At 49.1% G+C, this 144,179-nt stretch overlaps 1 protein-coding gene and 1 long non-coding RNA gene across 4 annotated transcripts in view; both read right to left on the bottom strand.

Annotated features, from left to right (window-relative positions):
- Positions 1-48,646: 48,646 nt before the first annotated feature.
- LOC118769713 (F-box/WD repeat-containing protein 7-like) lies at positions 48,647-137,955 on the bottom strand. 3 transcript variants are annotated; one of them, XM_036516989.1, is made up of 12 exons: positions 137,904-137,955; positions 103,784-103,789; positions 70,598-70,680; positions 67,502-67,637; positions 63,564-63,698; positions 61,209-61,332; positions 60,304-60,440; positions 59,298-59,411; positions 52,161-52,342; positions 51,373-51,598; positions 50,563-50,773; positions 48,647-49,028 (listed from the first exon to the last, which is right to left on the bottom strand). In XM_036516989.1, exons 1-12 carry the CDS (start codon positions 137,940-137,942, stop codon positions 48,760-48,762), a joined length of 1,662 nt encoding a protein of 553 aa, XP_036372882.1. In that variant the 5' UTR covers positions 137,943-137,955; the 3' UTR covers positions 48,647-48,759. The 3 variants fall into 3 exon arrangements, with proteins under 3 accessions (XP_036372882.1, XP_036372884.1, XP_036372883.1); XM_036516991.1 differs by lacking the exon at positions 137,904-137,955 and adding an exon at positions 123,203-123,311; XM_036516990.1 differs by lacking the exons at positions 103,784-103,789; positions 137,904-137,955 and adding an exon at positions 75,595-75,717.
- A 2,482-nt stretch (positions 137,956-140,437) lies between these two features.
- Positions 140,438-144,179, bottom strand: part of LOC118769714 — a 52,040-nt gene continuing 48,298 nt past the window's right edge. Inside the window, exon 3 of the long non-coding RNA XR_005004514.1 lies at positions 140,438-140,498. This is a non-coding gene — a long non-coding RNA (uncharacterized LOC118769714). The remainder of the gene's footprint in view (positions 140,499-144,179) is intronic.

Here is a 144,179-nt window from a genome sequence, read left to right as displayed (position 1 = left end):
GAAAAAAAGCAATCCACTCACCAGGCTCAATTTAATTAAATATATGCAATAGGTATTATAATAATACCATTATAGTTATGATGATACTGTTATTGCTGTCATTGGCAAACAGCACCTTCATTTACGAGGAGTGAGTTCAGCAGAGACGTGTTTGGACTCAATCAGATGAAACGAATATCAATTCCAGTGTGTCTTGTGCTGAGCGTCAGGTTTGTTAATTCTAAAATAAGAAAAAAAACTTGATATTGATCCAGTGATCTCTTGTCGTCTCAACAAGATTACATCGTGTTTCGATGCAATTTCAATTACTGTAGCAAAACAGAGGAAAGGGAAGAACAAAACAGAATCCAAATAAGCAGACTTCTCCAGCACATGAGCTCATTTTGAGTAATTTGTCATTTTCTGTCTTGGCTTTGACACGTTTTTACTTGACGAACTGTTCTTCTGTGTTTGCTCTGTCTGTATTACAACCCTATCACTGCCCACGTAGCAGCTAGCTAACCTAAACAAACATTTACTGCCTAATGAGCACAGGTGACTCTTGATATTTCCACAATTAGATTTGCAAACATCGGGTGGTGAAAAATGCCTTTGCGTTCATAGAAAGACATGAACTGTGCATTTATGTAATGTGTCCTTAAAAGGACATACCGTGTAAAGCTGTAAACATCAAACTGGGCTTTGATTTGATTTTTCTACATGAGCAAGCAACTGAATAAGCTGTCCACTGCACCATCACTAAATCGTTAGCATCAGAAGATTTCACTGGTTTTGTCTAAACAGATCCATTTTTATTTGCCTGTCATATTAAGAGTAAAGTTTACTTTTAAGAAATAAATGCCAAAATCACCCAAGCCTAACTATAAAACAGAGTCCCCTTCCCCTGTTTGTCTCTTTATGATCTACAGACAAGCCCAACGGCCCCTGGGGCAGTTGTGTTCACACTGCCATCCGATCATATGGTGATTGTTTGGTTGAGCACGGTATTGAGTTTTGATTGATGGCCCTCGGAAGGAGGCAGAGACAGTGATAATTGAAACTCCACAGCGGAGCCTGGTTCTGTCACACTCGAGTTCGCACGCTTAGAATCTCAGAAACACACGCTGCTTGTTTACTCTTGGTACTGTCGCAGGCGGTTGGTCCACGGGCCACAAGTTCATAAATGACATGCAGCAGGGATGCGTTTCCATTTGTAATGTATTACGTTGAGTTTTCATGTACTAATGCCAGACTGCCAGATGTGAATGAGTGTGAGTGATACAGGATCAAACAAGAGCACGTACTCTGACGTGAGCATCAGAAAGAGCTGTGAGCTGAACTTCTGACATTTGAATTAAGCGTCATTATTGTTCCTGTTTTGTATTCACTATTTTCAAGTTCTTGCCTGTTTTTAGGTTGCTTGTTCAATCCTACATGCCCTTCTCATGATAAACTGTACCTTAAAAATGTATACTGTGAAATCAAAATCTAAAGTGTGTCAGTACATTTCTCATGGCAAGTATGTGTACAGTTAAATGGCACTTATTAATGCAAGCAGTGTTATTACACAGGTATAAAGGCCACATTGTATCAGTCCTGTAAATAACATGCAATCATATTTCTGATAAGTGCCCATGCCTCAAAGCCTTGTAACAGCAAATTTGGCATTTCTATTTTGCGAGGACTGTCATGTCCAACCAATTCTAAATGCTCCCCTCAAATCCCATTTACCTTCCCTGCTTGTATCTTGGAGCCAAATTGATTTCCACATAACCTTCAGTCTGTCAAAGCCCTGCTGATGTAGGGCCTTCAGATACAAATGGCTAAATTATTGATACTGTTCAGAAAACGAATGGATCATCTACAGGAGCAGCGCTCGAGTTTTCTCGGGGTTGCATCACTCACAGGGGGTGCCTGGTCTTCGTGTGGGTGCTGCCTGCCGCTGTGTGTTTGATTCACAGCACAGCCTTCCTTTGCGCGGGGCACTGCAGGGCCCGCTTGGACAGCATTAGATTTTGAGTGGGGAAAGTAACCCAAAGGAACTGAATCTGAACAAACTGAGAACGCCTTGAAGCGGTGGCCTCTGTCTGCTTAACAAGGGAGCTGGAGACAGTTTGTTTGTGAAATGATCCGTGTGAAGGAAACAGGCTCAGTTCTGCGGGAAACGAGCCAAGCAGTCTGGCTAGACACTTCAAATAGTTCAGCTGTGGTTGGCTACCTAGCTGTGTTTTTATTTTTCAGGTAAGATGCAGTGCACTCTATAGCCATATCACATTGTCTGTACTGATAGGATTAAGATCTCCCGTCACAAAATCTGAAACAAGCCTCCAAAACAAACCAAAGAAATATTTCTAAAAGCTCAAGGTATATTTACAAGTGATATCGGAAAAAAATTTCAATATTTTACTTGCACAAAAGCACAGAATGAACCAAACCCTGTGGAAGACACCTTTTGAGTTAAGGCCCTAATTCTCTCTCACCCACACTAGGTCCCCCTGCTCACTCAATGAAAGTAACCCCCTAGCTAAATATGTATCGTCATTACCAAGGCTTGTACAAATAGTTCTTCTGAGGATTCTGTTTTATGATACTTTGGTCATGCTGGCATAAACAGTGTAGCGATGAGGAATTTGGCAATATTTATTACCACCCCATTTGAATCTTTGTTTTGCTTATAGCCAGGGGCTTGCTGAAGGGGGGTGATATAATTTAGCATGCTTTTTCATTGTGAAATGATAACTTTATGAATTCATATCAAGGTGTACCAACAAACTGATCATATGCTGTTCTCTGTGCATTACAGTGTTGATTCTATAAGATGCTGCAAACCCCCCAGTTGACCAATAAATAACTAATTCATGCTTTCAGACAGTGGCTTCCAATATGTTACTCCTTGGAGAACTTGTCAAATGTTCTTGACAGATACAGTACGCACAGAGCCTAGGCAGAGACCGGGCACTTTGAGTGAGGTATGTGTGGGAATGCATGGCATTGTCTGCCAATCTTGAGACAGATTTAGCGATCCCTAAGTCCAAGCGCTGATTTCCCCTTCCTCCTGATTTACTGCAGAAAGAACTTGGTGAACTTCTAAGCTGTGTTGAATAAATTTGCCAGAGAAAAACACTTCAAGATAACATTAGCATGATGGAATACCTACTTTAAAAAAGTAAAAAAGTACAAAATTTTTGTTGATATTTTACATCAGGTTTTCTCTCTCTCTCTCAAATTTATATGTGCGTGTGTGTCTGAAAATCTGTAGTAAAACCATATATATATACACATATATATACACATGTATTTTCGCTGCATCTAAATGTTGTATCATATCATCTGCTCATTCTCATGCCTGTGATTACATTAACCACAGCATTCAGACCCATTCATCCAATGTGTCTACTCTGCATTTGCCTAAGCCTCTTCAGTTAGTGGAGTGTTAGGCCCCTTTTGAAACAGTTAATTAGAATATGACGCATTCAGCTGTGACCGACCACAAGTGACAGATTCCTTTAAAACTTTCAGGAGCAAGGGGCCAGCCTCAGCGTATGTGAACACATTCAACTTTCTTGGGATGCATTAGTACATTGCACCAAACATATCCCCCACGGCATTAAGATTCATTATTAATGGTCAATGGCATTTCACATGACAAGGGCTGGTAATGCACCTAAGCTTGTCACTGTGTTATTTATACTGACATTAACCGCTTGAGAGACCTTGATGCGAACAAAAATGTCATTAATTAAACATAACACTCATTCTGTGTCGCTTACCTCTGCGTATACTGAGCTGCTGTAGCGGCAGTACCTCTAATTTGTTGTCCAAACCCATCAGGGGTTGTTAAGAGACTCTGCTGCAGTGTATAACTGTTAAAGGCCTCACTTTTAGGGTGGTTTTACGTTGTTGTGAAATACAAAATAAGGTAGTGTAATGTAGTATTTTACATTTTAACTGCCACAAAAATACATTTTTTTTCCATTTCACAGATTTTCAGAGCACTACACTCTGATTTGGAGAATTGTAATAAGACAAAATGTGACACCAAAGCAAGACAAAACTGGAGAAATATAAAACCTCTTAGTGGGAACTTATCTTTGATGTCTCAAAAGTTTTTGACCTACCTGAGAATACAGTACAAACAGCAGGGGAGCACAAGAACCCCCAATGACAAGCAAATTCGTATTCACAGCAGTGTCACACCAAAACATCAGCTTGAACAGTCGTACAAAGCCTGCAATGTACAGTGTAACGTTGGCCTTTGACACCACCCTTCATGGTGCCCTCCAGGGAGACCTGACTAAGGACAGGGAGAAGAGTAGCTCCATCTCCCTGCCAGGCACAGCCAAAAACAGGAGGCTGAAGTAGAGGGCGAAATTACTCCCTACTATGGTGTATGTTTAAATAGACCACAATATTCTCCCACGGGAAGATATCAACACTTGGCTTTAGACGGTTGAAAGGAGAGGCAATCAGCTGAAAGCGAGAGTGCTTACGGGTGCCTAGCAACCCAGTAAGGTCCCCTCCTCAACTAGCTTTCTCCCATTTGTTCTCTGTGGGTGATTTTGGAAGCAGGTGGGTGATGTCAGGCTCGCGTGTCAGTGACTTTTATTTTGGCAGGGACATAAATATCCCACAGCTGGGGCTGTGTCATAAAGGCCTATCTGTCTGATTTTTCCAGTGTGGGAACAGATCATGGTGCTGTCTCCTGTGCAGAGGGCAATCAAGCAGCTGTCCAGCCAGAGAGGACAGCAGCCGATTTAACAGTTCAAAGGATACAATGGTGGTTGGCTACAATTTCGGCAGGTCTCTGTATTTGCCACTCTGTGTAACAAAGGCATTTCAGTATTTAGTTTAGAGCCAATTATAGATGGTTTTCCTTGCACTTCAGTCAGTACAATGGAGTCTGCAATGTCATGGCCTGCAAATGTTCATACTGTGTTTCAGAAATGACAACAGGTTCTAAGTGCTTACCTAAAATAAGAGATGCTTTGCTATCTTTGCTAAATCCACAAGCAAGTTACAGTGAAATATCCAGGTACCTATTTCTCACCAGGACAGTTCAGTTCTGAATCTAGAAGCCTGTTTTACCCACTTCGGTTTGGCCTTTATGGAAACTTTCTGAATATAAATGAGAGTGAACCCGTGCTCTCCTGTGCCAGCGTCTGGATCTCAGAGCTCCATGTCGCTCACTGATGGGTGTCTAGTCTAGGGGCACTTGGGGGCCCGGCAGATTTGAGGGTTCTTGTTATGGGAGAATGGAGCAGTTTAATTCCCACATGTGCATCAGCGGTTTAATTGGTCTCCTATTAAGAACTGTGCAATTCAGACAGGCAGAACAGCCACTCAGACATTCATTAAAAAGTTCAGGGCAGACAGACAAACACATGCGAAAGTATGACTTAAGTTTAAAGGAGAAGATTCCATTTTGAGAGAAATGTTGACTTTTTTTTAATTGAACCCCCCAACACTGAATGCAGTGTGTCCTCCCGAACACAATCCAAAGGGGAACACTCTGAACGTGGAGAGGTCCTTTCCCAGTATACACTAAATTTAAATGCCATGCATTTAAAGTGCATGCATGCACTTAAAGACAGTATGTAGAAAGTATGTGTGAATAAGTTTTCCTGTCAGTTTAGTCTTAATTGGGTCTATTTAAGGAGTTACTTGCATCAGAGAATGGATGTCTGAGGCGATTCTTCAATGATAAAGATTAAGGTTACATTATGGTGTATTTTCCTTTGCTGCTATTGTATAGTTTTTTTTTTCCATCAGCATTTGGCAAATAGCTATAATACACCCCAATTTAGCTCCGTTTCAGACCTCAGTAGTTTGAAATTCAGACTGTCTCCTTCAACTCTTTTTGATTTTCAGACTACTGAGTACCTTCTCAGAATTGTGAAATTGTAAGCAGGTAGATTATTACATTAAATCATTTATAATGTCTTCAGAATAATTTATAAACCATTTATGTTTTATAAAGTTTGAAAAAACATAATTGTATATAATCATAATGGCTTTTATGTTATAACCTTCATACAATATATATACTGTACCACTGTTTATGATGACAATCTGAATAATGGATTAGGACAAGAATTCGGACAAGGACAAGCATTGTATATGATAAGCATTACCTATTCCACAGTAAAGCATTATGGCATAAATTTGAATGTAAATGCTATGTTGCAGGTGACATGACATTATGAAGCATTACAGTATATCATACATCTCAAAGCTGCCTGTTAAGCAATGAGTGGCAAAAGTCAAGATGAATGACAGCATATCACTTCATGTGAATGCTTTTCACATTGAATTTCACATTGTAAACGTGCACAGGTCTTGCGTTTCCATAACAATGTGATTTCACTGCTTTCTGTGCTATACTTGACAGAATATAATTGACATGCAATATAATCAATATGGAAAATGTATTGCATTTGAATCCAGGGACAGTTGCTGAATATAACATCAGTTTAAAAACTTGTGTTTATCCCAAATCCAGTAATAGCTGAAATGTATCCATCGTTGTTTAACAATATAAGGAGGACTCTTAAGTGCAGTTTTGGTATTAAGTCAGTGGATTGGATATGTGGTCATCATCCATACTGTTCACAGTTATGGTAATTGCCAGTTATGCTAATCTCAGGGCTCCTGAGACTGCTTTCTTGAACCAGCATGTGCTGTCTGCAGACATGCTATGAACTGGTTATAAAATCTCATTAGCACTTGTTGTACACTCTGAGTAAAGGGCCATCACTTTGAATATTCATAGAACTCCATTATTTTTGCACAATGCCTTAGTATTATGGACTGACATACCACATTATTGCATATGTGTGGAGTGCAAAATGCATTATAAATTCTTGTCTTAATGCATAATGCATGTATTATTCAGATTGTCATTATGTGACAATGCTTCAAAGAAATTATTACCATACATATACAGGCAAATATTTAAATTTGCGAGGGCAAAACCATTTTTATGATTTAAAAAGTACTATGAAGGGCAGTTTTGTTGATTTAAACATATTCATTCATTTTGGTTCTGTTTGTGTATATATTTTTTTTTTTCCTGTGAAGTCAATGGTGCTTTTGGGATGGGGAAAAATGGGGTATGAATGGAAATCTACTGATGTGCTGCTGGCCCATCAATCTTCTATCATTAGTTTGCAGATGCATCAATTTGTCTTTGTCTTGACGTTTTCCATTTTCTCCGTGTAACCTCATTGAGCCGGCGCATGGAGCACCTTCTTGGCTCCGAGTCCCGCTGTAATTTTCCCTTCACAGCAGATGGGGAAATGATGCAGCAGTACATAGTGAAATTTTGTTTTTCTGTATAAACACTGCTCAACTCCTTCCTACCACAGTCTCTGCAGTGCCGCACTGCCAGGAGACAGAGCGCTGCCATCGGTGACAACAGCCCTGGTGGCTTCGGAGGGCTCAGCGGGGGAGGTGGGGGGATGCTGAACTGGGAACCCAAAACATAAGCGTTACACACTACTTTCCTTTCTCCATATGGAGCGGACCTGCTAATGACACAGGTAAGGACCACTAATGACACAGGCAAACTCCACAGATGCCACAGGTTAGCACAGTTACGGACAGATGCAACCTCTGCCAATGATGCAAGTAAACACTTAACACTAAACACAGGTAAACACAGGTGATGATACAGGTATGTGCTGCTAAGGAGTAAGGTGATCTCTGCTAATGATACAGGTAAGCCCGGCTAATGATATAGGTATGCACTGCTAAGGAGTAAGGTGATCTCTGCTAATGCCACAGATGAGCACAGCTAATGACATGGTTAACCACTGCCAATTACACATGCACAGGTGTTCAGTTTAACACAACCCGTTTGCTAGGTCCACGCCCAGCTAAAGAGGGCATAATCTGAGTGATCGTCGGTAAATTTACAGTAGGGGTGCAGGGGGCGGAGCCTCAGACAGCCGCCGCTTGCGAAACATCATCCGCCTCTCTCTACGTCCTCTGTCAGCAGGTCCAGGGGCTGCAGTCCTCAGGGCAGAGACGTGCAGAACCGGGCAGAACCACACCCGGCCTTCTGCACGGGTGGACTGCTGCATAATGCATCTGGCAGGCCCTGCCGACGGGGCGGTCTCCTTGAACACACGAATGCTATTTATAAACGAGGCACAGGATCCATGGAGCAATGCATTATTCCAGCTGGATACTTCTGAGACGCTTCACCTCCCTCATGCGTTTTTTTTTTTTTTTCCATTTCTTTTATCAAGGTTTCAATAGAGAGGTCTGGGTCCTGGAAATGCTGCACTCATACATATTTAATGTGTCTTCCTAGAACACTCTCTGCTTTTGCATGCTAGAGTACGTGCCGTACACAAATGATCATATGCGTCCAGGCTTAAGGGTGGGCTCCTCTGGGCAAACCCCTTAGGATCCCACACTGCTATCATTCATAGATGTTTCCCTGCTTCCCACAGCACGTTTATGTCATACGTGTAACACACTGTACAACAGACACATGAAAATCAATATACTAAACTGGGCTAGTATTTCTTTTCAACATTCACTTGCAATATGTGCCCTACCTCCTACAAACACTTGGCTTCTCATGGTGTTCCCCTAACATCTGAGACAAGGAGTGGACGTGCTTTTGCTGCATTGGAGAAAATCTAAAATATCTGATGGCGACCCATTACTGAATGAGTGATGAACAATAAAAGAAAAAATGACACATGAATAAAATAAAGCAACTGATACATCTTAAGTTGCTTTTATCTAACACCGACATGTGTAAACGCATGTGGTAAGTACCAATAGCAAACACACAAAGTCACGTCATATCACTGATCGCCTGGCAGTGCCGTGCGGTCCACCGGATCCTCGTTCAGTGTGGTTATGCTGATCTGGAGTGTCACGCCAGGAATTCAAAATCAGCTGCGTGTCTCTGGATCCTCCGCTTTACACAGGGGACAGGATTCAATTACCTTTTCAGCTGGAGAATAAGCGATTAGGGAAATAAACAAGGAGGATGCAAAGCGGGTCTATTATACACATATATATGGCTTATTGTTACACATTAGTGAGGATTTGCTACATTGCACACGGGTTGCATCCAAGAGCACACAACACATGAACTGAATGCATTAACCTGTGCTACAGAGGTGCTGCATTATGAAAAACTAACAATGTGTAGGTGATCAATATTTGCTAAAAACTCAGGGCTTTGGTCAGTACACAACACACTTTGAAGGGAAAGGAAGATATTGGATTGGAACAGTTCTATAGTTGATACCATCTATCCGTACAAACCTTGCATGCCAAAATCTGAAATTGTCTGGGATAACAAAAATACTGGTATGAAAATGTAGGCACAAAATCTGAATCAGAATCTCGCACTTGTGTGCATGTTAGAATGTTTGTTTCTGTGTGTGTGTGTGTGGTAGTTCTCATCTCTGAACATCGTGAGAACCTCATGCTTAGAAATATCACTCTAGCTCTCGGTCCAGGAGAGAAATCTAATTCTCTTAATGAGACAGATATTGCATTCCGTGAGCTCCAGGGCCCTATTGACTGTTTATAGACCCTCCCACAGCAAACAATGTCTCTATTGTTCTCTTAAAACAATACCAACCAATAATCGCAGGCCACCATCCCCTGAAACATTCTGTGAACTGGCGTCACTGGGAACAAAGCAATGAGCCTCACAGTTTAATATGGGGGGGGGGGGGGGGGGGGCGCACTGATGCTTTTTGTAATGAAAAAATACACACAGCACTGATACTATCTTTTGTGTTTTAAAAAGCCTTCTGGGGACAGAGCTAGGGAAGAGGGCTGGGATAGGAGCCAAAGTAGTGGGAGTCACTTTCACACGCCTTCTTCCTAGGTAGCCATGAGCAGTCATGCTTAAAAAGTGAAGCGCTGCATACATATTATATATATATATTATATATATATATATATATATATATATATATATATATATATATATATATATATATATATAAAAACTGACCACCACAAGAAAATAATAAGGTGGTTCTGTTTATTTTTTTTCCCCCTTTACCCCTGCACCAATGTGAGCGATAAGCATAATTTGTCTCCACAGAATTGTGATTCCTGAGACTGCTATCAGAGACAAACTGCCTAAATCAGCTCTCTGGAACCTGAAGCTAACAGGATGGAACGTCAGAGATGACAGGAGCAGAGCAGATGATAAACTGGTGATACAAATGGTTTGTTAAACTTCTTCACTAATTCCTCCGGGCCATCTGCAAAGTTCTGCCCGCAGTACACGCAACTTTGAATCTTTTACAGCTGGCAAACAAACTTCAGCGAAGGAATTATCTCAGAATCAATCCCCCGCTCCTTCCCCTCTCTCCACGTTATTGGAAGAACATGTGCCCTTTTCTCCCATCATTCTCCTGGGATTCTCCTCTCCTCTATTTTTGCCCACTGTCGCTCTTCACCCCCCTGAGAAAGTGCCCGTAACTTCCCTCCTGCCTGAGTGGATTTCCACACGTATCTCCTCTATTTTCTCTCTCACTCTGTCAAATAAATATCTCTCATCTTCAGCAGGGCCGTTACTGCCCCGTCCCAAAGCAATTACAGGCTCTGCTGTTTCACATCCTTCACAGCAACACCCTGTCTGGAACCAGAGATGACTGCCGCAAAGTGAATCCCAGAGACCGCCTCCTCAGAACACAGCTGCTCTTTCCCCAATTTCTCGCTAACAGCAGAAAGAACATCAGTACCGCCTCTGAATGGCAATGCGCTGAGAACACTTTCAACACATTGATCTTTGACTCGTTGTGGTTCTTATCAGGAATGGGTTATCAACAGACCACAAACAAGGTGGTTACAATGGGCGGAAACAGTGTTGGATAAATTCTCTGGAACAGAGCAATGACTAGGATTCAGTATTCATTCAATGACTAGGATTTAGTAGCGGGCAAGATCACATATGTTCATACTGCATAAAAATGAGACATTTTCAATAAAATGCTATGTAAATGTTACTAATGTACTCATTCATTTTGGATTTGGACTACTTTGGCTGTACTAATGTTGCCACACCCACTTACTTCATATTGGGTTGGAAACATGCACACAATGTTCTTTCTTCATTTTAACATCTGCAGTCCTCAATTTGTGTGCTGAGGATTCATTTCATGTCTTCTGCTGTCATGACAAAAATTAATGTGGGCCCCGCTATCCAACACAAGATTTATTTCCCAATTACTGCAAAAAATAAATAATTGCATAACCAAGGGGAGAATTGTGTTTTTGATTAAATCAGCGTAGTTTATTTATTTGTCTCATTATGAGGTAAAAAGCAATAAAATCATTAAAACAAAATTTAATTCAGGAGTAACACACACACAATGAGAAATGTTTTCCTTACTTGCACAAAAATCAAGCACACTCCTACCTACAGCTCCATTGCTGTGCTCAAAGGCACTGGAGCCCTCTGCAATCACAGAATTTTTTTGATTGCAGAGTGCTACTCATGGCATCATTGTCATGAGTAGCACTCGTTTTTTTGGAATGAGTGATAACAAAAAGGGGGTTGCGTTACCCCTCTTCATTGCAAAGCCCTTTAAGATCCACAGAAGAAGATGAAAGGAGTTGTGTACTGTAAAAACAACTCATTAGCACTGCTATTAACTTATCCACGAGCCTCGCATTGACACAGATATAATTTCAGGTTGGTATTAGCAGCAAAAGCGGCCAAGGCGATGAGCTAGATTCACAGCGCATGAGAGCTATCCCCTGGCTTGTGTTAATTAACTCACTGGGGTTTGTCTGGATGTGGAATGCACAGTGCATCAAACCGCCAGTCACACACCGGTTGAGAGACGAGAATGATCCACCCAACTCAGCGGCACACAGATGTCTTAACACCTCGGGGCCAGTCCCGGAGTATGAAAATGAAGGTGATGGGCGCTGATGGTCACCGATTCAATTACTCCTCCAGTCAGCCCCTGTGTGAATCTGTGCTGCCTACAGTAATGAACCTGCCTGGCCTTCTCTCCTCACCTGTCTCCGAGTTATATTTCAGGAGCTATGAGTGCCTGTCTAATCAGTGCTTTCCTGGAGGGTGAAACAGAACGAGAGAGAGAGAGAGAGAGAGAGAGAGAGAGAGAAGGGGGGGGGAGGTAGTGAGATGGAGAAAGGGAGTGGTGGAGATAGAAGGATAGTGAGTGAAAGCAGTAGGGAGAGGAGGGAGGGAGTGGGAGAGGGATAGATGTAGAGAGGAATGGAGAAGCGAGCAAAGGAAAGAGAGCCAGAGCATGGTGTAAATTCTGCAGGTGTGGGGTTAAGGGGGGGGGGGGTAGTGCCTCATCAGTAAATCTCTTCAATGTTTCACTCGGATGTTCTCAATTCAGTCGGCTGTTTCCCACCCATCCCTCACACCTAGTCAGGCTGAACTTTCTCAGTGCACGCTAGCTGACTCTGGACTCTCTCTCGCTCTCTAGTTGCTCAGAGTCCGTGCTTATCTTCAAAACACTGTTGTTTTGTCACTGAAGCCTCACAATGCTGATGGTCTAAAAGGAGCCTTTCTTCTGGGACTATTTTTTGGCATGCTTTTTCACTGTGTGTATTTTTACAGTCCATACACACTTTCTTCCGCTTATTAACAAATCAATGGTTCGCACTGCAGATCAATACGCGAGAACTGCAAATGTCAACATATTGTGCCTTTTGTAGATGATGTACAATGATGTGTGTTAACCTTTTTGGCATGGCACAGCATTTTCACAAGAAACTATAGCATTTTTGCTTTGATATGGTGATTAATAACAGCAATAAATTCAGAACAACTCTCAGCTTAATGGAAATATTTGCTTTGCTATAAAACATTTCAAAATCACAAAGTGAAATGGAGTATAAATTATGAACACATTACCAAGCATAAATATGGCTTTGAAGTGATTTAATCCAGTAACAGTTCAAGCCCCTCTACAATTCAATTTCCCTTTTTAAATGTGATTTATAGCAGTAGTTAAAAACACAGTGAAATCTTTTAAAGCATGGGTTTGTGACATCAGTAATAGCAAAAGACATGCATTTATGAATGTTCACCAATGAGGATTTATTTTACTCATGAAAGCTTTGTTACTGATATTAGATTCCTGTTGCACTGAGGCAATGTCATGAGACTTGTATTATTATAAGAGCTAATTACGTTCAGTCACAAGACAAAAGGCTCTTAACTCAGTGTGCTTACCACAGAGCATTGCCCCTGCCTATAACAGAGCATTGTAGTAATGTTTAGCTTCTCATTGGGTATCTACCAAAATGAAAATATAGCAGAACGAAGAATATGCTGCACTCAGCATTGCAAAGGTACAGCAATATTTATTACTCCATTTTATTCATCACTAATGCTTACAGAAATATCACTTTGCACTTTGCTCAAAAGCACAGCACGGTGCTGAAAGAAATGGGAGTATATATTGCGATCAAGAATTTCATTAATATTTACAAGCAGGTGAGTGAAGTGTGTTCCACAGGGGGACATTCTTGGGGATGGTTATGTCATAATATGATCAGCAGATCATTTGAATTCCATGGTCTGGTTAGGCTCCTCATTATTGCATCAGACATTGATAGTGTCAGATGGGCCATTGCTGTCATGTCAGGTCCAGCTGTCTCTCCAACACTAAGCTGGAGATGACAGATGTCCTCATCTGAATTTACAGGGGAACTCTACCTAAAAGATTCATATATGTATTAGATATTATATTTCTAATTCATGGCCACAGGTTCTATCTCTGTTCCTCTCCTCATCTAGATGTTGCCATAGCTTTTCAACTGGGAAGTCCCAGCTACACCCACAAATGGCCATCCCTCCAGCAAGCCAACAGTGTCAATGTGTGAATTTTTAGGTCACAGACACAGTGTCTAAACATCCACTAAATTCACCACATCTGATTGCTGGCAATATCCTGAACATTCTACTTTGCACGACATACTTTTGAATACCTTCCTGATAATTTACAGTGTGATTGAAATGAGGAGCACTTGAGACAAAGTGTTTGATACCATTCTTTACTTTAACACACACCTAAAATCCCACTGTGTTAGCTTTTAGTTTAAAACAGTAGAATATGAACTTTTGACTGTTGTTTACCAGTGGAACAGCTCATACTTGGCTGTAATGAGCATGGTGAACATGAATAAATGCAAATACCACCTTAATATCCCCCTCTCTGGCTGAACATTCGGTGCACAGACATGATCCCCCATAATTCTGTGCTAAAGAGCACCCTCTGACTCACAGACTCAGCCTAATATCTGTCATCATCACTGAGACAGGAGATTATATGGACCCGGGTGCGCCCACAGAGGTGCTCGCCGTGGAGTTAAACCCAAAAAAGAGAATGAAATGAGAGGAGGTCTGAGAGGAGCCAGACAGATGAGTTCAATGGTCCCTGACCTGACAAACCTGCCATTTCAGTCACTCCCGCACCGCTCTCTCTTTCTCTCCCTCTGTAAATTTCTTCACTTCAGAGGTATGGAGGAACACAAATGGTCTTTGACAGTGGTGGCAGCAGCAGTGTCTGAATTACTCTGATGTGCCCTTTACAATAACAATGACAGTCCCAATTACAGCGCCCCCACGGACCCCATTACCTGAACATTAACCCTTCAGAACGGCTCCTTCTGTGATGCCCACCCTCTGCTAAACACTTCTCTCAGTTCACTGAGTCCACCCATGGGCTTAAATCAGCCAATTGGGTGAGGTGTAGCAAACCACGGGGGAGGAGAGGCTTCACTTCACAGAGCCCTACCTTATAAAGGCTTCATATGCACAGAGATTTGCCAGATACTGTGTATCACCCGCGAGGCCACACAGAGACTGTGGGCAATGTTTACTGGAATCTGTAGCAAGCAGTGGTGAACTTCCCTGCAAATAATGAGTTTTCCTGCCTGACACCACTCATCAATGTGTACCCAACCCTACTTCAAATAGTTTTTATAATCTCAGACCAAGATTTCAAAGGCATTCTTAGAAATCCAATTATTTGTCCTCTTCATCGATTCAAGTTTTAGAAAGGAAAAAAATATGATGTGCTTTGGAGCAGAAAGCTCTTAAAAGCAGGCAGTTTGTTCTGTTTTTTTTTTCTTGTCTGACTCTCTCCCCTTCCACAGGCAAGCAAAACATTACATTCAATGACATAGGTCAATGACTCTTCTGTTCTGCTTTATACCAACATAGACTGACCATGCTGAGCAAAGAAAAAGCCTCCAAAAGAAACGTAGCAAAATAAATTGCTTTTCAACAAACGAACAAAGTTGAAGTTATTCGTTTTGAAAGTTCATGACTATTATTATTGTTATTGTTATTAGACTTGGAGGAAGTGTCCCATTTTACACGTGGTCTAACATATCTAATTGAGCGGTCGAAGTCATTCGGCATGTCATCTCTCTGTACAAAAAGAAAAATCAACATGCCCAGAATCTATATCTTCATAATTCAGTCTAACAGACACATATTCTGCAATGCACTGTCATCTCATATAAACAGATGCAAAATACATACTACATAATTCAAATGGCATCTCATACATTATTTTGGGTTTATTGTGTGTCTACAATGATCTATAATGATTAATGAATTACAATGAATCACAAATGCATTAAATATCATTTTGCAAATATGCGATTCACGTGGCACAAGGTCTGCTTTGTCATCCTGAAGATTTTTCTGGAAGTTTTTCCTCCATGAATAATATTATGATTTTTGTTTCATTTTCTCTTATTTATTAAAACAAGACCGTTCCATTTATGTATCTCGGATTTCATTCCTTTCATAACACCCCCCGAATTTCCTCCTTGTTTCTTTAAGCAATCGCTCCTGAAGCATCCTCTTTAAAATTCAGCCTCTTTTCGGGAAATTCTCCCAGGGATCCAAATTCAATTGGCGGCCGGCCGTTTTTGGTGCCGCTGTCTGAGGAGGCTAAGTCGCAGGGCTTTGTGAGGAGCGGCGGAGCTGCGGGAGACGGCCGAACCTCACCTTGACTTTTAAGGAGACGGTTAGCGGAGAGAATCCCCCCACCTCCCCCGGCTTCAGTGGCAGGAGAGAGGGATGAACGGGGAGATTAACATGGAGAGGCCCCATGGCGGGTGGGGGAGGACAGGGGACACGTTTGTCGGAGGCCAGCACCGGAATGAGGAGGTGAGGAGAGACAGATGAGATCAAAGGGGGGCAACAGCTGGCGATGTGGCCCTACAGGGGGACAGGCAGATGGCAGGACATCAGTTAAGCAACATTTACGTCAGACTGAAATTACCCAGGGGCCTCTGCGTTTTTCACCGAGATCAAGGATACTGAAAATCTCAGGATTTTCCTACGCTCATATTAAAATCCAATCACATGGGCTGCAAAAGGACTTTTACTGATTTCTGTAATTCTGTGATTTAATGATACCCGACATGGATGAAGTAATTTTATTCATTACACAGCCTGGGCCATATGTAGAATTGCAATGTAACACTAATTTTAGAGCTGCCAACTACAACGCTAAATTATCTCAAGAGAAGTTATTAACATTTTGTACCCTACCAAGCATTAAGTATTTTGAAGATTAACTCAAATGGGTTTTAAAGTGAATCCTCTTTCATTAATGAAATTGAAAGATAACTATCAAAAATGGTAGACATAGCACATTTACACAGAACTAAAATATAATAGATCAGTTAAAAAAAAAAAAAAAAAAGATTAAGCTAAGCAACAACCACAATATAAAATCTCAGTGCACACCATGTAATCTAGCCCCATGTTAATAGTACTTTTGCCACATAACTACATAACAGAAACCCATTTTATTTCAGAGAAACAGATTCTATAGGATCTACACTATAGCAACACTATAATGAGTCACATAATCAGAACTGCTGTGTACATTTACCCAACCTGGTACAAGAAAATGATAATGATATTTAAAGTAAGATACATTAAGTAAAATATTTGAATTCGGTTGGTAGGAGTTTTATGAGTAAAGCAGCTTGGAGAGCTCATCTGCTGCAAGTAGTTATGAGACACTAAAACCTTTTTGGAATTTTATGACCACATCTCCAAGGTGGCTGTTCGCCTCCAACTTCAAACTTCCATATGCCCATAATGCCATGTGACTATTACTGAGTGTACAGAAACTGTCACCACATGAGGTGGGCAACGTTAAAATTATGACATGTCACTTCCTCTCAACCTCCCAGTCAGCTCTGAACACAGAGCAGAATCATTGTACACTAACTGCTGGTTTAATGTTAATCACCATCCTACACATTACTGCCACCACTGTGTCCTCTTATGTCAGAGGGAATTTGTGGCTCGTGGTGGTCAGCACCCTGCCAGGGCTGAGTGTTGTGCTGGTCCAGCTCACCTTCAGCACTGTACAGTTTCTCAGGGGCGATGCTGGCCACTTCACCACATAGAAAACAAACAGTAGGAGGGAATGGTACCAAAAAGAAAAACAAAACAATAACTTATTTTTTTAAATAGCAACAAAGCAAGGAACCAGCCTTGGGCACATATAACACACAGTGAAACTGCTACAAACCAAGCTCTTTTTCTGAAGCCTTACACCTGTTTGTAATGTGTCTGTGATTGGGCAGGTGTGGCCCGTTAACCAATAGCTGGCTTCACATGCACATCAGACAATTACAATCACAAACAGGAAAACAATTAACAGGTTTTGATGCACTTGATGACAAGTGATCTGGTATTGGTAGGTTTGAACAGGACTGAAGACCAAGTGCCCTTAAACATAACAGTTTAACAACTGAACACAAACAATTAACAACATTCAGTGTCTGGGGGACAGGTGAAGGGTCTGCTTCACACGGCTACACCCACTGGTACTATCTGATGACATCACCATGAGAGTCAGTAAATGATTAGGTAAAATCCGAGCGCTGTTGCTGACCGGATTATCGAAATGGATTCTTCCATTACCCATGGTAGTAATTAAACATGTAACCACTGAATCTCCTCCATACCACAGAGGAAAGTAAGCTATCCATGTGGAAGAGTGTGTAGTAATTGAAAAACAAGTGGGTTATTGAATATTTGTAAAAATAGAGGTCAAATCACTACTTAGAGTGAGTATCTACTATACATGATCCAGAGCTGCTGTTGCTGTTGATGAAATGAAGAATCAGTTTTATGTTTAGCAGCACTCAGCTGCAATGTACCTGAACCAATCACATTACCCTACACATTCTGAATAAATCTGTGTCCATGATTCTAGATCTTCTGATGTCAATTCTACATTCTCTAGGCTATAAAAATGGAGCAGAGCCTGGAGGATCTCAATCATTCTCTCTCCCCAGTCAATTCATACCAAAACTACTCCTGAAAAAACATGGGGTAACAACAACTGTGGAAAACCCTGCCCCAGAACATCACTTTTAATATCCAGGGGGAAATATGCCGCTCAATTCCCAAATCATTCCTACATATCGCTACACTGCACAGTCATCCGGCTTCCAGGGCCTTTGCCATGTATTCGGTTCCTGATAGAGACAGAGAGACAGACTGAGACAGACAGAGAGAGTGAGAGAAAGATGTTATTAAAGAGAGAGAGAGAGAGAGAGAGAGAGAGAGAGAGAGAGAGCACTCCACAGAGGGATGTCCCAAACATTTGTAAATGTCTGACTCACTCCCACGTGGCAGGATTCATTTCTCCAGGCTGTTCTTCTCAGAGCCAAGGATGGCTCTACGCAAATGCCCTCCAGCTAGCTCTTAACCAAAAGGCTGGAGCAGCCAATAGGGAGCCCCCTCATAATCCTTTGTACAAAGAAGACTGCGCTGGAATTTAGTGAATCAATACCAAGGCTAATTTATGCTGGACAAGGAGCAAAAGAACTGTGCCAGGTTTGGTAATTAAGTAGGAAAATGCTGGAATAAAAGAAAGCTTAGTGTGTAATGCATGCTATTCACAAACACACACACTCATAAACACACAAACACACACACACACACACTGCTAACAACAGCAAGAAAAGCATTCGTGACCAGATTCTTATCGCTGATGACATCAAACAGAACACAACTTTATACTATTTTTGATGCAAACAATATAGATTTCCTTGACAGAACTCACATCAAGACATGAGCGCATCACTGAGCGTGATGTACAACCGATGCTGTAAAGTCTCTTCAGCATGATAGAAGGAAGCAACAAGTGATTGTAAGTTAGATCGTTTTTAGGCTGAGAAGGAGGCCCTGAGGATGAGATGTTTGCATCTTCTTTTGGACTTTCCTGGAAATGATGGAAGAACTGCTGTTTTATTGACACTGCTTTGTCTTTCACCACACATCAAAAACGTCTAAACCATGGAGCACAACCTTGACACCATAAAGGAGACGCCTCAAAGCAGACAGTACAGACGACGGCCAAAGCTACTGCTGTTCTGAGAGCTGGAAAAGCTTGACAACCTCATGTTATAAAGTAAAGACATCACTTCTTTTGTTATATTAAGGGAAAACTTAACTTCAGAACAAGTCTGTTTTCATGCTGCTGTTTACCTTACAATTATTTGGATATGGAAATAAAAAAGTTTAAATATCATTGGTTTCTCAACTTTTACTCAAACTGTACTGTGTGTGATATTTATAGGGTTATGAGCTGGCTGATGAAACTGTGACAAGCAGTGGAATATTCTCATCAGCACAGTCTAAAGCTGAAGCTACGTGGTAAAACCCTTCCCTGTTAAGGGAACTCATTAGTAAGTATAATCTGATGTGATGTATTAAAATGATTGTTATTTGCAGAGTAACAGAGACCTCTCTATAGAAAAAGAATGAGCTGTTCAGATTTCAGGCAGAAGAACAGACTGCCTTCTGTCATAGACTGCTAATGATCCAGACACATTATTGGAGCCACAACCCAGCCAGATTATAGTAGCCAGTGTTTTTTCTGGTTCACATGGCACTTCACACATATCTACCTAAATCAAAAATCACATCAAATTGAAGATTTTGAGCAGAGTTCTCCTTGAAGATTGTGAGCAGTTACAGTTTTCAGACTGTCTTTGTTCCCCCATTTTACATGACCTCTAAAACAATATTTTTTCACCTTTCCATCACAGCGTGTATTATGTAATGCATAGGAGCACTGCATCATTCTTCATCATTAATATGTCATAAATCATGTATTTGTTTAAGTCCTCATACATGCCAAAATTTGATTTCTTTTTCTCTAATAGATTTAAATTCTCACACTGAGACCTCTTCAAAAAAAAAAATTTTTAAATTACACCGAGGGTATAGCATTTCTTTCCAGAGCGATTTCAATTTAGCCGTCCTCTTCTCTGGATCCATCTGTATTAATTTTCGCATAATAACCATGTGTGTTCAGAAATAGCGAGCGTGTGTCTATATGTAAATCCCATCCATGAGGAATAGCAAACGCTGCCATCAGTAACAGCTCATTTTAGAGGAGGCTCATCACTGGAAACCCAATCAGGTGAGGCCGACTGAGGAACCTTTGGGGAGAATCGGGGGGGAGTCCCTTCTACACAGTAAAGGGTGATGGAGCACGTGGGCTGCACAGTATTGTGGGGTTTTTTTATTGGGGGGGGGGGTTGTTATTACAGAACTGGTCACTGGGGAAATCATTACCCTGCTGCAGAGGCAAGGAGAGGTGGGACCAACCTGTTAACAGCTCCAATGCCCATTCACCACAAGGCCCCGCCGCTGCCGACAAAATTGACCTGGCGGCTTCTCCCCATTTCAATGTGGCTATGATTAAGAGGGGCTCTGGCAATCTTCCCTGGAGATGGAGTGCAGAGGCCAGTGTGGCAAATGACACAGAGAGAGGGGTCTGGCTGCTGTTTGGAGTTGAAACCTATCACGGGGTTTTTGCCATAGACCTCGAGATATAAGCTTTTGCTAAGAGCTGGAGGCTGTGTTCCTACAGTACCTAAGAGCTGAAGGCTGTGTTTCTACACAGTAACTAAAAGCTGGAGGCTGTGTCCTTAAACAGCACCTGCAGGCTGTCACAGCACAGCACACACATCAGCAGCAGCACCGTTACACAGTTAAATGTGAGTAAACTCCAGCACAGATCTACAATGCAGAGGAGATATTTATGACCACTTACACTGGACTGCAACCCTGCTGGTGGGTTTCCCCTGACCCGCAGCGATGGGATTGCCCAGGCAAGACGGGGGAGTCCTATTAACTGGGACCCAAAGTGGTCTCTGCGGGTTACTGCGGTGGCCGGGTCATTTAGTTTGATGACATGTCTGTGCATTTAGGGAGAGCACTGAAAGTCAGTCTTATTAGAACAGCACTGTGTGACTGAGATATTCTGGGATTTAAATCACAGCCTTGGATTAAATGAAAGTATAGATCCACCCACTAATCATATATTTCAGACCTGCAGTTTATAGAGCAGTGCTTCTGTCTAACCTTTCCAAGCATCTCCCAGAGACACAGACTTCTGTTTGTGCATGTCTCCTAAAGTTATCGTTCCATCTCAGCCACCATTTCAGAAATTCCTCATCATGTTTTTCCTGGAATTAGTTAAATGATGCATTTTTTCCAAGGAACTAAATGTAAATCTTCCCTAGTCTGGTGTTTATTAAATTCCTTCACATAGTTGTGTGTCTGTTAAACCATTATTAGATTTATGCAGTAACTGCTTAACCATGAAGAGCTGCCCTGGGGGGACCACAGCATTATAAATCTAGAACTCCTTTCATCCTGACCTAAGATAAAAAACAAAGCATTGACATTCTCAACTGCGTGCACACGTATGGCATGCCTACAGGAACCATTTGAACCTCGTTTGAACCATGTATCAGTCCAGCAGGACACAGGGGGTGAGAAACACACAAAGTGGCTCTGACCACAGTCCAAAAGCACATTGCCTGACCCTGCAGTTTACTCTCTGACTGTACCCCAGCATTCACAGTAACAAACAAGATAATCATCTAAGATAAACTGACGATTGACTGAGCAATCATTATATAACTGCTTACTAAAAACAAAAGAAATGAAGGTTAAAAAATCCAAAACCTGAGGAGTACAGGTATTAATGCATTCCACATCAGTATACTACACTTTGTCTAGCCTTTGCATGTATTTATATATCTATGCATGTATTGAAAATCATATATAACATTTATTCTACAACATATGCATATATTGCATGTGTTGTGGAATATATATGTTGCATAATATTTATGTATAATTGTCATTAAGTGATGTATTTAGTAATACATGCCATATATGTTGTTGCCATATTCCTTTGATTTGAATTTCATAATTGTCTATGCATTGATTTATTACTTCATATACAGAATGATAGGAAAACTGCCTGCTTTCCCTCTCTGTCCAGCATCAGCTGTGCTGCGTAATCTGTCCTTCTCTTCACCCCTCCACCTCTGTATATCACCACCAAAGCAAACTTTATTACAGAGCTGTAAATCTACCTGAGGTCCATTGTCATATTGTTAAACCAATTTTCACAATCCTTAGTTTGATTTATCAGCGCTGAGAGATTTATAATATAATAAGGGGAGGACGTGATTAAGTAAAAACAAAACACAGAAGGGTGGAAAAAAAAACAGCCTCTCCTTTTTCGCTCTGTATTAAATTACGCCAGACGAGCAGCGGATTTGTTACCCGGCTCTCCTCCTCTGTACCGGCTTCACCCCGGCGAGACCGAGGCGGGGCACCCGAGGCGGCTCTGAGGAGAGGAGGACTGATGTTCCTGCGTTTCCCTGACGCGGAGGCGGGTGGTGGATCGCCGTGCCTGGGCCGAGACGGGGCCCCGTCAGAGCTGCACCCTCACAGAGGCCCGCCAGTCTCATATACGGGGGCCCACGGAATTAAAACCACGGGGATGATTGATTCAGCATGTATCTATTAGATTCTCTAAGCCCTCAGCAACAATATTTTCTCATAAATAAAAGCGTGCCGTCAATGAAATATTTATGCACCGCGGGGTGCCGCAGCCTCACGGAGCACGCTTTTACAAAGGGATTGAAACGCAGAGGGCGGGTGAGCCTCGCTTTCGAAGTCATGGCAGGCATTGATTTTGCGGGCCTCTGTTCACAAGTATCAGAGTGGCCTCGTTTAAAAGTCCTGTCTCAGGTCCGTGTAGGGCAGAGCTCTTCCCAAAAGGTTGCTTAGGAGCTTGTTTCAACAGTGAGGTGACAACATCTCAGTTGTTTTTCCTACTTGTGCTCAGTGTTGATTATTCCAGCTTGTGTCTTTTCCTGCGTTTTCTCCTCAGCAGAGACTGGTAGCCCTCATTTGATTGGACAGTCTCCCCGAGGGTGTTTTTCACAGACATTCATCCAAGACAAAGAGGCACTGAGATCGCCTTTTGATGTGCAGCGTATCCAAAACGCCCAGCTCTCTCTCTCTCTCTCTCTCTCTCTCTCTCACTCACTGAATTCCCACCCAGTCAACCCACCATGCATGTTGAGTTTGGAGCAGCAGCGGCAGTCACAGTAGGTGAACCATCGAGTGTTTACCACAATGTGACCTGAGGTATTTTTCATCCGTGGAACGTCTTGTTGGGCTCATCCATCTGAGTAACCAAACTAGGCCACAGACGCAGCGCATGAGAGTCACAACAGCCCGCTGAGAGCAAAGCAACGCTTTATTTTACCCCTTTAAATTCCTAATTTTTCTGCCTTTCTCTGACTGAAACAGGCAACCACTTATACTACATAAACCACACTGAAACATTGTGGAATACTCTAGCTGAATATATCTTTCATTCATAATCCATGTGGTGACCATTAATCCATTCAATTTTACCTCAAGTATTCTGTTCGTGTCGTTCCTCTTTTCCGATCATTTACTGTGGCAGCAGGTTTGTTGCTTTGCAAACATCAGAATTTGGAGGTTTATTTAAAGCTTGAAGTGATTGCGGCATGTAGTCGCTGAATGTTGCCGGCATTACCCTGTTAACACAACTTGCAGCTGGGAGCCCTGGGACCCTGTTCTGTGCAAGCCTCTCTCTTTTGTCCTAGATTTACTTTATTGCTGTTTTTCCTGTCAGAGCAATTAGTGTAGCATAGCAACACTTGTCCCAATCAGAACAACTTGGCAAGCTGTCCCAGCATCATTGTCACTTTGTTAAGCCTCATTTAGGGGTGACTGATGAATTTACACAGTTTGGGGGGTAATCGTTTAATTTGAGTTCAAAACTTGAAACAGACAAAGTGATCTTTTAAGGCAAACTTGATACAAGGAGATGAGAATAAGGGGAGACTGCAGCTTGATTATATAATACAGACATATTTCTGTACGTGTATGCTTTGTGGTTTTTTATGAAGGAATTGACATATGATAAACTATCAACAGCAATACATTTGGAACTTTTCTGAAGGTCCGGACCAGGGAATTTTTTTAATGAACTAGCTCAACTGTGGCCCTAGGGTTCACCAGTGTACATCAAAGTACATCAGTCAAATACATCGGGAGTACATTGGAATCTTGCATTTACATTTCCCACAATGCATAGCTGTGCAGCCATCTCTTCTTTGGGTCAGTGTTTTGCACAATATGTGGACACCAATGGATGTGCATGTGTGTTGGAACTACTGAGTTTAGATCTTCAATACCTAGAACATAATTAGTCTTTTTTCAGTGTACACCTGATTCGTTTTGTTCCCATGCAATGCTTTCAGTTTGAAATATGCATCGGTGATTGTAAATATGAATATGACTATGATTACGATTATTATGGTTTACCTATCAAAACAATTGTCATGCATAGCTGATGTGCATATGTGCATAGCTGCTGATGAAAACATAAAACAGGCATTAGATACAGTGCTAATTCTGTGATGACATATTACACAGTAAATGTCCCTGAAATTACCTGCCGTATTTGAAACTTACCATATTATGAAAGGTACTTTCATAATGACCACATATTGTGGTTACACCACTTTTTGGTGTATGTATTTTTGAGGAATGTAAAATGTTATCTTCCTCATTTTACTGTCGTGTCCCATTGCAGCTGCTAATGCTAGTTGACATGCTTTTGTATAGTGTGTCAACGCATACTGCACTACCAAAGATTTAGAGGGAGAGCATAGTACACATTCATTTCAAATAAATGATTTGCTTTCATGTGTATAATCTCCCTTTAAAAATGTAATTAAAACAATAAAATGTTGAGTGTACTGAAAGTTCTTTCCCATGACTAGTATTTAACCTCCAATTAATTACAGGTTCATGTAATAATACTGACAAAAAAAAAAAAAAAAAACAATTTACAAAAATTATTTTAGTCGACTGGCTTTCCTCTTCAAGACCTTTTGAATATTAACATCATAAAACTCATGTGGTCTCATCTCCATACTTTGAAATTGAATTTTGGCCAGCAGGCTTTTCCTATTCATTCCGATGGAAATGGTAGAGTTTGCTGCTATTTATTGAAGATGTATTTGTTGGATAGAATTAAATAGAATACCACACTGAGATATCCCCCTTTCATTCGTTGCAAGTTAATTTTATACTCTGGAGATTAAACCTCCACATACTCCTTCAGCAGCTCTGCCCAGCCCAAAATATCAAAGTTTTTTTTTTTGGTACCTGGACCTAATGGAGAATGAGTGCCAAGCTGTTCCCTCTCTCCCTGCTCTGCAAATGGGACTTTTATTGCCTTTTCTACGATAAATTTCTCAAGGACATCCTGAGAATGAGGACAGTTAGTCATGGAGACGCAGCCGTCCCATATCAATTCAATTATAGAGATGTATTGCAGGGGGTTTGCGCGGGGGGGGATGGGGGTTGCTGGGGGTTCCATGCACACCTGAAAGACACCCCTCAGTGCATATGTTCACATACAAGGCAGCACCAGTGCTGAGGTTCTTTCAGGATGCCTCGTAGGTAATTATACAGAGCTGGTGTGCAGTAATTTTTCTTGGTGCATTATTCACAGTGGCACTTGTGTGGGCATTCAGCACACAAAAAAATCTTTAATTTGAAAGTTTCTCATTCAAAGTTTACTTATCTTAAAATAAAAATAGACGTGATGAATTATGTATGCTGACAATGCGGATGCAAGATAGTTTGAAATCACTTGGGGTGATACAGAAAGTGTATGTAGGAATTCAGTGGGACAATCAAGAAGAGTTCTCTGCAGGCTAATACACCTATTCAGCCAACAGCTGTCTTTAAATATTCGCAGGGAATTTTTGGCAAGATATTCTGCTCTTTGAAAGGTTTGGGCATGTGTATTTAAACATCTTTTACACACCATTTTGTGTCATAATTATGATGTCACTTTATTTATACAGTCTCAACTAGTTAAACTGTAGGCCTTGGGTTCACCGGTGCACATCAGAACCTTATGACTACGTTTGACACAATGCATAACTACGTGGCAATTTCTTCTTTGTGTCAGTATTTTGCCCAGCATATGGAAACCAATGGGTGTGCATGTGCGTTGCGTGCAAGTTTAGATCTTCAATAGCTAGAACATAATAATTCTTTTTATCAATGTACACCTGAATCCTTTTGTTCCCATTCAACACTTTCAGTCTGAACTATGCATGGGTGATTATAATTATGAATATGACTATGATTACGATTATTATTATGATTATGGGTCAAAGCATTAATCTATTTTCAGCTCTAATTTGCGCCAACGTTTAAGAATTCATCTTGTACGGGAAATTAGTTCAGTTTTGATTGGGCCTTAATCAGACATGATCATCTTCAGCTGAAAACATTGATTCTGTATGCTTCTCATATTCACAAAGATCTCATTGCATGAACATTAATAATTGTTCTATGTTCAATTTAAGATCAAAGTTAACCCCTTGTGAATACCTGAATAATATATATTGTGTTTACACTTTAATCAAAACAACCGAGGCAACACATTAATATCACAGACAGTTTTAGCTAAGTTCAAGTCCATAGATCTGCATAGAAAAATCATGCATGCACATGAATACTAAACTGCAACATGTTGCGATGTTTACGGTGCGTTAACTGAGATTACATTCGCCACACTTACTCCATCGCTCCCTTCCATTTTCATCTGCATGTCGATGCTTGTTAGCATGCTGTAAGCCTGCCGCCGTCTCTGCATATTTACGCAGGCACGCTCAGGGTCCGCCCCTCATGGGACCTCAGGTGCAGCTTGCACTGTAATTCTCATTCATAAGCGAAGGCTGTTTCGAAGGCTTGTCTCCTCTTCCTGGAGGGAAAACGCACAGAGAACGCGCCCAGGAAGGAGTAGAAATGATACGAGAATCCTAGAGACTGTACAGCTCTGCCCCAATGCCTCCTGTGTAAATATTGCATTAGGGGGCGACCTTGCGCGTTCTCCTTGCCAAAATAAAGGGGCGCCAGCGCGTTCCACAGACAGCACTCAGAGGGTGAAACAGCGCTGCCAGCTGATGGTCCCATTATAATGATGAGAGTATGAGGATGCCTCTCCACAGAGGAAACCACCGTTTGCTTTTTTGTATTTTTTTTTTTTTTTGCAGCTGATTGCATGATGAATCCTGCATGCTCACAGACACACTGCGGCCTCAGAGCCAGACGCTTCTCCAAACAGAAATCAGCAGAGCAAGCTGGATAAAAACCACAGTGTTTCCCCCAGGCTTCAGCAGAATTATACCTGAATTTTTCATAGATTCTAAAACTGTCTCTGCAAGCCGAAGTATATATAAAGATGCTCTCATACTTATTTCAACATAACAGCCGACTCATCTCTGGGCATGAAATATGATTTCCTTGATGTTCTTTTTTTCCCCCAATTCATCTATTAAGAAAAAAGCTCGCAGTGATTCCTCGACACTGAGCTCAAACAGTCAGGATTGTGTGGACGTGACAGCCAGTTCACTGGGACTGGGTGGACTAGGGGCAACACACGAGCCCGGGACAGGGACAAGGATGAGTTTGGTGGGGTGGGGGGGAGTGGGTGTGGGGGGGGAGTGGGGGCATCCTGGCTGAAGGCTCAATGGATTGCAACTCCTGTTGCGAAGTCAGAAATCTATGGGTTCCAAAAGGAAACGTTTGAGATCACATACTTTTACACAATGTAACACAACTTCTTTTACTGTGTGGCTTGTCAGTGGCCTGCTGGGCCAAGCCCCCACGGAGGACCACTGTATTCCGGCAGTGAAACGCGATGCCCCACTTACCAAGAATGTGCTACTGATATAACAAGTTCCATAAAGAGAAAGGCAAGGGAAATGCATTGTGGGTACTGTTTCCGAAGCTACCGCAACTGAGCGCAGCATCTAATGATGTCTGCCATCAGCACTGAAAGGAGGCTTAATACACACTGAGTTTCGTAAATTGAGAATAAATACCTGAAAATGAATCTCTGACTGGGGCAAAAGGTATTCTGCTGTAGGGATTGTTTTTGCATGGGAGAAGCAGGCTTTAAATAAAGCTGTCTCCGCTGTTCTGATTTGAACCCCTCCAGAAATGTACCGTTATTGCAAAAAATTGAAGCACTTGGACCTTTCACTCGATATGTCTGGGTAGGGGGTGTGTTTAGGGAAAGTTTTGGACAGAGGGAGCAGTGAGGAGCAAGGGAGAGGACAGGAGATGGGAGGGGGAGAAGGTGTGTATACTGTCAGTCTCTTGACACAGATGAGTCAGATATGTTTCCTCTTGAATCAGAGGGAAAGGGTTTTCCTGCTGTGGGACTCTTGGGACAAGTCGGCGACGGCTATCTGCCCCTGAACTGACTATCCTCCTCCACATAAAGAGGACAAGTGGTGTCACATCACTGTCTGACTACAACTGCCCAAATAAAAGGGTCCAGAGAGCACAGTGAACTGGTCTGAATGGCAGGGGACCTTGTCAGGACCACAGTGAAGCTGTCATCTTCAACTGCCCGAGAGTGGACACTGAATATACGGAGAGAGCCAAGAAGTTGTAAAGGAAGAAGATAGAATAAGCAAACAGCTGCGGTCGTCAGCCAGAGAAGATGCATTCATCCATTATTTACTGAGTGTCAGTTATCACCATAATTAATTGGTGTCATTAATAAATTATGCAGCAGATAAATGAGCTTTAATTACGCTGATGTTTTATGGTTTTGTTGATTATGCTTGTCAGAGCACAGAACTAGTAAATAAGTTTTCGTAGTGGGCTTTGTCTCATGTTGTACAATGCGACTTATTCCCAAGCTGCATTGAGTTTTGAAAGGTTTAAGGTTTAAGTGTGTATGTATACATATGCGTGTGTTTGTGCACAGGTAGATGTGTTTTCATGTGCCAGGGTATACCTGTATGTATGCTTGTATGTGTATGCATATGTATGTGTGAGTGAGTGTGTGCCTGCATGCATGATACAGATGTTGAAGTTGAAACTGTAGAGGGGGTAAAGCTGCGCCCCTGAGAAACGATTCCCTTCTCACTCAGAACGACAGAAGCTGGAAGAAATACCTCCAGCAAGACACAGTATTACAGTTTCATAATGCGAGACTGAAAGCGGCACAATGGCTTTTTATCCCTGTGTCTTTCAGCAGGATAGCTCTGACCTTTTCTCAGCGAGAGTCAAATGAAATATAAGAGGACGCAGAATATGGTGGCTGCAGTTTGCAGCCTACTTGTCGACGCCTGGGACAACCAGCCACCTCTGCCTAACATGGACAGGGCTATCAATGGCCATTCATTTCAGCTGTATACATATACATATACATGCACGTGTACGTGTCAAAAATTCTGAAGTTGCCAAAAGGAACATTATGTATAAAAATGAGTCCCTGCCCAGTTGCAGCCTGGGAAAACTTCCTCGTTCACAGGATTTGGCAGCTAGGTTTCAGATCTTATGCTCTGCAGGCCTCCTGTCTCACGCAGACAGGCACGCTGTAGCCTTACAGCCCCCATCTCTGCTGCTGTTGTGCTCTGCATTGAGACCACAGATGCATATCAAGTAGGTACCGTTTTTAACGAGCCGCCGCCACCTTCTCACCTTCTGTTCCAGCTGGCGCCGATTTAAACAATTGGCAATCATATAGATATTATTATTTCATTTAGCCGCCGTGCCAATTACATCTGCGTTGCTTGCTGTTTTTTTTTTTCCACTGAGAAGGCAGCAGCAGAGGTGGCAATGCAACACAGATTCATTTGCTGAAATGAGTCGCTCTGATCGATCTGCCTGGTGCATCCCTTAATCCATCAGAATCTCTTTAAGACAGGGATTTGCAGGTTTGAATTTGGGCTGTCCCACTCACTTTGGCGGTTAGGAACACCCAGGGTTGGTACATGCTGTTCCGTGGCTGAGTCCTGTACAGCGGGCAGGGGAATTTCCTGCTCGCCCACGTCCTTCATAGAGGGAAAGAGTCACTGGGTACTGGAAGACATGGAGTCTGCCACTGGGTTGAACAGAAATATTCCATTACTTCCATTACTATTAGCTTCTATACTACTGCTATCCTACATTACTACATTACATAGCATTATTACATTACATCATTACTACTTCTATACTGCTACACTACTACACTACTACTCTACAGTATTACAGCCTCTACTTTCAACCTGAGACCTTGGTGCAATTTTTGTTGTGTTGCCTGTTTCTACTAAGGTATGACTCTGTCAGAGGTCACGTTGAGCCCCCAGACCGATCTCAAAATGGCTTGCGCTGTGCAATTCTGGCATTGAAACACACTGTGACGATAGCCCCTATTGTGAATGAATTTCCCTGAGCTGAGGGTGAGTTTTGGACATGAAGGAAAAGAGAAAATCAGAATCGGGCCTCGACATTGAGACGGCTAAATACATTCAGAGCCGCTTCCATCAGCAGCACATTCGCATTCATTGGAAAGGTGAGGTTTAGGGCTTCTGAAAATAGGAGGACGGGCTCTGGGGAAATGAGGCTCGCAGGAGAACGCTGAGGAGAGCACACGCCGCGCGCGCCGGCCAACCCGTGACTCAGATCTGCTTGGCAGCTCCGACGGAGCCGCGCATGTCAACGTCGTACGGCGGGCAATTTGCGGTTCCTGTCTGCAAACCCGGGGCCCTGGTATTTCTGTCCGCGTGCGTCATTTTGCCCTCAACCGCCGCTTAAACCGCGCCTCAAATGAGAGGGTTCAGGAGAGACACGAACGTCTTACACAGCGTCTCGGGGAAGCGTTCAAGAAGGACTTATAATGGATCAGCACACAGCGTAGAAGCCATCCTCTTACACATGTAATGCAGTCAGAGATCTGAGGGCTCTGAGCTTTGAAAAGCATTCAGATCTAGCCCATTTCCTAGTTATTTCACACAGAGCCAGATGACTCTAAAGGAACTGATGGAAAGGCAATAACAGGAACAATTTTCATGGAATTAAAGAGATGATAAAGAAATCAGGGAACCATCCCAAGGGAACCGCTAATAAAAACTGTTGGTTTCACACTCTTCAGAGACAAACAACAACCTTGGCATGTAAAACAATGACAAATAACCTGCTGAGCTCTCTTTTGCCAAGATAGCCTCTTTCTTCAGAGGCCACGACTGCGGCCAATTTTTTTCAGCTCTGATTTTCAAATGAAACAGAACAGCAAACAAAGAACAAAGTTGAATGAAAGAGCAGAACCATGTCCATGATTGACAGATGAAACACTGCACAGCTGTAACAGTCTGCTGGACATGTGTGCTGCAAAGCCAGATAATGCTGTCTGCCGAAAGGCAAAGAGTTTTAAAATTAATTAACATCTTTGTTCTCTCCCCAGGTTCAGATACGCTGAAAGGGAATAGCATTTATTTGGTTCGTTTTTTCTTTAGTTTACCTTTTTCATTATTAGGTAGCGGTGTATTCATGATTACACTTTTCTATATCATGTGGATGGAATTATTGCTCTGAAATTACTCTTGTCACAATAAGACAATATGAAATAATTGCCAATTGACTTATGACTTTGAAGTTGTATAACATCAAAGCCACAAGTTTTTATAACATATTAGAATATGAAAGGAATATGTAATATCTGCTGTTAGGCATAATTATTTTTCCCCCAAAGAGAATCCTACATTCTTGTGTTCTGGGAGTCATTAAAGTTGCGCCTGATGGAACTTTTGCAGTGTTTCAAATGTTCTGTTTTGGAACAGAGAATCTTGCTTTCATTAAACCACAATATGCACTGTATACAGGCACTAATGAAAACTGTATGCAGTCCAGACTGTGCCACTTAGGTCATCTACCGCATGGCTCATGTCTCTGGTACGAACAGACACACAGCAAGAGCTACAGTTAACATGGCTGCCTCTCAAAATGTCTTTTTGCTTCTTGAGTGACAGCTGTCTGTCCATCAGTGTGTATCACAAGCAAAAGCAATTTTCCTCTCTCAAAGGTTACCAGTGATGGGACAGAATGGCTGAGGTTCAAAGAGTGATGGTGGCAGTGATGTTTGAACCAGATGTCTAAAATACTTCTAGCAGGTGTACCACATTTCCACCAGAGGTGCAGGTTAGCCAAAGTCAGTGCCAAGAGTGTTATAACAGCAAAAACAAGGCTGCCAAGGCAAACATTAAAAATAAATAAATAAAGGCAAATGCCACTAACACAAGAAAATAAAAAAAACATGGGAAAGAACCACTCACTTGAGTTTAACATAATTTGAAAGAAAATCAGTTCCAAGTTGCGCTTAAGTGTAGCTCATGGAGCCTTCTAGAAGAGGATCATCTACAGCGATATACCCTTCCAAGCCTCAGCTGGTGCTTTTAACTGGAGCAAACTGAGGGATGTGTGTTCTACCAGGCCCCAGAGGAATCACTAAAATATACTAAGACAATGCATCTTAAACAGCCAGCGGCTTTCACAGATGTGCACTTATGGTTAACCTCCAGCCATCCAGCAAAGCTGTGACTGGGCCCAAAATGCCCCCTCCCACAAACACCGTCTTTAATTAGACCGAGCCGTTGCTTTAATTAGGTTTACGTTTAAATAAACACTTTTCAGAAAAACATGCCTTTTAAAACAAGGCAACAAAGCACACAATATTAAATGTACGCTTGTACAAACAGTGAACTCGAGATATATATAGAAACAAACAGAGCACATGACTCTGCTTATGAGGACCAGACCTATTCACACCCAATGACAGCCATCAATGAATGCCGAGCACATTCACAAAGGATGACGTCACTGTAGCTTCCAGTGAGGACACAGGTGCTTGTAATTACCCAAAACACAGCCAATTAAGCATTCAGAGAACGCAGCTGATTATTACAAATGTACACGCGTCTTGCAATATTCCTATTTCCTCGCCGAAGAGAAAAAAAGATTTGTCATAAAGACGGGGACAGCAGCGTCATTCCATATGGCAATAATTGGCCCGGGCGTCGATACGGCTCCCGGAACGAGTTGCTGTCAACCCGTCCCACAATCACCTGCGATCCGCGCACCCAGACAGACAGCAGGTGAGGGGGACCCATAATGAGAGCTCCGAAAGGAAGGAGGAAGAGGTAAAACTCCGCCAACATGCGGCAGGCCGGGGGTGGGGGGAGGGGGATGGGGGCACCAGACTGTCCCTCTCTTCTCCTGCTACCTAATGGCTTCAATTTGAGCCTGGAGCATGTGCCTTTGGAAGCAGCCCCTTTTCACATCTTGCTCGCTGTCAGGTACGGGTGTCCGTGTGGCAAATTGGCAGGGAGGCCCTGCGCTTTTAGTCTAGACGACGGGATTGCAGAAAAGTGGAGTGTGCCGAGAAAGATGATAAGGACCAAGAGGTGAGAGAAGTGAAAACAAACAGAGGGATCGAAACACGGTCTCGGAAGTCCCTTGGAACGATACAGATTCTGATATCTCTGAATAACTGCGTGTGATGGAGCTCTCTGAGTATTCCCTGTGACCACCAGCACTGTAATTCTGCTCTGTTTAATGGATAAAAAGAAGGGGAATCTGAAAATATATATATGTAAGTGAGTAATACCTAGCAGTGCTAATTTGTAATACAGGGTTATGAAAATGGAACAGACTACATTGCTGTCCATTCTTGGTGGGAGCGAGAGTGAGAGATCTTATTTAAAGTTGCCATTTATTTCCATGGCTTTTTTGAAGCTTTGCGTTTTGAACAAGTAAGTCAGGGTCAGCAGTTCACTGGCTGCTACAGCCCTCCTGCATTAATCCCTCTCCTCATTAAAGGCCAAAGAAATTCAGCTGCTCTTTTATGACTATGGTGGAATGCAGTGGACTTTTTCCCTGTGTTTGTCTTATTTTTTCATTCAGTCTTATCTTAAGTCTTGTATTGCTCACAGCAACTGTGGCCTGTGCATTCATGAAATCATGCTTAAACATCCTTTAAGACCATGGATTTGACTGTCTCGAATGACCTAGCCTTTTAAGGTCATTACCATTACGCACAGGTAAAGCTGAACAGGTCAGGCTAACTCAAACTCGCTCATTTTGTCCGTTGTGAACCCCAACTTGCGTTTCCCTTCATGTGATGGAACTCTGCCTCAAGTATCTGACAGCAAGTAGAAAAAATACTCAACTGCTCATTGTCTGCCTATCTGTTTAAATGCTGGTTGACTGTCATCACCCACAGTTCAGGGATAAGTGTATTCATAGAATAAAAGTCGAGCCCATTTGAAGGGATTCTACCCCTCTTTGTTTTGCTTATTGGCAATTAAATCATCAAACATCAGCCTCCCTATTAACCAGCGGCAGTGTAAACAGGGACCTTTGGCTGCTTGCTGCCCTGAACTTTTATCGGCCGGTTCCAGTTGTTTGCATTTGTTTGCAGACTGGCATCTGTTCTGGCTCTGTACATCTCTCACACTGGCTCAAGGCCACTGCGGTTTCCATTACAAGCATAAAATGTGCCTGCCTTTCCGTTCTACCCTCAGGCGCCAAAACCCCTTTGAACATGAGTGTGTATATTTGAACACAGTCTATACGTTCTCCGTATCATACGCGGAGACATTCTGTGTAGACAGTAATTTTACTGTTGAACGGTGGCAATGTCAGTCATAATTTTGTGAGCCTGAAAATGAAAAAAATAAAGATTATTCCTGTTCATCAGATCTACAGTTTAGAGGAGGAAGGATTTAGACGGGGAAATTTGGTATCAGTGAATCGCGGTGTGGGTCATCAGAGCAGACCCGACGTTTCCCTGTTGCTATCAGACCAATAGCCAGAAGTGGTAGGAGGTTAACTTCTGCCCCACAACCCGACAGAGACAAACAGCTCCCTGCTCCTGTCTGCATGAAGGAAGCACGGCGACTCTGTCCCTCTACAAACAAGACAAGAGTCAACACAAAGATGACCTTGTGACATTAACAAGACTACACTATGGTGACAGCATGGTTTGTTACATTCACTTGGCCAATGTGATTTCCAGACCTTATACTTTACATATTACTAATTTATACAGTTGCTTATTTTACTGAAGCACTCCGGGGTAAGTACCATGCCCAAGGGTATGACGGAAATTAAACCTACGCCCTTAAAGTTAAAGAACCTTAACAACTATTCCACCCCCGCCCCCAAACACCCCCCCCCCATTTCTGCAAAACATTCAGTTCTGAATGCTGTGTCCTTAAACACATGCTTGCAACCCTGTTTTAGAAAGTGTACTTACAAATGATCTTTTGTTTCTCAAAGAAATCTTTTTGATAGATCCGCCATATATTGAAAAATACTCTGAGTGCTGAGGAACCGTATTTAATATGGCAGCTCAAAATTCCAAAGTGTGCTTCACTATCATCTTCATAGTGTACAGCCATGAACAGTTTTAACTCTCCCATAATGCATCTGCACTCAGAATTAGTGTATCACATCCCCAGCAGCACAGTCCAATACAAGCGCTCACTGTTCCGTATGACTGTTTTCAGCGCAGTAGGTTTTAAACAACACCACGCGGGTAATGTGATGTTCATGAAAGGATTTCTGGCAGGATTATGCTGACTGGAGGTCAGAGATGGAGATGTTTTTTTTTTTTTTGCAGCGTACAAAGGCCCTTCGAATGATCTCTGTAATGAAAAATCATTTTCGCTTGGTGGCACACAGATCAGCCCCCGAGCGCGTCTCGCCGGCCGTATCACCGGGACCAGGCTCGAGTGCCATTTACCTGAAAAATGAGAACTGTCACTCCGCCTTTGTGTATAACTAATAGAATCCTCACAACTAATCTGGTCAGTTCCTGTGACACCGGCTCACTTACCAGCCGGGCGTCAGTCCCGAGCGCTCGTCCACTGACAACTGCGTTCCGGAAACTGAGGAAATGCATGCGCAGAGGCGAAGCGATGGGAGCCAGCAGGTGATTCGATAAGTGTGGCAGACAGATCTCATTTGAATTCAAGGTTCGCTTGATTGACAGTCTCATTGGCCTTGAAATGCGGCCCAGAACGCCAAGCATTTCCTTCGGCTTGCAAGAGAATTGCTTATCCCGATTATCTGCCAACCCACATGTGTGACACAAACCTGAAGATCTGAGAGTGTTTTTGAAGGTTTTGTAAGGAAGATACGCAGCCTACATATAATATTCTCAGTGAAACCCCATACAACAGCTTACTCTTACAACTCTGCTTCCAAACTGGAACGTGTGTACCTTTGTCAGTCATCTGCATTGTCTAATAAGTAAAGTTGCTATGACATCACAGTCAAATCAGTCAATACAGGAACTCAAACAGTGAAGGTTCTGCTTGACATGGTTCCTGATGTCCAAAGTGAGGGTTCCAGGTAAAACAGGGGTTGCTGTGAGTGGACCTTTCTGAAAGCAACATGTGGGTAGCACAGAAAAACTGCAGTAGTACTCTCTCATAGTGGAAAGACTGCGAATAGAACATTCCGCTTCAGCCTTATGTGACCAAAGCGTATTTTGGGATAATGGTGGCTCGGGGAGAGCATTGTGAGCCATAAAAAAGTGGAATCGCAGAAAAAAAAAAACATAAAATTTATTTTCCTCTTCAAATACATAGGCTGCAGGTGGTACCCCAGCTGTTTGGCTCTTGAAAAGTATCAGGTTAGAAGGTACATTTGAATAGACATCATTCCCTGACCTCAAACTGAATCACTAAACAGTGGCAATGACCTTGGCCGTTTTTTCCCTCTAGTGGTAAAATGTTGTTACTGCCAGTCACCGCCAAGGGAGCTGAGTGTGCGAATCATTATCGTTTCCAGGGATTCTTCTTCCAACAGATTTTTAAAATTGTAGCTCAGGTTAAATAAATATTTGCACACAATATGAGCTGTTTTACTTGGCCTGAAGCTGAGGAATTAGCGGCATGCTCCGATTTAGGGAAATGGTGAAAAATTTCCTCAGCTGAACCGTAAGTGAAGTTGCTGCTGATCCACTGCCACAGAAACATGCCCATGAGGCAGCAGTATGAAAAGACAGCTTAGTTTCACAAGATGAAATAAAACAAAATGGAAGTCTTATATCCTGCTCGAGTGCCAACTGTTTTTTTTCCATATTTTTTATTTTTAACAGTTTGCCTCGCACCACTTTCACAAAAACAAAGGCTTGTGTGGGAAGTAAAAAAAACCCTTTTGTCTAGAGTGCTCAGCAGGTTAACAGAGTAAAGACTTGCTCTTATGAAAGTGTTCTTGGGAAAAAAGGACCTTAAACCATGAACAAAATTGAAAGAATCGCCTAAAATGGAGTGTGACAGCAAAAAAGGTAGGAACAATTTTTCTGAACCCTCTAGAAGGCGCCATACATAGTTTTAAAGAGGCTTTATGGTACTGGCATATCCTTGTAGTAAGAGGTGACTGTTAAACCCAAGTCTGTGTGGCTTGACAGAGTCCTGGCCCCGCTGCCAGCTCTGGGACACTGTTGACATTCTCCCACCCCCAAGTCTACCGCTGACAGGCCTCTCATTTCATATACGCACTTCTGTCTGTATGTTCTCTTTCCCTCAGTACTCATGCTAGTGACATTATTATTACAATTACGTATTTTGCAGACACCCTTCTGCAGGTGAAAAATACAGTGAACAATGCAAATAGCAAAAAAAAAAAAAAGCATGTGCATCTACCCTGTAGCACGCAAATAAAGAAAAGGCAACATGGAGCAATTTCACCCCCGCTAAAACAGCCCAGAGCGACTCCATTATGAATTATGATGTGGACTATTTTTTCCGCTGTCCACCCAACCGAGGAAAGGGAAGACAGATGTGCACACGGCTTTACTGTTGTGCACGCAGCCTTGCAGGTTGCAATTTTACCACAAGGCTGGAATCGTGCACTCCTGAGCTTCATCTCAGAGCATACCCCTTTGTGTTTGGGTTGCAGATCCATAAGGGTGCATACTGGTGCTGGATATCCGCATGCACAGGAATCTCACAGGCTATGTAAAAGCAACACTCAAAGCATCAATGACACAACGCTTTATCAGCATCTTATGAAGACCAGTCTCTCTGGAGCACCTTCAGAACACAGCCATTCACTCAGCTGTGTCTCAGAATGGGTGAAACGTCTGAAAACTTAAACATTTGCTAATGCTACTGGCAAACCTAGAGAGCAATGACAATTCAGGGCTCTGATGGAAAATGGAGGTGAAGGGAGAGGTAATTGTGAGAGCATTAGCATCGGACAAAGTTAAATATCCGCAGACAGAGGGCTAACCTCCTGCTTTGCAATTATTTTGAGCATTAATTGTTGCATGCTTAAAATAACACTGTGACTGTTTACAGGATTCACACAAAGTTGAAAAAGTGAGTTTGAGCTTGATGTGGTTCATCCATGGCTATTGAGGAATGATGAGTTTGGGCTCTGTCAGCACCTAATGTAATATTAATACATTGTTTTTTCTTATTACTTTAGTTGTACAGAATGGATTGCCCCTAATTGCATACCCAAGAAGAGAGGAAAAAATAAACCTCTTACTGTTATTTAATTTGCATTTGATTGGACTTAATGTTACTTCATTTTTCTCTTTTTTTTCAGAAATGGATTAGATAATGAATTTGCCGGGGAGGGTGGCACAAACAGGTTTTTATCCCGCTTCTGACAAACCAAACAATAATTGAGTTTGCATCAGTGCTGTTTGTATCGCAATGCAGAAAGCTTTCAGGGCAGAATGATAAAAGAAAAAAAGAAATATGTGCTCTGGGTTTACAATGCCTCAATGGCTGAAGTAATTAAAAAAATTATATGGAAAGTTCAACAGCTGCAAAGTCTAAAATGCTGGGAAGACCCTGCTGATCTTATATATGTCCCATCAGTGGCAGTGTTCTGGCCATTCTAAGCATTTCCAGCAGGAGGGCTTTGGGAAAATTAGTCACAGTGCTAAAGAGGAGAGTCCAGGGCAGGGTGACGTATTATGAGGAAGAGCTCTGCCCTATGGGCTCCTTGTCAGAGGAGGAGGAGGAGGAGGAGGGAGAGGTGGGTACTGCACATTACATTATTGGCATTTAGCAGATGCTCTTATTGAGAGCGACTTACATAGATTACGGTTTGAGCATGTCATCCATTTATACAGCTGGATATTTACTGAAGCAACTCTGGGTTGAGTACCTTGCCTTACAGCTGCAGTGCCCCAGCGGGGAATCAAACCCACAACCTTTCAGTTAGAAGCGCTGCGCCTTACCACTATGCTCCACTACTGTCCTACGCATCTGCTGGGGCTCGTGTGGAGGATGGGCCCTTAAGGTTGATGTGGTATAGTCTTGTATTTCTCACAGTCTGCTGGCTGTGAGGTCTCCTTACTGAATGCAGCACTGTGCTGTACCTGCACCTTTCCTCTCTCAGGCTTAAGGTGCTGTGGCTTGGGTGAGAGTGGGCCGCAGGTGCAGGCAGACTCGCCTCCCTGATCCTCCCAAAGACAGACAGAGAGCCAGCATTCGCCACATGGTTCTGTCACTGAAGCCCTACCCCAGCAGCCTCTTCTCTCTCCCCATGGTCTCTGTGTCAGATCATGAATTCACACAGACAGGTCCCGAATCCGTGGAATCCTCACTTCCTGTTATCTCACTTTCGGTTGTCATATCTCCCTCTGGAACTGACCAACCACAAGGTGAGTCTCTCACATTCCTCACCACCCCAAAGAGCAGATGTGTGGCCCTTAGAGAACAGCTATTTGGTGCCAAAACCAGGCTTTCAAAAGCTAAACTCATAACATCTGCAAAAAGAACAAAAAAGGAAATATAAAACCTTTGATCATCTCTCAAGCACACTATCATTATCATCCATTACCAGACAAGTCATTTTCCCCGCTCAAGGTCATGGAAATACCATGAATAATCTATAACTGAGATGCCTTTGGATGTTTTAAGTGAGTTTAGCAGTCTATTTTTCTCACACCTTTCTTTTTTAAAGACCTGTTCTAACCCCCCCCCCCATCCCTCTGACCCAACATGCTTTCACATCTTCCCTTTGATCAAACATTATCATGCAAGTCAGTACTCATACCGAAGGCCTTAGTATCACCATGAGTAATATTTTCTCATACTGTATACCACCACCGTTTTCCCACAGGAAATATCTGGTTCCACTACAGATTAATAAAACCAGCAATATGGTAACAAGACGGAAATGGATTCACGGCTTGGGCTGGATGTCTGATCTGGTCAGCATCGATTTCAGGTGACTGACTCTCCTCTGATCAGACTTGAAGGAGGACTGGCCGAGAGCATTCTATGACAAGTGAATCTAAACAGTGGGCACCAGCAGGTCTCCGCAAAGGTGAAAGATAGGGATCTGACCGGCGCAAAAGGCTCGTCTGTCACATTTCTCCTTCTGCGCACCTTTGAAGTCTGTGCCTCTTGTCTGCTTTTTATGTACCTCATTAAGGAAGAAGCCCCAAAACACAAGGGGATCTCTGTCTGACTTAATGACTGGTGGATGAAGTCCCTCAGGTACAGTCGCATATTAATACACAAGCTTTCAGCAGCACAGTAATGAACAAACGCACCCTGATCTTTTCTACTGTTACATAACCGTGCGTCCTGCTTGAAGAACGCTTGCAAGGCCCCCGGAATCAGCTAATTGAGACCTGCGATGAGGCCAATGAAATAACTGCCGAAAACCCTGACCGTCTGGATCGCGAAGAAATTAGACGGAATTGGAAAATGTCGAAAACGCGACATAAATGTCAAACGCGTAATAAAACCGATAGGAACAAGACAAATAATCCTTTGCCGCTCGATATCAACAGACGCGTCGGCCGTGGCTCGGAGCGCGGCTCCCGCGTCTCGCGTAATAAAAATCATGAATTATTTGAGGGGATCCATTTTAAAGCTTTGGAGAATATCACTGCAAGGTGAAGCACACTCGCTTTTGAGAAGCTGCCTCTCGTGTCCGCTAACGCGGGGCTCTCTAGCTCGTAACGTCGCTCTCATCCTCTCCGCGTTTGTGCGCCGGCGAGCTCCTTTAGAGGAAGGCAAAAAAGCCCGAGATGGAATTTAATTACGCTCTTAATAAGAAGTGCTATCATTGCATATAATTCTGAAGCCCCTCTACCACGGGCAGTTCGGAGTAAGGCTGTGAGTGACAGGCACTTTAGCTGAAACACTTCCTTTTCACTGGGGACACGAACTGATTATTCTCGGTGTGGCTCTACATATCTATATGCAGAGTACACTGGAACTACAGAGACGTGTGTTAAGTTGTAAGGGATAGCGTATGAGACGGAAGCATATATAACTTATGAAATACAGCTCTATGTATAGCTCTACCGGGGCTATAATATGAATACCTAATAGTTCTGTTATAGGGACCTCGTTTTACATTGATCCATTCCTCACATCTGCTCCTGACGGGTCCCAGCTGGATACCTGGGGCAGTATTCTCCTGGAAAACTCTAGAGAATATGTTTTCAGCCTTGAATAGTCTTCTCACTTAAAGGCTGCAACTGGGAGTGTATTCATAAAGGATTAATGTAACCCACAGCAAAGACTGCAATGAAAAGCTGTGCCCAATCCACTCTGACACATGCTGTAACAGCAAAAGACCATCCCCATCTAATGTATATTTTAATTAGTAACATGATATGTGCTACACTATATATCCACAGACAGGAAAATGGAAACATTCACACAGCCACAAAAAAAAATGAGTATGCAGTGTTAACAGCACTGGTCATATGGTGTCAACAGAGTGCTCTGCAGAATCAATTTAATAAATAGCAGTTTAATAAAACTGCTAAGTTAAATCTATGTAGCTACACAGAGTTTAAAAATGAAGCCAGATTATGATAGCCATGTGTTTTCCAGCTCTTGCAGTGTTATCACCACTTACCCAGGAAAGCCATTCTTTTTTTTGCATCAGTGATCTGACTGAGTCTAATTAAATCTGTCGCAAACAGAGCCTCTTCCTACTCTTATCGGTGTCTTTTTATTAACTCAGTGTCATCATAGATTTTGAAACCCAGGTTTACTGATTCTTAGAATATTCCTGAGTGGCACTCTTCACTCTGATTTTTTTTTTTTTTTTTTACGAATATCAGCCCTAATCTGGTTGCTTATCTGTTTGGAGCTGTAGCTGTGTTCATTGTCCTGCACCAATGACTCTGTCTGGGGCTATTCTTCCCTGACTGTTTCAGCATAGCTCCGGACCTCTGAATGCATCAGCATTCATTTCCTCCTATAGCAGAGAAAGCAGGGGGAACACACACATTCCTCCCAGATATGCAATAATGCACTGCAACATCAACAAACAAGACACAAATGTGACAGACTCTCACACACACACACACACACACACACACACACACACACACACACACTACCAGTACAGCCAGCAGGTCATGTTCTTCAGGAGCCAATCAGAGAGCAGGAAGCTCCGCCCCCTTTCCTCCCAGGTGCCTCACCTTGCATGCCCTCCACGCAGTGCTGCGTTCTGGCCCGCGTCCCAGTGCGGACGCGCCCCGTCCATCTGTGAGCGGGGGCTGATTTGGGGCCCCCGGGGCTCCGGGAGCGCTGCGCACACGCGTCGCTAACGAAAGAGGACGGGACCCGTGACTCATCGCATCCGCTCGGCTCCCACGCGCTCCCGGAACGTTCCCGTCCCCGTCCGGCCTGGGCACTCCGCGGGCACGATCCGCACCACGCGAGGGCAGCTATACGCGCCCACGGATCCCCTGCGCTGCTCGAGACCTGAGCGCGTGTAGCGACGCGCTGAAGCGTGGCAGGTAATCTGCCTCCATGTCAGTCTGTTTGCAAAGCTCCACGGTCTGACACACAGACTGACATGTTGGGACGGTGGGGAGAGATCTGACAGAGACCTGCAGCAGCGATCTGTCCTGCTGCAGCATTCAGAATGGAACTGGATTCTTTCATTTCCTACACTGGAGACCTAATGCTTTCACACTTGTAAACTAAATGCCCTAATATCCCCAAAAATCAAGCACTAATACCCAAACAAACACTGATACATTGTCACATTCCATACACTTGAAAGGTGTACATGAAAACTCTCTGCTCCCAGTGGAATCAGGATTAGGATTACTTTGTACAAAAGCTGAGAGGCCTTCTGAATAAAAGAAGTGAAGGCTGACATGTCTTACAAACAGGAAGCCATACAGGACCATCCGTGAGGCGTGAGCAAAAGAGCGGTGAGCTGGAACAAAACCATTCTGAATACAGGCTACATTGAGCCATGTTGCTCATTTGAATTTCAGATACACAGCGGCACAAACATGGCTTCACAGAACCGAACACAGAAGGGCTATCGTAGTCTTCGTAAAGTGTTGACAGCAAACAAGCAGCGCGTTAGCTTGAAGCCGCACGACATGCACTGATGAAACATTTGAAGGAAGGGAGCAGTCAGAACAGCCGACGCCCGCGGTTGTGTACGGTCAATATGAAAAGCAGAGAGCGAATCAGGGCAGGACCAGCACCGGACCACAGTGTTCGCCGCCCTCCCCGGGAGGCCGATCCATGCGGAAACCGCCCGGCTGTGCTCAGCGCCCAGGCCCACACCGCGCCTGCGAGGCGACTGCTGCAGTATTCCAAACCAGGTCAGTGTGACTTGAACCGCTTATTCTGACTGGCAGCAGACAATACGCTATTCAGGGGCAGAGCGGACACGATTATGAACAAACTAAACAGAATGGCCCTTTCCGTGTGAGCCAGAGACGCTGCACATTACAGCCCCCGTACCCTGAGCAACAGAGGGGAGCTTCGTTCCAAAGCCTGGCCACTGCACATCTGTGATTCACCGCGGCTCGCGTTCACACATCTGGAATGCAGTCAGGCCTTTAGCTGCAGATGAATTTATTGGAGGCATTGCAGGAAATCTCCCCCTAAACCCTGATGGCGAGTGAGCTAATTCAGGCTTAATCTATCAGAACTGATGGGAGAAGGCTCGTATGCTGCAGATGATACCGGGATCAGCATTCAGAGGCAATAAAAAGGGCAGTTAGAGCCACTGAAGCCCTGCAAGCCTTTAGAGGGTTATTGGCCCGGGATATTAGAGTGATGGAGCTGAACAAGACAGACAGCTGTCAGTGCTGTCAGTTAGAAATAACCACATCTCCATTCTGTGTGAGTGTGTGTGTGCGTGTGTGTGTGTGTGTGTTGGGTGCATGGAGACAGCAGCAACTTGGCTCAGTTTAAGCTATTTTGAGATAATGGCTGTGGCTAGGATTAAGTTTGGGTAGACTGATCCCCGATCAGTGCTTAGGTGCAAACTCTACCAAGAGTGAGTAAGGAAAGACATGTGACATGCATGAGAATGTGCTGGAGATATTCCTGACAAGCTCTCCTTCCACAACATTCCACACCACTGACCCACACCTGACATGTCCCTGACTCACAACAGGACACATCAGGAAGCAGCTGATCAGAGAGTACGCTCTTATCACCTGACACCCAATGATTCTGCAGGCAGCGTCGTCCCAGAGACAGCCCACGGCCCGGAGACAGCACCTCCCAGGTTGCAGATTACTCTCAGGGGTTCCTAATCCATTCACTGCTCAGCAGGTGCAGGGGTGAAGGCCTTCTCTCTCTCCCTCCGCCTCTGACACGGCTACCTGGAGAACGCAGACTGCGGGTCCCCATGGCAACAGCTGCCTGCTCACCAACGGGGCTCCACCCCGGTGAGCAAACACCGCACGGGAGTTTCTGTGTCAGGCTAATCAGGCAGACACCAAACAAGCCCCTCCGGCCCTGCGCCGAGCCGTGGTGTCAGGCCGGGGCCCGGCCCCTTCTGTAAACGCAGGCAGGGCGGTGCAGCGGCGGCCAGCCAGCAGCCTGCAGAGTGACTCCTGGCCGCGCACCAGAGGAGCACAGCCTCGGGGCAGAATTACAGAACAAAGGGAGAGGAGCATTCTGGGATACTACCATCACGCTGCATATCTTCACATTAACCCCTCCATCTACCCCCCCACCACCACCACATCAACCTCATTTGACAGGATACCCCCCCCGACACCTCACCCCCCCTCCACCGCTTCCTGTGAATGAAGGGCATCCATCATAGGAACTGCCACAGAAATGTGCAAACTCAATTAATTCCGGGAATAAATCACACCGAGGCCAGAGAAAGAAAAAGAGGGAGGAAAAAAAAAAGAACTGAGAAAGGATTAAAATATCAGGCAGATGAATGGATAATCATCTCAAGCCAGCTGAATAATTCATCAGATGCACGGTGGAAAGAGAAACTCCCTTCTCTGTAATTAACGGTGTTAAAATACACACTGGACGACGTAACACCGATGCCTGGCCGATTAGCTCCCTTGTTTGAGCCCCTGGGCCCTCGGCTGCTTGTTTATGGTTAAAACCCAAGCGGAAACAAACATTTACTGGTCTCCTGTCTTGGTGTTGCTGCAAAAACACTGTTTTGTCAAAGTGAGGACTTCACAAGTGCTAGCAATGACTCAGTTCCTTTGTCTTTTCTGGTGCCTGCAGTGTGTTATACAATAAGTGTGTTATACGATTATGGATCAATTTAACAGAAAACTTTATCCATGGCAACTAGCAGGTGCATGCTAGAATCTCTATGCAACTGTTGCAAATACCAGCACATCTGGTTGCAAGCAGTTATTACTATTGATTTTTGATTTAAATTTGATTGTTGCTTGGTTTCGCTAACAGGTTGCGAAAATTGAGCTAAGCAGCCTACAAGAATCTTAATCAATACTTGATACTTTCAATGCTTTTAAATGAAGACTGCTAAAAAGTAACTACTGCAAAAAGGGATGTGTTGTTAGCATCAGTTGTGGCAAATGAAGAACCATTCTTATAGAGGTACTACTGCTACAATGCTCACCTGTTATCACAATGGCTACAGAAGAGAATACATCCAGGCACATACAGAGGATGACCTTGCAGACTCGGGGACGCTTTCTGTATACATCTCTCCCGTCCACTCTGCAGGCTGAGCCCCGGAATGTGGCTATCGCCGGGCAACAGGCAGGTGACTTGTCAGCAACCTTGTTGCTTTGTCTGCGTACACGCAAGCCGTCAGAGGCCAGCGATTGAGCCCGATCCATCAATCAGTCGGCCATTCGTGCCTCTCGCCTCTGAGTGTGCGCCCGTTGGCCCGCGAGATCGGGGTGCGAGGGGCACCTCTTTTCTCTTACAAGAAACTCTCGGCATTCAAACACCGAAGGGGATTTCCGCCGAATGGGAAAACTACAGAAGTCAGTAACAAAAAGGAAAAGCTGGGATGGATTCAGGTGAGATGGATCGTGTGAAACTGGCAATCGGGTGCTTAAGTGAACCCACAGACACTGACCATCCAGCACAAGGGCTGGGCATGTTATACAAGATCACATGACCGTGGTGGTCTCAGGAAGATCGCCTGTTCAGTGTTTGGTGTAGTGCAATGTTGAGTTTGGTTTATCTGGAAAGTACTTTTTTAATAGAAGCCGTATACTGTAGAGGCTTTATTGAGCACACAGACACTTCCACACAGTGACAAATACAGACACCTGAAATGCTTGAAATGAAAAAAGAAAAACCCACATTTTATTGCACTTAAGTTTTAAGAAAATAAAAATTCTAAGTGAATCAAATACAGGATCCCTTTAAGTTTTTTTTTCTGTCTGTCTTATGTCAGGCAGTTACATGAACTGAAAAAAAAAATAAAACAACCTGCAGCATCTGATTTCACAAACCAGATTATAAATTAAACAGGAAATTAACGGAGAGCAAAAGAAAGAACAGGATTGTTTAATATACAGTGTTATACCACTTTCACAGTTCTGCTTGAGTTTGTGTGACTCCTGGTTGAATGAGACAAATCATTTGGCTACTCTCTAACATTTTCACTGCTGGCCTGTGATGCCTTCCCATTCAGAGGTGTCTAAGGACTCTGCCAGTCACAGCAAGAGGCCTTACACGCTGTAACCCACTCGTATCTGTTAACTAGTGTGTGTCAGTTTTATGCTTTGCGCGCTGATGTTTCCTAATGGAATTGTTACTTTGTACATCTGAAAGTGATCAAATGTACACAACAATTTTGTTCACATGCAGATCTCTCGTTTATTCTTTAAAAAAAAAAAATCAGCATCTTCTGAATCTTTCCGTTCCTTTTCATCACAGTCCTCAAAGTGTAAATTTCCCCACAGAACAAGCCGAGGGCCTTGTCCTAAGGAATGTGTTCACAATTTGCCCAGAAACGCACACGCGCGCACACACACGCACACGCATACACATACACACACACGCACGCCCACACGGCAAAAAAAAAAAGAAAGAAAGAAAAATAAAACCTGCACGCTCATTTCTGTCCGCCTCTCCACCTCTCTTACACCTCTTCCTCTCCGCCTCGTAGAGGCACGTTGGCTCAAAGATTCAGTGGCAAAAAAAAAAAAGAAAAAAAAATTTAAATTAAAAGTTATTTTCCCATGTTTTCTGGTTTTTCAAAATGTCCAAACTCGAGTCAATTTGGAATTTCGTCTGGGACTAAAACGTCACAGCAAAATAAAAGTTCCACCTTTCCTGTCTTTTTAGCAGCATAAATACAGTTTGGCCACTGGGAATACAGTACTGGTGGGAGGAGGTTTTCCCATCAGCTCGGGGGGGGAGAGCTCCCCGTTTTTCCCCCAGGTAGCACCAGCATTGAGGATCGAACCCCTTCAGACTCTGAAAACCTCAGGCCGGCTCACCCTCCAGAGCAACACTTCCAGCTTCAGCTTTGAACACCAACAAAAAACAGAAAACGGCGAAACGAAGTCGAGGCAAAACAGGTTAATACTGGGACTGATTGTGGTTGGCAACAGTAGGCAGGATCTTTCACCGAATCTCCCAAATGTACAAAGAAACTAAAATTCACAGTCTTGTCTGTTAGGATTCAAACCAGGAAACAAAGAAAAATAGAGAAAGAAAGTAACTGTGGTAAATAGACACAGTAAACAGAGTAAGGACTGTGCTGAGACAAGGGACTCCTGGTATGAAGGTCAATCAGTTCTTGGAGAAATTTTAAAATTTTAACCTGTTGTACTTTCCCGCAATAAGAAGCTCTTTACTGTAATTTTTTATTTGTTTTTAATATTTTTTATACACTATTTACTATTTCATACATGACAACCCTCCTGTTTCCTTCCTTCGCGGCTTATGTTTACATCAGCGATTCCGTAAATCGTTTGGCTGTTGATGTGGGGAAAAATATATATATTTTTATACATCTAAACGGTCGTGTCAGGCTTGAGAGGACAAGTCTCTGAGTGAAGCTGCCCGAATCACAGCAGGAAGTCTCTGGAGAGTTCTCTCTTTTGTCAGTTCTCGTCCTCCCTCCCTCTCTCTGTCTCTCCCTCCTCCCTTTGCGAGAGGACCGCCGCGGCGTGCGAGGGAGCCCCGCCCCGCCTCCGCCCGCCCCGCCCCCGTCCCGCCCCCGAGGGGCCCGGGGTGGGGGGTCGAACGGTGGCGCCCGTGGCACGGGGTGGTGACAGCGGGCAGGGGAGGGAGGAGGGGCTGTGAGGTGTCCGTGACGCTCTCCCTCCCCCTCTCCTCCACCACCCACCCGCCTCCCCCTCACTTCATGTCCACGTCGAAGTCCAGCACCAGCAGCTTGGTCTCCTCGGTGCCGTTGCGGCTGCCCACGGCGCACACCAGCTTGGTGTTGGAGGCGCGGATGCGCCACACCACGCCGCCGCTGCCCCCGCTCTCCAGAGTCACCAGGTTGCGGATGAACTCTCCCGTCTTCAGGTCCCACAGCTTGACGGTGCCGTCGTCCGAGCTGGTGATCACAAAGTTCTTGTTGAACTGCAGGCAGGTCACGGCGCTCTGGTGCTTGTGGGGACCTGCGGAGGCAGAGAGAGGGAGAGACGGTGATGATGGATGATGACATCAGTCGATGAGCCTTCCATGGGCTGGGAGGTGAAGGGGGAGGAGCCGAGGAGGTGCACACTCGCCCGGCGATGTCAGCGTTTTCGACTCTCCTGAAGGGTGCCAGGGATGGGCATAGAGCCGTCATTAGTGTAAATAATGAAAGGCAAAGTGTTATTGAGGGAGCCGCAGGGGCAATGGGAAACGACCCGTTACTGGGCAGACTGCGCTGGAAACGCTTGAATAAGAGCTGAAACCTGAGGGCCTGGCGCTGTCAGTACAGCTGCTGCTGGGGAGATCTGAGCCTGCCAGAAGACTCTGCTGTCGGCATCTGGCACTGAGAGTGAGAGTGTGTGTGTGTGTGTGTGTGTGTGTGTGTGTGTGTGTGTGTGTGTGTGCTGTAAGTCATCACCTACAGCCCTGTCCAAATGTCTGCATACATTCACGATATCAGTGGGGTTTTTGTATAATTAAGTTCTTACAATGAGAGAGTACCTGGCGCTGAATAAGCTTACAACAAGCTGACCCGCTGTAGTTACCCTCTGGCCCCAAGGTCTCTCCCGTGATATTAGGATTAGTTTTTTGATAGGATTAGGTCCTAACTATAGGCAATCCAAAGCAATCCTTAGCATCCTGGATTGCAGTGAGGTACAGAAAACCTGAAGCATGGGCTCATACCAGTACACACACACACACACACACACACACACACACACACACACACACACACACACACACAGAGCATAATCTCATGAGCGAGCCGATCTGAAACAAAGCTGAAATCTGCATTTCAAAGCGGGGTTCATTAATCGGGGATCAATGGCTGGAGCGGCGTTGAGTGACGGGGGCGTGAGGCGCTCCTCTCCCTCACATCTCCCCAGCTTTAATCTGCGCTCCCTCTAATGCGGAGCATTAGCCACTTGACAGCCCGGCCTCTCGCCGTCTCCCGCCCGTGGCCCGCATTCTCCAGCCCTGTGCCGGATCACACCCTCTCCGCACGGCACTCCCTGCTCCGTTTCGGTACCTCGCTTCAGAGTGGCTGCCACTGTTCGCTCTACATACTACAATGCACAGTAGAGCTTACTGACCCAATTACCCAGCTGACCTACAAAATCCCAGCTGGACCCGCCCCCCTTCTTGCTTCCCCAGGTTATGCCTCCCAGCATAAAAGCTCTGCCTTTCTCTGCCCAGCCTGCACATTGGGTGGGGGGGGGGGGTCTTTGTTCCATAGTGTATGTACTGACTGCACAGGCAGGGGTTACAATACAGACAATAGTGTCATGCACACGACAGGCTGGACGTCCATAATAACAGGAAACAGAGGCTGACGGCACTATTACAGCCTGGCCAAATCATCTCCTACCAAGAGCTTGACAAAAGTGTCCCTTTTTTCTCCTTCTACAGACAGCCAAGCAAATGACTGTCTGAATAAGTGCGTGTAGCTGCTGTTGGTGCCTGTTATCTACCCTGTCTTCCCTGGGGACTCTGGTGACCGGGGACGGGGCTCACCTTGCAGCGTCTGCAGGCACTGTCCGGTCTTGATGTCCCAGATCTTGACGGTGGAGTCGGCGTTGCCCGATACCAAGATGTTGTCTTTGAGCTCCATGCCGCTGGTCAGGGACTGGTGGCCCGTCAGCGTGTGGATGCAGTTGCCCGTCTCCACGTCCCACACGCGGATCGACGTGTCCAGGGAGCCACTGACCACGTGGACACCGTCAAACTGCAGGGGCGAGGGACAGGGCCGATCACAAAGACAGCTCACAACCGCAAGATACTGCGACCACAATGCAACAGTCTCATACAGCCTTCACTGACATCAAGATGAAATAAAAAAAATGCGCTAGAGGGCACAGATGAAATGACTGCAACATGAGGAAGGCTGAGGAACGCGAGACACACGTGCAAATATATTACATTTTAACACATCACACCTGAATGAGTACAGCGGTAGCACTCCTGTTCGGATGATGAGCGAGACGTCGCTGATGCTTTTACATGGAGTGAGACACTACTGCTGCTCTCACACAGAGTGAGATATTACTGCTGCTGCTGCTGCTTATGTGCTATATGAGATACAGCTGCTGCTTTCATACCGATAACAATATTGTGGTGGTGTAAGGTGATATTCCTTACACTGAATATCATTTCAGAACATGTCACATCCTTACATTCATTACAGGACATTTCTCCATTTTATGAGGTAGTAGGAACAGTTTGTTGCTTGTAGTTGAAGTCACTGCTTTTGCTTTCCCCTAATTAGGTTCCCGAAAAAGGCTGTAGGAACGGCTGTGATTTGGGCGTGATTTTGGCCGTGCTCACCTGTAGAGAGTAGACCCTGTTGGTGTGGCCCTGTAGCGTGTGCAGGCAGGTCTCCGTCTCGGGGTCCCACACTTTGACCATGAAGTCGTAGGCGCCGCTCACCACCCGCCTGCCGTCGTACTGCACGCAGCGCACCGCCGCCACGTGGCCCATGAGCACGTGCAAGCACTGGCCCGTCTCGATGTCCCACACCCGCAGCGTGGCGTCCCGAGACCCGCTCACCACCCTGCCGAACAGAGGGACGGACACACGGCGTTCATTTACATTTATTCATTTGGCAGGTGCTTTTTTCTGAAGCGACTTACAAGTGAGGATTAGGCTCTCTCTTTCTGTATTCAGGGACTACAGCGCTCCAGTATAAAATGAGCAAACACTGACTGCTGTTCACTTTGACCGAAAGAAAACTACAGCAACTCAAGTGTCATCTGCACTCTCACCAGAATATAATAAAACTCTGATAGCGTGCATCAATAGCCCTCCTACTCTTAAACCCTGCAGCGAAATGTTTCCAATGCCGAACCTACGCAGGCAGATTAAATAAAGGAGTCGCTCTTAATGTGTGGCGATACAAACAGGGATATTGCTTTACTTTCATTCATCCCCGAGTGCTCTCCGAGTACTCGCATATTACGGAAAAGCGGAATGTCCCGGGGCACAGACACAGCGCTTGCGTCTGAACATGGCTCCGCTCAGGCTGATATACAGGCAGCGACTCCCTGCAGGACTGGCACTTCAGCACACGCCTTCTCGCTGTGCCTTTCCGGCGCGGCGGGGGTGGGAGGCGTTACCTTTTCTCGTGGAGGTGCATGCAGCGCACGGTTGAGGTATGGCCGTACAGCGTGTGGATGCACTCGCCCGTCTCGGCGTTCCACACTTTGAGCGTCCGGTCCGTGGAGCCGCTGATGATGATGTTGTCCCTCATCTGGGACGACCACACGCCGCCCGTGTGCCCCACCAGCGTCCTCAAGCACTGCGGGGCGAGAAACACAACCCATGGGGCGATCCGTTTCCACTGAGCCCACCTCCTTTCACAGGACAGTTTGACACAAGCAACACACAGAAGTGACTGACAGTATGTAAACACAATGGACAACAAAATGAATGACACAGGTTTGTTTGTAACAAAGTGTTACTTAGAGCTGGATTAAGACAGCATTACTGAGGGGGCTCTCGAGTGGCTCATTCTGCTATGTCCTACAGCTCAGATGCGTGTTTGAGTCTGAGCTCTGTCATTCACTGACAATCACAGGAGTCTGCAGTGGTAAAGACTGGCCTTGTTCCGCTGGGACAGGGTGGGTTTAAACACTCAGAGACACTTCCCTTTTCACACACCTCTCAGCACCCTGCGACTCTCCAGGTGCCTGTGAGTCACTCAGGTAACGTCAGCGAGATGCGCCTGCCCTTCCTTCTCCACTGCTCTCCAGGTGCACCGCTGGACTGGCAGTGTGAAAACCTATCACGGTAGGCTTGCACGCGAATCCGAGGATCGCATTTGCTACGCCCCACTGCTCCTGCCTGAGTCCAGAGGATGTTGCAGTACAATGAGCCTAATGTACGACTGGTAATTCCAAAGAAGTTATGGGTAAAAAGGTGGGAAACGATGCTCAAAAAAGACTGCATCAGTGGGATCAGGTAGGCAGCAGCGCACTCCGAGGCAGAGCTAACCCTCTGTAAGTACAATCCCTTCCCACACAACCGTGAAGGGCATCAATGATGACATACCACTGTAAATAACATTTCCCTTTCATGGACAGAAGAAAAGAGGTTGTGACCTCGCACATCTCGATAAGAACCGTAATGGCTGTAAACCTTCTGCTAAATCTGTATAAATGCTATCTGAGGCATACACATATTGCTCTGACCCTTCCTGAGTACGCACAGCTGCTTATACTTATCTGGACTTTCTACATCCATTTCCAGAGAGAGTGGCCACTCTTGATAACAAAGAACCAGCTCTCTCTAATTTGAGATGCTAAATTAGGTATTGATCAAAGTGATAATGGAAATCTTTAGTATGTATTCAATTTAAGCATCGACTACACAGGCTTGATTTAATTAATCCACTGCTTCCAAGAGCATCGTCCCTCCAGCCCATCAGCGGTGTGCGATCCAATCGGGCTGTCATACGGAGAGAAGGCCACGACCTTGTGCCTGCTACGCCACTATTACTCTGCACCGAGACTGCGTTGCTGAGGGTTTAGATGTAATTGGGTACCTATTTCCTCTCACTGTGATAAACACCCACTCCTCGTTAACCCTGCATCGTTAGGAGTGTTCCGCTGCCCTGTGCCTGACCCTCTACCTGGGGTTAAGGGTCATTTTGTTTACGGCCCCCACCTCTCTGCAGGTCCGTTTTCTGACAGCAGTCATACCCGGGGGGGGGCTGAGATCTGAGCAAACTGCACCAAAAACGTGATAGCGTGGCAGTAAAAGTAACAGTTCGGAAACGCATTTTGGGAGTGCTATAAGCACCACCCACTGCACTGCCAATCAGTCAGGCCCCAGCTTTGCCTTCTATCAGACTGCGGCTTCCGAGTTCTTCATACAGCTCATTACTGACACACACGAGCGACCCGCTCAACAGCCGCACGCACGCGCTCCACTCCACACACAGCTAAGCCGCCATTAGCCGCGATACACACCGAACACAGCTGTTCAGATTTTTTTTTTTTCCTTTTGTATTGCGAATATGCTCCGTACACAAGTCACAGCAAGTTAGCGGATTAAGGCCTTCTTGTAGCCGCTGAAAGTGTTTGAGTGTTTCAGGTCTATTCTCTTGTCCTCGGGGTGATTACAGCGGGAGAGCGAGGACCCCGCCAAGCCCTTTGAAATGAAGGGGCTTAGGTGTCTGGTTATCTGCCTGTGGAATGAGTATAAAAGAGCAGGCCCTGGCAGTCGGGAGCAGGGCGGATTAGCACCTTGTTTAGGGGCCGCTGCTGCTCTCTGAAGATTGAGAGGTGGGACCGATCCAGCGCTCCCTCAGCATGCGGTTTTCTTCATTTTTCTGTTTTTCCAAGAATGAAGAACGAAAAACCGAATGCAGCAAAGGCACCCTCACAGGCGTGCAACACATAGGCGTTACACAACACCACTGTTTTAAGTATCCTTTTTCTAAATATCCTTATGAAACATCACCATTTTATGTATTTTATTTTAAATATCCTTACAGAGTGTCACTGTTCTAAGTATCCTGTTCTAAGTATCCTGTTCTAAGTATCCTTACAAAACATCACTGTTTTATGTATTCTGTTCTAAATACCCTTAGACTATCACTGTTGAAAGTATGCTATTCTAAACATCCTTTCAAAACGCCGCTGTTATAAGTCTTTTACTCTAAATATCCTTAAAGAACATCACTGTTTTAAGTATCCTACTCTAAGGAACCTTATAATGCATCACTGACTAATGGAGACAAGGACACAAAAAAGCAAGCTTCTGTAACTATGACAGAAATTACTGCACAGTATTAGAGGTGCATTCCTGTGTGCTGAAAGCCCACACAATCACTGACTTTACTCGCTCAAATGGACGCTCCCGCCTGGCTGAGCGGCCCAATCTGTCCACTGGCGTGTTTGGCTGCTGCAGCCTGGCGCAGCTATCTCACGAGAGCAGGCTGTCTGCGGCGGCGGCGGCCGCGCACCTCTCCTGCTCCCTCGCTCCCACACCCCCCCCGCGCCTCTCTATCTCCAGCACCCCCCCCGAGTCAGGCTCCACCCAGCTGGGACCGCCACAGTCCAGCACACTTAATGATCTCTATTTGTTAAATCATTTATTGCGCTCCAGCCGTCGGCGTTCGGGAGACCCGGGCTGCCCCTGCCAAATAAAACATCACTCCCTACATGCGCTGCGGCACCGCTGAATTCAGGGGAAGGTAATGGGGTTGTGGAGAACACATAGTATAGAGCAGGGTAAATAATATTACTTCTGTTGTGTCTGTTGTGGAGGGAGAGGACAGCTGTACAAATTCAGCTGAATTTTGCCAGTGAGCCAAGCCCACAGGACTCCCAGCGGGGCCGCGGCAATGCCCCCGCTCCAGCAGACGTATGCACTCACGAGGGATGCCTTGGGCCTCTTTCTGCTGTGGGCAGCATTTCTCAGACCTGGCCGCAGCCAGGAATCGCAGGGAGGGAGGTGGCGGCTTCCCAACCTCAACCAAAATAACTCGCAGAGCTTGTTTTCCAACACCTCGGAGCGGAGCACGGCCACGAGAGAAATGGGAGAGAGACTCGACCGGCCCCGCCCCACCCTAGCAAACGTGCGCCGCGGCTAGGTTTCTTTCACCGGCGGTTTGATGGGGTGAAACGGGCGTGGCTCTCGCCTGTCAATCTAACCAGCTCGGAGTGGCAGCGTGAGCCCCTGGTCGCTCCTGAACCCCCTAACCATTCCTTGCATAGCAGCCTAAACGCCTGTGAGGTGAATTCCAACTGCCGGGCCGCACGTCACGCTTGAAGAATTACCCTCCGGGGCGATGCAGATTTCTGAGGCGAAAAACAAATCCGTTTCGAAATAGCCGCGCCGGAGCGGCGGTATTTTCCCGCAGAGGAAGAGCAGCGACTTTGAAGGATTCTGATGGCCTGTTGTTGGGCGCGCTCCCTTTTAAATGGAGGGGTCATTACAGACAGCAGAGGAGTGATGCGCTGGAAGGACAGCTCTCTCTCTCTCTCTCAGAGGGGGGGAGAGCAGGCCCAGACAAGCCCTCCACTGGTGCAACAGGGCCGTATTCATTAAAGAACCTGCACGAGGCAGACGCGGGGGAAAAGCACAATAGAGATGACAGCCAGGGCTTTGTGCAGAAGGAACCAAACCAAAAAAACACACACACACACACACACACACACACACACACTCCACACATAAAAGCCACAATCATCCAGGCCCTAACACCGGGCCAGAGTGCAGGTTCATTTTTGCTCCTCTGCATGTTAATGGAAGCCCGTTCCTCTCTAATCCGCCTCGCACAGAAACAGTGGCCCTGTTCTCCACACGTGTGCAGCAGGGCCCGGTGTTGGAGAGTAATGTACTCCCCCTCTCATCCCTCCATTAGGGCCCGAGTTGCGGGCGCCCGTGTAAAAATAGCATCCAATCTCCGCGCCGGCGAGAGCTCCGCGCGAGAGAGACACGGGGCCCCGCCCCGGCGCTCATATCCAACGCAGCGGCGCGTCCCAGGACCCCGCCGCGGCGACCGCCACCGCGTTTAAGGAGAGGGGAAAAAGCGGCTCGGAAACGCGCGGCGGTGACCGCTCCGCCCCGCTCTCTCTCCCCCTCCCCGCCTGCTCGGGAATCCCGCTGACGCGAACAGATGGAGGAATTATAAATTCACACTTCAACCTCTACCGGAAGGACAGGAGCGTTGCGGATCTGAGGGGAACATGCGGAGGGGAACGAGCACGGGCCGGGCTTGACTAATAATCTATAATCTCATTCTAATTCATCACCGCAGTGCTTGGATGTACTGTAACCTGCACAGGAAGAAGACTGCACTCAGAAACGCATACAACCTGAGCAAATGACAGAGCTCAGGAATCCCAACAATTCCTCCTGAGACGTTCGGAGCGTCACGTGATCTTTCGCACAAACACCCCCATACGCAACACGGAGACCGTCGGAGCAAAGAGAGGCCTTGGGTGTAAATGACGCCCACGGCGATTAAAAAGATGAAACGCATCTACAGAAGAGGGATCGGCCTCTGACTGGAGCTATTTATTTCACCGGAGAAACCGTCGATAATGTCAGCATTCATACCGAACCGCATCTGTAACCGCGAATAAAAGGCCTTGAGTCTGCGGCCCACCTCCTTACGCTCTCGCTCTCGCTCACTCGAGCCGCAGCAGCAGCCAGAGCGATCTGGGGAAAATGGATTCCCTCAGCTCTTTGGAGAGCGGAGGGCTTACGGAAGTCACGCTGGGACTTCAGAGCGTCACAGAAGCACAGAGCAGAGGGTGCAGGGTAGCCAGACTACAGGGAGTAACACCAAAGAGACCAGCGCGTGTCTGCACCAGGGCACACCCTGGGCGGGGCTCCACAAATCCCGCCCACAGGGTCAGTCAGCTCACTGATAGGATGATTGATGGTTGCAGCACAGACCTGCACTCACTGGAGTATAAATCACAGCTGTAAAAGTGTCCAGGATGAAGGACTTGTAAAGATTTTTTTTTTTTTTCCGAAAGTGCTGGTCCAGCAGGGGTGATAAGTGATCCCTCGGGGGCGTCCCTCATTACACGATCCCATGATCCCCTCCTTCGTAGCGTTGGTGAGGCCAGCTGTTCCAAACCAGATGATCACATCACCGCCACTGACCGTTTCTTCTGCTGGTGGAACTCCCTCTGGTGCACTGTGTTGAGGAGCCAGTGACACCTGCCAGGGGGGAACGTTCCAGAATAGCTCAAACACAGGTGTGTCCCGCGGAGATCAGCGCAGGCCCCAGGGCCAGACTGAGGGATATGACCTCAATCTGAGGGTGAACATCTGCTGCCTGTCTGCTTCGCTCCTCGTCACTCCTTCAGCCACATCCATCATCTAAATCAGCTGTCAGCCATTTCAACAACTGCAAACCGCCACGAACAATCCTCCCCTTCCCTTCCCTTTTACCTGACACCTCTTAACACCTTCATACCTCATCCTACCACACATCCTCAGCACTAACTGTAATTACAGCTCACTGTCATGTGGTTACAGAGATGATAGTCCCCTGTATTCTCTCCCTTAAACACATAAGCCCTTTGATTGGATGTGGGAGAATGGAGTCCAGGAGCAGGGCACGGGGGACTGGGTGATTTACAGCCTGAAGCAGGCTCCCTCAGAAGGCCACTTTTAAGAGGCCCCATAAAACAGAACCACAAGGTTCATGTCACAGCATCGGCTCCACTCATGAATACTTATAAAACCCCCCCCCCCCCCCCCAACACAGCCTGGAGCACAGAAGGACAGGCGGAAGAACAGGCCTACAGATGCTCAACAACTGCTTTAGCCTTAAAGCCATGCATACACAATAAGGGGGTGTGTGTGTGTGTGTGTGTGTGTGTATGCATATGTATGTGTGCGTGTGTGTGTATGTGTGCGTGCGTGCGTGTGTGTGTGTGTGTGTGCAGATGTGTGTGTGTATGTGTGCGGATGTGTGTGTGTATGTGTGCGTGTGTGTGTGCGGATGTGTGTGTGTATGTGTGCAGATGTGTGTGTGTATGTGTGCGTGCGTGTGTGTGTGTGTGTGCAGATGTGTGTGTGTATGTGTGCGGATGTGTGTGTGTATGTGTGCGGATGTGTGTGTGTATGTGTGCGGATGTGTGTGTGTATGTGTGTGTATGTGTGTGTGTATGTGTGCATGTGTGTGTGTGTATGTGTGTGTATGTGTGTGTGTATGTGTGCGGATGTGTGTGTGTATGTGTGCGGATGTGTGCGTGTGTGTGTGCGGATGTGTGTGTGTATGTGTGCATGTGTGGGTGTATATTAGAGTGCCAGCTCGGTTTCTCTAGTTATCCTTCCAGCCTGCAGACCTCCTTTAAAAATCAATGGGAAGCAAAGCTGAGAAATGCCTCCGCTGTCAGCCGTCACCGCGGCTCTAATGAAGTCATCACCGGGACGCGCCGAATGTGGCCTCTGTGGACAGAGCGGTCTGTCAGAGCCGGGAGGGCCGGGTGTGTGCGGGGGGACCGTGGCGAGAGGCCCCTGCGCCGCTTCAGGGCTGCTCAATACTGACGAATTCCCCACCTCTCGCTCTGATGAAACCAATCGAAGAGGCTGACAGATGCAAGCCGCATAACCAAAGCAACTCGGACGGGCCTTGTGACTGCGATTATTCTCTATTACGGTGTCTGCGGGTTTCCTGGAACAAACATGCGGGTGGATTCATGTCCCGCCAGCGGTGAGGGATCCGGGTTGCCGGGGGGAAGCAGACAGACGCTCGGAAACGACAGACATGAACCGCTTACCTTCCCCGTCACCGCCGACCAGACTTTGAGCGTGTTGTCGTCTGAGCCGCTGACGATACGGTTGCCGCAGAACTGAAGGCAGGTGATGACATGGTCGTCGTGACCTTTAAGCACCTGAAGGTGACAGAGAGGAGGAAAAAAAGTCAGGTGGAATGCCTGGGTAACATTATAATAATGTTTCTATATTCACAAATGGTAGGAGACTGAAAACAAAGCACAGGGAGTGAATATCACAGTAATTACTGGGGAGCATTAAAATAGCATTTCTCTATTCACAGAAGTCAGGAGGCTAAACAGGCAGGGAGGGAACGTCACACTGACGCCTGCTTAACATTAAAACAACGTTTCCCTATTGACAAAAGGCAGGAGGCTAAAAAGGCCGGGGAGGGAAACGTCACACTGATGCAGGCAGGCTCCTTTAAATCGAACCGAAATGGAAATCAGCATCCCGGATACGGGCTGATGAAACTGCTGATGTAGTAAATGACACAGCAGTTTAGGAACGGAACACTGCCCAAAGACACAGCGCTCGGGAGGAACCCAGCGACTGCGGTTACATCACTGACAGTCGGACAGCCAGCAGGCATATTAAAATAATTGGAGCCCTCTGCAACGGGCCCAGGAGAGCGCCAGGTTATTGGTCTGGTGCAATTTCGGCATTTAGGAAAATGAGACTCGGGCAAGGGAGATGCGAGGGCCAGAGAGGGTTTTTTTCCCCCCACACAGCTGAATTAAAGGAGGGGAGACGAGCCAGAGAAATTCACCTGCGCATCTCAGCCACTCCCCTCTCTCTGCCAGATCTGGGATCAGCGTGTAGAGAACATTTTCGCCCAGTTCTTTCAATCAAAGAGCCTCTTAGGTGGATAATTTACCTTGACAGGGTTTTAGAATCTGGCTCGGCAATCTTTAAATCCCCGCAGTCTGGGGTTCTCTGGGCACTGAGAGAGATAATTTAGGCATTCTGCAGGAAAAAGAAAAAAAAAGTGAAAAAATCAAAAAGGATTACCTTGGGCGATTTGAGGTCTCCTCGTCTCCAGTTGGTGTCTATGCGGTGCTGTCTGATGTAAGCGCTCTTCCACGGGCTGTGGGTGAAGCCCGGCTTGATCACCTTCCTCTTCTTGGTGTTCAGGGGCTCGTCGATACCTGGGGAGAGAGGGGGGCATCTCAGGGGTCACGGACGTGCTGTGGTAGCAGGCCGGCAGCATCTTCACCCCCTAAACTGAGCCCAGGCCTGGACTGTTGGAGGCCAGCCAGGGGGGAGAGTCCCAGACACAGAGAGCAGACTGACTGTGCGAAACGCTATTAAGAGCGGGAGATCTGAGAGCTTGACTCCATCTAAACCGGGCCTTTGAGTTCCCTCGCTTGGCTCTTCCCAAAGCATAGTACCAAGAACCACAGAAAAAAATCTGTGCAAAGAGGGAGCTATTAGCATTTCTGTTTCAGGCACTCAACAAGGAAATCAACAAGCTCGTACTGGACTGAAAGGGCTACTGTAGCATCCCCAGAGCAATACTACACTCTTGTACTTACTGGTGTCACACAGCAGCAATAGTAACATGGCAGAGTTAGTGCACCGAAGCCGTGGATGGACCGGCTGTGCCGAAAACCGTATGTTCTAACAACAAACACTGCCGTTACATTATTCTCATTTAGCAGATGCTCTCATCCAGAGCGACTTACATAGGTTACAGTTTTTACATTAATACGTTTATACAGATGGAGGCAACTGTGGGTGAAGTACCTCGCCCACAGGTACAGCAGCAGTGCCCCAGTGGGGAACTTAACTGACAACCTTTTGGTCACAGGGCCTGTTCTTTACCACTATGCTGCGCTGCTGCGTTGCTGCGAGTCTGACCCCTTGGTAAAGCAGAGCGCAGTGTATAACGGGCGCGTGTCGGGCGGGGCGCTCACCCTCCTCCCTGCACTTCTCCCTCCACAGCAGGTTGTCCTCGGCCAGGATGCGCCAGTAGCGGCAGGTCTGCGCCGCCTGCAGCAGGTCCTTGGGCTCCAGGAATGAGAGGACGTAGAGGGCCAGCTGAGAGAGAGACACGGGGGGCGGAGAGTGAGCTCACAGTCACGGCGGGCCCGCTACCCTCACACGCTGCTTTACAACATGTTACCTGCACAGTACCAATCAAAAGCTTGGACGCTCCCTTCTTTCTTAAGCTTTTTCCACATTTCAGAATAACAGCAAAGACATCAAAACTATGAAATAACACAAATAGAATTATGCAGTGACCAAAAACATGTTAAATCAAATCAAAAATGTCTTATTTTTCATTCTTCAAAGCAGCCAAAATATTTAAATGTTTTTAGAATACATACATAGCTAAAAATAAATTGTGCAGTTGATGCCTAACAAACAAGATTCAAGCATTTAAGCTAAACATAAGTGTTTAGATCAAAATGTCTCTGAATGCATGTTTCCCATTATCTCAATCGGGTGTGTCCAAACTTTTAGCTGGTACTGTACATGCAGCATTGTGGCTGCTGGATTACAATACTGCGTGTACGGGACAGGCCGAGAAGGGCTCGGTCCAGGAGAAAGGGAACGCTCTGTAAACATGTGCTGAGAGAGCAGCCCTCCGCCCTCCCCCCTCCCCCTCCCGCTCTCTGCAGTCTTTACTACCCCCCCCCCATACCGCGGCTGAACGGCCATCCTTCACAGCAGCCAGGTTACAGCCGATGCAATAAGCAGGGCCTGACAGCCCTCCATCTGGGTTTACAGCCTCCCAGCACAGCTCTGGCTGCAGGAAGAACACTCCTACCCCTGCCATCATCATCAGCTGCGGTGCTCTTATTCCCCATTACTGCACCCAGTGCATGGAGATATTAGGGTGCAGTGCATGGGGATATTAGGGTGCAGTGCATGGGGATATTAGGGTGCAGTGCATGGGGATATTAGGGTGCAGTGCATGGAGATATTAGGGTGCAGTGCATGGAGATATTAGTGTGCAGTGCATGGGGATATTAGGGTGCAGTGCATGGGGATATTAGGGTGCAGTGCATGTGGATATTAGGGTGCAATGCATGGGGATATTAGGGTGCAGTGCATGGAGATATTAGGGTGCAGTGCATGGGGATATTAGGGTGCAGTGCATGGGGATATTAGGGTGCAGTGCATGTGGATATTAGGGTGCAATGCATGGGGATATTAGGGTGCAGTGCATGGAGATATTAGGGTGCAGTGCATGGGGATATTAGGGTGCAGTGCATGGGGATATTAGGGTGCAGTGCATGTGAATATTAGGGTGCAGTGCATGGGGATATTAGGGTGCAGTGCATGGGGATATTAGGGTGCAGTGCATGGGGATATTAGGGTGCAGTGCATGTGGATATTAGGGTGCAGTGCATGGGGATATTAGGGTGCAGTGCATGTGGATATTAGGGTGCAGTGCATGGGGATATTAGGGTGCAGTGCATGTGGATATTAGGGTGCAGTGCATGGGGATATTAGGGTGCAGTGCATGGGGATATTAGGGTGCAGTGCATGTGGATATTAGGGTGCAGTGCATGGGGATATTAGGGTGCAGTGCATGTGGATATTAGGGTGCAGTGCATGGGGATATTAGGGTGCAGTGCATGGGGATATTAGGGGCATGGGGATATTAGGGTGCAGTGCATGGGGATATTAGGGTGCAGTGCATGGGGATATTAGGGTGCAGTGCATGGAGATATTAGGGGCATGGAGATATTAGGGTGCAGTGCATGGGGATATTAAGGCCTAGGGATATTAGGGTGCAGTGCATGGGGATATTAGGGTGCAATGCATGGGGATAATAGGGTGCAGTGCATGGGGATATTAGGGGCATGGGGATATTAGGGTGCAGTGCATGGGGATATTAGGGTGCAGTGCATGGGGATATTAGGGGCATGGGGATATTAGGGTGCAGTGCATGGGGATATTAGGGGCATGGGGATATTAGGGGCATGGGGATATTAGGGTGCAGTGCATGGGGATATTAGGGTGCAGTGCATGGGGATATTAGGGGCATGGGGATATTAGGGTGCAATGCATGGGGATAATAGGGGCATGGGGATATTAGGGTGCAGTGCATGGGGATATTAGGGTGCAATGCATGGGGATAATAGGGGCATGGGGATATTAGGGTGCAGTGCATGGGGATATTAGGGTGCAATGCATGTGGATAATAGGGTGTATGTGGATGTTAGGTGTCTGGGTGTCCCCCTCTGTGCTGGCCGGCATGGGCCGGAGGGGATGGGGTGGGTTTTGGACGGGGGGTGTGGCCAGGCGGTCTTCTTCACCTCTTTGGGCAGCAGGGAGATGAAGTCCCTCTGGAACTGCGGCTCGATCACCTGCATCATGTGCTTGACCTGCGTGGGCTCGCAGCTGTCGATGAGCTCGTCCAGGGCCAGCAGCTTCTCCGGCCCGCTCCAGCTCTGCAACACACACAGCGGCAGCGGCTTACAAACGTGTGTGAGTGTGTGTGTGTGTGTGTGTGTGTGTGTGTGTGTGTGTGTGAGTGTCTGTGTGTGTGTGTGAGTGTCTGTGTGTGAGTGTCTGTGTGTGAGTGTCTGTGTGTGAGTGTCTGTGTGTGAGTGTCTGTGTGTGAGTGTCTGTGTGTGAGTGTCTGTGTGTGTGTGTCTGTGTGTGTGTGTCTGTGTCTGTGTCTGTGTGTGTGTGTGAGTGTCTGTGTGTGTGTGTGAGTGTCTGTGTGTGAGTGTCTGTGTGTGAGTGTCTGTGTGTGTGTGTCTGTGTGTGTGTGTGTGTCTGTGTCTGTGTATGTGTGTGTGTGTGAGTGTCTGTGTGTGAGTGTCTGTGTGTGAGTGTGTGTGAGTGTGTGTGTGTGTGTGTGTGTGTGTGTGTGGGATGTGTGTGTGTGTGAGTGTGTGTGTGAGTGTCTGAGAATATGGGATGTGTGTGTGTGTATATGCATGCGAGTGTGAGTGTGAGTGTGTGTGAGAGTGTGCGAGTGTGTGGGATGTGTGTGTGTGTATGCGTGTGAGTGAGAGTGTGTGTGTGTGTGTGTGTGTGTGTGTGTGTGTGTGTGTGTGTGTGTGAGTGTGTGTGTGTGTGTGTGTGTGTGTGTGTGGGATGTGTGTGTGTGTGAGTGTGTGTGTGAGTGTCTGAGAATATGGGATGTGTGTGTGTGTATATGCATGCGAGTGTGAGTGTGAGTGTGTGTGAGAGTGTGCGAGTGTGTGGGATGTGTGTGTGTGTATGCGTGTGAGTGAGAGAGTGTGTGTGTGTGTGTGTGTGTGTGTGTGTGTGTGTGTGTGTGTGTGTGTGTGTGTGAGTGTGTGCGGGATGTGTGTGTGCATGGGATGTATTACACAGTGTGTGCGTAGGTGTATGAATGCATGCACGTGTGTGCTGTCCTTAGGGAGCGTGTTTGACATGCTCGCTGTGCTCACTCGAGTGCTGGACATTGGCTCCCCCCTGCTGCACAGCCTGCTCTGTGGGTCAGCTGTGCCTGAAGCGAGCCAGAGGCACTTCCACAGCTAACTGACCTGAGCTCACTCATTCGCCTGCTGCCTGATTCTGGACACGGCAGTGGCTTTACCCAGAGCCTGGACAAGCACAGGGGAAGTAGGCGTGCCTGTCCCATTGCAGATACCACAGCCAGGAAGCCCTTTTCAATGCCGAGTCTGAGCTAGGCAGCACACTTTTGTTCCCGTATCGATAGGGAAGAAAAACAAATGGCTGAGTTCGCTGGCTGCACGCCGGATCTGACGTGACCTTTTTTATTGTTCCCTGCCTGTACCAGGAATAGCAAAAGCAAGACCTTAATGACTTCTCAATTCATAAATTAGGAAGCAAATACACAATTTGGCTGGCTAATACATCGCTACAAACAAACGTGATATAGGTGGGTAAAGGCAGGTAGTGTTGACTCAAAACATGTTCTGGGGTCAGTCGCGCTGTGGGAGCTGGTGACTCACACTCTCTCGTCGGGTTGCAGTGTGAGCTGGCACCGGATCAGCACTCGCACAGAGGCGAGGCAGTGCAGAGGGAAGCAGGCTCCCAGCGCCTGCACGCTGACAGCCTCATCGCAGTGGGAACACTTACTGACTCATGCACGCACGCACACACGCACACACACGCACGCGCACACACGTACGCGCACACACGCACGCGCACACACACACGCGCACACACACACATGCACACACACACACACGCGCACACACACACAGTGTCTCACTCCATCAGTGCGGGGGAATTTCACATCCACAAATATTAACCAGCTTCTGCAAGGCTGGAGGGAGTCCTGTGAGCAGGGGTGGGGGGGGGGGGGCTGGATCCCACGCAGTCCTCCTCGGGATGAAAAAAGGCGTAATCACCCCGAGAGCGAACCACTTTTATGGAGGGGTGGACAGAGGGGGGAAAAGCACGCCGAGCACCAGAGTACCTGTAATTTGGCCACGCGGCACTCAAGCCCGAGGGACTGGCGCTATGATAATCACGAGTTCAAAGGGACGGGATTATGCAGCCAGCGCTCTCTGGGTTACAGCCACGTTAATGTGTGTGTGAACATTAGCGCTCCTCTTTAAAGTAGCGGGAGAGGCGAGGAGCAGGGCTGTCGGCAGATAACGCCGAGCGGCGGCCATTAAAGGGACGCTCCCTCTTGTTTTTTCTTCTTTTCTTCTGTTCTCTATAGACTGAGGCGGTTTTTTGGGCCCCTCTGGTTCTCGCGTTTTTAGGGGGTACAGGAGCAGCCCTGGGCAGGTCGTGCAAGCCCAGGCTGGAGCGGGGATGCATGCCTGCGCTGTCACATCAAAGCACAGAGGCTCCGTGAGGAGGCTTTGGATTGGCCTGTCAGACCCGTGTGCGGACAGCTCGCGGGATTGGCCGCCTCCGTGACGGCGGGATTATGTAACGCGTGTCACAGAGAGGCCGTCTGCCTCCCATGTGTCTCGCTCTCTGCAGGTGGACGCGGTTTGTCAGCGTGAGGCCGCCATCGGGACGATCCCCCACCCCGCACAGACGCTAACCTCCACCTGGAACACGCTCGCGGCCTGCAAGGGCAGCTGGGAAATTGACCGCACTTGCGTAGCCTCTTTGGGGAGAAGGACATTCGTGTCTTTCTCGTAACAGTACATTTTGTCTCCCTGGCCTTGAGCGCAACTGCAGCCTGTCTGCTGGGATATTAAAGAGCAAGTCTAAATCTGCAGATACAAATGTCAGCTATCACAGCGACAAACAAGTCTTTGTGAGCAGACACATAAGGGGAGGAACTGTATTAGCATTTCCACAGTAATTTAGTCATTTCCTATTTATGGATGTGGAAACGAGCTGGTGCGGATGAGTATTACACACAACTGCAGCTCCTGACAATTAAGAGTTTGTTACAAAAAAAAACCTCTGAGAGAGTAACTCCCACACCTTCGCTTAAGCCCGTTTTACCCGAATCGCTTTATTTCCCAGGGGAGATAAGCCCGAGTATTAACACTTTCCAAGAGTTCACTCAAGCATTAAAACCTTTTTCTCAAAACTTCGACAAAAGACCAGGTGCATTAAGGTAGACGTCAGCTCGGCATAACTTCTTTGTGTTTGGTCTGAATAGACGGGGCGCGCTAACGAGCGGCGTGGCTACGTGATGCCAATGCTAACAAAGCGAATCCCGGAGCCCTCGGTAAACATCCATTATATATCTGGGGCAGATGGTTTGACTCCGCGCGCTATTGTAGCGCTCCTTATATGAGGCATGTCTTAAGTCTCCTGTTACTCAGGTAGCGATCGCCGCAGTGGAAACTCGTAGGTGGAGCTATGCCCGGCTTTATTAACCATCCCATCCAAACAGGCAGAACTCGCCATCGGCAAACATCTCCCTGCGAGCCGCCGGTGCTGAAATGCGGCCGGATTGAGAGGATTACCGGGACAAAGCCGATGTCTGTTCAGCTGTGGACACAGATATTACACTTGTGCGGGAGAAGAGGGAGAGGAGCTGCGATTGGCCGCATGCTTTATTCCTGAGTCAACTCCTTCCACGCCTGGCTCTGCTAGAACAGGTAATTCCATGCTACAGCAAACATGACGACGTGGACAGACTCGCAACAAGGCTGCAATTATCTCGGAAGCCCGAGCGAAGATTGATTGGCTCAAACATCTGGTTTCCAATAAATGGAGTTTGGGGGGGGGGGGGGGGGGGTGATGGAATGGCTGGAGCCAGAAAATCAGGTGCTCTGCGGGGGGGGGGGGGGGGCTGTGGGGACTTGAGTGGGCGGGGCGGCGTTCTCACCTGGAAGGTTCGGAGCCACTCCTGCAGCCCGGCGGGCGGCTGGATGATGCGCCGTCGCTGTTGGCCCTGGCCATTGGCTGCCCGCAGGTCCCCGAACGTGGTGGGCGTGGGTGGGTACGGCACAAGCCCTGTGGGGCTACAAAGGGGAAGAGACAGGTCACAAGAGAGAAAGGAGGGGGGCTGAAAGTGACAGGAAGAGACAGGAAGTCAAGAGGAGGTGGAAGATTACAGGAAGGAGGGAGAGAGAGAGAGAAATGGGGATGGGGGATGGGTGTTCAGGTGCTGCAGTCTGAGCGAATCAAACTGCTTTCATCAAACTGAGAATTCACTGGCTAACAAGCACCATGGAAAACCTAAATGGGAGAAACCTGAGTCGCCTGCTTTCAGAGGTGATACAGAGGATCCAACAGGACTTTGCTCTGCGACCGTTAAATGAGCACAGGCAGGGATATGGAAGCAACATCTCCATATCTCAAGAGACCTCCACAAACCACAGTAATTCCAAAAGAGCTGCAAACCTCGCCTGTATCACAGCACGTGTACCGCTGATTTTTAAGCCAGACTAGTAAAGAAGGCTGTCTTCACCTAACCGTGACTTCAGACAGCAAAGAACAGAGCAGGCACGCTTCGCTGGCCTCTTCATCCTCTGGCGGTAGAACAGAGTTACCGGGGAAGCTGCTCAGTGATGGAGCCTGTGAGCGAATGAGGGTCATTACCGTTTCCCCCGCCGCAGCGTAAACACGCCGTGCCGTTTGACTCCTCCATTATTAATCACAGCACAAATAATCAGGAGAACATCAGCCCGACGGCATTTCAGTCACGCATGAAACCTTTTCAAACGGCACCAATGAGAAAGTTCGTGAACAGACTGCTTGGATCTAAAGAGAACGATGGAGCGGTGCAATGGGGCAGCAGTGTAGCACAGTGCCAGGGGACAGCGCAACTGCTGGTGTACCTTTGGGCAAGGTACTTCACCCACAATTGTCTCAGTAAATATCCAGCAGTGTAAGTGGGTAACATATAAAAAACTGTAACCAATGTAAGTCGCTCTGGATAAGAGCGTCTGCTAAATGACAATAATGTAATGCAATGGAGCGCAGAGAATGGGGAATGTTTTCTGTGCCAATCAGTGCAATTCTCCCCAACCCCTTCGCACCAGAGCTTCCAGGTTCACAGAGATCACGGACAGCAGAGATCCTCTGTGGGAGGTGGGTCTGCCCAGCGTGTGAGTCAAGAGCGAAAGCATCAGAGCCCTTCTTATAGCGAAGGGGGGGCATAAGCATCACTAAGCATTCCATCATCCCCCCTCCCGAGGAGCACGGTCACTTCCATAATGTATTCATCTTTAATAGGATTCCAGGCAGAGAGGAGCCAAGGTACGGCAATTACCAGGCAGCACGGCCAATGAGCCAGCTGTCTCTGAGGGCTGAAGTGTCCTTCGTGGGAACCGCATTAACACTGTACTGTCAGGAACGGCGGAGAGAGAATCTTCACACGTCAGTGCGAATGCAAAGGGTTATAGGACCGGGAGGATCGGTGTTGGTCAGCTCCATCCGTGGTGACGGGCCCGCTGTGAGGACCTGTGTTACGCCTGCCTCTCCTGAGGTGCGAATGGCGCCTTTTCATGCTCCGGTCGCCATGTCCTCACACACTGTTACGGGGGGGCAATGATCTGGGATCAGTAGAGTACAACGTGACGCTGGTGTGCTAATGTGACTTGTACATTAGTGGCAAGCCCCTGGTCCCGCCGGGCTGCCGCACCCCCTGAACCAGGGCTGATCTGAGGTCAGATGTGATGAGGTCCCAGTGGTGTGGAGATAGTGGGATCGGTTCTCCCATGGAGAAAATGAGCGTCTGGAGAGAGGCACTAACTTGTTGCACGTTAACTTGTGGCAGGGCTTGAATGGTGGTCTGTGAGTGTTGTTAGCTTGGTCTGACACTGTTGCTCATTCAACTTGAAGGGATACACACTATGTTCTATTGTGTGCGGAAATCGCTCTCCATAAGAACGGCTGCTAATTGCATGTAATGTAATGTAATGTAATGTAATGTAATGTAATGAGACCATTCCTCACACTGCAGTCAGGCTCTGGGCCTTCTCTGGCCAGTGCTGCCCCAGTCCTGGCCACATGTCCTGAGGTAGGTAAGCAGACAGACTCTCTGTTCTGCAGCCTGGATTTAACCAGGGCTCCTAAAGACTGTGCTTATGGCTGCTTCAGAGCGCCCAGGCCACGCACGCCCACACTCCTCTCGCCCCCATCCAGGAACACACGGGTGTCCCAGCCGGGGACTCATTACCCAGCTACCTGCAGGCAGGCCTCTGACTCACTCTGCCCAATAACAGCCGCACAGCTGTCCTCTCCTGCAACCGCAACGCCCCCTCTGCTGCCGGTAAACACCTGCAAGCACCGCGTCATCACAACAGGCTCCATTTCAGACCTGAGGAGCCGGGCGTGCTGGCAAAATAACACTGCAAAGCGTGCGGGAGCAATGAGGATTGCGACACTGAAGTCTAAGGCTGCCACTCTGACGCTGCTACACCGATGCATTTAATCAAAAAGAAACACTGATGGAAAAAGTCGCACATCAATTTTTAACAACAAATTGAGTTTGGCTGGAGGCGGGGGGGGAGGCAAACGACAATCTCCCTCCTGAAAATTGCTTTTAATGGGTCTTGTGTGCTACATGTCCACGTAGGCTTTGGAAATATTTTCAGCGCAGTTGGTCAGCTTGCAGAAATAAAAAGTCTACCAATATCAAAATCTTCTCAGATTCCAGGAGAGACTTAATCACAGTTAATCACAGCCTCAAGGCCCTACAGTAATTTCAGTAATAAACTGCATACCGCCCCTGAAACAGATCTCGCTCCCTCTCCTCACACAAAGACCCCATCGCCCTGTCACACATGACTACATGTAGAACACATGGGGATGAAAGGGGATGTGATGTAGACCTGCTTCAGGGTACTGCCCTGCCCCCCCTTGTCTTCAGAGCCACAAAAGACATGCAAAGGAGGAGGGCTCATCAATTCTGCGCAGGGCTGCAGAGGATCATGGGGGATTCGTGGGGCACGCTGGGAGAAGGGAGGGACTTTACCTCGGGTACTCCGGCCCTTTGCAGGGCTTCTTGCCTGAAGGGAAGGATCGGACCTCAGGGCCATGGTCCAACTTCCTCTTCATCTGTGAGACAAGAAAGGAAGAGGGGAGAAAAGAGAGCAGTGAATGGCGGGCTGAGGGGGAGAGCAGAGGCTGCTGCAGCAGGACATTCAGCCACTCAACCCACTCACAGTCACTCAGAGGCTCAATCCCTTTGACATGCAAAAATAATGACCAGGACTGAAGCCTGCCACACACCAGGCCGAGCGGAGTACTGATCCTGGGAGCTTTTGTCAACGCTTGTCCTGTCAAATTATTCTCTCTGCACACACAACATTCCCCGAATTATATTGGCGCTGAGGGTTACCCAAAAAATGCACTTTAGTGGGTGAGGAAGCAACGAATTAACAGAAAAGCCAGGGAAGAAGCCCTCGAAACGGCTGTGAATTCCTCTCCGCATTCTTGCACATTTGGGTTGATTTTTTTGTTTTTTTTTGGTTTGGGCGATCAGACACGGTCAAACTCGGACAGACCCCGTTGTATCTCCGCCGGACGCTCATGCCTAAGGGGGAGCCCCCCCCGACGCCCCACCTGTGAGGCTGACGCTGCCACTGTGCCCTGCGAGGGGGGTTCCCAGAATGCAAAAGGGCATGAGAAACAGCCAATTCTATTCACTCTAGTCCAGAGGGCTGCGCTCTAATTGTGCCCTCAGCACCAGAGACCTGCCTGATTTACACTGCTGCTCAGGGAGCTAAATAGAGCAACCCCATTCTTCACCACCCCCCCACCCTCTCTCCCCCTCGCCCCCTCGCCCACACGCACACAAACAACCCAAAACTACTCCTGCCTGGGCGCATAGTTTGAGCCGGGACAGAGAGCATCCACTCTCCAGACAAAGGGCTCACTGTCCAATGGTGTGTGAGCCCAGCACCGCATTTGAATAAAACTATTTCTGGGGCGGAACATTAAACGGCTTCGCACGCATCGCGGTTTAAACGGTCCTTTCAGGCTGGATGCGAGAAACTGGCAAGCTATTCGAATCGTGTTCCCTCTTCACCATACTGAACGGGGCCAAAACTGCCAGAGGTTACAGGGTCCTGCCTCCAAAACTACTCCACTTCCCAAAACAGAAGGGCCTGGCAAATGTACACAGACAGAGGCCTCTGAGATTCTCCTGTGAAGATTGAGACAGCTCCCTCCTGATGACTCTGCTCTGTCTGTGACCCACCTGGTTCACAGTCATGCATTCTACACATGGCTACCTGCAACGTGCTGCATATGTATTACACTTAAACCATCAAGTTAGATATGTACTTCAACAGATATTTTTTTTAAATCCTGGTATGTTCTACAAAAAGAACCATGAGTCAACAACAAAAACAACAACAATGAGAGCTTCGTCTGAAAGCCAAGGTCAGAATGTGAAATATTCAAGCAGTTATCATCATCATTACATTCTGTCAGACACAGGGTCATAACAAAATGCATAAAGCTAACAGGCTGACGCAAAGAGTACCTGTCTCTGACTGTTCTATGAGCAGGAACACGCGTGGAAAAAATAAAACACACACAAAAGAAGGAGAAACAGACGCAGAAAAAACAAAACATAATCAGTAGCCTGAGGCTAGAATGTGAAATATTTGAGTCATTATCGTTATCAGCCACATTCTTTGTGATACAAGGCCGTGGCTTTATAAGCAGATTTGATATCCTTTCACAAGTACATGTCCACGAGTCAAACTGGTTTGATAAGCCCTTGCTTTCATTGTGATGCAACAATGAGAGCCACTGATCTCAGTGTTATTTCCCGAAGCAGGGGAATGGCAGGGAGTGGGATATACACACCTACGCCTCCCTGTGAAGCCATGGCTGTGCTCACATGAAAGCTCCGCTGTGCAGCCCACTGCATACAAGCAAATGGCAGGCTCTCATTCAGATCAGCGTCCGCGCAAACGGCTGGGGGCACGCGGGCATGCGGGCAAGCACACACACACGCACACAGATCAGTCATACCAAATAAATACAAATTGTGAACAACAGCCAAGTTCAGGAAGGCGTCTGCTTTTAATACGGCTAAAAGATCTGTTCTCCATTTTTTGTGTCATTTTTCTTTTTCCCCCCATTAAGGAAGTGGTTTGTTTTATAAGACTCTTAACTGTCGCGACTGGTCCATTCAAACCCATCCCCGTTCCCAAAGAAATGATCTCACTGCAAAGGCAGTTCAAGCACCAGGGAGAGCCGGAGTGCACATGCTTGCTTTGAGAGAGAGAGAGAGAGAGAGAGAGAGAGAGAGAGAGAGGTGTGTGTGTGTGTGTGTGTGTGTGTGTGTGTGTGTGTGCATGCACGAGAGAGAAAGAGTGTATGTATGTATGCAAGAGAAAGAGTGTGTGTGTGTGTGTGTGTGTGTGTGTGTGTGTGCGTGTGTGTGTGTGTGTGTGTGTGTGCGTGTGTGTGTGTGCGTGCGCGCGCGTGTGCGTAGGAGAGGTCTCTCACACAGAGGCAATCGGAAAGCTGAGGTTATCCACTTGCTCCCATTTCAGCCTGGGAAAAGGTAACCCAAGACGAGCAGAGAGCACAGTGTTTGTAAACCTCCTCTAATGAGAGACTGCACACTTTCTGCTCCCTGAAACCCCTCTGTTGCTCTCTCAGAGGGAGAGGACGTGGACTGGAACAGAGAAAGGCAACATATTTACTCTGCTGTGCGGAGAGATGCCCATCCAGGGAGCCATTTAGGAAGATTCACCACCAATACCAACCTCATCTGTTTACCTTCCAATTTAGTCAAATTCTGTCAGATGGTAATGCCACAAATTATACTGATCACATTACTTTAAATCACAGTCACTTCTCAGCTTACGAAATATGCCTCAGTGAAAACAGATTACAATTACTGAAATAATATCCAGAACCAGGGAAAGAAATCCTTGAATAGTGAAGGAGAGAGGTCATGGTCCTTAGTAAAAAAATAAATAAATAAATAAAAAAAACACTTTGCAACCTTAATGCAAAAATCAATGTTTCCACACTTTGCCCAAAAATTAACTGGCCACTGGCACTAGGGATGAAATGCTAAATATACATGTTGGCCAGAGTTCAAAAACTGCTGCAATTGCCATCTCAGGTTTATCGTGACTTTACAGCTTTAAAGAACAGGGCATTTTAAAGTGCTCAGCATTGGCAACTACAGATTAAGGTTGCTTGGTCACACATGGGTAGACCAGGCAATTTCAGTAAGGCAGAACAGGTTTGCGCTAATACTACTGAAAGTAGGATCTGAAGATGGAGCACCTCACGGATTTCTTGTGGGTTTAAAGTAGAGAATACTTGGTCTGCTCCATGCCAGTCAGAACAACACGGGCATCAGAGACACACCTGCCTCCACTGCGGCGTGTACTTCCTTGAATTTGGGACACAGCCAATGAATCTTTAATGATCATCCAATTTATTTACATGGTATGATAACCGTAATAACCAACAGTTGCAAACTGTACACCGATTCGCGCTGTGGCGTGGAATGAACATATAATGTATTAAAACAGAGAAAGCGACATGGGCGAACAGCGAGTTGAAGTTCACGGTCTATTCTGAGCGGCTTTGGATTGACTCGCTTGGTTAGAGAAGAGCAATGAACCTGACAAAATAATACAGGCGAGTGGTATTTTCTCCTGCTCAAAGGAGGTATGCTGGTTTCAGCGAAAGCCGCTAATCTTTTTTACTTGAGTGTTAAGCACGTTAAAATCATCCTTTGATGCGCTCAACACTAACCTCTGGGTTACTGGGATTGTTGGTGATACAGAGGGCAATGTTAACCAAACGCCTCAAGTCCTAAACAAGACACACTGTACAGTGGCACAGTAACCCGTTACCGAATACAGGAGTGTTTTCACGGACTCGGCTACAAGAGCTAGGGACTATATTGCAACCAGGACGAACCGTTCAACAGGCTGCAGCTACGGGACAGAATGGCGATTACCGCAAATTCATTCATACATCATTCACAAAGTGATAAAACCGGTTTGTTCCACAATAGACCAACCGCCCACAAGCACCACGGATATGCCCAACTTCACAGGGCACCCAACAAAGGCTCAAATATTGTCTCTGCAACCATGATACGCGAACGGCAGCAACGCGTATCGGCCGAAATATGGACAGGGTCATGACGTATAATTTTCATTCTGTCAAACCTGAGTGCTGCACTACAGAAGCTGAGTGGCTCCTCAGTTAATACGCGATTAATGAAATTAGTGGATAATTACTGCATAATGTCGATCTTGTAACCGTCGGTGCTCGCTTTGATCACTACTGTACCCATCACGTAACTAGGAAGTATTGATTTTTGGTTATTGAAGAAAAACACGACCGAAAACCTCTGCCGTCACACACCCACTGCCCTATGCGAAATGAAAGGCTGGAATCAATGCAATCACGCCGTAAGCCTGCCGGGATAATGTGCAGTGATCTACGCTCCGGTCATAATACCACGCAGGTGCAGTAGCGTTCATTCGCCGAACAGACAGTTGCTAATAAAACAAAAGGAAACATCCTTGATGTTCCTGAACTAATTCCGAAATATTCCGATCAGTATATTCCTACTGCGCTTTGGATATCCAACCGTACGGTGGCCAGGGTGATATTTTTGTATGTTGACCGTGTTTTAGCACCAAATCAATACCCTTGATTCAGTGACAGAGCCCCTTGCGTTGTCATCACAAAACGAGAAATAAACCGATCTTTTCAGCACATACAATATACAAACTGTGAGAATGTGACAATTTTATTTAATTCTCCTCGTAGCGGTATGAGAATGAATCTTAAGGCTTGCTCGTCGCGTCTGCTATGTAAATCAATCTGCAAAATTCCTTTCACGGAATATAAATATGCCGAGCGCAGTCAAATTAAAGCGACGTAACCAACAAACACAAAATTCTGTGCGATACTGTTGCGCGTCAACACACAGAAAACGAAACACAATAAATATCCGGTCCAATTACTCACTTTGTAGAAGATCATCTTTAAAGTGCCGTAGAACCCCATCGTTGTAGTCCTGTGTGGTTCCTTCACTGCAAGTCGCTGAAGCCGCTGTATCTCTGAGCAGAAGCTATCCTCTGACAACGCGCAAGCTGCTTACTCTCAGGTAGATCCGACACTATCTCTGATGTGGACATGCTCGGGCACGTCACAGGACGGGCGAGCATGGGGCACAACCGGCGAACCCGAAAAAGCTCCTTCTGGTGTCACACCAAAATGAGGCTCGGTGACAATTCGATTTCAGCAGAGCGCTCACGATGTGGCTCAACACAACGCGACCGCCGGCCCGGGAGGACTACGGGAGAATAATGAGGGGAGAGATACCGAGAGGAGGAAAAAAAAGGGGGGGAAGTGGTGCTCGAAGAAGGGGGAGGGAGCGGAGGACGGTGCCCTCTGCCAAGTCTTTACTACGCTAGCTTTTGCGAGGGGATCGGATTACAACGTCCCCGGTGGTGAGGAGGCGAATGGTGCAGTCTGAGCTCAGCTCCAGCGCTACAGCGCGCAGCCTATCAGCGGGAGGAGGCAGCGCGCAGCGGGCGGAGGGGCTGATGCGGCCCCGGGCAGGACGCATTTTTCTCAGGCTCATTTCAACGGAGCGGAGTCCCTCACTTGTTGCCCTACCACCCCTAACCACCCCCCCTGTGTCTTGTCCTTTCCCCATCATTGAGCAGGTGGTATTTTCGCCAAGGGTCTGTTTTTGTATCCCTCTGCATAATCAGAGGGAGAGCAAACATTTTTTTCCCCAACGCAATTAAAATAACAAAAGTGGTTTTAAACAAAAGTTTAAACGCGTTGCGCGAGCCCAAAATTTTCATACTATTAGTATAATTCTTACTCCTTAACGTTATCTGACTAAATGCTTAATTACTTTCCGCTTAGCAAACGCTCTTATCCAGATAAGTGTTAATAATTTTAATACTTTAACATTATGCTAGCACAAAAAAATAAAAGTCATACTTTTCATACGTTAACACTAATGAAGATGAACTCTTCATCAGTTAGCGACAGAATTGCCAAACATATGCTAATTCAATGACAGCACGAGTAGGCAGCACCGAAAGGAAACACTTCTCATAACCAACACCGCCGCATTTGATTTCACAGACGGAACTCAGAATGGGTTTCTCCCTGTTGTCTTCCCTCAGCTGAAATGTTCCCTCTCCTTGCAAGGCAGGGTGTCTCAGTAAAATGCAAATTAATGTCGGTGAGAGATTAAAAAAAAACACTGTTAATGTGGGTTTGGGTCTAAAAACAAACACAGTCAGAGTAAGCGCCGCACCTGGAGACTGCCAAAACCCTTCTGCAGAGGGCAGCGCTGGGGTCCCTCATTAGTGTTCCTTTAGTTTCAGAGTAACAGAGAGGAGGCCTTGCACTGGGCTATTTATTCACTGCAAAACAAACCACGCATGGCAGGTAACCTGGCTTATGCTTATTAAAAAAAAAGCAAAGAAAACACGCTTGCCGCTTACTCCGATCTATTAGGGCAAAGAGTATTTTGCGATCTTGTGTATAAGAAGCAATGGTTGCCTACACACCAGCCTGTAAGCAAATGTGAGACTCCTCCGGAAGGGTCCACCGGTCAGACATTCAGCATGGCTTAAGGACCACCGTACTGTATAACGGCCACACACAGCAGAAGGTAGCTTCTTACCGAATTAGCTTAAAGGAGAGCATGCGAGGTTAGAGTTTAGAGAGGAGATGAAGGAAGAAGAGAAGACGCTGGTGCACATCAATAAGAACATGTAGACATTTGCATTGAGATGGGAAGAAATTGTGAAATCCAATCGACTGGTCGCATAGGTCACTGAGCAATGGCCTGCACTTTTTCTCAAAGCACAGGTAAGGGTAACTTTAATTGCTGTCAGTGTTGTCCTTATAATTGTAATACGTATAAGTACTTGTATTTGTACTACTGTAATACTTGTATTATGTCAGCCTACAGTATTTGATGGTGATCCCCCCCCATCATAACTTAAGTCACCCTCCAGGGGATGCAGCTGACAGAGACATTTTTATTCACGTTTTTTCCTCCGGTAGGACCAAAGCCTGAAATGTCACACAAAATGAACACTTATTTCACACTGTGAAGGTCAGTCATTCACAGAGAGCGCTTTTTCCGCCCCTGTGGTGGCGTGAGCGCTCGTGGGGCGACCCGCTGCTGTCCGTCCATCCGCCGCTGCGTTCTCAGAACCCCCCCCCACGCCGCCGTTTGCTCTGAGGACGGTGTCCGCGCCACCGGCGAGGCGGAATCCGCCGGAAAAACAAAGGCGCGGCAGACTCTCCCGGGAGAGGGTCTTTTCACAGGTGAAGTCCTCGCGGTATGGACCACACGGGCCCTGAGCCGCTCTGCCTCTAATTACCCAGCCCTCTGGTATTTGAGTGTAAACACAAACACCCCTGTCGCTGCCTGCTGCTTTGAAGCAGAGGCCAGATCCACTGCCGCTGTGTGGGAACTTTTTGATCCTCCTATACAAATCCTTCATTTGGGTTTTTGTTTGGTTTAAGGACACCTACAGCCTTCAAACCCTAATCATATTCATTTTCAGCATATGCAGGTCTATCTCCAAACTACAGATTAATTATAAGTACCTCCAAACTACAGATTAATTATAAGTGATGAGTGGGTATTCGAGGCCTCTGCACATTTCCAAGTGTGTCTGACTCAATCAGTGGCCCGCAGTGCCAGGAAATTTAACATCTGTGTTCACATCCGTCAGATAAAGGGCTTCGTGTGGTCAGGGCTGATCCTGATTGGAACGTTACAGTCTGCCTGCCAAAAGTCCGGACGCGCGGGCTCCGGGAGGGACGACCTCTGGCTGAATCGCTCGAGCCAGCGGGCGGAACCGGGCCGTCAGAACCGAAAAAGGGAGCACGGCGCCTCCGCTTTTAATGCTGTCGCTGCTGTCCCGCGGGCGGGGAGGAGCACAGACAGCACCCTGGGACGCCCTGTGATGAGGTGTGTCCTGCCCGTGACCTTGGAGGAGAGCTAATGGGTGCTGAGAGCTGTGTGCGCTCGGATTTTTGGGTCGATTTTTGCCCAAAGGCACGGCGGCTGTCCCCCGCGCGATTTGGTGAGGATTACTTTGACTTTGGGACTTTTAGGCACGCTCACGCGACGCTGTTCATACCGAGATCATGTGATGGGTCATGAGTAACCAGCCACGATTCAGTGAAACCGAAGCAGGTCAATAATCCTCTGTGCAGGCTTCAGGAGTTTATCATTGGCTGTTAGCTAAACCACCAAAATGTAACCATTTTCACAGCAGCCTTATAGGGTGTGGTGTGGGACCACATTCTCATCTAAACCAGGGGAATAGCTGGACAACCTTGTCCTGGTGACATATTTACCCACATCCTGATTTTGTAGCTTCTAAACTATCTGACCCAGCCATTCTACAGGGAACTGTGGTTTTAGTTCATTGTGTAGGATACTACTGACTCATGAAGGTCAAGACAAGTATTCTGTGGTTATGGCTTATGAGAAACTCACATTATACTGAGTGACACCACTCCCCATATGATGCCAAGCAACAGGACAGTAACACACACACCCCCACAGCGCCTGTTATTATTTTAATCCAACCAGCCAAATCATTAGCGAGAACTATGCATGGTACTTAATTGTAAACAAACCACAAAAACTTAGGAGACGTAACCGCCAGTGTAAAGTTTATAGGAGAACTTGAGGGTTGGGTTTATTATTGTTACTGCAGTCAAAAAGGCTGGGAACAGAAAAGAAGAAAGAAAAACAAAGTCCAGGCCGACAGGCTCTGTGTGCTGCAGCAGCATACTCCTGCAGGTGTTTCGCACTGCCTCGGCTCTCAGCTTCACCTGCGATCGCTCATTACAGAATCTCTGTGCTTACGCGCTAGTCAAAGGCACTGTTATTTGCTCTGAGTGGCAGTTTTGAACAGGGCAGCTGGAAATTTCCCCCCCCCTTCAGCTACAGTTGCTTGAAACAGGGAACGTGTGCAGGTGCAAATATGAGGAGAGCTCCGCCACAGACCAGAGATCTCTCCTGCTCTTGTTCCTCCGTTGCCACAGCAACAGCACTCACTCTGGGGGAGGGGCGGGGCTGGGAGAAAGGGGGTGTGGGGGGGGGGGGGCCCTAGCCCCCGTGGGACAGGGAGTTTTTCTGTACCCCCCCCCCCCCCCCCAACCTCCGGAACAAAAATCTCCCAACCTTTACACAGCTCTTTGGAATGCGCGGTATGTGAGCGGGTCAGGCCGGACGCTTTGATGAACGTGGAGCCCATTGTTGTTAACCTTCCGCAGTGCAGAAACGCATTAACAGGGACACGGCTCAGAGCTAAGAGCCAGACGTGCCTTTAGACAAAACAGCTGTCTGAGAACGCATCCACCTCAAATTCCACCTTTCTGTTCCTTCTAACTCACTCTCAAACAGACAAGGGGGCAAGTCATGACAGAAAAGGGGAGGGGCATATGTGACTGACAGTTTAAAGTGTGGCATTAAATAATGTACAGGACATCGGATAGAGTATATACATAAAACAGAGACTTGTATGAATTGTCGCTGCGGGGCAAATGTGAACACTCGCTCTCATGCAAACACACAGCCTTGCACTTTGCTTTGCGTAGCTCGGCTTCAGCCTTATGAGTCACGCCAGCAAAACATATCCACAGAGGAGCTTTCAAAACCAGTTTACTGTACCGACGAGTCAAAAAAATATCAAAGGGGTACTGTCAGGCAAGAAATCATTCCTGAAAGGCATGAAAATCCAACAGAATCCTGAAGCTCTCAAGCACTTCATCTCCCGACTTTAATAAAAAGGCACGCTATTCACTCACTCCTAGGAAAGGTCTTCTTTAGAGGGGAAAGCACCAACGTAGGTTAAACCAGAACATATTCAAATATAAGATGTTTTTCAAACACGTATTACATTATTATGATTTGGATCACTTCAAAGGCGGGTTTAGAGGGATTTACAAAATGTTCCAGCTTCTCAAACAAGACAGATCAAGCGGTAAATAAGACAAGGTCGATGTTTTACAAATGAACCAAACACAACTGTGGGTCTGTACTGCTTATGTTTGACATTTGGTGATGAACCCCCCCCCCCCCCCCAAAAAAAAAGAAAATGTCTGAAGAGCATTGGGGCACTTTCAAACACTGATTCATCACTGTCCCGACTCCGGCAGAGAGGGGGGTCTGGTGACCTGGGCGCATTATAATTTGGCAGAAGGGGGGCCCACAGATGACGTCCCAGTGATGGAGGAGTTAATGAATGCGGCCAGGGATCACAGAGAGCGTTCCGCGCGGCACAATGGTGCCATCTGCTCTCGGTGCCGACCGCAGCACAGATCCCCCCGTCTCTCCCAGCACAACAAAGACCTGAAGCTGCCGCCCAGTCAGCTGCGGAGGAAATGAGAGAGAAAACGGGGGAAATTGCCTGTGTCAACGCAACATTTCATTCCGAACGACACCTTTTTCCCGGCGACGTGGGAGAAGAGGAGCCCGTGTTGAGGCTTGTACAATTAGCTTGAGATTTGGGGGGGGGGGGGGGTAAAGGGAAACGATGGCCATAAGTTTGTCAAACATCAATCTGCACTAATGAAATATGTCCCCCGAACGTTTCTCTGGTGAGAGAGATGAAACGCGGAGCCGTAGCCTTCCGGTAGCCATCTGTGACCTCCGGCACTCAGAGTAAGAAAAGCAGTCACGTTTGTTTTCAGAAGCAATCAATTCCACCTTGAGTGGCTCTGCGGACGGAGCCTTTTGATATTTTGACTGTTTCTAAATAATTCAGCTCTACCGTCAAAAGAGGTAACGGACAGTTTTTTTTTTTTTTTTTGACATGCATGACAGGCCGTTGGGCTGTTGCCTGGCAGCACAGACTCTGACAGGCCCCGCGGGCCTCCAGGGAGCGTGGCCCGCCCCCTCCCTCTCACCGGGTGGCGGTGACACCACGGGCTGCGACTCAAACTGGTGCGCTACAGCACGCAGGCCTTCAGGCCTGTACCCCGCAGTGCCGCTTCACACAACTCCACAACCACAGCAGACTGCAGTTACATTACGTTACATTACATGCATTTAGCAGACGCTCTTACCCGGAGAAACTTCCAGCATCTGCAGAATCAGCGAATCAGAAGCCCTAGTGTGTGGCACCGATGCAGGATGTGCGATCATCACTACAGGTGTTACCAAGCTTGCCGTGTCTGACCTTTCAGAAACTGAACTGTAGCTGTCGTGCTCCTAAGAACTGTTGTAGCTCATAAGCATCTGACACACAAGGTCTACACATTTAAACTGATATAGTATACAGTTTCAGCATGCAGACATGGAGTTTGAACGGTAACTGTAGCCAACTCTTAGGAGTTCTGGACGAAAGCCATACTATGTGGTCTACACTTTAGATACCACCTGCAGCTGGTCTTCATCAGTAGTTGACCTTAAAATGATATTGCTATGTAAAAAAAAAAAAAAAAAAAAAAAAACAATGTCAAAATCAACTGGAGTTTGACATGAATTTGAAGGGTTCTGGGGAAAAAACCTCACGGGTATTTGAAAATGGCACTTGGGGAAAGTGTTTGCTTGGAAGCGCCAAGTCAATGGGCCTCACAAGACAGTTAAGTCCACCTATTCTCATGAAAACATCCTTGTTGCCTTTTAAGAAGTTTGTGAAATAAGTGTACATGGGAAAGGCCATCTGTAGCAGTAGGAGGTGGAGTCTCCTGTGGGCGCCTGGAGGAGTGAAGGAGTATGTGTGGCTGTTCTCAGCTGATAAAGCCTTCTACAGCAGGACAGAAAGGGGGTCCGCAATAATACCGCAATAAATTACTATGACAAAACTAATACCGTGCTTTATTTGTTGTTTATCTTCCCACAGCATCTAAATGGGTCTTTTTATTTCCCCACCACAGACTAGCGAAGGTCAAATTTTATGATAACACTGCAGGGGTTTTTCAGCTCTATGAAAGGAATATCATTTTTTCCTCACTAGAACGTTAGAAATCAAATCAGGCTTCAGAGAAATTGTTAAAGAAGTAAATAAGGCGGAAATAAAGTAAAGCATTCAGATACGTGCAAATTCCTCATGTTTGTAAAAACAAGAGTGGCGACAAAAGCAGCAGAAACCACTTCTCATGGGAGGCAATTTTAGCCCATTTCCTCCTGTTTTACCAAATTGTCCTTAAATTGGCACCAAGAATAAACACAAACAAGGCTTGCAACTCTATACAACTTGTCTCAGTCAAGGTGTAGATGCTGAGGTATTGTGGGATAGCTGTGGAGTAGGGTCCGTGTGGCTCTTTGACCTTGCACTGTGTTAAGCTGGAGAGGAACTCTCCAAGGGCTGTCATTGGCTAAAGATCCCAGTGATTTACTGGAGGGCGGAGCCTCGGGGTACACCGAGGGGGGTTTGCATCTGACCTCAGTCCTGGTTTCTACTGCAGGTACAGACCTGACGCCAAGTTCTCATAAGACATCTCAGGGAAAAAAATTAAAGGTTCTGACCTGAAGCATTCCATAAATTAATGACAGAAAACACATACGAAATTAACACATTAGCCTTGCTTGTTCACATTTAACCACAGAGAGGGGGAAAGCAGGCGCACCCCCCCCCCCCCCACGCACACACACACACACACACATATAAGCCTTCCTCTTGACCTTCTGAGGGCAATGAAAGACTACTTTGTTCAAAGCTAAGTGACCTTTTACCATAACAAATTCACAGTGAAATCCTGCCAGCTTGGTTTCAGCACAGGTTCTGTCGAAAAGTCAATGTGCGATTTGAACAGTTCAATACACCAGCCCCTGTGCACTGGTGGAAGACATTGGCTGTCTCTGCCATGCAATGTTACATGGAAAAAAATACCTGCACCACAAACAGCTACAGCTACATGACAGAAACCCACTGCAAAAAATACAGATCTAGGCTATTCTGCAATTGGATTAAAAAAAAGCCCACACTTGGTTTTCAATTCACAGTCAGGTGCCCAAAGACGAAAGCACCTAGATAAAAGATGAATGATAATTTAATCTAATTTCTCTGGACCTAATGTCATAGGAGAAGGCTACGGGGAAATACCGTGGCTCCTTCATATCAAGCACATATTTAAGAAGTCCCAAATTAAAAACCCCGAAAGGTCAAGATCAAAGAAATGTTTTGTGACTCTCCCACATTCAATTAACTTAATCTGTGAAGCATTAACCTTTACCCACTGAATGGTAAAAAAAAAAAAAAAAGGAATGCCTGGTTTCGTGTGAGCGCACGGTTGGTACGCATGTAAGTTCACATGAAAATGAGAAACGCGTTTCTTTTGGCCTGTACCAATCACATTAATAACATTATTGTAGAAATGAAAACACTACCACACAGCATTCTGAATGGCACCTGAATAATTTCACATCCTGACGACATCCACCCAGCTGTCCAAAGCTGTACGATGTATGAATGAGGACATTTCCATCCTTCAGGAATCCAGTTTCTCGAATTCCAAATGTGAAAGGGAGCTGAAAGGCACCTCTCCAGGTCCGTTCTACTAACCCCTGCCAGGCTGAACCTGCTTTGTGTTGATAACTGTATTAAGGTCAACCAAAACTAAATACAAAACTTCAATTGACACTTAAACTGACATTTCATCGCAATCCTTGATTAAAGTGCCCCAGCACACACCTGTATAACAGACCACCCAGACACCCCTTCATTCAGAGAGCTGGACTGGGGAAGGAATGTGTGTGCAGGTGTTAGTATGCCGGAGGGCATGGGGCTCCGTGCTGCTTCCCCTGAACGCCGCGGAGGGCAGACGCGGCCCGGCCTCTCTTCCTGGAAGAGAACGCGGGGAGGGCACTGCTTTATCCTAATAGGATCAGAAGGCTTGATTTTCTGTTCCCGTCAGAGCGCGCTTTTCCCTCCAAAAACGCCAGGCCCCGGAGCACGGGGTGAATGCAGAGGAAGCACCCTACCTCCCCTCAGTAAACATCACAAACCACGGGCCAGACACACCGCTGCTATCTCTCATCTGTCCAGACATTTATCTCCGGGAGGAAATCCTCCAATCAGAAAACGTCTCCTCTCATAAAGCTGCTATCTCCGCAATTACTGGAGGAAGCCGGCTTTGGGAACGCCGGCGCTCCGAAGAGCCCGATTTGCTTTTGCAATACCGTTCATGCGAGCGGCACATCTCATTAGAACCTGACCTTTCGCGCGGCGTTCGGCGATGTGCTTCAGCGAAACGAGCCAGTGGGCCCGGGTTTGGGGAGGCTCGTTCGCGGCAGACGCGGGAGCGGGGGGTGTGCGCGCACACGGCCACGCTCTCGCGCTCGGGAAGGCGAGCTCCGCGCCCCTCTTTAAAAATAGCTCCTGATGACAGCGCTGGTGTGCGGCGAACAATGCGCTAATATCCCCTTCTTGCGAGCGCGGCGCCGCGGGGGGACCAATCACGGGGCTCGCTCCGTGTCGCTGTGGGAACGTTCCGCCCCTCACACCCATGAGCTACTGTGTGTCTCTCAGCGCCTAAAACCCCACACACAATCGCGTTTCTGCTTCAGCATGTCCACTTCAATACCCTGCTCCTACAGAGGAAGAAAGGAGAAACAGGCCACATAACCTACTGGCTCCCCAATCTAACATTCAGCCACAGGAAATTAATACGCAGGCCCGGAAAGTTCCAGAACCAGGATGAATCCACACTGGCAGAATAAGAGGGAGTGGCAGTAATGGCCAGTGCCGAGCTGAGCAGAGTGGACTGTGTCTCTAACCGCAGCACTGAGCTTAGCTCCTGCGCTAATCACACTCACATTCTCCGTGATTTCGCAGCAACGTTTCAGGGTTAAGAGAAGGATTCAGGGATTATTATTTATTGCTGCAATAGTCAAATTGCCATGAAATTGGGCCGCATTCAAGACGGAATTGCGAGAGGAAGTGCATTACTTTCGCAATATTTTGTGTCTGCAGGGACACAGGCTTGCAGATACTCCTGACAGCGCACACCCATCACCAGTGGCCTTTGGTTAGAGGATTAATGAACAAGCCCGCGCGCCAGCCACTTTCGCATCCACATGTATAACAGCACACTGACATTGTTACACTGGATACTAAATGACACCAAGCTCCTGAGCTAGGCCTTGTAAGGAAGGTGGCTGTATTTCACCCACTTTAAAAGAAAACATGAATGACCTTTATTTTGTGGTATATATTTGAGGAACTTTTCATAATGTTATAAGGACAATGGAATATTTGGCCAGTTTATGAATTTCTCAAGCAGACAGCACTTTGAAGGCATTTCAAGAACAGACGTATCACACTGCCCTATGATAATGTATCACACTGCCCTATGTTAATGTCTCACACTGCTCCATGACAATGTCTCACACTGCCCTATGTTAATGTCTCACACTGCCCCATGATAATGTCTCACACTGCTCTATGTTAATGTCTCACACTGCTCCATGACAATGTCTCACACTGCTCTATGTTAATGTATCACACTGCCCTATGATAATGTATCACACTGCCCTATGATAATGTATCACACTGCCCTATGTTAATGTCTCACGCTGCTCTATGATAATGTCTGATATCAGCTCTGCCTGTAACAGCCTCCCAGCAGCAGCCTTTGATGGAGTGCAGTCAGACACTGGGACTGCCTGCGGTCTCCACGGACGCACCCCCGCTGAGAGAAATAAATAACTGTCATATTCAGCGGAGAGAGGGAAAAAGTTGATTCATAACTTTATTCGGGTGGGTTTTCTCAGCGAGCTGCAAGCTGATGAGGCCAGACAGTAGCAGGCTGTGTGTGGCAGGGGTAACACCCCCACCCCTGAAGAGGCGAGGCTGAGAGCGCCCTGAACTCCATTAGTGAGCCTTCTTCCTCAGGGGTGTGCGAGAGTGTGAATGTTTCTGCGCTCTGTGACACGTGTTCGCTGATAGCACAGCCGTGCTCCCCTTCTGCACGGCTGGCTGAGCGGCGTTGGTGTGGAGCCCTCCGCCGCCACCTCTCCCTCACGCTCCCTGCAGCGTTTCACCCCGGGGAAGCCCCCCCGGGTTCCCGGGACCGAGCTGGAACACTCCCCTCTCCCCCTGCAGTGCGGATTCCCATCCAGCCTCTGACTGAAGGGAATAATGAGGCTACATTATGCAGAGAGAGAGAGTGCTACCTGTGGAAAAAAAAAAACACCCTTCGAAATGCGCTCACAAGCGGAGAGCAGAAGCTTGTTTCAGCTGAGTGGAGCTCCCTGTGCGGGCGGGCGGGCGAGTGAACGGCAGCCCCACTCTGACAGCCCCGCCTGAGGCTGAAGGGCTCTGCAGCTCTGGGAGGACCCTGCGGGGGGGGGGGGGGAGGGGACCTCTGGTGATGCGCCTGATGACCTCACCGCCTGCGCCCCCTTTCACACACACATGGGCGTCACCACTATATCCATATAGTGTGTGTGAGAGATGACAGCAGATTTACCAATAAAAAAAAATCAGCTTTAGGAACGAAAGAGGGAGAAAAATGTAAGCATAATGTAGTCTGAGCCAACAGTCAACTCAATGCTCAGAGACACCCCAGGAAACGAAACTAACAAAACTAATAAATCCCCCTTTGTAATGGGCAGGTCCACACACTGTGTGACTATGCCAGGGCAGAGGACAGCAGACTATGAGAGGCCAGTGCCACAGAGGTCTAATATAAAGCACCGAGAGACAGGGTCATAACCCTGGACTTCCCCCACCTGCATTTTACAGACAGAAAGAAAAAGCATTCTGGCTATTTCAGGCCCGCAGAAGCACAGGGATGCTGGTTAAAGGAGCGCCTCATGTGTGAAGAAGCTGAGAAATTGCCCACTCTGTCAGGACACCGTTCTGCTAGACTGCACTCGCATTCCATTGCAGAGAGAGCACCGGATTCCAAAGCTCTTTCCAGCAGGGTGCAGATCATGCCGCAGCTTGGCGGTTCCTCTGTCACACGCCCCCCCAAACCCCCCCCCCCCCCCCCCCCCCCCAGCTCCAGCACGCAGGCAGGGCCGTCAATCACGCGGGTGCAGCCGGGGCTGACAGAGAGCGCGCCCTGATTGGCAGGAGGCACTGCGGCCGGACCTGAGCGCTGAAATGCACGCAGCCCTCAGGCTGTCTGGGCGCTGCGCACAATAGCAGGTGGCAGGGAACACAGCTCCAGCAGGAAGCGGCACGCGATACAGCATTTCAGTAGGAAGGGGCAGGGAAAAGAGCATTTAGTACAGGAAGTGGTGATGAAAAGAACATTTCAGTGAGAAGTGGCAGAGAGCTGGCCAGCTAAAATAACTTCCCAGTGCCCTGGAACACCAACACTGGGGATTCCCCCCTTGCAGAACGCATCTCCAGAGATGGAGATACAGAGCTGATAAACTGCATCTGCTCACACTGCTAGAAGTAAGGGACCTCCCTCTGATGCCGGGACTGGCTGGAGGCCCATGGGTGCTGACAGAGGCAGGGAGAGAGGTGGGGCGAGGAAAAAGGAGTTTCAGCTTTTCTGACTGAATTAGTGAAAGTGCCTCTCTTCCAACTTCAGGGAGGGAAATGTGTCTGGGAGGGGACAGAATCCGGGAAGAGAAGAGGTGCTGTCTGCCTCTCCTCCGACGCAGGGGAGAAACACAGAAGACAAAGGAGATGAGAGACGTGCGCATTCTGAGAGCAGGAGGCTCTCTGTAGCCCATTCAGCTCTTACATACCTCGATTGGAGAGAATGCGCTCTCCGGCACGCTGAAAAGCCGCCTTCTAATTAAGCTTCTCAAAAAGCTGCAGTGTTGTCAAAATTACGCTTCATCAAACAATGAGCGTAGCCTCCTTTCAAGAGAGGAGAGCGAGTGGAGACAGGAGGCAGGGAGGACCAAGCTCACGACTAACAGATGCTACACGGAACCAGTACAACAGCAGGGCTCTGAAGGGTGACTGCAGGTTCTCTCTGACACCTTTAAAGTTCAGTTTAGCCACACGACCATGACAGTACTTTTCTAACAAGCAAAATGTGAGACCCTAAACATCCCTGTAGTGTGGTATCCATGCACTTTTCAAAGCTTAACCTGTCCTCTGCTGGATTCTGATTCACACCCAGGCATCACATCAATGCAGCTTAGAAGAGTAGGATGGCCAATGACAAACGCAAGCTGAAAATGACTATTTCTTTGAACCATTTCTGGTAACCCTCCCAACACGCAGTACAACTCGGAATAAATGTCAGGATTAAAAAAAATGCAGAACAACAATTTCATTAAAAAAAGCACAGTGATGTTAAGAGCTTTTATCAGACAATGGGAAAATGTGCTAAAACACAACTCATGTTATGCACAGAGTTCAACTTGACCCTAACTGTCGTGGACGGGCAAGTCACGCTATCAGGACACGAGCTGAGAACCTCTACGAGAAAACAAAATGCTTATTGCGGGGAAACTGTGCATTTTTAAAATTCGTGACCGTTCAGCCTCCCTCTACGTTCTCCTAATTTTTCACTTCAGGTAACTTGTGCTCTGAGAGAACACAGCCCCTGAACAAACTAACTAGTCGGAGCATGAAATTCCCCAGCGCGGTGCAGCAGGCGGTCCTAACTGCCCGAAACTCTGAGAAAGTCCTCCATCAGCGTTTCGTTCGGATGGGCAGGACAGCGGTGGACGTTAGGTTTGGGGGCGGTGGCGGCAGCGGGTGCGGTGGAGGTGGGGGGCATTTGAGATCGCGGCACACCAACACCCCATGAACAGACCCCAAGGGCCCCACCAACACAAAAACCGCCTCCATTATTCAGCGAGGCAATCTGCTGGCCATCTATTATGCATGGCGCCGGTGGGTTCGGAGAAGTTAAGTGCTCATGTATTCTTAAAGAGCGGGGCGAGCCGGCGTGCCACCTCACTCTCTAAACGCTCGTCCCCAGCGACCCGCCGCTGCATATCCGTGTCACCCCGAGACCCCCCCCCCCCCCCGTCCCTCCCTGCACCCCCTGTCTTCAGCACTGAAACCAGGCCTGAGAGCCGGAGCTGGAGCTGGAGCCAGAGCCAATCCTGGGGTCGGGAGCCGCGCGTTTCTGGCGAGGACAAAGCGGGGAAATACGGCATTGAAATCCCCGCGCAGGCTAGCTCCCTCTGTCCTTTCACTGCTCTCTCCCTTGGCGGGGTTCCTCTCCCCTCACCCCTCTCCCCTCACCCCTCGCCACTCACCCCTCACCCCTCTCCTCCGACGGTTCTGTAAAGCCCCATTGTGCCGGGGGACATTTTACTGTCCCTGGAAGTGTTGCTAAGAACCGCGCCTTTCTGAAGCGGGCCCGTCGTTGAGAGCGGAGCCGTGGCCCGGCCACCTCGGCCTTCCGAGGGGGGTGAGCCAGGGAGGCGAGTGAAAAGAAACACACAAACAAAAGGCCGAGATGTCCGCTTACAAATCCAACAAGCGCTCGCGGTTAATTAACCAGTGTCATTATCATAACGAGACTATTATTCCGAAAACCCCCCCCCCCCCTCCGTTCCCACTTTCGAGAGCCCTAAAATTCGTGACAGAACTACCAATGCCCTTCTCTAGCTTGCATCCTACTCCCACCTCCTGGACCATCCCACTCCTTTTTCATTACATCACATCACATCATCGGCATTTAGCAGACGCTCTTATCCAGAGCGGCTTACATAGGTTACAGTTTTTTTCATGCTGTCCATGCTATCCCCACTGCCGCTGTGGGGACTCGAACCAGCAACCTTTCAGTTATGAGCCCTGCTCCTTACTGCCACCTCAGGAGGTGTCTCTCTCAGGATGTCCTGATGGCTGCGTCTATAAGAAAATATCACTCAATCAGACAGTTTCCCTCCAAATGATGCACAGCTACACAGCACACGGTGGGCTGCAATACTCCTTCCCCTCCCCTGCTGCAGTAAGCCGTCCCCGTGGAGATCCCGGCGCTGCCGAGCGACAGTGTCACTGCACCAGGCACAAGATAATATTCATCACGTACTCATAATCCATCATGTCAGCACACGTCTTCTTCCCGTTCTGAAAGCACCTCTTCTTACTGAATGTGATACAGACAAAAAAAAACACATCTGAACAACTTGTGCTCACTTTCAAGTTTTTCAGTTTCTTTGGCAAGTTCCTTTCGCCATTGTATTACTCACTTTTCTGCTTTCTGATTGGCTGGGCTGACACTTCTAGGGTGTGACGCGGGTCGACACCATGACCTTTGACCTCGTGCAGAAGGCGGGCGTCGACCGTGCCAACCTTGCCGAGCTGTGCAGTGCACCGCAAGACCAAGTGCCTGACTGCTGTCCGAGAGGGCCACAGGTGTCCAAGCTCTAACTAAATGACTAGCAATCACAGAACCAGGAAGGGAAGTTTAACGATAATTAGTTTAATCATGTGCTTGAGTGCTCAAGTGGAAAAATCAAGTCCTGGACCGTGGTCCCCACAATAAGGATGGGGCACACCAGCTGCAAGGACTGGCCTTCTGCCACCATCCCAGAAGCCAACACTACACCCCAGTATTGGAAACACATAATTATCGCTAATAAAATTAATAACATTAGCACTAGTAATTATGATATGGAAGTTCTCCATCAGTCCTCCATGATACGAGTCCTCCTTCATGCTCCACTAAGCTTTGCTTTGGAGTCAGACAGATATAACCTGTCTCAAACATCACTCCACTATGGGCATGACACAAGGGATTATGGGAAAGTAATGGACACCAATCAGAGAGAAATAGTAACAGCGACTTTATCATTTAGCCCTCTACATAATGAATTCCACGTCTCTATGATCTTACGAGTCTCTACAGGGTCTAAATAAAAAGGGCTTTTAGCTTTCCTAATGCTGAAAGTCACAGTGGTGTCTCATTATGGTCTGAAGGCTGGCAAGAGATGCAGTCTCCTTTAGCCTGAGCTCCGCCTGCTTTAAAAGGATATCTTCATTAAAACGTGGCACCGCTCCGCTCGGCCTTCCCCCGAGCTCTGACCGGAGCGGACTCGGCCTGCCTGTAATGACCTTAAAGAGGCGGTGCGTTCCGACAGCCGGCCGGCACTGGCTTGGCTTTCCGCACACCTGTAATCCCTCTCTCTCCCTCGCTCCGCGGTGCGGCTTCCGGAGAGAGCAGCTGACTAACACAGACAGGCTTCCGAAAGCCCCGGCTTACAGCCGCTGATTAGGGTTTCAGGCCGTACTGCCGCCGTTGTCCCCGGCTATAGGGGCAGCAGCGTTCCTGTCCCGGAGCCTGACTGGGCATTATGTGACGGGAATGATTAGGCTGTTCCGGTGACTTTGCAGCAAAAAGCTTTCCTCTCCTGCAAAACTCATTCAACCCCCCCCCCCCCCCCCCCCGACAGAGGGAATGTCCCTGTTTCACCCTGGAGTTACAGTGGAGTACGGTGGCTCTTCGTTCATGACAGACGTTAATTTAGACATCATTTAGATGACATTTACATGACATAGAGGATTTGAAATGAAAAAATGAATATGCAGCAGTCAAAACCAAAGGACCCGAAAAGGACCCCGGATTTAAGACAGTGTTGTGAAAGGACTGGGCATACTGAGAAGCTAAAGAGCAGGCATTACAGAGGCGTACTAAGCGGAGGTCCCACTGCAGCAGACGCGAGGGGTCTCTGGCTGGGAGTAGGTGAAAAAGCGCTGAGATGAAGGGGACACTGACACCTCTGATGTGTTGGCTGTAAGGCGGGGGTTAAAAGCAGGGCGTGTTGTATCGATTCCAGCTTTGCGGTGACCCTCGGCTGGCAGGGTCGGCGGGAACCCTCCCACCTGGGGTCCTGGAGGGAGGGGGGCTTCCTGGAGGGAGAGCACGGAAACGATAACCCCCCCCCCCCTCCCCCCTCCCCCCGCAGAGGTCATACCAGCACCTTCCCGCACCCCACAACACCAGTACGGAGAGTCAGCACAGCCGAAAAACAGACACCCTCGTAAAAGGGCAGCGCAGCGCGTTCTAATGCCGCAGGGGCAGGCCGTGCTGCGCAGCAGGACGCCGAGGTGTTCTCACCCGGCTCGTACCCCCTCCTCTCAGGCTGAGAGAGGGCCTTTGAACATCCGCGCTTCAGCGAGCTCCCCGGTGAGCGCTCGGTGGCCCGAGGCAGGACAGGTCAGGAGGTGGGAGAGATAGCACACGCGCGGGGAAGGAGAGAGGAGCAGCGTGTGCGTCTCTCTCTCTCCCTCTCTCTCTCTCGCCGTTCGGTTCTCCGGCCCAGCGTGAACAGGCCTTGAGTGGGTGTCGACGCGGCGTTTGTTTGCGCGTGACACATGTCCGCGCTCTCCCGTCCCGCCGCTCCCGCTGATCGGAGGCACGTGGAAGAGGAGGCCGAACCCGAGGAAACGTCCTCAGGTCAGACGATAACGCACAGCGCAGCCCGCCTCTTACAGAGGACCGCCTGTGCGTGCCGTGCTACGGCATGTACGTTAAATGTGTGCTAATTAAAGATCGCTTTTGTAACTGTTTATTGTATGACCATGACTACTAAAACCGATCCACTCACACGAATGACTTAAACCAATGCAAGAGCTAGCAGTTTGTGATAATACAAGCTGACAAGCTGCGAACTAGCAATGTTCAGACAACTGTGTTCATTCATTTCAGCGTGGTGAGGGCCCTCTGCTTTCAAACCACAGTTTGAACACGCCTTCCTGAAAAAGACAGCTGATTAAGGCTTGTGAAAGAGGATGCACGCCGCTAGGACAGTAATATTTACAGAACCTCATGGCCATGAACACATGAGCACTGCCGCTATAAACAGCGCTGTGTGAACCGGGCCGACCCACAGGTCCAGCTCAGCAGAACTCCCAGGCTGCAGCGGTGTGCTGCTTTCAGTCTTTAAAATGGCCTCCATCGCCTGCATCGCCCTTCAGCCCTCTCCCAGCTGCAGGCGAGACATGATCCATATCACATTACTGGAGCCATGGTGACGTCAGACGTCACGATACGATCATTAAGAGTTTCACTTGTGCAGTTTTATATCACTGATCACCAGTTCAACACTGAACATCCGTTGTGCTTGCAGTGTATGGAATTAAGCATCTTCAAAGCTGTGTCACTTGTTTTTTCAACAGCTATTTTTCTAATTACAGAGTAAACCCAGAACAATTTCTGCTGTCTGATTCATGCTGAGATGGAGGGCATTCGATCCCAGCTCCTACCAGGCCTGCCACATTTCCACAGCTGTCTGCACACATGTGCACGGCCCTAATTTAACTGACAGGCAACACATCCAATAAAAATGCAAATCCATTTTAAGTGACATGCAACATATCCAATAAAAATGCATAGAGAATATAAAAAAAAAAACTCATGGCTCATTCACTTGACACCCACAGAGCGCTCTCTGAAATCTACCCAAGTCCAAAACCATGTGTTCAGATCGGCTGCCACGCATCCTCTCAGAGTCCACTCAGATTATAATGACGCAGCGCCCTGCCATACACAGTATCACAGCACACGTGCCCCTCAGAGCGCTCTGCAGCCGGCTGGTGGGGCAGGGACTGACCGCCGTGTCCCTCCCTGTCCCCCCCCCCCGGCCGTCCCCCAGCTGTATGGTAATGAGCGCCAGCGTCGGCGCTGGCCAGCGGCGGCCAGAACAAGGCCCCCCTCTCAGCGCCGCACTTGCAGCGCCGGCTTGGCAGATTAGCCATTCAGGAAACAGAATGAGTGCTCCACACAGGCGGTCTCAATACGAACAAAACCCGCGGAACAGAGGCCCCGGGCCGAGCCGGGGCGAGCGTCTGGAGGAAGCCCTCTGAAAGCCCATTGTCTGGATGTGTGAAACGCTCCGCCCGCAAACCCAAACCGCCACTCTCCCTTCTTTTTGCGTCGGCGGCCCAGGAAGCTGAGATTTGAGCTCCGCCGGGGGTGGTCCTGGGCCAATGCACCCTGTCCCGTCCTGGGAGGTTGGAAGTGTGGGGGATGCGGGCACAGAAAGGCCCCCACAGGTATTTCTTCCCCTTTCCCCTATCCCTGCCCCAGAGAGCTGTCCCCCTGGGGACTAGGGGGGGGCTAGCTAGTGACTCCTGGGTCGTATGAGCCATCACTCTTGGCCCTGTCTGTACCCATGTGGAGTCCTGTACACTCACTCTGCCCTACAGCATCACAGCAGCCCCCGCGGCCCTCTGGGACATGGGGTACCGCCATGTCCGCCTCGGCCTATGACGACAACAGCGGAGGAGGCGGGAACGCAGATCCCTGCCCCCCCTCGCCAGCGCACTGTTGCCTAGCAACGGAGAGGCCGTCTGGACTCCGGGCGGCGGTGTGCAGCTGCTGGCCCCAGATCAGATGAGGGAAACTCTCCCGCCTGTTGTCAGACTCGATCTTGGCTCGGCCCATTCCATTTACTGATAAATTCCACCCGGCTGCTAATAAAGTCCCCCCATCACTTTACCCTTTATTTCTGTAATGTCATCATGCAGGAGCCTGCCATGGGCTACTCCGGCTGAGCAGACAGGCTACACAGAAGAACATTCTGTGGAGTGGAGATGGTGGGCGGGGGCAGGAAATATGGCAGCATCTCCTCCACAATATCATTAATGTTCCGCTCAATTAATTCAGACTGAAGCCAAGCGTTCTGATTATTCTGGCCCCTTACCCCCTCCCCCTTCCCGGTGCCAGGCCCACCCCACGCGCAGGACCCTCAAACACCCAGTCCCCGCCGCGATGGAAACGTCTCCCAGCCCTCTGAGGCCGCGGCCAGCCCCCTGCCGCTCCCCCCCCCATCTTCCACGGCGAAGCTGCCATCTGTCTCCGATTCAGCCCGTGATAATGTATGCTAATCACCATTCAGCGACACCCACAGCACACAACTGGATGCTGGCAGGCTGCTGTTGGCCAAAGCGGCCGCGAGGACAGGGACATGTACACATTCTGCCTGCACAAAGGGAGACGGAGAGGGGGGACAAAAAGGGGCGGGGCGCATGGGGAGAGACAGCCGTGGAGCGGTGAGAGGGAGGGGGGGCAGGGGTGAAAATGACCCAGAGGAGGGGGAGGACCTTTGACATTGTGTGTGTGTGTGTGTGTGTGTGAGTGAGTGAGTGAGTGAGTGAGTGAGTGAGTGAGTGAGTGAGAGAGAGAGAGAGAGAGAGAGAGAGTGAGAGAGAGAGAGAGAGAGAGAGAGAGAGAGAGAGAGAGAGAGAGAGAGAGAGAGATACTACTTGTACATGGCAGTGACCCACACTCCTCCACTGGGAAAAAGTTCCACACTAAAGAGTCTATGATGCGCAAGTCTGGGGGGGTGGGGTTAAAGCTCAAGCATGAGAGTCCAACACCACACCCTGATGGACGCCCGTTTCACCCCTGCCCTGCTGGACACCACACAGACACATTCTCCTTTTCGCTGGGGAAGGACCAATGGACGAGTTTCCCAGTGAACCACGTTCTGACATCGGACTCCCTCCAAAACAGAGGCAGCAGTGGAGGGAGTTATCACCGGGGCTGCCAGCTCACTCTGTTCATTTTCACACAAAGTGCTGAGGCCCGTTAAAAAAAAAATCCGCCCATGCGAATTAACTTATTTTAAAACTGATGGGGCTTTGTGGTAGAATTAGCTTTAAGCTAACATTTGCTTTGACTCGCGTTTCTAATGAGTCCTACTTTAAGAGTCTGTCAGAAGAGCCCCGTAAGTTCTTTTTTGTTCAGAAGTATTTCATGGGTGAGCTGGTAAGTCTCCGGAGGCTGGATCGAACCCCACTTTTAATTAAAACGTACCCTAATCTTCAGCGCTCACAGCTAAAGCTTTAATGCACCGTCCTCCCCTCTGAAGTTCCACACACACTAATTAGTCTTTTTTTTTTTTGAGCATTGTTTTAGGAAGCCACTTTTATTTTCGTCCCCTGCTACATGACTTGATTAGTACACCTACACCAGTCGCTCCGCCATTTAAGGTATACTCCAAGAGGTGAGGCCCTCTTCCCCTTCAGCGAACTTGGCGAATTTCAAACGTTCCCTCCCTTCCCAAGATGCAGATAAACTCAGTCTCACTGCATTAATCCGGTTACAGGGTGACAGATTTTAAACAAAACGCATAAAGACTTGGAAATTTAACACAGCCTTCTTTTTTTTTCCGACGCTCAATCGGCCTGAGGTCTCTGATCATGTTTAATGCATTATTTGGCATCTCGAAGCGGAAGAGCAGAGACTTCAGCATTGCGCACTCCTCCAGGGGCTCTCTCCTACACTGGCGGGTGGGAGTCTCGGCAAAATCGCGACAGGGCACAATAGAGCTGCCCCTGCTTCTTTTTCCCAGAGACCCCCCCCCACCACAAAAGCGGTGATTTTGGGATCTGGGGAATCGTCCAAGGGGCGTTACCCTCACCACTGGCTGGAGGCGTCCTGTCTCTCAGGTGCTGACAGAGGGGGGAACTCGCCGGAGAGAACACGCCCCTGCCGAACGGAGAGGGCGCTGCCACGGAAACCCCCGCTTGGGATGGCAGGACTCCTCTCGGCGGGAGAGGCGCGGAGCGGAGGAAGAGGCCGGAGCGAAGAAGCCAGGCTGCGGGGAAGTGGGGCAAAACCACCACTCCGCTCCACCGCTTTAACGCGCGCTCGACTGGACCGCAACTTCCCGCCGGGGGCCGCAACGATTAACAATTACTGCACGCCCCCGCACTCCGCATCACCTCTGCTGTTTGCTTCCAACACTATCGATTCCTAATGAGTGAAACGGAGCCTGCGTCCCAGGCGTCATCTACACGCGGCAGCCTGTAGAAGTGAGTACACCAGCAGACCTGGCAGGCCGGGGATTGGCCCTGTGAGACTCCTTAAGGCGCTCATTTTAATAAAGGCTAAATGAAGGCTTGTTGCAATGGGGAAGGTGCCAGCCTCCTTTGCGCCTGCAGGGGGAGTTCTGCTGCACAGCTGGTTTGGGACTTGGTTTTGCGGGGCGGCAGTGTAGCATAGAGGTTAAGGAGCAGGACACGTAACCGAACGTTTGCCGGTTCAATTCCCCACAGGGGAACTGCTGCTGTTCCGTTGGGCCAAACACTTAACCCACAACTGCCTCAGTAAATGTCCAGCTTTATAAATGGGTAGCATGTAAAAAAAACTGTAACCTATGTAAGTTGCTTGGATAATCACTCACCAACAAGCAGAAGCGTGCAGACGCCAGCGCAGCCTCGGTGACAGCCACCAAAGCCGTGAGCTGACGGAGGACAGCGAGGGGCTGGGGGCCGAAGGTGACGGCTGTCTCGGTTCTCCCTGCCACACACACCCTTCAGTGCGTCGGGCTCAGCCTCCGCACAGGCTACTCAACATTACAAACTATCACTCTGTACGGCTGGCGCACAGAGGCCCACAGCATGTTAAGTGCAGTGCCAGTACAGAGACAGAGCTCTGCTGAGGGAGAGATTCAGCTTTATCTCAGCATAGCATTAACAAACCGCATACAGATGCAGTTCTGCTCTCGGTACTGTGCTATCACAGAGAGATACAGGCACAGGCTTGGGTCAGTATTGTGCTATCAGAGACAGAAAGATACAGACACAGGCTTGGGTCAGTTCTGTGCAATTATAGAGTACTGTACTGTACACAGGGCACAGGCCTGCCTCTATGTTGTGCTAATGCGTATATCCACAGTAAAAGGCTTCTCCAGGCGCTCTCTCTCTCCTTCTCTCTACACACAGTGCTCCCAGCCTGTCTGTGCAATACTGGCAACGCCGAGGCCCTCCTGATCACATCAGCACTCAGACTGACACAGCAGGGCCAGAGAGGAACCCGCTGTCGCCATGGAGACCTCACCTCTCCATCCATCACTCCAACCCGATACAGAGAGTCGTCAAAGGCATCACAGCGTATCGACAGCCACGGCGGCCCGCAAAGCTGTCCATACCAGGAGAGGACAGGAGCCCGCTATAATCCACACCTGCCCGAATTCACCTGGGCGGAGAGGGGGAGGCGGGCAGGCTGTGGGGGCTCATTGATTTCGTATTAAGCCAGCTGATACTTTAATTGTGGCTCTGCTGTTCTCAGAGGGGGCGAGGGGGGAATGCGGTCACACTCATTATCAGAAAGCTGCGTGTTCTTGCACAGAACCGCTGCGCTCAGAACAATCCGCGCAGCGAGATTAGATTCGACAAAGCGCTACGCTGTGATGGTGATACGGCGATAGCATCTCCGTTTGGGTCGCAAATATGAAAACAACGAATACGGAGGATTGCAAGCTAACGCAGGCGCTCCGGGGCAGAGAGGGAGAGAGGGAGAGAGGGATGAATGCCACGGCAGCTCCGAGAGGAGAGAGCACGCCGGGCCAGTAGCGACTCTCCGAACCTCGACCCGTCCCAGTTGGCGCACTCCACCCCCCCCCCCCCACGAGGCCCGTTCAGCACACACTCCATAAAGCCCCATAAAGAGTTTAATCTCATTGGGGGTCCAAAGATGGGCGACGCCACGCCGCTGATCCGAGATCAGAGAGCGGGGACTCGGCGCGTCTGGTCTCCCCCCCTCCCCCTGTATGCGCTTTAATGATCAGTAAAATGACTGGCGCACAGGCCTCTCAAAGCCCTCCTCAGTTCAGTCAAGGTGAGTCGGAGCGCAGGGGGGAACCCTCGCTTTTAATGGCAGTGAGACAAAGGAGAATGAGAGGCAGAAAGATGAAGGGCTGAGAGAGCTTTCACAGAGACGAGAAGAGGACGAGGAGGAGGAGGGGCACAGCGCTACATTATTGTCATTTAGCAGACACTCTTACCCAGAGCGACTCACATAGGTTGTAATTTTTACATGTAAGCCACTAATACAGCTGCATATTTACTGAGGTTAAGTACCTTGCCCAAGGGTACAGTGGCAGCGCCCCAGCGGGGGAATCGAACCAGCAACCTTGTGGTTACAAGCCCTGCTCCTTACCGGTACATCACACTGTCGCAGCACACAAAAGGAGCAGTGATTAAGCACTCCCACGGACCCGGGCGCGGCGGTCTCCGGGTGCGAGGGACAGGTTGGAGAAGGCCTCTCCCCTCTGCGCGCTTCCCGTAGCGTTTCAGCAGGGCCTAGCAAGACGCTAACAGATGCTGTCACTGCAGAGGCTCAGAGGCACTCCACTTTCACCCTGCCCGCTCGCAAGCACGGCACCGCCAGTCAGAAACCGCTTAACGGGGGCCAGATGGGAATTCTCCGTAGGTGGCGAGGATGCTGCGTACCCAACGCAAGCGCTTGACAAGACTGTTTAAGAGGCAGCCAGTTACAGGGGGGCTGGGGTTTGAGGCCTGGAAAAGAGGTAACTGAATATTTTACAAGCCCTTTCCTCCCTGGTGCTCCATTACAACGTTAACAATTACAGGGCACGCATTTGCTCTCTCCCGCTTTCTTCTCTTCAAACGGCAGCCGCTAAGCGCCGGGGGCTGCCGGGCCGCGATGCTACGGCTCAGGGAACAGAGCCCGCTCTGAGCGGCCTGTTTACAGACACCTGTTTCTCATTGATATTCCTCGGGCCGTGCCTCCTGCCTCGCCCGGGAGACCCTGTCCCTCAAATTCCCCGAGCCGACAGGCAGTTAAAAACGGCTCGATCGGAACATCAAAAGGAACGCGGTCCTGCTTGTTGAACGGGGGTGTCACCTGAGGACCCCCCACCCCCCCGGGCAATTAGAGGGGGGGGCCGCAAGGACGGCAGGCACGAGGTCAAAGCAGTTATCAGAGAGGATTGGCAGTGGAAGCAGGGGTTTGACAGTCTGCCGGCGGGGCAGGCAGGAGAACTCACCGAGGGAATTCCTGTAGGGCCCGCGGTCACCTAACTCAGGAGAGGGGGCTGATGGGAGATAGCCTGAACCAGCACAAGCTGAAGAAAGCCGTGCCCTGTCACTGACAAGTCAAAACGCGCGCTTTACAAACTGAGCACTACCTCGCGTGTTCTCCTGCCAGTACAGCACAGTGATAATATTCAAATCCCTCCTGTTTTTGAAGTTGAGCTTTGAAGGCGAGAGTGGTGGTGCTCCTGTACTCCTGAACAGGGGCTGACACACACACACACACACACACACACACACACACACACACACACACACAGAATCTTTTCCTGACTGCACCATCACAGCCTGCTGGGAGGAATTCTTCCACAAGCTCCCCCAGATCAACATCTGGCATTACTACAAGGACACCTCCGTGCTGCCAAATTTCAGACGCTACCGTCTCGCAAGGTGCCATGTCATTCCAGAGTTAAACATGAAAGCAAACAACTTCATTTCTGTTGCGCTAAGGTAATTAGCAGCCGGTTTGTTTGGTTTATCGCATTGTGGAGCTCATCTTTTAACGACTGAGGAAGGATCAGCTTGCTTTTTACTTCTCAGCCCACACAATGGCTCAGTAATGACGCCGCCGTTGGCTGCATTTCAGAGCAAAACTCAGTGGAGCTTTTAAAAGTGCTACAGCAATATGAAAAAGTCTGAAGGCTTTTCAAAGTCGACATTTAAATTGAATCCGGCCGCTGTGACTCTCGTCGCTCACGCTGTTTTGTGTTTAATGGGGGTGGCGGTGCTGGCAGAGGTGAAGGTGGGAGCAGGGAGGGAGGGAGGGAGGGAGGCAGCCCGCGGCGCAGGAAACGGCGCTCGGTCCCGGCGGGGGCCGTGCGGGGAGGGCGCCGTAGCGGGCGCGACCTCCTCCTCCGCGGTCAATGGAAACCGCTGCACGTCTCCGCCCGCTTGCGGGTCTGATGTGGCTTTTACAGGAGGCGCAGCCCGGGCCTCCGAACACAAGGGCGGCCACGGGTCACAGCCTGGCTTCCTGTCGGCCTTCTTCCCCCTCCCTATCCGGGAGGTGCCACTCTGCTGCTCTGTGACTCCTCCCCCCCTCCGTCGGCGGTCGCTCGGCCCCGCGGCGCGCGGCTCTTTCTGTTCCCCCTCTCTCAGCGCGCGACGCCAGCTCCCCTCCTCCCCGCGGGCACACAAACACTGCCTTCTCTGTTCCGCCACATAATTGTGCCACTTGAGCAATTCAATTATCTGATCATATTGTTCCTGTTGCGCCCCAGGTTAACACAACATCCCATTTATGGCAAAGTGGCAAAAAAAACACATTGTTTCTCCCAACAATGGCAGTCTTGTTAACTCTCGACAGCACAGAATGAACTTCAACACGGCCATGACAGGCAGGCCATAAATCCAGGCTGCTGAGAGTGGGCTGAAGTGGTGTACACGCTGCTCTCTGTGGAGTCCAGCAATGCAAGTCAATAAAGGAGCTCTGGAGACTTCACTGTGGACAGTGACCGGCACGATTCAGAGTCCCCACTCTAATCAGACTAGTATTTTCTATGTTTTTGTAATGCCTTAACGATACATGTATTGGTTTATATGATCCTTTTTATTGCTGCAGTGGTGAATTATCAAAAATTGCACTACTCTTAGAGTTTAGCTGGAAATACTCCGAGACGTACTAATCAAAAACATCTTTTGTTGCTGTATCGACACACTCGCAGATGCTATTGGTGTTGAAAATACTGTTATTAATAAATTTTAGTGATGGGAATATTGTGTAAGCTAATGAAACAGCCAATTTGCAAGCGCTAACAGCATGCCTGTTACAAAGACTTGGTACGCTAAATGGCATCGCACTTAGTGAGTTAGGGAAATGCCACTGTCTTTGCAGCTAACTGAGGGAAGAAAATGAAGGTTTTTTTGAAAAGGATTTGGCCAATCTCCCTTGACTCTTCAAGGCAGAATCAGACACTTTCACTGAGTTTTCAGTTTATTTTGGGAAGGGATGAGGATGAGCGTACGGGAGAGCAGCACAGCACCCTGGGAAGCCTTTGGCCGGTCACGCTTCACCATGACGCACATTCAATCAAACTTTCCCTCCCCGTCCCGAATAAAAAAAAACTACTGTAATCATAATTCCATGAGCACCGAGGCCGTCATTAAACTTTCAGCGGAGGTGCCTGTTCCCTCCTGCTAGCCTTCACCTGTGACGCGGCGCTGCCATTAGCGGCGATGATGGTGCAGCAGAGATAAACCTTTTAAGAGCGTTCTGTTCTGAGAACTTTCTCCTGCTTCTTATCTGCAGCAATCAATGACGTGCGGAGCCCGGGTCGTGAATGTCAAAGCGGCCGGGCTCCGCGGGGCCGGCCTGCTTTTGCCGATTAGCCGGGGCGTTCCCTGGCCTGGAACTGCGGCCCTCTCTGGCCACACATGCAAGTGAACACTCCTGCACCGGGCCTGGGAGCAGGAGAGCGTCCAGAAAAGCACAGGTATTTATAGAACTGGGAGCCAGTCGAGATTTTACGAGAGAAATTCGCAGTTTAGCGGCGTTGGCCGATCTCTGCGCGGTGTCCATTAGCACGGCTCACGGTACGCCGAGCAAGATAAAAACGGCGCCGTTAAAGTTTAACTGTTAATGAAATCGGACAGAGCGTGTTCGCCGAGCGTTATTAAAGACAACAGTTTGCCTGGCGTTGCGTCTGGCTGCGGGTGGCGTCCGCGAGCCTCTGTGCTGGGGGAATAGAGCCGTTAATCAGAGCGGGAGGCGCGGGAGGTGAGGAAGAGCCCGGGCGGCCCACGACCTGCACAACTCTGTCGCCATAACAACCGCAGAGGTCTGAGAGCCGGGTGTTCGTGCCGGGGCGGTGCGTGTGTGTGTGTGTGTGTGTGTGTGTGTGTGTGTGCAGGAGCGGAGAGCAGAAAACGCACTGTGATTACCAACACAAGGCCGGAGCTGCGTGAGAAGAGGAGGAGGCCAAGGGGACCCGCCCCCCAAAGCCTAACATGGCACGGACGGGGGAGCCAATCAGGACGCGGCTATTCATCGGCCCCCGTGCTAAAGCAAGCGGACGCCTCATTAAAGAGCAGACGGAAAAGCTCTAATTGTTAACTCCTCCATTGTAGGGGGCTGAGCCATGCTGGTGGAGTGCTGTGTGTGGCTCAGACTTCTGCTGAATGCCGCTCCTCTCACTGCAGTCGAGAATCTGCTGCCCCCTGGTGGTCACCTACTACCAGTACACTGCAGTCTATCAGACAGCAACAGGCAGACTGCAAACCCATTCGCACAGTATCTGTACAGCCTGGCAAACCACACACATCAGCAACACACACCGTTCTCTCTGAATGGATAAACTCCCAACATCTGCAAGAAAAAACTGACTAGACACAGCAGGGTAATATATGTAATATGTATAAATACATTTTCAAGTACATTCATTCAGACTTGAATGTACATTCAACACAAGTGCATTCATTCTACACCTCAGACAGACCTGTAACCATAACATGCGGTTCACACACAACGAGCACATGGATAATAGCTTTCTTACCTGCATCTGAGGGACCCAGACAACCCAGCAGGAGAGACATGGAAAAGAAACAAAGACCATAATTAATTATGATTCTGAAAAAACGGTATTGTACATTCCCATTGAAAGAGATCGTTTTATACGATTAACAGAAGGGTCTTAGTCCTGTGAACGTCTTTTTTGGGATGAGCTTTATACGTCATGCCAATCATGCAAGCATCTCGCAAGCTCTCATATTCAGCGGCTGTGAACAGGGAATAAGATCAGCACATTCTGTAACTGCATGACTGGCATATGAACATTACGTAGCTGTGTGTTCCTACAGACTATCCAAGTTCACCTTGCGGTTCGTCCCAATCACTTGCCTGCTTGGGTACTGCACACACAGAAACTGCATGTCCAGGACTCTCATTTCAGCAGCCAGAAACCTCAAAATACTCAAAAGAGAGGCTGCATTTGAATGTGGTCAGTGACTGGCTTTGGACTGCAACACTGATCGATCCACAGCTACACCCATTATCAGAACTGAAAGGAGTCAGACAGATTTGTGTGTAGGTGCAAGGTGCGGCATGTGTGCGTGCATACAGACTCCAATAAGAGCTGCAGGAGTCAGCTGATAAGGGGGAGGCCGCACTCCCCATCAGACAGACTCACAGTTATTAGACTGTGGGAGTGAGAATCACTGTAATCCCCCCCCCTCTCTCTTTTAGGCAAGGTGCTGCTTCTACTTTCCCAGTGATTTTCTGCCCTTCAAACATGGTTCCTAAGTAGCAATTTAGCTTTTCTGCCGGTGCCATTACTCATTTGGAGGAATGCAAGATTACATTTCTCAGGTTATAAATCGGATTGGGGGCAAAATCCCAGGCTGGGTTGCCACGCTGGAATGCCTGTAATTTATCATGTGAGAACGAGGGGGGGAAATTAAGCTGAGGGAGAGAGAGATATGGGCCAGGAGCTCGCAGACCCGGCACCGGCCCTCGGCCCTGGGCTCCGCAAAGCCACGACTCCCACGCGCTCACCCTGAGCGGCAGGCCGCACCACCAGTGTGACGCAAAGAGCCGGATCTCTGAGCTCTCCGCTGCGCATCGCTGGGGAAGGGGCTGTGGTGAAAAGCAATAAGGCTACTGGAGGGAGCAAACAGCCCACTCTGACGGCAGCACAGGGATGCGAGTGCGGAAATTCTGTGGGCTCAGGATTAGGAAGAACTCAGAGCCTGAGAATGAAATCTGAAAGTGCAATGATTCGCTCACTGAGGCAGGAAGAGGGGTTTTAGGGCTGAGTGCAGAACGGATGTTCAGTTTGTGCGTTTTTACCCTCCGTCTATGACCACACCCTGAGTCTCTGCTTTCTCACAGACCGTAGCATGAGCAGAACAAACTCTCAGGTGAGCCGAGAAGTTCAGGGCCGCAACTCCACTGCAACGTACATTTAACATCAGGTACACTCTGCCTAAACGCAGGTAACCACACAGCCACACCCACACAAAGAAGGCCACGCCCACATGCAGCCAGTCACACCCACACAAAGGAGGCCACGCCCACATGCAGCCAGTCACACCCACACAAAGGAGGCCACGCCCACATGCGGCCAGTCACACCCACACAAAGGCAGTCACGCCCACATGCAGCCAGCCACACCCACACAAAGGAGGCCACGCCCACATGCAGCCAGTCACACCCACACAAAGGAGGCCACGCCCACATGCGGGCAGTCACACCCACACAAAGGCGGTCACGCCCACATGCAGCCAGCCACACCCACACAAAGGCGGCCACACCCACTTGCTGCCAGGCACACCCACACAAAGGCGGCCACACCCACTTGCTGCCAGGCACACCCACACAAAGGCGGCCACACCCACTTGCTGCCAGGCACACCCACACAAAGGCGGCCACACCCACTTGCTGCCAGGCACACCCACACAAAGGCAACCACACTCACATATAGACAGCCTCATCCACACTCAGCAACCACACCTACATGTAACCAACTACAGTATCATGTGATGTGGCCAGAGGGTGTGGAATCAGAATTTTGAGGACAGAGTGCTTGGAGGAGCAATGCTGGTTGGGAGCAGGCCTGCATGGATGGAAAGTACAGCCAAACGTGGCCATGCTAACCGGCTGTCTGTCATCCACCCTGACAGCGCTCCCAAACGCAGGAGGGCGAAACGAGAGACCTTCCCTCCCTATGATTTCCGAGCCAGTCACTCGCAGAGGTCAGGGCCGCAGCGTGTCTCCAAAGCGCGAACACACAGATGGATGCAGGCAGGTCCACAGCTCGAGCACTTCTGCCTGGATCTTCAGCGCCGGGGCAGTTTTTCACCGCGAGATATACGCCTCCTCCCCTGCCCCCCGCCGCCACGACCACCCGCAGACCGCCCCAAGAGGATGCAGGGATGCGTGGGTATGCGGCGCCCGTCTCCGTGGAGAGGTGCATTCTCTGGCTCTGCCGTGCGGGGAGCGATGGCGACCCCTCTCCGATCCAAATCGCAGCTTATTTATGCTGATGACTGCGCTCTCTGAAAGGACACTGCCCGGGTCTGCCTAACGCGGACCAATTTTTTCATTAGCCCTCCTTTCATCTCCCGTATATTCATTTGCGAGCTTTATTAGCCGCTAAAAGGTTTGCCTGAAAACATGTCGTTAATAACGTTGCACGGCTCGGCTTTCCTTCCTCTGTGGCTGTGAGAGGCCTGGGGACACGCCGCGCAGCCAGGTGGGAACCGCATCCTGAGAGGAGGAGAGGGGGCCAGCACTCAGAAACACACACCCACACACACACAGACACACACACGCACAAACGCGCACACACACACCTTCTCTCTCTCTCGCTGTGAGGGAGACAGTGTGAGACATGCAGATGATGTTTCCAGATGCATGCGGGATGACTGACTGCTCCGGTGGGTGTGCAGAAATCACTCTCGCGTTCCAGCTGCTAATGAATCCGATGGATCAATTAAAGGAGTGATGGAGCGTTCATTCTTAAAAGTTTCTGCTAATCTCTGCTGGAGCCTCATCACTGTGTAATCAGCACTGTGTGTTCCTGCTGCCTGCAGGCACGGCAGTGACTGTGTGTCATACACACCGCCGAACACACACCTCTGTACATGCACACTAAATACACAATCCTGTACAAACACACTTAAACACACGCCTGTATACACACATACTGAACACACAGCTCTGTACACACATACTGAACACACAGCTCTGTACACACATACTGAACACACAGCTCTGTACACACATACTGAACACACGCCTCTGTACACACATACTGAACACACGCCTCTGTACACACATACTGAACACACGCCTGTATACACACATACTGAACACACAGCTCTGTACACACATACTGAACACACAGCTCTGTACACACATACTGAACACACAGCTCTGTACACACATACTGAACACACGCCTGTATACACACATACTGAACACACAGCTCTGTACACACATACTGAACACACGCCTGTATACACACATACTGAACACACAGCTCTGTACACACATACTGAACACACGCCTCTGTACACACATACTGAACACACGCCTCTGTACACACATACTGAACACACAGCTCTGTACACACATACTGAACATGCGCCTCTGTACACACATACTGAACACACGCCTCTGTACACACATACTGAACACACAGCTCTGTACACACATACTGAACACACGCCTCTGTACACACATACTGAACACACAGCTCTGTACACACATACTGAACACACAGCTCTGTACACACATACTGAACATGCGCTTGTGTACACACATACTAAATACACACACGTTGAGCAGACACTTCTCTACACACAAACACAGACCTCCGTATACAAGCTGCTGAATGTTGCCACATTCTTAATACTTGAACGGCGAAGTGCTGAACACCTGCAGCAGAGGAGGGATGGCTGTGGAGCCACGCTGCTCATCGTTGGCGTGTTCTCGGGCACTGTGCGGGCACTTCCTAACAGCTCCACCGCTCACTGCAGCAGGACAGGACCCCTCCCCACCAGAGAACAGCTGCACGGCGGGCCGCCGGTGTGCTGCGCCGGGCCGGGCCATGCATGTTTCATGACGGCGGATTACGCAACACGGAAGGGCATTAATGTTTGAACAGGAGCGTTTCCAATCGGCTCTCGGCAACTGCGGGAAAGACGCCACCTCCATGCATTCCTCCGTGTGTGTTTACCCCTCCAACATCAGAGCAGTACACACCTCAGGCAACGAGGCTCTCCGGAGATCAACTGCAGCTCCATGATATGTGCAGAGCACTAGTTATGTACCAACAGTACACAGCATACAGGAATCCGGACAATGAAATCCAACTATTATATATATATCCAACTATATACTATCTCTCTCTCTATATATATATATATATATATATATATATATATATATATATATATATATATATATATGCAGAACGTATGGGAATCTTGACAATTAGGACTAGTTATTAAACACTTACCCGCACTGCACAGCACAACGGAATCCTGATAATGAAGATTAGTTATTATACACATACCGGCACCGCAGAAAATGTGGGAATCCAAATAACGAGGACTAATTATCATACAAACATGAGCATTGCATATCATATGCGAATCCTGATAATGAGGACTTAATACATTCTGTTTGCTTACATCAGCCATCCTATTACGTATGTAAATGTGTGGTATCATCACCTTTACTGTCATACCCGCTCCAGCTCTGAAATGCTCTGTGTCAAAGCCTATACACAGAGCACTGTACGAAATAACACTTGCTGACTTATTGAATGGGTGAAGGGGCAGCTGGGATGTGTGTGGTTCAGAAGGCACAGTGGAGTAAGATGAAGACACAGCTCTTCTGCTCACCTGAATACCTGATACACTACCACCTATAGCAATTTCTTTTGTCTTAAATTTTGTTTTCCTAAAAAAATTCAAATCTATGGTTTCATGCACTTGTATCTCTACCATCTAGCTTGTATTTTGTCTGGCCAACTACTGAAACCTGGTCATGCAGCACTTGTAATATTGTTGACTCCTTATATGGCTTTTTGCGTGTGCTGTACTCTGTCTCACTTGTAAGTCGCTTTGGATAAAAGCATCTGCCAAATGAATGAATGTAATGTAAATGCTGAGGTTTGAGGGCCAGGCTGTGGTATTACTGCTTCCCCACAGTGTCCCAGCACTCCAGACGGCTCTGCCCCGCTCTCTGAGGGTCGCCCCGCTCTCTGACGGCCGCCCCGCTCTCTGACGGCCGCCCCGCTCTCTGACGGCCGCCCCGCTCTCTGACGGTCGCCCCGCTCTCTGACGGCCGCCCCGCTCTCTGACGGCCGCCCCGCTCTCTGACGGCAGAGCTCCTCTCTTGACTGCTGCTCCGCAGACACGCTGCGGCTACGCTAGGTGCTGCTGTCAGTCCGCATGCACTGCTCCCCGCACAGGCTGGCCACAGAAATCCAATCCAACCCTCTCAATTAAAATTATGCAGAGCTTTAATTAAGGACTACTGCGGGGACAAAAGTAATCAGATTTAATTTAGCTCACTATGCCAACACAGGCCTCTCTGCCTCAGAGAGAGCCACAATGGGGGCTTTGCTACTGGAAGAGAGAAACCGGGTCTTGATCCGGTTCACAGAACCGAGCCAGTCCAGTCCAGTGGAGCTGGTGCCGTGCAGTCTTAGGTGCTCTGGACTCTGAAAGGGCTGCATTCCCCTGGCTTGTGGGCAGGCCTATGGGAGGAGCCGGACAGGGAGAGAAGGGCCGGGTAACCCACCAGAATCAGGGACACGCACATCACAGCTCGTCCATCACGTGTGAGTGACAGCTGAGCGAACAAATCCGCCAGGCCCGCGTGGGCAGGGGCCGGGATGGGGCAGGGGCCGGGATGGGGCGGTTCGGAGCAGGGAAGGGGGGCGGGGGCCGCCGGCATCCTCTGCCCCCGTCACTCCGACAGAGCGCACGGCCCACGGACTGGAGGAGCGGCAGCTGCTATTAATAGCCAGCTGAGTCACCGGGCTGAGGCCATGTGTGCCGCTTTACATACAAAATGCATTCATCTCCTCTGTGCCTCAGCACTGACGTGATGTATAATTAAACACACAGAGGGAGCCCAGGAACCGGGGGAGGACTGTGGGAAGGCCAGCGTGCTGTGCTGCGGGAGGCTCTGAGAGGAGCAGGTACTGAGCAGGGAGCAGGGAGCAGGTACTGAGCAGGGAGCAGGTACTGAGCAGGGAGCAGGTACTGAGCAGGGAGCAGGGAGCAGGTACTGAGCAGGGAGCAGGTACTGAGCAGGGAGCAGGTACTGAGCAGGGAGCAGGGAGCAGGTACTGAGCAGGGAGCAGGTACCGAGCAGGGAGCAGGTACTGAGCAGGGAGCAGGTACCGAGCAGGGAGCAGGTACTGAGCAGGGAGCAGGGAGCAGGTACTGAGCAGGGAGCAGGTACTGAGCAGGGAGCAGGGAGCAGGTACCGAGCAGGGAGCAGGGAGCAGGTACTGAGCAGGGAGCAGGTACTGAGCAGGGAGCAGGTACTGAGCAGGGAGCAGGGAGCAGGTACTGAGCAGGGAGCAGGTACTGAGCAGGGAGCAGGGAGCAGGTACCGAGCAGGGAGCAGGTACTGAGCAGGGAGCAGGTACCGAGCAGGGAGCAGGTACTGAGCAGGGAGCAGGTACTGAGCAGGGAGCAGGGAGCAGGTACTGAGCAGGGAGCAGGGAGCAGGTACTGAGCAGGGAGCAGGTACTGAGCAGGGAGCAGGTACCGAGCAGGGAGCAGGGAGCAGGTATTGAGCAGGGAGCAGGTACTGAACAGGGAGCAGGTATTGAGCAGGGAGCAGGGAGCAGGTACTGAGCAGGGAGCAGGAGCATGTATGAGGGCTGCTCTCAGCTCCAGGTCCTGCAGAGAGCAGGGGGGGGGGGGGGGGGGGGGTTTGTGCGTGCTGGCCGTGCACAGCAGGGCCCTGCTGGGTTATAAATAGGCGGGGCACAGGCACAGAGCAGCCGCGTTCCATCCCGCGCATGACACGCTCCGGCTCGGGTTGCCTCACCCAAAATACCCGCCCACAACAAAAACAAGGGCTCACCTGGTCCACAGCCCGCACCCCACACAAAGAGCTGCCCCCCCTCGCCCTGCGCCCGTCTCTGTGGAAACGCAGACGGAGGCACGGCCATCCCAGCCTGCCGCTCCTTCACAAGCACATGCTAATGCCTGAGCCTTGCATCTGAGCGCGGTCATCCAGCTGCTTATTCACAATTACAGCACAATCCTCACCCGTGTTCAATTCTCTCTCTCTCTCTCTCTCTCTCTCTCACGCGCACATGCACACAAAGAGACACAGACAGACACACACACCCACCCAGTCAGACAGATCGACAGACACACACGCACGCACGCACACACGCACACACACACACACACACGCGCACACACACACACACACACACACACACACACACACACACACACACACAGAGCCCTCTTTTCCCATCTATGTGAAGCACTTGTAGAGGCCCCTCTTTCTCAGTCTCCTCTCAGCAGCACAGATGAAGGATCATTGAGAGACGCTCCATACGCACGTGGAAATGGCAGAGCGGGCCGGTTGTTTTTTTAAACGGCTCCGTCTGAAGAGCACAAGAGCGTGCTCCGCACCCCCGGAGAAACACACATTGCTGCCCCCCCCCCCTCCTAAACAAACAGTGGGCGTCAGGCTTCGACCTCCCCTGGCTCGCAGACTCAGCCGGCCAATCAGGAGGCAGGATAGCTGGATGAACAGGAGAGGGACAGTACCGTTCCAAGATGCCCTCAGAGTCACAGACAAAAACAACAACAAACACGATAGCCTTCAAAGCTGATCAGAGGCGCTGGGAGGGCAGCGTATTAGCAGGTGGCTGGGTATTGGGTAGCTGGGTATCTATGTTCTATTGTGCTGGAAGTCGCTCTGGATAAATGCATGTGACGTAATGTGATGTAATGTAAGGTAATGTATTGATCTGAATGAACCACGGGCTGTGAGGGAGTGCCACTCCACACCTGGCTTCTCTTTTCAGGAGGAACCAGTGTGTTCCCAGCCACCCATTCACAGCTGCTGTAAAGCGCTAACGCTCGGTTAACATTTATTTCCAACAGACTTTCTACTTGTCACATAACTCTCCCTCCAAAAAGGCGAGAGAACCCCGCCTTCACAGCGGTGGGCCTGCCTACGCCACAATGCATCCATCCTGCCGCCTCTCCTGTGAAAAGCCGGAGAGGAGAAGGGCCTGTGAGTGCGTCTCGCTTTCTTCCACAGCTCCGAGGGGCCGGGGGGGGTGGGGGGGGGGGGGGGGGGGGGCGCCGGCAGCCAGCGGGCTGGGATCTTATGACCGCTGCAATTCCCTGTATCTGAAGCGTTCGGCTGAGAAATGCCAGGCTCCTCTAAGCAGCGCCAACAGGACCACACACGGAGCCGCGCTTCTGGTTTTATACGCAGATTAAACAAACCGTGCAGACGGCCGCATCGGTTACAGCTATCCGTTCACCGGGCTGTCTCCTCCGACGCTGATGGCCCAATTACAGATGGCTGAGGAGTGGGGTCGCGGAGGGGGGGGTTGGGGGTTGATGTTCCTTCGATCAGGAAGGGGGGGGGCGGGAGGGTGGAAACCAGACAACGTTTAACAGCTCGCGTTTCGAGGCTGGGACTGAGCCCAGAACACAGAGGGTGCCAGGGTAGGACAATTACATAAACAAGAAAAAAAAAAAAAAATCAATAAGGGGGGGGGGGAAGCGAACGATGAACCGCACAAAGGCAAAGTCAACCAAAGGCGCTATCGATCCCGCTCACGGTCAAAATATGATGCTTTCAACAGACGCTGATGAGCAGTAAGTGGTTACCCAGAGACAGCCGATTGATAAATAAATGGTTTCTCAGTGGTAATGAAGCAGCGGGCAGATAAACAGCCTCGGTTACAGCACGGGCAGCTGGGAGACCCTCCGTGAGCACAGGCCATCACTATCCACGCTGCTGACACACTGAGAGGCCAGCGGCCTACACTGGCCCCGACAAAGCACACCCTGTGCACCGATGACTGCGTCAGAGGAGGAGCGACACAGATCTCTCAGAACCAGGGTAACGCAGCGTCTCTTTTTGGGTGAGGCATGTAAGTCTCTGCTGGTGGGGAGGATGAGGGTGGCGAGGAAGAAAGAAGTTGAGCCTGGAAGACCGGGGAGTCTCCGATTCGTGTCCCACAGCTCCGGAGCCGCGCTGGGCCCCGAGACACATTCCTCAGAAAGGAGAAAGCTCTTTACGAGGGCTGTCAACAGCGTGGGAAATGTCAGCACCTCCACGCAGCCCTCGAGCAGGTGGAGGGTCATTGCCACCCCCCCCCCCTCGCCTCCCCGGTACAGAACATGCTCAGATCACTCCGCATACACAGCCCTGAGAGCATGAGGTTAGCATGATTTACATATGTAGACAGCCACCAAAAAGTACACCATTTTACACAGAAGGAGAGAAAGGATCCTAAAAGAACACAGCACGCAGTTCACACAGCCGTGGCTCTGTGCAGCGCAGCTGGACCTCTAGCACTTCAGGCAAAAAGCTTTAACGGGACTGAACACGCACAATTTCTCCGAGCTTTTCCAGACATGTTTTTTAAAAAGACCCAAGTGAGAGGTGAAGGGATGGAAAGGTGCGACCCACAGGTCCACTGCTGCTCTCTGGGAGAGGGGAGAGGCCCGGCTGAGCTCTCACAGATCTCTGCCTGGGAATGAGGTGGCTCAGAATAGCTCTGGGCCAGATGCCTTCCTCGGGTTATTTGGAGCCGGCGGGGGGCAAAGGAATCCCACCTCTCCCAGGAGCGGGGGGGCGGGGCTGGGCCGGGCGGAGCGCTCATCCGCTCCAGCATCAGCTGTCCCGGGCGTTCGGATCTCGCAAAACCTTGAGAGGCACGCCGTGGAGCGAGAGAACTCAGACGAAACGCTCACGGAGAAAAGCAGGAGACGGTGCCAGAGGACAGGAGCGATTAGCGTGGACAGAGGCCAAACAGAGAGATTCTGCTTCCCTCCCGCTGCCGTCCTGCCTCTGAGCGCGGGGGCTGTGGGGGCTGCGGGGGCCGCGGGGGCCAGACAGTCCGCAGTGAGAATATAAAAGCCAGGCTGGCCCAGCTGCCAGCCGGCGTGGGGGATATTAATAGAGAGCATGTATGTGTGCAGGACTGCAGGATGAACCCACACTGTCCCCCTATAACAGCCTCTCCCATGGCTTATCCTGGCCCCCCGAATCATCTCTGTGCCTGTCCCGGGACACGAGCGCTGTCTGCTTTTTCCCTGAAAAGGACCAGCCCAAACACTCAGGTCCACAGCACCATCAGCTACAAGGCACCACAGTGCACTTTACATGGAGTGAACCTTCATAAGGCATACATAACACATTAGACATTAGTGCTTCATACAGCACTCGTAAGCAATGTCTGGGTATTTGGTTTGAAGGAGCTCCCGCAGGGAAGATCGCTGACCCCAGGCCTGCTGCACGCTCGTCCACTTCCCACAAACACGGGCAGCTTTTGCACGTGGTATTTATAAAGGACAAATATATCAAGACGCATTCAGAGAGCCTCGAAAAGCCGAGAACTGTGGCCTCCCATTGCTGGCAGTGCGGTGAAGGACATGACTCACAGCAGGATAAATAGGATGGGACGCTGTGCTGACAAAGCACTGACCGCCACCAACACCCCCCCCCACCCCCCCCAATCAGAATGTCCCCTGCTCTCCGCTCTTCATGTTTCAGCTGCCTCCAGAAGCAGAGTCACTCCCCGGGGTAATCAGGTAAACCAGGCATCGGCATGCAACACATTCGCGCCCATGTGACCGCGGTTCTGCCTCCCGATTGGCCGCAGCGGGGCATCCCTGGCCTCCAGCTCCGTGCCAGCCGGCTGGGCATGAGACCGCAGGAGCGGCGGTTGGCATGTGCCGCTACAGACATGCGACGTGCTCTGCAGACACCCCCGCCAGGTTTAAATCAATCACTCAGCAACGCTACCAGGAAAACAGAACATCAGCTCCTTCCAGAGGGTGGGGGAAAGGTCTTACCACACAAAGCGGAGACACCGATACTCATCTTCCATGGTTGTATTCTATACAGGCCGTGTTATCTGCCGTGAATAAATCCGCAAGGTAATCAACTCGGCAGTAAGCAGACACATCTGAGCCAGAATAATGCAGGAGAACTGTAAACCCAGCCGAGCTGCAGACCCACGGCTCTCCGTACCCTTTACGAGATTGGCTCCTTTGTACGATTTCAAACAAGTACCCTTTCCGAAATGGGATCCTCGACCCCACCGGCCCCTCCATTTTACTTGGCCCGCTTTACCCCAAACAGTCCACCCCAGAGGGGACCGCAACTGTATAGAGTATAACTCAACCACAATGGGTGAGCTTTTACTCAGCTTGGCTGTCGTTGGCATCCACACTGAAGAGACTTTCTGTTTTAATTCTCAGTAGGCAAGAAAACAAGCTCATTTCTAAATTATTCCAAGAACACTTCAATAATAATCAAAGGACAGACAAATTTGTATTCAAACAGAGAAGAGCCTCAAACTAGCATTGTTGTGCCCGCTGGGGACTGGATACAGAGAACAACGTTCTAACTGAAATCTTTTACTTCTATTAACAACACAGAGGTAAAAGCATAAATGGACTAATTTGTCCAGGACAGCCACTTGAACACGCTTTGAACGATAATGTTGAGGTAAATACTGACTTGCAGGGAGAACTCAGAACTCAGTATGCACCCATTCCCTGAAGAAGGGAAAACGCAGGCTGCTGCGGAGAGCTCGGCTGAGCTCGAGAAAGCAATGCTCCTCGGACGATTTAATGCACTTCATTTGCATGTCAAATAACGTGAGGAACACCATAAAAACGGAGTAGTTTTGAGTTTAGTGCCTCTTTAAGTAGGGTGGTTAAATAAGGAGACAGGGACATACGCAGAGCTATATCTGAGACCAACGATGGCTGCATCCATGAACTCGCACACCTTTTTAAACGTTAGTTTACAGATAGAAAAAATGCGTAGGGTCTGCCTTTCTGTCAACGAAATAAAGCTTATCTATACTGCTACTTGTATTACTTGCTGTTTAATTTACATGTAGCATTGCAATGTGTTCCGGATTATGTGATTTACTGACTGCGATGCATGTTATACTTGGCTTACCGAGTTAGGTTAGGCACAAGTTAACTTGTGGTCGGGCTGAATAGTATTATGCTCATGCTCACTAGTCCGGGAGTGTTGTTAGCCTGGTCTGACACTGTTGCTCATTCAACTTAAACGGATGCAATTCTGTTCTTTTGTGCTGGAAGTCGCTCTAGATAAGAGCGTCTGCTAAATGAATGTAATGTAATGTACTGGTATCCCAAAACCTTTCACAGACACCTGGGGCATAAAAAGGACAGGTTTGAGCAATGATCGCCATGCTCTAACTTCTCCAGATGATCATCTAACTTTTACTTTACTGGGTGCCTTTGAGTTAGAGTCCCTAACAGAGCCAGCATCTTCATCACCAGATTTCATCCATGCCTCTTTTCTGACAGCAAAACAGACAGTCAGCACCAGTGGGCTATAAACTGGCTGGATGAATGAAGGCCCAAGGCAGAGCAAAAGACATGCCAGGATCAGGCTAGATGAAGGCCCAAGGTAGAGCCAAAGACAGGCCAGAGACAGACTGGATGAAGGCCCAAGGCAGAGCAAAAGACATGCCAGAGACAGACTGGGTGAAGGCCCAAGGCAGAGCCAAAAACCATCTGGATGAAGGCCCAAGGTAGAGCCAAAGACAGGCCAGAGACAGACTGGATAAAGGCCCAAGGTAGAGCCAAAGACAGGCCAGAGACAGACTGGATGAAGGCCCAAGGCAGAGCCAAAAACAGGCTGGATGAAGGCCCAAGGCAGACCTAAAGACAGGCTAGAAGCCGGCTGGAGGAAGGCCCAAGGCAGAGCCATAGACAGGCCAGAAAGACACAGGAAAGAGACCAGAGGCAGGCCCTTCCGCATTCTGGGCGTATGGCAGCACACAGACACAGAGAGGGGAGAAGCAGTAAAGCTGTGACAGGCCGAAATAAATGCAGAGGCAGGATGAAGGTCAAGGTTCTGTGTGGGAAGGGTAGAGGATTAATGAAGAAAAACACAGCTGTCTAATTGAAGGGCAGAACCGTGGGCTCCACACCCACATGAGAGGGAGATTTCGCAGCAGAAATAGCTCTGTAACTTTTATCCAATCCTCCTGGAAATGGGGGCTGAAGTGTAAGGCGAGAAGCTTGTTTGTGAAATGCGACCGAGGGAGACGCGTGACGGCGGACTGCGATCCGGGCCACGGCCCGGGCCAGAACCCGGGCCGTCCAAAAGAGCCTCGGGGGATCACATCACCCAATCGCAGCCACCTCCGAATCGACAAGGGATCAAAGCGCCGAATCGCTGCCGCCTCCAAGACGACCGAGGATCACAGTGCCGAATTACAGCCACCTCCGAAAGACCCGAGGTTCACATCACCCAATTACAGCACCTCCAAAACATGCGAAGGTCACGTCTGCGTGTCTCAGAGTGCTTTCCAAAATCCCTGAGGGTCACGTCACCCAATCGCAGCCGTAGCCTAAACACCCAAGGGTCACATCTAATTGCTTTCCAGGATACCTGGAGCCACACACTATACACACTACTTGGGCTCTCCAGTTTCTCACCTTTGTCCCTGTGCAACCTTGAGAGACTAATTTTGCTCAGCTGTGGATTATGAAGGTGTAGGCACCTACAAACTAAAAGCTTTGAACCCAATTTAAAAAAAAAAAAAAGCTTCAGCGACGTGAGGTGATCTTGGGAAACCGTGCTCTACTTATAGTACTCTCCCAGGGCACCCCGCAAGCGCAGATAAAGAGCCACGAAGTGATTCATCGTGCCTGAAACAAATGGTACTATCTACAAGCAGAGAATCTGCCATTGCTGCGTTGGGCTGGGCCGGATCAGGTTTCCCAGTGTAAGGGTGTGGCCCTGCAGTGAGCAGGAATCCAGGAGGATGGCTCCGTCGCGCTGTGAAAGCTACACTTCACGATAACCGTCTCCTCAACAGCTGGATCTCCATAGGAGCCTGGGAAAGGAGAGGGCTTCTCTTTGGCACGTTTTAATTGGAAACTCGATCCAACTCCCGGCTATTTATACACCCAGGCTTAAAGCGAGCTGCCAGGCAGCCAGCATGCTTTCTTGCAGATCTGGAGTTTGAGAGGTTTTGAAGATAGCTGCGGATTCTTTCTGTGGATAAGCGGATAAGCCGTGCACTTCTGGAGACGTTACTTCACAAAAATACACACGCACACGGTCGTGGTGAAACATTTCATAGAGGGTACGTCGGTTTGCTAATAATCTTTTTGCACAATTTCAAAACGTAAAAAGGCATCGAGTTCCCAAACGCGAACACCTCATAGTCAGTACATCTAAGAACTGTACACAACAGGAATGCAATTTAGCAGGGGAAACTGCAAAAAAAATGCCGCTTTGAAGCTTTTTGGACTCATAAGTGACCCCAGTCAGCGAAAGCTCCAGGAATCCGACCGCTATCATTCCACAGACTCAGAGAAATTCCATCAATTCCACTGACAGAGGCCAGCTGCTGCTGCCAAGCCCAAGAACCACGAGAGGAGCGGAGAGAGAGCGCCTCTCTGGCTCTCAGTTCGAAGAGAGAGGAGGGGAGGCCAGGTTCGGCGCCCCGGGCTGGTGGCAGCATTTCACCCACGTTTACGTTCGGGCGCCCAAAACAGAAGCTTGCTGAATGAGTAAAGAAGGCATAAAGAATGAATAAAGAACAGAGGAGCTCCTGAGAGAAGCATGGCCTCGCTCTTAAATATTAATCTTCCCTCAGGAACGCTGGCCGCTTGCCGCGCGCTGACTGCACCCAGCCCTCTCCTAACAGAAAACAAATGCGACCTCAGCGATGTGAGGGAATTGCACGCGTGCCACAGAAGGGTAGGACAGTGTGTCTGTCTCCACAGGAAGTGGAGCGTTAACACGAACCGGCCACCCGAATGTAATCCTAAATGAAATTTCGGCGCCGCATCAGACCGGTTCCGTCTCTGTGCGCCCTGCGGTCAGGGCTAATCTGGCAGTGTGCGGCTAACGCGGGCCTCCCTCTGTGTCTCCCCGCCTCAGGCTACACCGGAGCCTGGGGTGTACATCCTGCCCCCACACTGAGGCCAACGGGAAACCACTGCCTGGGGTCAGAGGTCACCGCTGCCTGCCGGTCTCTCAGGTGAATAAACTAATAGCCTGTGAGAGGGGGGCGGTGGCTGTCTCATTCTGCCTGAGGTGCAGGGGCACTTTAGCAGAATTAAAAAAAATGGATGAATAGGTGCCCCTGCACACCCTAAAGAACTGACCCGAGATCGATTTCAGCTTTTTACCATTACTGTCAAGACGGAGATCATGGCTCACAAGCAGGGATATGCACAGAACCCTGACAGAAAGGTCTCTCGCTCAAGTCCATCCGGGCCTAACACAAGAGAGCTTCAAGAACTCCTACAAAACTGGCCAAACCAAAATGTTATTCTTCAGACCTGAAACAACAAATAGCAAGCGAGTTCTTAGGGAAAGCCCGTTTGTTGCTGCTTGGAGTGGCTTGTAGCGGAAGCCGTGGAGGATGGATGGGTGAGTTTCAGCACCCTCAGGAGGGGTGTAGAGGTCAGAGAGGGCAGGGCCTGGGGAAAGCAGCCCACAGAGCCTCTTCCCCTGCAGTGCTACCACACAGAGTCTTCTGACACGCCCCGCTGCCTCTGACACAGCACCACTAAATCACCGCTCTGGAGAGGGGTCAGGCCGTTTCACATGTGCCGGGGCGCGCGGAGAGAGGCACTTGTGTACTGCGCTGCTTTAAGCCCTGGCCTACAGCTCCGCACCCTCAAATTTCCTCCGTCTTCCCCCCTCTCCCTCCCCTCACCGCCTCTCTTCGCAACCACCCCCCCTCCCCCCAATCCCTCCCGCGATCCTCGGGGACGCGACTGTAATTACACTCCCATAACAGCTCTACTGCGCTCTTCCAAACCGCAGAATCAAACAACGCCCAGCGATTGTGCAAAAAAACAAGCCAACAAAAAAAAAAAAACCCCTAACACATTTCAAGTGAGTTTCAACACATTCTAAATATGACAGCAGATTCATTCAACACTCAATGTTCAACAATCAGCACTCCCCACCCTACTCTAAGCATAGAGAGGGGGACGTGGCTACCTGGTGCAGGCATGGTCCCTCACCATTAGGTCACAGGCAGGAGTACTGTTCAAACCAACATTCACCAAAGGCTTGCTCACTGGTCTGGGGTCAGTGCAGGAAGAGGATGGCGGTTTTAGTGACACTTAGCGGTATACTGTGGTGCATTTGTGGAGGATGAGAGCACCAAGGGGATGAGGACACACAGACAGTGAGGCTAAGTCACAAGCGCGCACCCGTCCAATGGCGCAGCCTGTCAGAGGCCGAGACTGCTTTCCGTTTTCAGCAGAACAGCGGGAACCGGACAGGATGACAAACAGCTCTTCTCCAAAGGCAGAGCAGTGCAATCGGGCCTCCTTTGAACGTGAGAAACTGCTGTAGGCGGAGATGACGGAGCCCAGCAGACACATCATCCTTTTGCTGTCAACCTGAGAGCTCAGCCTCTGTACCCCCCAGCCAGGGTGTGAGGAGCCGGGCCCAGCCACTTCGCCTGCTCGCTGCGTGCCGCTGGGCTTCATGTTGGAGATGTGAGCGAGAGTCCCGCCACAGGCATCCGGGTCACCGAATCAGCACAACCCCCCCCCCCCCCCCACCAGCTTTTCAGCTGGAGGGGCCCTTAATGGCAATACACCACACACCAAGAGCGGAGGCAAAGAAGCATGAAGATAGAGCAACACAAAGAGCCCTCTGATCAGCAACTCTTTCTTTCTGCAGGCTTCTTACACTTCTACCACACACTCGGTGCACACGTTCAGCAGTGTTCCGCTGGAACGTAGCTCCTACTGAGCACGCCCAGCGCTGAATGTCAGGTGACATCGACCGAAGAGCGCTGCAGCAGGAAGCCGCCTCTTCCCTACGCCGTCCACCCTAGCGGACATTAAAGCCTGTCGAGAAATGTGCGCGCAAGCATAATTCCAGAGAATATGCAATCTGCATGCATTACATCACTAATGGTCGGGAATCCATCACATCAATGGCCTTTCATCAATGGAATGGCCCCCTCAATAGAGGCTATTTAGTAATGAATCCATTCCGAAAAAAGCCTTGAGCCTTCACAATCGCTCACAATGGGGGAACAATTAAACTTCCGCTTCTCTGGCACGGAGGTTTTAGGTATTCTTCTTTCTTTGACTCCGCCAAACATCTTGCAGAGCTGGAATCGGGAAACGGTCGCACCGGCTCTGATTTGGTGTTATTTCCAAACGACGGATCAATGGTCAACTGGTCCCCCCCGCGTGACACGCTATTACATTGCTGGCCAGTTACACAGGAAAGCTAATTTGGTTGCTCGGGCCTAGCACGCAAAATCCGACTCAGGCAATCTCAACAGATGTGCAGTGGCTGCTCTTGTTGCCACAGTGCACGGTATAAGACACAACATCCAAACACAAGGCCCGACTCGGGATGCTGGGGTAGCACCGCCCCAGTGCCAGTTAGTAAAGCCCGCTGCCTAAAAAGGAAAGCTATTTCAGTTTTCCCCCGCACACCTTCTGCAACGCTGTTGTTTTCCTCCGCCCAGTTTTCCTTAATTTAGGTTCGGGCGCTGGTAAGCCGTAGTGCAGTTGTCGGGGTGTAATATTGCCTCTCGTCCTGAGCGAATCGGCGTGCCAATCAAAGCGGCCAGCGCACCTATCAGAACGCTCGCGCCCGGGGGAAGCTCAGGATGAGCTCTGTAGGGTACGGCCGGACGGGGCAACAGCTGGCTTTCATTCGAATCGATACCACGCCGTCTACTATAAATAGGGGCGTCACGGCCAGCCTTTTTAAGGTCAGTTGCGAGGTGGCGATGTTCGCCAGGGAGGGGCGCGGGGCATGGTGTCCAGGGAACCTCGAGCGAATTCGGGCCACCGTCGGGCTACCCCCGGACCAAGCTCTGCGGACCCGGGTGGAGCGGGCCGCACGGCGGGAGCCCGCTGCCCGAATCGGTACCGAGCCCAAGCCAGACTCGGCCCTGCTCAGACTGTCCGCTCGGCTGCTGTCCCTGACAGGCAGCTCCCCTGCGGTCACTGGAAACGCTGCGTGTAGGATCATCTGATATATTTCAGATCTGAAGGCATGTGGGGTGTAATTCCAAACACCAGCGCGCCCCTTCCTGCATGCGGGTGGCCATTTTCAGGAGCCGCTCTTACTGTTTGGACAGACTGCAAACCGTCCTACAGCTTGTCATTAAACTATTCTCCATTCAACTGTTCTGCGTGCGACTCTACGTCAACGTTATGCAATGAAGGCTCACTTTAAAAGAGATGACTCATGCGTGTTATATTACTGTTATCAATAGTGTCCTCTTCTGGGAAATACAGACCGTAAATACAATGCAAATCAACATGTATGCTGTAATCAAGCACAGATAAAGTGGAAAACCAGTAAACAAATACGCAGTCGGCAGCATTATAACAACAATTAAGAATACTGCCAGCAAACTGCTTGGGGAAAAGTAATGCGGTATGCAGATTTCATCAAATCTAAATTTTATCATGCTTTAAAAAGCAGCTCTCATTATATGCGACAGCAAATCTCACAAAACCATAATCCCATATTCAAATGAGCAAAAATATTTTCTCAGATTTTTTTGACCTCAGTCCTTTAAAGAACTCTTTTTGAGAGAAATAACCCAACACGGACTCAGGCAGCCTCTCACCCTGACCTATACACCACAATACAGTCAAATATTGGACCAATCACGACAGATCAGAAACGGCAAGGCGTCAAAGCCGATCAATAAAACCAGCAATACGAGAGAGGCATTTTATCCCTGCAAATGCTGAGTGCTCGTGACCATCCTCACACGCTCGGAGGGGGCTTGCATGTCACAGAGGTCGGGGCTATTTTAGAGGCAGTCTGTTTTTACCTCACATCGACAAAAGCAAAAAAACAACAACCTATGCTCTTCTTTTATCATTTCAAAAGAGCGGAAAAATCCCAGAGGGGAAAAAAGCTATAGAAAACAAACAAAAGCCTGGACAGGACCTTGTCACCTTGATTTAGTGGAAGCGCAGCAGAGCCCTGAGAATGCCTGACAGCCGCGTGGCATGTCTGCGTGCGGGGACGGGAGAGACACGGCACGGAACGGCAAACGGGCGGCGCTCGGACGCGGTATGGTGCGGACACCGGAGCGGCCGGGCCGCACCGTGTCCCGCGGGCGGGGAGGTGGGAGGGGGGCGCAGCGGAGCGACCCCTGGCATTTGGGGCGGGGTTGCCGCGGTGGCAGCGGGGGGCGCGAGGTCTCACTCACCCTGCGGCGGCAGAACGGCAGCCCCTGGGCGATGATGTTGATGCTGAAGATTCGGAGCACCTTCTGTGGAGGCAGGGCCTCCTTGGCCACCTCGGCGGGGTCGGCCGACTCCAGCTCCATGTCCCGGCAGGGGGAAGCCTCCTTCTTCTCCTTCTCCTTTTCCTTCTCTTTCTCCTTCTCCTTCTCCGCGGGTGCCTTGGGCATCTTCCTCCGAGGGCTGGCCGTGGCGAAGCGCGGTATGGGGCAATGCCGTAGCATCGCCGGCGCGGGCTAGTAGCTCATGTCCCGTGATTAGCGATTGGGGTGCGGGGCGTGGGGGTTTAGGGGAGGGTGCTGGGGAGCGGGCGATTGGCTCAAGCCCTGAGGCCTGCTGCGGGGGTGTTAGTGTCTCTTCCCGGAAACCTGGGAGCGACGGGGCAGCTGAGTGCTGGGCTCCTCGCTGTCCTGCCCGGAGAACTGGAGCGCCGACCGAATAACTTCCCTTTAAAATATCCCCCCCGGGTGGGGGGGGGCGACGTCACACCCCGCGCCCCGCTGCCAGGTGGAGCAGCTGCCGCCCGTCCCCGCCGAGGGCCCTCCCTCCGGCAGCTGCTCTGGAATCCGCGGGCCCGGGCCACCGGAGGAATGTGACCCGCAGGCCGCCTGACACCGGAGACGGTCCCACAGCAGCTTCCTGTTCCACTGCTCTCCTCCACACTCTGCTTTAAATATGCCATTGTTCCAGAGAAACCACACCTATACCGCCGCAACCAGATCCCGCCAAAACAGCGGGGATTACTCTGCAATGCATGTTAGACATTTCAAAGGCTTTCCGCTGCCCGCTCCTCCGAAAGCGACCCTTGTTCGTGCCTTTGTGGCGTTCGGATCACCTTGACACCTCTTTAAGGCCTGGGGGGATTTATTTCAGGTTGCGGCTCGGCGGGGTTTGCTGTATCACAGACAGGTGTCAGAACGCATGACATGGCCACTCCAGCGAGCCCCCAGCCATGTCTGGACGGACTCTTTTTTTCCCCCCAGTTCCCCTGGGATTGTGTGTTGTCTGTGCGCTATATGCTGACAACGGCTGTTCTTTAAATAGAGCTAACCTGTAGCGACGGGACGTGAGGGTTCTCTTACTGCTGGATAAGCATAAAACATGATGGTTCACGCTGGCTTTTGAAATTCCAATTAAACCAGATGTAATTCAATATTCATATCTGGAGTAATTCGATCCATGCCCAATTACTTTAGGGCAATTCCTTTACGAGTCACTAAAATAAAAAAACAAATCAATACCAGTTATGGGAAGAGCATGGACTGTGTTATAATTACACTCTAGATTCAACAGGAATTTAGTTAACGTGAACTAGCTAGCATATTCTTCAGTTTATCCACTTTTACCTAGTCCTCTAGTCACCAGCGATGCGGTAAAAACATCGCTCCCATGTGTGTTCCCAAATTTCTGTGACCGTGTACCAGTCAGTACACCAGTGTGAGGTGACCACTGTACCTCCATCCACACCCGGCCTGAGGCACCAAGGCACCTGCCTCCTGGGATGAGCTTTTTTCCCCCCCGAGACTGATACCTGTACCACTGCACACCTCCATCCATATCCCAGCTGAAGCCAGCCAGCACCTGTCTGCTGGAAGCGGCAGCTCCAGTGGCCACCTGAGTGACACACGCCCACAGCGCGGCGGTCACAGCGCTCAGCGGAAGGGCCCTGCTAAAGGTGGCAGACAGCACTTCACGGGGGCGACGGGTGAATTCTGAAGTGCGAAATGGCTCGCCCTCTAACAGCCGCGGCCTTCAAGGGCAATCACACTCGTCGGGCAAAAAAACGTCAAAGGCCGGCCCGTGGCAAACTGTCGCTCCCGCGCTGCGACTTTCAAAGACCCGCGGAACTATGCAGCGAGACGACTCCTACCTCTTTCCATCACATTCATGTAACATCTGCTGCAAAAATACTGCGCGTGTCTCCTGAGCCGCCCAAACCATAACTCACAGTTCTGTTTCACCTCCAAGGCTCGCAAAGCTCTGAATAATTTACAAGTCACAAAACTGTACTTTGTCAGGGTATGAATTTGTAATTTGAAAGCGCAAACAATGGCTCCAGCATCGACTGGAAGCACCCGAGTCCTCTTACGCCTGCAGAGAAGACAGGAGAAAAACTAAACCGAGCAGCAAACTGTTCAGAAACTTCCAGAAATGCCCTCAAGTCCTGCTTTTATTAGAAGTGTCCTGGATATGCACGACAGCGGTCGTTACCGCATGGAGACGATCGGTCCCTCTTTTTTTTTTAATTTATTTTTTTTTAACTAATCTCGGAGTGTGAAACTATGTGCCACGCACGCATTGCTGAACCCCCCCGTGCTAACACGATCGGGCAAATGTAATTGGGAGGAATGGCAACAATGCGAGGGGTTTAACCTTGGGTCCTGCAGAATGCGATGGAGAGCCTTGTGTTTGAAGGAATCTCTTATCCTGCATGCCACGGGGGTTTTTTCTGGAACCTCCAAAAGGGCCACTTAAATCCCACAGTCTCGTGACTCTGGAATCGTGAAAGCCTGTGGAGACTCTGGAATTGCGGTATTTGATTTGGTAAATCCAGGTAAATTAGTGTAGCATAGAGGTAAGGTGCTCAGCTTATAATCAAAAGATTGCCAGTTTGATTCTCCACTGAGGCACTGCTGCTGTACCCTTGGTCAAAGTACTTAACCCACAATTGCCTCAGTAAATATCCAGCTGCATAAATGGGTAACATGTAAAAACTGGAACCTTTGTAAGTCTACTATCATGTATCATTACACAACACTCATGTAATGTAAGGTAATGGAATGTAATGTAAGCAGGGCACCAGCAGTAAATGGTGAGGTGGAACAGCGGCGAGAGCGCAGTGCACTAGGGCGGCGGCCGCGGAAAACGCTTTCCCTCCCCGCGTGCCTGGGCTCGGGCTTACAGAGCTCCTGTTCCGAGCAGAAAGGTCCTGACGGTACAGCGTGACGGGCATAGCCTCAAAGGCCTCATGTTACACACTCACGCACGCACACTAATCACTCATGTGTCCACAGCATTGGACAACACACTGCAGACAAATAGCTCTCCATGCATTAACTGAGTCTTGTTAATGTGCAATAATTTTTCCCCCCCACAGAGTATTATACAATGTCCTTGGTAATTCATTGTTTATCATCTTTATTATTTATCGTATCTTTGTACTCATAAACTATTGTTGTATTTTATCTTGTATTGTACGCTGCCTTGAGGGAGGAAAACACACATCAAATAAAATGTACTATTGTGATGAATACATTAATACGCATAATTGCACAATGTGAAAATCTTAAAGGAACTAAACAACCAAACAACCCATAACGCTAGATGGACCAGGCCATGCCTGAAAGCAGATGCCGGTTATTATTTATTTGTTTATTTTTTAGTACTAGAGCTATTTCCCCAACAGAGTCACTGCTCCACACACTGTTTCGGGAAACAGAGATGCCATGTGCAGGATCAGTCTGGGTCTTTTTCACATCACACTGGAAAACGTCAGGGATTTGCAGCCAGTCACATGACACTGAACTTCAGGGGTTTGGAGGTAGTCACATCACAGTGGAAAACGTCAGGGCTTTGCAGCCAGTCACATGACAGTGAACTTCAGGGGTTTGGAGGTAGTCACATCACAGTGGAAAACGTCAGGGCTTTGCAGCCAGTCACATGACACTGAACTTCAGGGGTTTGGAGGTAGTCACATCACACTGGAAAACTTCAGGGCTTTGCAGCCAGTCACATGACACTGAACTTCAGGGGTTTGGAGGAAGTCACATCACACTGGAAAACGTCCGGGCTTTGCAGCCAGTCACATGACATTGTACTTCAGGGGTTTGGAGGTAGTCACATCACAGTGGAAAACGTCAGGGCTTTGCAGCCAGTCACATGACACTGAACTTCAGGGGTTTGGAGGTAGTCACATCACACTGGAAAACGTCAGGGCTTTGCAGCCAGTCACATGACAGTGAACTTCAGGGGTTTGGAGGTAGTCACATCACACTGGAAAACGTCAGGGCTTTGCAGCCAGTCACATGACACTGAACTTCAGGGGTTTGCGCGTAGTCACATCACAGAGGGAAACTTCAGGGGCTCACAGTCAGTCCCATCACAGCAGAACACAGCAGAACAGCGTGGAGGTGACTCTGGCGTAAAGCCCTGCAGACTGTGCACCGCGGCTGCGTGAGGATCAGGGCTCCGGGTCCGATCCCACTGCCCGGCATCACAGCGGATCCCTCCCTTCCCAGCAGCCATCTGTGCACCTCAAACAGCTGACCCGCTTACAGCAGCGTCCCGAGCTCAGCATACACAAACACAGCTCTGAGACTGCACGAGGGAGAGGGCTTACCCAGCCCTCTGTGTGCTGGTCTGTAATGCGCAATAAACTCAGCCTGCATCACCAAGGCCGAACCCACAGCCGAACAATGAGGGCACATCGGAAACAAGAGGCTCTGTGGTGCATGAGAACTGACCAGAGAATGCTGCAGAAATTCACAGGCCTGTGGAGTATACTTACTCTTTTAGTCCATTCTGAAGTGCATACGAGTAAATGCAAGAGGCAAACATCAAACCATTTCGGGCCCCCATAAGGAAGGGACCAGGAACAGACACACACACACACACACACACACACACACACACACACACACACACACACACACACACACACACACACACACACACACACACACACACACACACACACACACACAGAGGCACACACGCCCACTTTCGCCTCAGTGGCCGTGATCTACTGCCCATGCTCTCCATGCTGCTCTCCGGTAGCCATGGCAACGCCGGCCACAGTGAAGCCCCCACCACCACCACCACCTCACATCTGGGAACGTTACTCAGGCTCTCGGACCGTTCTGACAGCCACACACACAGACAAAACAAGGGAGAGAAACGGCTGGGGCCGGGCCTGCGTGACAGGGGAGAGATGGATCACCTGGGCCTCAGTCAGCACCGGACCCCCCACACACACACACACACACACACACACACACACACACACACACACACACACAGAGCCTTCCCTCTGTTTACGCACTGCTGGTCACACCTCTGTCAAAGAGTGAAGGATTAGGGCATTTCTTCTGCTGTGCGTTTTCCCCTTACAAGCCTGTGCAGGTCCAAGTCCGAGCCCTTTGGTGCAGCGTACCGCCATGCTATGCACCCCGCAAACTCGACACACGAGCACTCAGACGCCGTAACGGAATGACACTGCCATCACGGGCTCGTGTGGGCCGGCTCCTGAGCACGTTAGCGCGCTCGCTACAAGTTCTGGCGGTCTGCACCCTCAGCTGTGCGGCTGAGAAATGATTTCAAATTAATGCCGCTGTAAACAATACCGTATACCTCTGCCATCCATCTGAGCTGTGAAATCGTTTCTTCTGTCCCCCCAGAGGCAACCATTTCTCTGTTTGGCTCTTTCGTGCACAACTCCAGACAGAAGAAACTTACTGAGAGACGGAGGCAGACGCCGGGCTGATCTCATAACCCCTCACCGCACCTGCTGGTGGAGGAGTACCGCTGGCACCGGCAACCTCCAGAGGCCTTCCCGCCAGCATCAGTCACACAGCGATCACTGCGAGGCGAGCTTATACCTCCCTTTCCTCCTGACTCCGTATCTGCCTCGTGTTTATTTTCCCCCCTCACATTATGAGAGCTCGAATGTCACCATCAGAGAGTACTGCAGGTACTGTAGAAAGAAAATATTACAGGAGAAAAGCAGATTTGAGTTTTCCCCAGTGCTGGGGTATCAAGCATAATTCCAATAAGGCCAGGTGTATGTACTTGTTCCACCAATTGCTCCAGGGTAAATGGATCAATTAGGTAATAACTTGTCCAAATTTAAAGTACAAAAATTAAAAAATAAACGGCAGTAAATTTTTTTCTTCAGTGTAAAGCTGTATAAAATCTGAAAATATGAGCTGTGCAAATATCTGTCTAAATAAAAAGCTAAGAGCTAAACACCCTCCGGGGGTTTGAGTTTTTCCCTGTTCTACAGTATAGCACGCTGATGTCAGATCACTGTATTTCACAAAACTGAGAGGGGAGTGAGGGAGAGGTTATAAACACGGTTGTACCAGGATCAGTGCTTAGAGAGGGGGCACCACACTGCCCTGTACGACTGTAAGCTTCACTAAAGCACCATGCACACTGGTGCCCGTTACACGCAGACGCCCTCACAGAGAGAAGACCACAAACCAGGGGAGAGGAGCCCTCCGAGCTCTGCCACACCAAAGCAGGCGAATAAGCACACCAGATAAAAGCACAGCCTGCTCAAGATATAAATATCCGCATAGACTTGGGGGATAGTGAACGGATCAGCGGAGAGAGAAAAACGCATGACAATCTGCGATCGCCACAAATTTACATAATGGAAAGTTTGCGCTCGGCGAGGCGACCCGAAAACGACGCCGCGCTCCAGCTCAAAGGCGGAGCGCCCGCGCCCGATAACCGTCCAAACCGCGTGCGGGGGGGCCAGCTCAATGCCCGTCAGAGAGCGCCAAAGCCGTCGCGTTCATCCGGGTGATGAACAGCGTCTGCAGCGAGGGGCAGGAGGCCAGATCTGATCACAGGTTTAACACAGGAGAGGTTCCCTTTCAAATTCTCTTTCCCCGATCTGCAGGGACTGGCTTCCTCTTCTCTCTACCTCTGATACAGAATGTGTCAGGGTTCGAGTGGTTTTTACCACAAGGTTTCCACGTGTAGTATCGCAACGCATTTCAGACTCCGTGACCTAGGGGCTACGATGTATGGGAGTGTGTGCACTTGGCTTTTCTTAGTTTCTAAGGCTGTCTAGTCAGGTTGCAGAGGTTAACTTGTTGTAGGGCTCGAATAGTGTTATGCTCACACTCACTGGTCTAGGCGTGACGTTAGCCTGGTCTGACAGTGTTGCTCATTCAATTTAAACGGATACACTTCTGTTATTTTGTGCTGGAAGTCCCTCTGGATAAGAGCCTCCGTTATATGACTGTAATGTAATAAGTTAATGTCAACATGGATGTATATGTGTCTATATGTGTAGTTTAAAATGTCTGAATGCTATTTACTCCCTGATATAGTTCCCGGGCTCAGTGTCAGTGTTGCATTACTGTAAGGATATACTACTAGCACTATGAGGGACAGTCACAAGCAGCAGAGCTCGTGCTCTGAAACAGGCCCAGGCACTGAAAGGTGGTGCCCTGCGAGCCCTGTTAACCGTAGCTGCTCCACAGCCCTGAACAGCTCTGCGCAGCCCCGGCCCCGCCGCCCGTTTAGGAAGCCTGGGAGCAGATAGCATATTCAGTTGATTAGTCTGGCCGAGGCCCACGGCAGATGGGAAATGGATGATTAATTAATAAGCCAGGGCCTCAGCCCCTGCTACAGAAACACAGCTGCCGCAGCAGCGCCACTGGCCAGAACCCGGTGTGGTGAGACGCTGGCGCCCTCTTGTGGCCGTTTAAGGAAAACACCACAATGGTGCAGGGTAGCAATCTGAAAGGAGCTTCTCCATCTTCTCAGCACTGCTGGTGCACGCGTTCAACAGGCACCACTGCAGAGGAGGAGCTTGTGCCTCCTCTCAAGCTCACGGAAAGGGGCAGGACCGTTATGCTCATACGAAGGCACTACTCACAGCAGTACTCTGCTTGCGTCCCCACACACGGCACTCATTCTGAACATGCATATGCCTCCCACAGGGCAGGTGCGGGTAATATAGAGCTAGCACATCCATCACACATCCCCAGGACTACCACACAAGCACTGGGCCAACACTCCACCCTCACACAGCCAGCCAATCAGAAGACATCTTATCTAAGCCACCCCACCTCTGCATGCAGACGAATACATCATCTCTCCCATATATTCCTATGTTAAGGCAAATCCTCATATTACAGAAAGAATATATGGCAAAAAGGTGTAGTCATTGACAAGGCTGTGCCGGGCAGTGAAGTACCAGGTGGCCACGTAGAATGGCCCCACCTTCATCCCCCTGTCACTGTGAGTGACACACGGATGCCGCTGACTAAAGTGACCCGGCACGTCTGTCCCCAGACACCCTCGGAGGTCGTGACAGGCCTGAAACAGAAGTCGCATCAGATCGGGGACACGGCGAGGGCTTCTTTGTGATGCTTCTTTACACCGGCACCTGCCACTGCAACCTCCCGCTGACCTGCACCGGAAACACAGGCCCGGGGTCAACGCTGCCACCTTGTGGTCATCTCCCTGCATCACTCTGCAGCTGCAGGTCCTGCAGCCCAGCTGGGCCCGGGCTTGTGAGCAGGCCCCAGGCGCACAGAGCCTGCATCCCGCTCATTACAGCAAACTAACAGGGAAATAATTAGCCCCTAATTTAATGAGGTGGCCTGCTCTGCTGAAACCACATCTGCTCGCAGAAAATCCATATATAAATGAATAAATGCAATTTCCTCCCCAGGCACTCAGTGCTCCACTACGCTAATACAGAGCAACTCGCTCTCTAATGAAGGGAGCTCTCTGAGAAATGGTCTGTACTGTTTGGTGTGCTGCAGGGTTTAAAACATAGGCAACACTGCTGTATACAGGGCCAGTACATACAGAACATTCTACATCAAACTAGCTTGTTTTGCTACGACTTCACTCATTTCACTAGCATACCCCCGTTAACTCCACACTCCATAGGGTTTCCCTTTAGGGTACAGGACACAAGCCGGCCTCCTCAGATCGTCTTCGTCTTCTTCAGCTGTAGAAACGGGAGTTCCCTTACCTTTCACTGGCTGGGTTACAGCACAGCTGACTGGTATTATATAAGAGGAGCCACCGGGCCAATGTAAACAAGCTCTTGTTATTTCTGATCACCAGGAAGCTCGGTCTGCTGATGGAATGGAGTGGGAAGCCCTGCTGATAACATTCCTTCCTCATGTGACACGAAAGCCCAGGGGAGCAGCAGGCCAGAGCAGCTGCAGTGTGAGCACTCTCCACAAGGTGGCAGGAGAGAGCAGGGCAGTGACGCCGCGTCAGAGCCGAAGCACCCCCGCCTTCCCTCAACCCGATTCTGCTCAGTCAGTGCAGGGGGAGAGCGGAGGCCTGCGGAAGAGGGTTACCTCTGCCCTATGGGGCTCAGCCACCCCTGCTACGCAGCCTGCTGGCATTCTGCACACAGACACATAACCCTGGAGGGGCATCTCAGGAATGCCCCCATGGCAGGCCCCACCCGGCACCGCAGACCCCTGCAGGTCCCCACTTTGACCAGGGGAACGAGGGCAGGGAGAGCTGGGCAGCCCAGAGAGAGGGTGGAGACCTTCAGGCAGTGCATTTCGGACATCATGAAGTTTTAACATCCAGGTGCTGAGGTTACTGGTAGAAACCCGCGCAATAATACATTACATTACATTACATTATTGTCATCTAGCATACTCTTATCAAGAGCGACTTACATAGGTTACAGTTTTTACATGTTTTTATACAGATGGATATCTACTGAGGCAATTCCCTTGCCCAAGGGTACAGCAGCAGTGCCCCAGTGGGAGACTGAACCAGCAACCTTGGTTACAAGCCCTGCTCTTTACCACTATGCTACACTGCCGCCCGCTTGCAATACAGTTAAGTCTTTCCTCTCAGAGGAGCTGGCTCCACGTTACACTGGACCGCAACAGTGCTAAGGGGCTCCAGGTGGAGGCCGGTTAGCTTCAGCTCGGCCTGGAGGACTTCTATATTTGAACACCATAAAAAAACAAACAAACGCGTCCCTGAAACAGCTGCTCTGCTCCTGAGAACTACAGTGTCTTCAGAAAGGGCATAGTTAATGAGCCCGGTATGAAATATTCATCCGGCAGCAGCTCGTATGCCTGCGTGGGGCTGGGGAGCACCCGGGGAGGGACAGGCCTGCTGTCTGAGGCCCTCACCCCCAGGGCCTCCACCAAACCCTCACACTCAGCAGCCACCTACACAATTCATTCATTTTAATCAGGAAGAGGTGCGCTGTTTTCTCAACACATACTCAGGCACATGGACAGACGAATACAGCAAATACAAATGGCGGCAGTGTCGCATAGCAGTAAGGAGCAGGGCTTGTAACTGAAAGGTTGCCAGTTCAATTCCCCCGCTGGGGCACTGCCACTGCACCCTTGGGCAAGGTCCTTCACCCGGAATTGCCTCAGTAGGTATAAACGGACAACAGGTTAAAAAAAAAAAAAAAAAAGTATCCTATGTAAGTCGCTCTGGAGCGCCAGCGCCCTAAGAGTGCCTGCTAAATGCTAATAATATAATGTAACAAATACACAGAACTTGCTTGCTGAGAAAGTGCGTTCTGTGTCGAAGGGTTTTTTCATACTTTCGACATGCTAAGTGATGCTACGGCTCATCTCCGCCTAGACCGGTCATTTTTGTGCTGCCCGTGCAGGCATTACGGCGGTGTCGTCCCGCTGGGCTTCTCCCCGCAGGAGCGGGCAGGTGGATGGCAGCTCTGCTAAGCGCTGGCGTGGGCTGACCCCGGGCGGTCACACACACTGTATGCAGAGGAGGATTATCGCCACACGCCACTGTACCGCAGGGCATGCCACGAGGGGACGCAGGCCCGGCACGGGCACGGGAGGGGTCTGGAGCATGGCAGGGCTTTGTGTGCACAGACAGGACCTTCTGATTCTGCTGTATAGCAGTAGTACTGTGCTGTGTAGGACATTCCCTCTGTTCCATTACAGACTCCAGCTCAGGCGTACAACACAAGCGCATCGCCACATAAGGAGTCAACAATATTAGAAGCGCTGCATGACCAAGTTTCAATAGTTGGCCAGAAAAGGTACAAGCTAGCTGGTAGAGATAAAGGTGCATGAAACCACAAAGTGAAAAAAAATTTTTCAAAGTTTATGGTACAAGAAATTGCTGTAGGTGGTAGCGTTACAGGTGTTCAGGTGAGCGAGATGTACAGCACTGTGCTGTGTAGTACGTTCTGTATCAGTACAGACTGTAGCTCTGGAGCTTAGGTGTACAGCACAGTGCCAGTCCTCTTGCCCACCCTCCGCTGGTGTCATCACCGCTCTGCCTGTCACACGGCTGGTCTATACAGGGCGGTGCAAGCATTCTCTCCCGAAACCGCGTGTCCCTGTCCTTATCTGCCCTCCCAAACCGAAGCCGCCACCGCGGGGACCGTCACGACGCGCAAGCTCCTTCACAGTAAGGGGACGAAACAGTCTCGTACAGGATTAGAGCTAATCCTGTCAGCGACCATACTCGCTTCCCTCAGCTTTCCGCTCCGCAGTGTCCAATCTGGGCAGCAGAGGCCAGAGACGAAGGTGCAACATGGCCGACTGTTAGGGCCACAAACACAAGCACTGTGCCCTACTTACGCAAACACCAAGCCCTAGCCAAAGCCACACAGGAGATGCATTACATTACATTACTGTCATTTAGCAGCTGCTCTCATCCAGAGCGACTTACATAGGTTACAATTTTTACATGTTATCCATTAATACAGCTTGGTTATTTACTGAGGCAATTCAGGGTTAAGTACCTTACCCAAAGGTACAGCAGCAGTGCCCCAAGGGGGAACTGAACCGGCAACCTTGCGGTTGCAAGCCCTACTCACTACCACTACACCACACTGCCGCCCATTTAAGGTGCGGCGCGGCCAATACTGATTTCACATCACATGAACAGCTAATTTACTCAGATCATCTACATCAAGGGATGGGGTACGCACCAACTTAAACATTAAAATGTCTCTGAGCCGCTCAATGATGAAAAACCCCGACTGTTCCCGAACAGCCGCTTGGAATTCTTTTTGTTAAATACTTAACCGCCCTCGGTGACGTGCGGTCGAGCAGTAATTACAGCAGCGCTTTGCGCGCTCCAGCGCTCGAAGAGGGAGGACAAACGGCGTTCCTGCTGAAAAACTCATAAGGTTAGGGTTTAACCGCCGCGCCCGTATTCCCCCAACAAAACACACTTCAGAGAAACATCACCCCTCATTAGCCCGCACTAATTAAGCGGGAACGATTTCCCTAAAACAAATGTTGATATACCCGCGCCGTGACAACGTCCTCCGGGCATTCTTATAAAACTCATTAATATTTCAGCGTGTTTACGCCGTGTAAACTTTAAGGGGATGCAGAACGCAGAGCGGCTCCGGAGCCCTTCGCGTGTTCTTCAGTAGATAATGCACGGTTAACAGATGTTTACCCGGGCACCGTCTCGCAGTCAGTGACAGCGGCTCTGGCTGGAAGCACCTGCCGTTCATCTCGTAGCGCTTTCGCCTGTCATACCAGCGCCGGGCGTGCCAAAACCCCTCAGATTCTCTGCTATATTAGTGATCGTGGCTGACAAGCTGCCCTTAAATCATACCGTAAGTGTCTAAGTATCAAAGAGGTCTCAGACCTATGTTAGCATACTGCCAGCTTTCACTCCATAGTTAGCCTTCCACCCCCTGGCTTTCAGAAGAGGCAGAGGCTACAGAATTTGGTTGAACCCTCTGACTCTCTGTGCGTAGAGCTCTCTCTGTCCATCTCTCTCGTGTCCGCGCTGCTCTCCCCGGCGCTGATGCGGCTATAAAAAGGCCGGCCGCTCTTCAGCGCTCAGGCATCCAGCTACCGGAAGGGCCTTGGCCATGTCAGCACAGCACATTTACTGGAGGGGATCCAGCTCCAAAAGGGATCCGTGAACAATGCCGGCGGCATGGGCTGGACCCCACGTTCACCGCCGAGGGGCTGCAACAGGGGCTTCCCCTGGGTTGTACCCTCAGAGGGACTGACAGCGCCCCCTAGTGCTGGGAGGACTACAGATCAGACGGGCCTGCAGGAAAGCTACCTAGAGATTAGCCGGATGCCTGACTCTGCCCAAATTAAACAGGCATGGCTCAAGAATCAACAGGGCTCTGATGACCCAAACAACAGGTGATACAGCTTTTCACCTGTACATCAGATGCCGGCCTGTGTGTTCTGAGCTCACTGGGAGAGCTGTGACAGGACAAGCGAGACACATGAAACTCGTTTTCAGAATGCACACAACCTGGCCAACAAACTGTTTACAGCTGGGTATGAACCCATACTGCACACTGCACCAGAAGCATGCAAACACCCGGTGTGCAAATTTAGTCCTCAGGTACAGAGATAATTTGGAACTGCTTGCAACAGAACTTTAGACGAAAGCCATTTTCCTTGCAGTGGAGCACATGAGAACAGTGTCTTCTCTGAGAAATGTCTGAGAAGGTCTGTTCCTCTGTGAGGCGTCCCTTTGGCAGGGGGACAGCAGGCACCCCCTGGGTTTTTAAAGCTTCCTCAGCACTCCCCCCCCCCCCCCCCCCCACCCCCACCCCCCATGGCTGCAGAGCAGGGCTTTTAACGCACTCCTCCAGGGAATTAAAGAGAGGACAGAGCAATCCACAGGGTGCAATGCCGGGGCATTAGAGAGACGCTTCCTGCAGAGAGCTGTCTACAGCCAGTACATTCTCTTTCAACCAGAGACTCTTAGTAAATATTTCAAGAAACATGAAACGGAATGGCATTATAACCCTTAAAATCCCAGACAGTTTATTTATATTTCACTTGTGCATGCTGGGCTTTCCATGATACAATCCCTGACACTGTTTTCCACTCAACTCTACTTTTGTATCCTTCTCATCTGCAAAGGAAAACATGAGGGCCTGCAGGGGCCAATGAGAGCCGGGGGCCAATCAGAGCCGGAGGCCAATCAGAGCGGGAGCTAATGAGGGTCAGTCAGAGATGAGGCCTCTGGGAGTAGCCAGCGTGTGGAGCGCTGACCCCTCTAACACTAATTCTCAAACAGTTGGGGAACACGATGCTCTAACTCATTTGTCACTCAGCTGGAGAGAGATTCCCTTTAAATCCACACTGGGACAAATCTGTCTGAAGCTGCTGGGTTCCGGCACTCCCTGTCACAGAGCCCCACAGACCCACAGCATCGTGCGGGCGTCAGGACGGCTCTGCGAGAGCTCGCCGGGATTAGCCTGAGGAGGACGAGCGGAGAGAGGGTCGCTGAGCGCGCTCAGCCTGCCATCACCGTCACCACCACAGCCCGGCTTCACCACGGGGGGGGGGGGGGGGGGGGCGACCACACCAACAAGCCCAAGGGAAACTTCATTTCCAATTTTACAACTGACTGAGGCCGGTGAAAGGTCCGCCTGTCATGCTCAGTGCGCCAGGACCAGCAGAGAGAGACACACACACACACACACACACACACACAAACGCACACACAACCCACCCTACCCTCTAACATCCCATCATTCCCAGCAGTGAAGAACATCTGCCACCCCAGGTGCCGGGGGGGGTGAGCAGAGTGAATGAATGTTGCACAGTGCCAGGCTACTCTTACTGTACCGAGCAGCTATCAGAGGAGTCACGCAGCAATGAGCACATCGCTGCTCACACTCGCATCAGCTGTGCGCTCAGGGCTGGCAGAGACGCCCCAAACACAAAGGCCTTTTTACCTTTATCGCTATACGCGTTTCAAATCCCATCTGTCTCATAGACCATCTACATAACATTCATTCTCTGCTGGCTGGACAGTTCCACAATAGGAATGTCCCTCCTCCATTCACAACAAACTATACCCATTGACAACTGTCCCCAAACAGTTACAGGAAAAACAAGTTTGCTGGAGTGTGACAGCCAGGTTTAAGATGCTGTCTGTGGGCACAGTATTAGGCGACGAAACAGCTACCATCACACAGGAATGCCTGCAGGCGGATCCACTCACCAGCAGCAGAGCCACTTTCTTTACGGGTCGGTTCCCCATCCCTGTGCGGTGAGCGGGGGGGATTCTCTTAATGAGGAGTCCCTGGGCGTGCTGTTCCCTCTCAAATCTCTCTGGGTGTCCTCTTCTCTCTCTCAGATCCCTCTGGGTGTGCTCTCCTCTTTTTGAGATGCCTTTGGCTAAGCTGTCCTCTGTCTAAGGACATCTAAAGCTATGGTGTTCCCTCTCTCTCAGATCTCCCTGGGAGTGCTGTTCCCTCTCTCTCAGATCTCCCTGGGTCTGCTGTTCCCTCTGTCTCAGATCTCCCTGGCTCTGCTCTTCCCTCTCTCTCAGATCTCTCTGGGAGTGCTGCTCCCTCTCTCTGAGAGGTCTCTGGCTAAGCTGTTCCCTCTCTCTCTCTCTCTCTCTCTCTCTCTCTCTCTCTCTCTCTCTCTCGTGTCCCCGCTCTGTCCTCTCTGAGCCGTCTCTGCTCCCTCTCACGCTCGCTCCTGCTCTGAGGCTCACTCAGGCTGTCGCTCTGATGAAACTGCCCGCCGCCCTCCGCCCTCACTCGGAGGCGTGACAGTGCCTCCTTGTGCCTGTCACACACGGACGCGACAGTGGGATCCCGGCAACACGTTAACCCCGCCCCGACCGCGGGCGAGCCAGCCAGCAGGAGGGGAACGCGGGGAGGGACGCACTGACGATCCGGGGACCGTGCCGCCGTGACAGGCTTCACCTGGGTGGTAAAAGGGCGACCCGCGATTCCCGCGCCTCCCGAGGACGCGAGCGTCATAAATCTGCCCGTATAACCCGAGCCGTGGCGGCCGGCGCGACCCCAGAGGCCCCCCCGTCCTTCACCCCCGGTATTAATGAGGCCGCGCGGGAAGCATGCGACTGTCACTCTAATTAAAGCCCGGCCGCGGGCACTCCGCCACGTCCTTCAGCCTGGCTGTCATCGTCAGCGCCGCACTCATCGTCACCACCGTCATCACCTTCAACATCATCATCATCATCATCGACGCAGCCGGGCTCGTCCATCACACGGGAGCATGTGCTTCTGATTGGGTGCGGCCTTGATACAGAGGCAGGGCTGAATCTGCCATAACTCACCGCCTCGGCCAGGGCCCGGGCCGCACAGCAAGCCGTGGATTAAATATAAATATCCCCCTGTCCTGGACGCGTGACGCAGGGAAGGGCCCTGCCAGAACCGGGGGTCACCCAGCCAGAGCTGACTGTGAATATATTACACCTGTATATATGACTGCATTTACTCTGGAGCTGTGTGAATAGGCCCTGAGGCTGTCCTGGGACTCACACAGTCTGCCATTTAAGCTCACAGGGGCTCGAGAACAACCCTCCAAAGAAGCCAGCTGATACTTTCTTTTAGCGTTTCCAAAGTGAATTATCACATAAAATGAGTGTTGCATGTAATGACTTCCTTGCCCACTAGGGGGACCCTTTGATTCAGGCAGCATAAAGGGAATTCTTTCCATTTAGCAATGAAAAAATAAAATTCACAACACACGTATTGCTTTGGTTTGTGGCATGTCAACATCATTCCAATGATTGTTTATGTACCCTGAAATTCCGCCACTTGAGAAAACACAAAGTCTCTTCAACAATGAATGAAGAGAGACAATGCAGGCTAATCTGAAGATGCTGCAGGCAACTTCAGGGAATACAGGGAGACATTTTAAGGGCACTTTTTCCATTAAAGCATACTAACGTTCTGAGATACACGGCAACACTGGACATAGCACAACATTAATAGCCAAAGAGCTCTGGATAGCCCAAATCCTGCGAGTGTGGTGGGATGAGGAAGGAGATGTGTGTGGGAGAGTAGACAGCCCCCCTCCCCTCCCCTCCCTTCCCGACCAACCCGCTTACCTTCTTTTTGGACAGCGAGGGTGGGGCCGGATGCTGCCGTCCTGAGGACACGTCCATATTGTCATTGGGGTCGGAGACACTGTTCCTGAGTGTGGGAGAGCACTCGCCTTCCTCGCCCTCCTCCTCTGAATGAAAGTCATCGCTGTCCTGGTCCATTTCCTCCTCTTCCTCCTCCTCCTCTTCCTCCTCCTCATCCTCCTCTCCCTCCTCCTCCTCCCGGCCGCCGCGGCTGCCCTCCCTGTCCTCCTGCTCCTCCTCGTCGGCGTGGTGGCCGCTGTTGTTGTTCTCCTCCTCCTCCTCGTCTTCTTCGTCCTCTTCTTCCTCCTCGTGGTGCCGCCGTTCGGCCTCCCACAGCCAGGGGGCGCCCTTGCCCTCGCCATTCAGCCGCCCCTCTGCGGCCGCCTCCCGGCCATCGCCGTCCCCCGTTGCTCCGGACGGCCAGGGCGCCTCCTCCTCAGCCCCGCCCACCGCTGCCGCCGGGGGCCGCCCCTCCTCCTCCTCCTCTTCCTCCTCCTCCACCACCCGGTCGGCCATGTGCTCCTCCTCCTCCTCGCCCTCCTCGCCCGGCGGGTGGGGCGCCCGGGCGGAGGCGCCGTTACCTCGGGCCGAGCCCCCCGGCCGCCGCCGCCTGCTGCCCCCAGACAGCAGATCCTGGTTCATTTCCAAAAGCCAGCTTGCTACCTCCTGCACCTTCACCAGGCTGCCTGAAGAGGAGAGTGGCTTGGCATTCTGCAGAGACACACACACACAAAGGCCTTTATCACACAGAGGAAACACACAGACATCACAGTGCACATTCAGGGGAGATTTCTGGAAACCGAGCCCTGGTTTCCCACTCCACACCTCAGCAACATCAATCCATCACTGTATGGGCCCTCATTAAATCATGACACCTCCTCGCCTCCTTGTTACACTGCGAAACTCCTGCATGTTACCATGACTGCATTCCGTACATCACCTGCTCCCCTCTGCAACACCAGCGACACAGAGCTTGATTCACACAAGCGGTACAGCTTCAGGAAATATCCTGCTGTCACGCAAAACTAAAGCTATCTAAGCAGCATAATTACCTGGGTCCTTCCCATATGTTGGAATGCTAAACACCTCAATTGAAATTGAAACTGCCTCAGGAGTGCAACCTTTTTGTGAACCCGCACCGCCAGGCAGAGACAGACTGAGATCAGCGACCCTAAAGCCAACAGCAGGAGTGTATGCTACGCTGCCATAAATCAGGTCTGCAATAATGAGTCCGCCACCCCGCACAACTTACAACCACAGACAACTTCATTAACAACGCACAGTCCACATTGACACTATCACATATTACGTACAATGCCATCACAGTTTTAAATGCCAAGCAACCTTTGGTAAAATACGTTATTGCCATTACAATACCCATTGCTCTGTGAACCCCAGTCTGTTACTGATTCAGGGCCCCTGGCAGAACTGTGGAAGACTCACCAGCCACAGATTGCGACTTTAACCAGACAATTATCTACTCAATACTGGCACTTAGTGGCCAACACTAGGTATGACGCATATCACTTTGAATGCACACTCTACCCAATGATCTCCCCAGGGAAGGAAGCATTTCAAAAGGGTGGTCTCCATGCATACTGCCAGAAACTTCATTCTTGGCAGAGTGATGGTTTCATGTTTTCTCAATAATTTAATGGAGACATTACACTGTACAATAGCACGACTCCCTAACCAAAGGTCACTCGAAACAATTTATGACAGCTGCCATTTTTGCATAGCGTCCATAGCAGAAACCGCACAATGAGTGACTTGGCGCTGCGTCTGTGGGTGGGTCCATCAGGAGAACTGAGGGAATTTCACAAATGCATGGGAGCAACAGCAAACTAACCAAGCTGGATGATGAAAAAGCAGGGAGAAAGTCTCAAATGGGACACGGTTATTGTCTATAATGCAATGTTTTATTTTTTACAGTATTGGAAATTGTCCACTGGTGGGGAGGCCCTGTAGTAGGCGTTTGTTTTAATTCTGCTTTCAGCTGAGAGCTGAGAGTCTCATACTGTGCACCAGAGCAGTGTTTCATAGCACTACACAAGCCTGAAACAATCAGATCCTACAGAACTAGCAGTGCCATCTGGCTAGTCCAATCAGCAACAGTAACGCATCAGCTTTTTATAACAAAAAAAAAAAAAAAAATACTGAAACATCCGAGACATATATTTTGGTAACAGACTTTAGGCTTGTGCATTGCCCAGAGCAAAAAGAACACCACACATCTGTACTCAAGTAAAGACAGATGGATCAGACATGGTCAAATGTAAGCGGAGAAAGACAGAGTAAGATGCCACATATACATCTCCACACAATCACATGTGTTCTGGTTTAACACAGGGCTCTGCGGTTACTTTTTCATGTCAGACAAATAAAAACGGTGCAGACAGGACAAAAAAAAATCCTCTTCCCATTTGCAACACAAAGCACAGATAAATGAGCTCTGCGCATTCTTGTAAACAATGCAGACCCATTCTTAAAGTATGCATTCGGATTACTTATCATAATGAGGATAAAGTGTCACAATTACCTTCTGTTTGTTTATTTCGTGTGGTAAGCGATCGATTTAGAATATGTAAGTACCCATTTCTCTAACAAACACTCACAAGAAAAAATTCAGGTCTGGAATCCATAACAATTACAAAGTCTAAATAATAGGAATAGCAGCGCATATTAAGAGGGTGATTAGATATACACACACAATGCCAGTCTCTTTAGCTTGAGGAAAAACATTATACCCCTCCCAACACCCTTTCAGATTACTGCTTGTATTGTTGGTATGAAACCAGCAGAGGGCGCACTTGCACAAAGAGCCATCCTGAGGACGGCAAGGCTCAAACACGCTTCCTTGCCATAATCGAGCCGAGGCCGGGTTTCGATAAGGGTGATAAACGATATCCAGTATTTATAATTTCATCAGCGGGGATGCTTTAGAATGTCTCAGAGGCCTTGAAAAGGTTAAATGAGTATAAAATGATTTGAGCACAATTCTAAAATGGCATCAGCATTTTCAAGGGCCCTCAGAGTATAAAATAGGCTCCATATTTCACTGATCATCAGACAATCAAAATGTTTATTCAATACAAACAGTATCAGACAGAGCCTGCAGAAATGACTCAGCGCGGAACCATTATTTAACCAGAGGGGTCAACTGGGAACTCATTCTCTTACTGACAACCTGGGGAAACAGAGTTGGGTAGGGAACGCCAGGAGGGGGGATGATTAGGAGGCCAGATGCAGGAAGCCAGTTTAGAGATCAGGACCCCAGGGTTAGCACCCCCTAATAAGGTCACAGACTATACCGTGCCATGGGATTCCTGACTACAGTGAGTTAGTATCTCAGGTGAAGACTCGTCCATCACTGCACTGGGGTTTTACACTACATTAAATTATTTTCATTTAGCAGATGCTCTTATCCACATGTAATCCATTTATACAGCTGGATATGTACGGAGGCAACTGTGGGTTAAGTACCTTGCCCAAAGGTACACTGGCAGTGCCCCAGCTGGGAATCAAACCAGCAACCTTTCGGTTACAAGCCCTGCTCCTTACCACTATGCTACACTAAGGCTGGTTTTATACTAACATGGTCCATAGGGAAATGCCTCCTATGGGCTCAGCAGCACCACTCCCAGAGGCTTTTCCCAGGAGATCTACCTGTCAAATACGACCCGAGCCCAGCTGCTCAGCATGACGGGCCTACAGAGATACTGCTTTAAGAAGACTTCCAATCGTACTTCAAGTGGTCATTTAACCGCAGTCGACACCAGCACAGTTAACATCACCGCCAACAAAGCGGACAGCTTGTAAACTCCGGATGAATGAAGCATGTCTGCAAAATCAACTCTGAAGAAGCACATTTAACTCCTAACATATCCAACTGCTGTCGCCAGAGAATTGCGGAACAGCACAGTCCTCCGCCCTCAAACATCAGCACTGCCACGAAATACCCAGTCTGAGGTTATGCGGGGGCAGGCCAGACATCTCAAGGGACTCTCCTGTACCCCTGAACAGGTGTTCTTCTTGGCACTGGTGGCTCACACACTCCATCTGCAACTTATGCTCAGAGCGCGTAATCTGCACTCTGCGGCGCTCGTTAATCTGGAGTTAACGGCGGGAGAGAATAAAGGATGCAGCGGAAAGGCAGCGGCGCATCACAGCGTCTCCTGAGAGCCCGACACCGCCTCTGTTTCAGCCCGCGTGCCCCCGGCCTCTCTGATTGCTCTGTCGTTAATTGCAGGTGATGTTGTCCTCCGCGGCGATTAATCAGACTGTCTGCGTGGAAGATTGCGGCTCAGCACGTGGGGGGAAATTCTTCAGACAATCAGAGATTGATTAATTATACTGAGGCAGTCTCTGATTACCCAAGGACAAAATAAGCAA

This window comes from Megalops cyprinoides, chromosome 22 (assembly GCF_013368585.1).
Source record: "Megalops cyprinoides isolate fMegCyp1 chromosome 22, fMegCyp1.pri, whole genome shotgun sequence".
Lineage (NCBI taxonomy): Eukaryota > Metazoa > Chordata > Actinopteri > Elopiformes > Megalopidae > Megalops > Megalops cyprinoides.
Note: the sequence above shows the minus strand (reverse complement) of the source record. Positions and strands in the feature narration are given on the sequence as shown.

What these genes read in the sequence shown, in the direction of transcription:
- LOC118769713 (XM_036516989.1), bottom strand. Translation starts at nt 137,942, where the DNA reads ATGGGGAACCGACCCGTAAAGAAAGTGGCTCTGCTGCTG. An exon ending in GGAGAAGTGCAGGGAGGAGG is followed by an intron (nt 60,441 to 61,208) that starts GTGAGCGCCCCG and finishes CTCTCTCCCCAG; the next exon opens with GTATCGACGAGCCCCTGAAC. An exon ending in GGTCGGCGGTGACGGGGAAG is followed by an intron (nt 52,343 to 59,297) that starts GTAAGCGGTTCA and finishes CTCGCCCCGCAG; the next exon opens with TGCTTGAGGACGCTGGTGGG.